The 117,297-nt window shown below is 33.6% G+C and overlaps 1 protein-coding gene across 9 annotated transcripts; it reads left to right on the forward strand.

The window, feature by feature from the left end:
* The first annotated feature begins 9,717 nt into the window (after nucleotides 1–9,717).
* On the forward strand, nucleotides 9,718–93,213 carry LOC133194195 (formin-like protein). Of its 9 annotated transcripts, none has more exons than XM_061330201.1 (31): nucleotides 9,718–9,894; nucleotides 11,768–11,994; nucleotides 18,860–18,943; nucleotides 25,446–25,535; nucleotides 27,727–27,786; nucleotides 30,253–30,332; nucleotides 30,606–30,689; nucleotides 30,929–31,121; nucleotides 31,780–31,856; nucleotides 32,777–32,870; nucleotides 33,008–33,085; nucleotides 33,236–33,346; nucleotides 33,917–34,066; nucleotides 35,256–35,304; nucleotides 36,904–36,956; nucleotides 37,299–37,443; nucleotides 37,861–38,295; nucleotides 38,902–38,959; nucleotides 39,227–39,296; nucleotides 39,667–39,744; nucleotides 39,984–40,070; nucleotides 40,519–40,587; nucleotides 41,056–41,136; nucleotides 41,390–41,519; nucleotides 41,896–42,071; nucleotides 42,557–42,658; nucleotides 42,841–42,948; nucleotides 43,943–43,963; nucleotides 44,319–44,339; nucleotides 47,413–47,518; nucleotides 93,091–93,213. In XM_061330201.1, the coding sequence occupies exons 1-31, from the start codon at nucleotides 9,765–9,767 to the stop codon at nucleotides 93,201–93,203; spliced, it is 3,360 nt and encodes a 1,119-aa protein (XP_061186185.1). In that variant the 5' UTR covers nucleotides 9,718–9,764; the 3' UTR covers nucleotides 93,204–93,213. The 9 variants fall into 9 exon arrangements, with proteins under 9 accessions (XP_061186185.1, XP_061186184.1, XP_061186186.1 ...); XM_061330200.1 differs by lacking the exon at nucleotides 93,091–93,213 and adding an exon at nucleotides 47,899–50,972 and having other exon boundaries at nucleotides 9,719–9,894; XM_061330202.1 differs by lacking the exons at nucleotides 27,727–27,786; nucleotides 93,091–93,213 and adding exons at nucleotides 28,826–28,864; nucleotides 47,899–50,972 and having other exon boundaries at nucleotides 9,719–9,894.
* Nucleotides 93,214–117,297: the final 24,084 nt, after the last annotated feature.

A 117,297-nucleotide genomic window follows, 5' to 3' on the forward strand; every position in this document is an offset into this window, starting at 1 on the left:
GGCCCTACGTCAACTCTAAGTAGGTTTTTTCTTCATTTATATCAATGATACTTTAACAGGTAAACAATGACGTCATGTTACTTTCGCACCAACGTCAAAAGTTTTCAGAGTGAACCTGACTTTCACTTTGCATTGTAATGTTACTGCGGTAATAAATGTATGTTATTGAGCATTTCCAGAAACATTTTTGAGTCATTTTCTCTTTTAATAATTGTATAATATGATAATAAATAGTTGTATTAACTATTATCCATCATGCAGTGGTGTATAGAATTATGAGTATTTGTTCGTTTGTTTGTTTTACATTTCACTATGTTGGAATGTCAGGAAAACCCGAGAAGCAAGCGGCTTCTGTTCAATATCAATTTATTCTCTCAAAACCAAAGTATTTATCTCGTGTAATAATCGTTTGAGAAACCTGTAGAATTCATTCGAAAATCATCTCATTTTAAGCATGGCTCTCGATAGGACTAGATGTCTTTTTTTTTTGGGGGGGGGGGGGGGGTTGAATCCAGTATAAACGATATCTCTTTCAAAATGTGAAGTTAAAAAATATTTCAAAAAAATTCTTGGTAACAACAATAAAATAGATGCTGCTGGGTAGTGAAAATTTGTTGGTTTTTTTTTTTTTTTTTTTTTTTTTTTGTTTTCTAAATATAATTAGACAGAAAATTTGTGAAATGTAGTGAGTTACCGTATACGCTGTACAACAATTGAAGGACATTAAGTTGATACACTGCATGTTAAGCAATATTCGATAAAAAAATTTTAAACAAAAAATCAGAAGGATTTCTGCCCGCATGTGGAAACAAAACTTTTTTTTTTAATTGAAATGATACACATTTTTCCAGTCACAGCAAGGAAATTTTTTGAATAATTAATTTTAAGTAAGCAGGTTGATAAATTATAAACAAATGGATGAATTATAATTCACATGCATTTAAAATGAAAGGAACACAACAGATCCAGGATGACCAGTGGTTGGTAGTGTGTGTGTGTGTGTGTGGGGGGGGGGGGGTTAAAAGTTAAATGACAGAAACATACATTACTTGTAGTAAACATGAGTTTAAAAGCATACGAAGGTTGTCGTATTTTTAAATCTTCCTACATTTTAGGTGTGCGGGGGGGGGGGGGGGGTGCCTTCCCACCACCAACCCCATAACCTCCAAATACGTCATGTGGTTAGGTTTGAAATAATATTGAAATAATTCCTCAGTTTATTTTTGCACCTTGAACTCTCTCCTTACGTACATGTATATGAGCAGAGTCATTTTCAAAACAAACAGCGATCATGAGCTCCACATACCTGGAACTGGAAACTTAACTGCTATCAAATCTAGTTAATCATGAGAAAATTGCCTCCTAGAATAACGATTTTGTTTGATTTTGTAAAATTAAATGGTTTTAGAAGAACATGTATACACTGTGTATTAATAGATATCGGATATTTTATTGTCATTTCAACAAATTTTATCCGATCTTTGAATGAAATCAATATGTCATTTTTTAAAATTAATATCAAATAGATTTTTCTAAAAAATAAATCATAAATAATTATATATATGTTGTCGTTATGAATCAATGACATGCAGATTAATTAATAGATTTTTTTCGGCTGGGGGGGGGGGGGTGTAAAAATTAATTGAAAGTTTTATATATCCAGTCAGTTAAATGCGACTGGTTCATAATATTCCTTGACTGGCTGAGTTTTTAAATGACAATTTTTTACAATGTGGCACACATGTAGGTACATGTAAATATTGTTATGTGATGGTGTGTGTAGAATCCCCCCCCCCCCCCAATTTCTCGCGGCTTCTTTATCGTATGAAATTCTAATGTTATTGTTTTCAAATGTTATTGTATATGAAGTTTTACAATATAAAAATTCCATTCTGGCCCCATGCCAGAGACTTGGATATGCTTATCCTTGTAAAGCTTTACAGATACACTGTAAAGTAGTTAGGTCCCGGTAATATAAAATGACCCTGGCCCTCTTCCCCGGTCTCCTGCACTGCCACAAAAATAAAAACTTGCAAACATATTCTTAGTCTTTTGTGCAGTATATTTTTAGCATTTAATTTAATTTGTACAATGCATGTTTAAATACAATTTGATCTTAACAAGATTTATTTCAATAAATCCAAATAACAAAATCAGCCCGTTAACATAATTCAACGGCAAGTTAAGCAATATCATACTAAACCGATAACTGAGATTATTATTTCAATAAGAAAACGAGTTTTAGATTGATAATAGAACTGTAATGATATACAATGCTGAGATTCTATGAATGACAATGATTACATATATTTGACTTTTAAGTGACTAAAAACTACAGATAAAGCTAAAACCTTTGAACTTTTTTATGCACAACACGATTACCAAAATGTTATATTTTCGAGTTACTGAAAATAAATAGACAGCAAAAGAAACAAAAAAGAGATAGAGATTTCTTTTCATAATACGATATTGTTCTGTTTTTGAAAATTCGCCTTTTCATTAAAGTTTCACATTTCACATTGTATTAATAAACTGGATTTAATGTAACATCTCTCTCTCTCTCTCTCTCTCTCTCACACACACACAAATCAGGTATACATACATGTAAACTTTTTTTAAGCCAGAGCAATTAGAACAATTTTACTTCATTCGGTAGTTTTTGTTTGTTTTCAAGTACTTACATCGGAAGTGACAACAACAAAAATAAGACGAAACAATTTTTTTTAATATAATTTTATTTTATTTAAATTTATGATCATTATTACTGAGAAAAAAAAATTAAAATTCAATTTTTAAAAAAAAATAATTTCATGTTGAAATAAATAGATGCACATGTAACAGATTAAAAAAAAAATAAATGAAAGTTTGGTTCAATGTAGCATCTATTTCTTATTCTATATTTTTTCTCTTTCACTTTGACAGCAGCTAGTTCCATGAGCTTTCAAAAATAATTTAAAGAAAATATATATATTATACTTACAATTAAAACGTTTTTTTAACTGATGATAAGTAAGATTTTTAGAAATATTTTTTATACTACGGGAGCAAATTTGAATGAGTATGTTGATTTTGAAATGTGTTAAAAAAAGAAAAGAAAGTCCCTCTCTGGTACCTCTCTAGTATCTCGCTTGTCAGAGTTACCTCTCTTGTTTTTATTTATAGTTCATAAAAATAATATCATGTCTGTCATTCGTTCGTACTTTTGCTAGATTTGTGAAAACTTACAAGAATACTTTTCTTTTCTGTTGGAAGAAGTGTGATCAGTTTCAAATTTTTGGCAATTAAAGCATTTTACAACAAAAATTTATGCACGATGTACCAATGCTTCAATGTTTACATGATCGATGTGTTGAGAATGGTGGGGCGGATCTTATACAGGAAAACGATTTCCTCTGCAATATTTTGATAATATACCCATGTCTAACAAATAACTTCAATTTGTCTATATATCAAAATCGCATTCGTTCATCCATATTCAATTATCCAGAAAATCACCTTGTCTGAAGCTTCTATATATACATGTACATAGGAAATGCATAGCCCAGATCAGAGACGTATAAAGCTACAATGACATGTAGTAAAGAAACGGGTCTCGATAAAATTCTAAATATTTTAGTTAATATCAGTGGACTAGAAGATCAAGACGTGAATTAAAGATATAAATGAAAATGAATAATTATTTCAGTGTTGAGAACAACGACAAAAGTGAGCTAGACGTGTCAAAATGTAAAACACGTGAATAAAAAAAAATCTGCGTCGACGCTCACCGTCTGCAACGTCATATCTTTATGACGTTATTTCTCTGTTTTAACAAAATTGCCATAAGGCCCTTTTGTCATGGGCGCAATCAAATATGTTTTATCGGAAACAGAGCTGAACGCTGAAATACTCTTTTTACTTATGATTAGATGGGGTGACAAAAATTCTAAACTGCTCCCTCCCCCCCCCCCCCATTTTTATTTCTTCTTAATGGTGCATCCGTCACGTACTGTGGAATCATCAAAATTTAAGGAGCCAATTTTCGTGGATTGCTCAAAGTTTAAAGGTTCGTGGGGACGTAATTTCGTGTTTTCATTCATATTTACAAAATGAAATATTACCTTTAAACCCTGGTATATTAATTCGTGGAGGATGAAAATTCGTGGATGCAGGGTACCCACAAATTCCACGAATACTGAGCCACCGCGAAATCTAATGACCTACAAATGAAAAACTAGACTCGTTATACATGATCTTCTAAGTTTTGGTATACTTCGTGTTAAAAGAGAAGCAATCCAAATTGATGGTGATTATAAAAATAAAACGCATAAAGAAACATAATAATATCTGAAATTGCAGCTACACTCTTGCAATTTGGTTTTTTTTTTTTTTTTTTTTTTTTTTTTTTTTTTTTTTTTTTTTTTTTTTTTTTTAGAATTTACTCAGTATTCTAGCTCACCTTATTCAGTTTATAGTGAGTTTTTCCTTTTATTTTCCTTTCTGTCTTTCAAAAACATTCGATCATTATGAAGATACATGTATATCGCCTGCATAATAATCTTATTAAGTGGTCAAAACAACAGAAGATGGTCAAAGGAGTTTTTGATTTATTTGGGGTTCATCATATCTAACCTATGCATGAATTTGCATTTTAGCATCAGTATTTACCACAGATATGCATTGATCTAATATTATATTCAGATGCAATTGATTGTATTTTTCCCAAGTAATTAGGTGTAATCTGTAATCATGAAAAATCTTAATACTTGTTTTATCAACTACAGTTAAGAATTGACTGTTATTATTGTTTTTCTGATTATCCATAATAACCTTTTTAATCATTTATGGTCATTAAATATTCTTATGATTTCAATCTTCCATGATTTTGTTAATGTATGTTCAATGTTTCTATATACTCCTTTATAACACTTTGATGCCCTGTTGTGGTCCCAGCATACCCCCCGGGGGTCATGTCATGATTTGAACAAATATGAATCTACACTACCAGCTTCCATATTGATGTCCATTTCACTGTGGTTCTTCATCATCAGATATTTGAATAATGTTAACGATACCTTTCTTTTTTATTTATTTATTTATTTATTTTTTTTAATTTTTTTTTTTTTTTTTTTTTTTTTTTTTTTTTTTTTTTTGTAAATATAATAAAAGAAAGCATTTTAAGTTTCATTGTTACTCTGATAAGAGAGATAACTCTGAATGGGAATTTGTCAAGTTAATTTTTTGGTCCAATTCTGCTGCCCAAGATATGATCAAATTGTTTGCATTTTACTTATAAAATATACATTTCTTTTGAAAAATCATAAACATGAAATAAAGCAACATTTTCTATGAGTGGACAGAGGGATTATGAACCTTAATACAATGCTTATACAACAAATCCACACATATGTAAAATACTCACTTATTTTGCCAGTGCGTTGACTAAAATAATCCTTTCTCTTTTTTAAGTGCACAATGTACAATGTTCTTTAATCCCATAGAATATTTAATACATTGTAGTTTGAAATTTATGAAAATAAACAAAACGATCTATATAAGATATACACTGGTTCAATTTAAGATGTGTATAAAGAAATACCTAAAGAATTTTACTTTTATTGCTTATACATGTATGTCTGCATATCGAGTGGGAGGGGGTCTAAAAGGAAATAAACTGAGTTACTTCACCCTCTTAAAGGTGACAACTAACAAGTAGCGCAACAACTTTCAAAGCGCGCTCTCGCTCTCTCTCTCTCTCTCTCTCTCTCTCTCTCTCGTGGTTGTTTGCAACTGAAAGAACGATAATCGAATCTGGAAGTTAGCAACATAATCCATGTCTATTGGAATGATTTGTGTTCAAGTCGTCATTTACGCAAATAATATAGTATTATTTATTTGTTTCTTTAGAAAATCCGCAGTTATCATGAAACACACATATATGACTCCACATAATGCAGCAATATATCGAGATAAATGTATCTACATGTAGTTTCACAAAATATTTTTTCTACTTGAAAAAAACTTTATTATATAAATAGTGCACGTTTTTGAGGGTAACAGTTGAAATTGACACCCCAAGGAAAATCATTGTCAATCGACGCGTCAGCGGAGGTTGACAATGGTTTTCCGAGGGGTGTCAATTTCAACTGTTACCCTCAAAAACGTGTACTATTTATTTTATTATACTGAATGTCTTTTTGATTTCGGATGTCATAAAAAAATTCGGAGATCTTCGTTAAGGTCACGCTTAGAAAGCTTTCAAACTCTTATGATTTTTTAGTAAAACGTTAATTCTGCGTTATTTTTTTTTTTTATTTTTCTTACGGAATACATTGTAAATGTGTACTAGAAGAATAATTTATGAAAAAATGACATAAAAATATTTTTTGACCCAAGGGTATATTCGGGGGGGGGGGGGTGTTTCCTGTCCACAAGTACCTGTGGACGAATCAGATAAAACTAATTTACATGAAAGTATAATATAAGATTATAACTTAGCAATGCATTTTAAAATGGTCACCTTCCACCCTAAAATCTACTTTTCCAGTTTGTCTCCATTATCTTAATACAATGTATCTGTTTGTGATTGGATATTGTAACATTTTTCTACTAGATTGATGTGCTTAGTTTTTTCTCTTGAAGGAATCAAGATTAATAATACGAAATCAATGACACCACTTCCATTAACTTATATCTGCTACTGTATAAAGGGAATTCTAGGCTCGGAGCGTACTTTAGTTGTTTTTTTTTTTCATGAGCGAGCACAATTTTCTACATGATAGTCTCTTTCTTAGCTTCGATTCTTCTCGCTTATTTCAGCTCGTGTCGACAACATGTACAAACACACATCGGCCTGTAGGACTCCTTACAAGGCCGTACTAGTGTCCTTCCTGGTATACTTTATTTTAGCAAATAAAATATACAACAATTATTTGCTTAAATGAAGTATGTTAGGATGAACACTAAGCTCAAAGTTTTAGTGAGGCAAGAGATCTTGGGGCCACCCGAGTCCCAAACGGGTCCAGGGTAGTGTCGTGATGGGGTTTTTGGGGGAGGGGGTCCCGAAACCTGGGTTTTAGTAAATTAATGATTTAATATTTGAAAGTTTTCACGTTTTGAATTATGTCTTACATGCGTTCTAAACTATAAAGAAGCACCTGGTGAGATGATCAATTTACAGAAATTGAGACAAAAGTTGAAAGTATTAATTTAGTACAAAGACATAATTAATTAAAGTTCAAAGTAAAACTTTTTTACTTTTCAGAAAACTTCTAAAATTTTAATGAGACATTTGCCTCACTTGCCTCAATGGTATAATTACGCCCTTACCTTATAAAGTTGTCCTTAAAATTTCTACATGCAGTTAATTAGATAGATATAAAATTCCCTTGACGCTTACAAGATTTGTTAGGTATAGTGTCCTTCCTGATATACTTTATTTTGACAAATAAAATATGTATATTTTATTTGTCAAAATAAAGTATATCAGGAAGGACAATAGTATTCAGATCATGATTTGTACTTAATTTTCGGCAGTGGCGCTATATATTTGTGATACATGTAGAATTTTAGGTATCTGAAAAATCTAAAATCTTAATTTTTATTACGCCACGACAAGTTGGTTAAACATTTGAAGCTGAATGTGTTAATTTCAAAACGATTTTTGCACATAGCTTATGATAGCTTATAGCAATACCAATATACCATACTTTATTTAATCGCAGCATGAAAAGAAATGCAGTCTAGCTTTTTATGACCCCCCCCCCCCCCCCGAGTTTACGGCACTTGACAACTTCATCGTCGTGGTTAGTAAGCTTTTTCTCTAAACAAACTTCAATTTGTTCATTATTGCTTGTATTATTGCTATCGTTTGAATGAACTTTTTTAAAGCTTTTCTACTTATGAAATTTCATTTTAAAGAGACCTAGAATTTTATATTCCCAGAATTTATAACCCAGGGGTCTCAAAATCCAAGCATTTCTGTCGGGAGGCTTTGCCCCTCAACCTCCTATACCAGGGCGCTGTCCTGGACCCTCTGGGGGCCTTGAGCTGTCCCCAGTCCCCTCGCCGTCAGTTGTGCCTTTAGCACGTTCATAAAAATTTCAAAATTTAACTTATTAACGTTATGAAGAAAGTAAATTTTATAATTTCTTATATATATTTTTTTTTTTTGATAGAGAAAAAAAATTGAACGTAATCACTGGTAACAGAGCAATAATTCATTGTGTAAAATTACGTAGATCTCGATTACTGTTTGATATCAGGTTTTCAATGTGTCTCATGATAAATGATAATTATATTTCTTTCTCTAGAGGAAAAGAAATCAATAGACTAAGTTACGTTTGCGCAATATTGAATTTCTGTAAATGACAGGATTTAAATTAGTTGACTCTCACAGAGCAGCCTGTCTAATTATTTCATTACAAGTGTTTCATGTGTGCATACTTTGAAATTCGATTATCGTTCTTTATGTAGCTTTGTAGACAACCAAACAAAAAAATCTTTTGAAAAAGATTTAAATTTCAGTTAAAAAAGTATACAATATAAACGTTGGAATTTATTCTCGTACTTGTCAACGAGGCTGCCTTTGTTGTAAACAAACTATTCTATTTCCAAATGGGATATTAATCAAATTTCAGAGAGAGAGAGAGAGAGAGCAAAAACTAAGCAACTCGGTGCAGCCCGACCCCTCAACTCCCTGCACCTCCCCTCCCCTCTCCCCCCAAACATATACGCATATAAAATTTCTTTTTATACTTTGTTCCTCATTTTTGCCTTGAATGATTTGATCCTTCCCAGCTGTTTTTGACAATGTATTGCATCTGGAGTCGGTTTGAAATCCTTCAAACCTCAGGAAACACACAGTCTAGTGATTCATGCCCCCCTTGATAGTATACACGAATCGTCTTATAATCTACAACATTTAACTTTTTATCTCATCTCTAAATAACTTTACCACGTTCAGGGATATAAAGCTGGCCCTGTGCTTGGTTTCAGCTACCGAGCGACCATTGATGTATATATTATATACAGAAACAACTGTTTATATAGAGAATATTTGATATTCTCTTAAAGTTTCAAACCATGTCGAAGCCTGTGGAATTTCTAAGGCATGACTTCATCTACATTGTGTAATTTTTTTTTGTCCGGTGAGTTTGGATTATTTGAGTCGAAGGCAGAATAAGTGTTAGCATTGTGATCGTGCTCATTGCGTGTGTCTAGGACAGCTGTAATTCAATGAGTGGCAGGCTTTATAGATGAGTTCGTGTGATTGTGCCGCCAAACACAGGAGGTTTAACTTTTATTTTTTTTTTTTCTAAATAAAAATGTGTCAATATTTTACATCCTCCTAAATCTGTTGGTGGAGGTCAAAAGAGCTTAGGGTGAAATGAGAAATTTCCTTAACTTAAATTGCTTCCTGTTTGTGTTTGTAGCATGAGGAGATATGGGGTTTATAAGTTTTAACAAGAAGGTCGAGATTAGATGCAGCAAAGGAAAAAATATTGGGTGTGGAAGAAAAAGCGACCACAACAGCGTGAAGTTACGACATAAATCTGTCGACTAGTGCATGTTATGTGTTCCAAGTCTTTCGTGGATTTTGTGTGTTGAAAATGTTCAGGATGCTATTTTAGGAGGAAAAAAGAATTATCTCTATAATTACACACACAAACACGAGCTATCACCGGATTTATTTTAAAACGGAAGATCACCATGTAATTCGCAAAAAATAAAAATGATTTTCTGTGTATTCATTGTTGTTGGGTGATTTGACAACTTTCGATGATATGGATGACAATTACGATGACGACCCTCTGGGACTGTTGGCCGAGTTTAAGAAGGGACGATACATGTCCTTTAGTATCGACAGCAGTAATCTGTACCTGAACGAAATCCCCGAGGGTGAATACAGTGACGGTGAGTATATATAACTATTACAAGTCAGTGCTGAAGTAAAACATATCAGTACTATTGTAAACAAGTCAGTATTATTGTAAACATATCAGTACTATTGTAAACAAGTCAGTATTATTGTAAACATATCAGTACTATTGTAAACAAGTCAGTATTATTGTAAACATATCAGTACTAAAGTAAAACATATCAATACTATTGTAAACAAGTCAGTGATAAAGAAAAACATATCAGTACTATTGTAAACATATCAGTACTATTGTAAACGTATCAGTACTATTGTGAACATATCAGTACTATTGTAAACATATCAATACTATTGTAAACGTATCAATGCTATTGTAAACATATCAGTACTATTGTAAACAAGTCAGTGATAAAGAAAAAACACATCAGTACTATTGTAAACAAGTCAGTACTATTGTAAACATTCAGTACTATTGTAAACATATCAGTACTAAAGTAAAACATATCAATACTATTGTAAACGTATCAGTACTATTGTAAACATATCAGTACTATTGTAATTATAATGAAGTCAGTACTATTGTAATCAAGTCGGTCAGTACTATTGTAAACTAGTCAGTACTATTCTAAACAAGTCAGTGCTAAAGTAAACATATCAGTACTATTGTAAACATATCATTACTGTTGTAAACAAGTCAATGCTACAGTAAACATTTAACAGTGCTATTGTAAACAAATCAGTGCTAAAGAAAACAAGTCAGTACTATTATAAACAAGTCAATATTATCGTAAACAAGTCACTTTAATATTTTAAACAATTAAGTCACTATATACTATCGTAAATAAGTCACTTTTATACTTACTACATGTATACTATTATAAGCATATCAGTACTGTCAAGTCAATACTATTGTTAAGAAGTCAATATTCAATTGGTTTTAAACGGTCAGTGTTATTTCTATTGTAAACACAAGTAAGTACTATTGTATTTAAACACTGACTTCCTTAATGGGAGTGAGGTTGGGGAGGAAATTTACAAATAGAATTAGAGAAAATAGTGAGTGAAATCTGCCTAGTGCATGTTTGACAGATACATGTACACCGTAATAATAGGGATTTATTTTAATGTGGTCTTAATCAGACGTACTTATAAATAATAATCTCCTTTGTGTCTGACATGTATAGCTCTCAAGTTCAGTTAATCAGTTTAATTTCTTTACAATTTCATATAATATAATTCTTTTATCATATTTATCATGTTTATTGGTATATTGCATATAGACGAAGAATGTATCGTACATATTTTATGTGAAATTTCTTTTTATTAGTGAAATATTTACCACGTAAGTGCTACTTTTCACAACTCTAAAAGAAATAACATCTTTTTTCCTGATTTTTTTAAAATTAAAGTTGGTTAATTTGAATGTCACTCACAAACTTTCTCCACTGATGTTTAACAAAAGATATCTTGTGCATGTTTTTTGTTTATTTGAAAAAAAAATACACTTTTGAATCATCGTGCATTCCTTTTGTCTTTGGTTAAACTGTTAAAGAAAAGAGTTCTTTTCTATATTTTAACAAATTACAAGTTTGTTCATCAAATAAATTATCACATCTGAATACGGTCCCTCTTAAATTTCTAAGCGTCTGTACGAGTAAGCGTTGTACTGATACAGATTCTATTTCTCGCGAGAAAGTACGATGACTCATAACATCATTGAGCCTGGCCTTTTTCCTGTGTATGAAAGAGGAAATTATTTTAATCATCCTGAGATTTAAATCACTCATAGTGTTATAACTTGGAATGACAAATTATAATTTAAACAAAGGCATGTAATGTGCACGAGTTTGTGTTAAAAAACCCTCGCAAATCGGTTGACATAACTCTTATCCATCGCTTTTCATTCAGAAAATGGAACGAACACAGACTTCAGATCGACCGAGAGCTCGGACCATTTTGACGAGAGTCAGAGTGGGGAGGAGCTAGATCGCATCACTCCTATGGTAGAAATGGGTAATGGTGAAAGCATGCACAATAATCACAGAGGATTCGATCTCAGAACATCTGTAGCGATGCCGATGCGTCTGCCAATGCCCGACCCTCACGAACTGGAGAAGAGGTTCACAAAAGTACTGGTAAGTTTATTCTCAGGGACAGTCCGTGGTATTGTCTCCCCAGTCTCCTGAAACACAACACACACTGTATGTAAATAACAGAAGTATGATGAGTACAGAACTGCAGTGATACACAAATGTAATGGTCTCAGCACATGTCATGTAATGAAAAGGTTAACCATGGTAATTGCTTGATGAGTTAGCCTGTAGCTCCCTCACACAGGTGTTTGTTTCCAAAGTGCAAAAAATATTTCGGAATAGTTAGAATAACTTCACTGGGTCTCAATCAGGAGTCGGGACAAGCCCCCATCACAGTTAGAATTTGTCCGATATAGTTGCAATGCAGCAAATGGGAGTGTATCTGCCCTGAAACTATTTTGAAGAATACAAAAGGAGTTGCACTGAAAATAACTACTAAATTACTCAAAAGAGACCTTTTTGAGCTTGTACATATGCCTTCTATTCTAAAATAATCCATGTATTAAAGACAATAATTGAACTCATTTTTTTTTTACGTTAATCTCTTAATTGCCTCGAATTTACGCAGCATTATGATGATGACATTTGAAACTCTCTGGATTATTCGTAGTATAGGTTAGAATTATCTGCCCCTGTGTATTTTGCTTTTGACAACACATGGAACAAATTCTATCATTAAACTGGGTCCATAATACAAAATAATTTTAATGATAGAACTTTTCTAAGTTCAGAGCCGCATTAATGATCTCAACAGAGTTGTGTAATGAGAAGGGTAATCATGGTAATTGCTTGATGAAGTTGAATCAGTTTGCAGCTCTCTCTCTTCACAAGCTTGCTCCCAGAGTGTAGAAAATATTTATTTGAAAAAATTCTTGAATATTTACTAACAACTAAAACAACACAATATAAGATTTCATCTTGATTCTTGGACCCCTTTCTCTCTGTACCCCAATTTCATTTTATTTCCCTGTAATCTAGCTACTCACTGCCTCAGACCTTCTGAGTAGTCCTCTTCCTAAGATGTCATGCTTTATTTTACCTGGAAGAACCTCTACCATACACACCTCAAACGTAAACAGTCATTCGGACCATGTCTAGGACATACATCAGTTATTATCGTAAAATTTTTAACACGCTTACAGCTTGCAGTATATACATATAGGAAATCTAAGTCTACCACTTGAAATACAGGGGCAGGGGCGTAGCTTGACTTTAAATTCTAGTGAGGCAAAACCATACATGTAGCAGCATGAGGGCTGGGGCCGCCTTAAGCCCCCAGCAGGTCCCGGGTGGTGTCATGGGAGGGGGGCACTCCGACAAAAAATAGAGTTGGAGTTTTAAAATGCAATGAAATTTCATTTGCTGTACTGGTTTCTTTATTTAAGACTTCAGCATGATACTACATATTGTAAAAGAATGTAAAAGAGTTAATAAATATGTTTACTAAAACTTTTAAAACGTTTAAAGGTGAAAGCGCATCTTGTTAAACTTTGCTTTTATTTCTTTAAAACTTCAATTCAACATTATAGAACTGCTTAAAATGTTAAAAGAAATGCCATTAATTTTGCGTATTATCTGCAATGTATTGTTGAATATGGGAAGGGGTGGTGGTGGTTGTGAAAATTATAGTGAGGCAGTTGCCTCATTGCCACAATGGAAGCTACGCCCCTGAGGGGTATGTGCATACAGTTGGATATTTGTAATGTTTCATGACCAAACAATTTGACATCTATGATCTTCAAAATACAAGGTCTTTTCTGTACAGCAAACATAGAGGGAGAATAAGTAACCACCTCTTTGTCTGAAGCTTAATTTTCATATTCATTTATTGCCAATAGTGCTTAATATATATATCTGATGCAGGTAAAAATTCCAAAATGGATAACGGTTTGAATTTTTCATTGCTTAAAATCATCAGCAGTCTTGAATGATGTTTGTAAAGATTGAGGTATGTAAAGATGAGCACAGGGGATATTCCAACAGTCGTAAAATGTCATCGACTTCAGTGTTGTCAAATTTTGCGTCTTTTGTAAAAATTCTTAATTCCAAATCGAAGAGGTACAGGTCCCTGTATCGAAATAGGATGAATTAAGCCCTGCATTTAGTTTTTATTTGTATTAATTGTATGTGCTCTAGCTGCTGGTAACCAATATTCCAGAATAACTACATAGTGCAAAGGTGTAATAGGTTTATTCACTTGGCACTGCACCTTTGCATGTTGTCAGAAAAAAACGGCAACATGTCTAAAATCATTTAGTCTTAAAACCTTCTCACGACGGTAAGGGGTTAAAGTCTGAATGAACGTTAGCTATGTCTTGTTTTATATGTGCTAGCACAAGTACAGAGTTTGTATTATACAGAATATAGTGGAGATTTTGTACACATCATTTTGGTTTTGCCTCGAGAAATATACCATATAAATATAAGGTATTGTTGTTGCTAGAGCTCTGCTAAGTTAATGTACAGTTATTTACTTTAGAAACATTGAGAATTCTTGTAGATTGGAAGGCATGGCACACACATGTAGTAAGGTCTATAACACTTTATTTCATTATAGAACATGATGACAGGTTATGTTTTTTTTTTTTTTTTGCTTCAAAATTTATAAAGTGTTGTATAGATGTTTACATGAATAATTTAGCACAGAGTAATTGATTTTTCATAGAAATATCTATGTGTTTAGAGATTCACCTGTTAGCACTCAAACATATACACATCTAGACACATATTACTGCTATTTATATATATTATATAATACATGATATAGGGTTATGGTGTGAGAAATTGACAAGTCTACAAAGTTTGTTAATTGAGTAAGGAATAAAATTAACATCATATGGTCATCTTAAGTACTTATGACATTTACTCATTAACTGACTGACACGTGAAGTACTAGTGTGTATAAATATAGATTGCTGTCTTAATCAGAGTTGTTTTGATTTGTGGATCGGAAGCCACACCTTGAGTGACCTTATTAACCTCAGATGACCTCATAAAGGTCACACAATAATGATAAAGTAGGATGAACTGTGATGTAATGATTGACAGATAGGACACTAAACAAGGAGACGATGATTACCCAGCATTCCTCAGTCAGACACACCCCAAGGTGACCACGCAATGTCTAGTACTACTATAACAATCACCTACTAATATATATATACTTTTATAAAAGTTCATCATTTAACCACTGTTAACCATGACAAATTCTTTTAGCTAGGCCATATTACCTTGATCACACCTGAAAATAACCAAAATTTATAAATTTATACTTAATTCCTTCTTATCTTTGGAAATTCCAGTTATTCGTGTTTTCCAAAATTTCTCCACAAAGGTTGACATACTTGTTTTCCTCTCACAAGTGAAATAAAAAAATATGTCTACAATAATATACATACACTTACATGTTTATGTACTGTGTATTGGACTCAAAATATGGAATGACTGAGTGTATATATTTTTCAAGTGAAACTTTTCTGTGTTTAGTCCTCTCCCTCTTTTTAAGAATTTCATAATTTATGTTGATACATTGGTATTTACATGTACCTACACAAAACTTTTTTCTTGAACTAAGAAATGTTTCAGTACATGTATACATCCATGGATACATTTCTCAGTTTGCATACATCTTTTCTTTACAGTAGCTGTTATATGTTGCCAATAAGTGTAAAATTTGTTTATATGGAGAACAAAACATGAATGAGAGAATTAATTGAGAGACAAGTGAAGACGGTTGTGGAACAAAAAGAAACCTCAATTAGGTCAGGGAAATATACTTCAAACACTGCAGCCTACCCTCACTAGAATATTACATTACAGGGTCTTGTTAATATTGGTGATACTTAGAGAATTCTATGGTTATAGAGTTGATTGACTTCTGACAGCTTATATACTGATCCCTTCCTCTCTACAAGTGTACTGTTGCCAACTGTTACAGAAACATCTGAAACATTGCCATGGTTTTCTTGACTTCAGTATAATTACATTACCAGCTGAAGGTGTGAACCGTACCAAAAGGCCTTCAATGATATTAAACTGCACCATAACTACACAACTATACATGTAGGGAATCTTGCATGAAGCCTGTGTGACTTAGTATTTGTAGGTATAATTGTAAAAGTGACAATTTAGAGGTAAACTGCAGTGATATTGTGAGAAAAAAATGAATCCAAATTGTGGCATAAAAGTAAAATTATATAGGAATGATTTGGCTTTTATCTTTCTGATTCCATTGTGTAATAAATCTAATTATATCAGTTTTCTTGTAAAGGTAGTCATTGTATCATTATGCAGTAAAACTTGTTCCATGTGAAATGATTGCTTGATTGTGTGGTGTTTTACGTCCCGTTTGAGAATTTTTCACTCATATAGAGAATTAAGTCACCATATACCGGTGGAGGGCTTAAAATTTAAGACCTTTACTCGGCATTCAAGGCCATTGAGCAGTGAGGGTTCTTTATCAAATGAGAAATATATACTTGCATTTTGGAGAAAGTTTATTAAGACTTTCAGATAGAACATTTTAAACTTTAATTCACCTGATACTTACCCTATTCAGTGCTAATGCACCCAACCTGGTTTTGCATTAGAGATATATTCTTCCAAGTTATTTCTATCAAAGTTTCAAATTATGAAGCGGTGATCTATTTTCTTAAGCTCCATGTAATTCTGATTATGAAACATGCTTTCTGTGTAGGTCCTAGCGTGTGAGTCTCGGTGTTTCTGGCATATTTCTCTAAGCCCGCTGTGAGTGTTATCCGTCAAGAGAAGATATTTTGTTAAATAAAACCCCGCCTATAGACTTAACACTTTTTCCCTGCTGATGTTTACATTACAATGTTTGGGGTGAAGTTAGTAAATTTGGAATCAAAATTTTATAAAGATAATTATTTCTCTATTCTTCCTGCACATTAAAATTTTAAGGCCATTATATTATGGTTAAACTATCTTATATAATAATATATTTTGTATGTTCATACAATCTGTGTTTCACACTAAATCATTTTCCAGATCTGAAGTTTTTTAATGGGCCTTTTTATTTGATTTTGCTGAAATGAACTTCCCTGTAACACTGTTTAGATGTGTATATTTGTACAGAGAGTATAAGGTTTGATGTAACAATGTACAAAGTAAACAGGGGTTGAAATTTTCCTGGAAAACTCACTAGCCCAGGGGCTACTGATCAGTAAAAATTTACTAGCCCAAACCTCAAACTAACTAGCCCAACAATTTTTTATGCTGCCGAAATGAAAACATAACACAAGTAAAATTTCAATTTTTTTTTATCGGGTCTGTCAGTCCGATGGACTATTGTTACATTAAAATTAGCTTGCTCGAATATTAAAATAACTAGCCCCAGACGTCAGGCTACCGTATATTTCAACTCCTGAGTAAAGTAACAAAGATTGAAATTCAGAAAAATTTTTCCTTTTTTTTGCCCCTGCCATGAAATGGCTGGGACAATTGTGTTACCCCTCTCTGTAAGTCATTCTGTCATTCCGTTATTCTGTCAAGGTAATTTAAGTTTTCCGGACTTTTTTTTAACTACACTTTTAGATAATGAGCTGATTTTTAGAGTGTTTGTATAAAATTTAAATACCAAAAATTCCCTCAGAATTAATAATTAACCCCCTCCTCCCCTTTATCTTTATACATATAATCAAAGTTTTCTAGGGGGTTAAAAATTGTGTGCCAGTTATAATTTGGTAGCTGGGTTGGGAAGCCCACAATTTGAACATCCATTTTAAGAAATATAGGAAATATCAATGAATAGGTAATAATCTTATGATTATCAGATTTAATTTCTAAAAAAAAAAAAAAAAAGTGTTCTTTGGGTTAAGTAAAATTTAAAAAAATCCAAAATTTTATTTATTTTTTCTTTTCAAATTATTGAAAATTTCAGTAAGTTATACTCTAAATTGTGACTAAAATGGTCAAAAAGGAGAGCGAGAATTTGCGAATAGAAATTAAAACTTACTAGTATTTTGAGACTGAAAAATTTTTGGCTAACGATCGATTGTCGGTTTATATGGTAGGGATGGAGATTTACTTTTTCCAAGATTTTCTATCAACAAAATGTTTAAAGATACATGTATATTCTTAAAATAATTGTACAGTGTCGCTAGGACCTAGATTACTTAATAAAGTTTGTCTTTTGAAAGGAATTTCATTTGGAATTAGAACATTATTCAAGTTTTGTAAATGCTTGAATATCATATCTTATTAAAAGTGTTTCATTATTGTGGTATTGACAGCAACTGTTAAATAGGTTACATGTATAGTAAACATGGCAAACAGCTGGCAATTAGCCCTGTCTCAATACATGTAGATGTCCACCTTATGCGCATACCAATCAAAATCCTTGCATTTCATTTGAGTTAAATTTATTTCTAGGATCAGATCACTCCCGATCTTCTGTTATATACAACCATAGGGGTACTTATATTTAATAACAATATTTCCTAATTGATTCCTGCAATCTAGCTAATTGTTTAGTCACAGTAATAAGTACCGTAATGATTTATCTTTGATTTATCATTAATAAAGTAATACATGTGAGTGTTTGTTCCTTGTATTTATAATAAACTTGTGTTATTCACATATTGTTTTTCACCATGGAGAGTGAATCATTTGTTAATGGTAACCAAAATTCTGAAATGGCAACCCCAAAAAATTTTTAGGTCATCAGTTCATGACCTGATAGTAAGTGTGATTGGACCACCAAGTCAGTCTTGAAAAAACAACAAATAAAACTGTGATCTTGTTACAGTGAAAGTCCTACCTGTCATTAGTAGTGATAATTTTATTATCATGGGAGTGTTCAATGAATTCTTCTGTCTCTAAGATCTGGCAATTATATAATTAGTCTGTTTTAAATTTGTTATAACATTTTGTATGTCTTTTGTAGGCCTCTATGGACCTGCCCCCTGACAAGGCTAAAGTACTAAAGGGCTATGACGATGAGAAGAAATGGGACTTGATTTGTGATCAGGTAAGGGCAGAAAACTCTACAGAACTGACATGATAATCAAGTGTGATTTCAAGTTTTCACAGCTAGCATATGAAATATTAACTTTTTGGCAATGGGATAACATTTGTTTGATTCCATGAGGTTGTTTAGGTAGTGGATCCTATCTGTAAATGCACTTGATTCAGATGGTGCCAAAATTGATGACAGCTCTTACTTTTCTTTTTTTAAATAAGAAAAAAGATTGTGTTTACGAATGCGTGGGCTTGAAGTTAAAATCCATGTAAAACATCAGCTTGTGTAATACAAAATGAAACATGAAATTCATGGTTTGTTTCCATTTATAAACCCTGGATTTGAAGAGAACTCTTCAACTTTTCCTGTAATACATGTACTGCTATATTTGGCATGAGTGAAAGTAAGTATATGGATAGGTGGGAAGCCTACACTGTATATATATATAACATAGATTTCAACTTTCAAATGCATGAACTGAAGAGTTTAATGAACTCAAGTGAAAGTGTTCTGCAAGGGGGCTTTTAAACTCGGAGTAAATTTCATCGTTTTACATGAGGAAGTGGATTCTTGGCAGATCTGGCATGCATTTTTAGAGCAGGATTTAAACAAATAAAGCTGCTGCAAAAAAAAAAGTTACAGTAAAAAAAATTGAATTCAAGATAGATACACTTATATTCTGATTACGTAATTACCATTATGAGAGCCGAGTCAATTTTCATGGTGTGTGAAATGTTGAACAAAAAACAGAAAAGAGGGATTTTTCATCCATTTCCTCTTATCTAAATTTGAGACCTATAAATGAGCTCTCACAGTAATTTATTGTGCATTAAAAGAGAATGGATTTGTTTCTGAGAGGTTGCTGTGGGAGGGAGAATGGTTTTCAGACAGTATACTTGAAGTGTAAGGATTAAGTGGATTAATTCAGTATTGTTTCCTCCCATCTGGACATTGTCATTTAATTTCTTCTCCGCTTCCTTAAAGGATTACTGTCAAAGAGTAAAATAAATACATTGTACAACATGATAACTTATGCTTTATGAGTTTAAAATTCCCTTTTCTTTTCTTTGTTTGTATGTATGTGTGTGTGTGGGGGGGGGGGGATGAAAAATGAAGATTTTTATTCCCTGCCATGAATATGGCCAGGTCATATAGTGTTTTTCATCTCCATCTCTGTCTTTCCATCTGGCTGTCTGCCCATCCTTCACACTTTGTGTTTAGCTCGGCTTCAAATCAGTTTTATCAAATTTCATATGCTGATATATATGAGTAAGAGCTATTCAGCTGTATCAAACAAATTTGACCTTGACTTCCCTTTGACCTTGACCTCACTTTTCTGTAACTTGTATGTAGCTCAGTTTCAAACAAATTATTCACAAGACATATTTATCAAACTCCATATGCTGATACATATTGGTGAGAGCTATTCAACAGCAAAATGTTTTTGCCTTGACCTTATTTGACGTTGACTTTATTATTCTTAATTTTTGTTAGCTAGTTTCAAAGAAACTTTTCATTAGACAATATTTTTTTTTATCAAGCTTCATAATTGTGCTATTACATTTTGGTGAGAACTATTCACCTGCATCAGAATTTTTTGACCCTGACCTTCCCTATGACCTTGACTTTATTATTTTATTTTATTTTGCATTTAGCTCAGTTTTAAAGAAACCTTTCAAGATATTTTTATGTAAACAGTTGACTTGTACTGATGCATATTTGTGGGAACTATTCAACTGTGTCCAAAATGTTTGACCTTGACCTTACTTTTCTTTTGTTTGAAGCTCAGTTTTAAAGAAACTATTAAGGGCATTTTCATCTAAATGCATACACTGATACATACTGGTGAGAACTTATCAATTGTTCCAAATTTTTTTACCTTGACCCTCCTTGTGACCTTACTCCAGTATGTAACATGTTTAAAACTCATTTTATAAGAAACTATTCAAGATATTTTTATCAAACTTCATTAACTAATACATATTGTTGCAAGCCATTCAACTTTGTTGTAAATTTCTTATCTTAACCTTTCCTGTGACCTTGACCGTAATGTTAACATACTTTTTTCCTGGTCATGATCATCTGCAGAATCACAATTTATGTTCAATCTGCAGGTAGGAAATTACGCATTTTGTTGTTATTGTTTGTCCTAAATGCACCTTAAGTAAGCTGAGACAAATTTCCGCAGAAAATTTGTGACTGCATACTTAGCGTAAATTAATCCCACGCGGAAAATGTATGTCTACAGTACCCTAATCTTAATCCTTAAACTAAGAAGGGAGGTATATTTCTTTTCATGTTGCATTACTAATGAACCCTGGGTGGGGAATTAATTCATGTCCACATAAATATATATTCTATGGACATAATTCTAGTTTTTAAAAATATTGCAGTTCAAGCCAATTAGGTTTATTATTTAGATTTTATTTTGAATTTATTTTCTTATTATAATTTTTTATTTGTTTGGCGATGGTTTACAACATTAAAAAATGGTGTACATATTAAAATCATTTTCTGTGTTGATTGAAATTTCATATCTAGCACATGTTTATATAAATTGTTTATGCATTCACATGTTATCTTTTTATCATAAATTCAGATTTCCTGAAATACAGCATGTATACAGTAAAAAATGAGGAGGAAACTATTTTTTTCTGAAAGTATGGCATGGCCTTGACCTCGAGATACATAAAAATCAAAAACATTCTTGCAACTTGTAAGCTGTGGGAATTGATGCCTCAGATTAGTAGACATCAAGTTAATGTTCGGGAGTTTATAAGCATTTCTTAAATACCAAATCTACAATAATTCGTGTATAGAGGATAAATAGTAAGAGCCCTGATAGACATCATGTTCTGACCTCTAATACTGAAATGTATTCTGGGGTAATTGTAACAGAATGCAAGTCATTGCACATCACAGATATGCAGTAAATATGAAGCATCTAGAACATACAGAAGTGGCAGATGTTAGATTCTGTAACAGATTGTCTGTAATGTCCTATGACTAGCTGGTGTGTAAATTATTCTCTTTTGCTCCTTGTTTTTAGGTGAACAGTGTTTTGTTAGTGCGCATCAATTACTCACTATTTTCTTACTGTATCTTGGTACATATATATTAACAGAAGTTTTTACTCCATCAGAATTTTCTGTAGTAACTGATTCCAGTGTATAACACAGTACTTAGTGATCTGGGTAATTATTACATGTAATAGCTGTCTACTCACAGATTGAACAACCCTAGAACATCTGTAGGACATACACACTACAGAAGTCAATTAAGAGTTTGCATGCTATAACACAGTAAAGATTAAGCAACTGTTGGCCATTGTTCTTGTCAAGATATGATACAGTAGAGAGAACATGCTAGCTAGCTATGTGATTACATGCATGAAATCCAACACCTCTCCAAAATTTGGTGAAATTGTCAATTAATGGCCAGTTGTACATGAAAAGAGCTGTTTTTGAACAATGAAACGCTTTCTTTTCCATTTTTGCCAGTCGTTAAAGGGGTGGGGGTACAAGGGAGTGGGTTTATTTTTAAACAACGAATCTTATTTAATAAATAGCAATGAACTGTTATTTTTGAAAGCTAAGTAGATGCAATTTAATAAACAAACAAAACAAGTGCCCTTATAGAACAAACTAGTGAATTAATTTTTTGTCTGATTCATGAAACAATTCTAGCAGATGCATTAGGTTCTAGATCAGACTCTTAGTAAATAACAGATTGAATCATTCAGCACTGAGATGGGCTAGGCCAGGCCATACACTAATGTTGTATGCGTAATTAAGTAAGATAATTTAAAAATCATGTGGAGCTCTCAAAAAGACCCTACTCTCTTAGATCTGAACATGTGTATTTAACATCATCCTGTTATATTAGATCCTTCATTTGGAATTGTGATTCACCTCAGAAAATGTGAATCTCAAAACTGGGGAGAGACAGAGGGGGGGGGGGGGTCATCCTCAAAAATCTATTAAGAATCCAATTACTGTTGGAGCAAATTTTACAGCTTGGAATCAAGAATAAAAAATTGCATCTGATCACCAATTATGAGTGTGTCTTAACTCATTCCACTGCTGTGGGGGTTACAATGGTGCAGTTTGATATGCAGGCTTGAGGATAAAATTGATGGAAATCGTAAAATGCTGCACAGACCAAATACAATGTGAATTATTGTGCAGTGAAAAGCAATGCTTAGTAGTGATTTTTCCCTAAGATTTGTTTGCGATTATGCACTGAGGGCCCAAGATAACGAGAGAGTTGTACACAGAGTGACTAATTTATCACTCTTAATTAAATTGTATGAGTTACTGCAAATATTTCATATTGATTTCCCTTGTTTTGGGGGGACATTAGTCGTGAAAGGTGGACCGAGTCTGGCAGACATGACGAATGCTGTGTAACATTACGTCAAAGAGCCATGGGACACTGATTTACTGCAATCATAGCAGCAATATTTACTTGTTACTTTATATTGTATAAAAGTGTAATGTGCATCTGGAGAAAAAAAGTTATGTCATATGACAAATTTAGACTTCTAATAATGATTATATAATGCTACAAAGATTATCTTGGGTTTGCAGATTTTAATGTATACATGTTCTCATAAAATTTGGGAGTGAAAACTTCACCTCCCCCCCTTTTTTTCCCCATTTTCTTGTCCACTTTTCAGTTATTTTGACACACCCTCTTAGAGTATGAGCCATTATATATCTCTCTCTTGTTGACAGCCTGTTTTTAATGCATCACCAGTTCCTTGTTATAAAGTAATGTAGATCCTTGTTCCTTTTGGGTAACATTAGTTTTAAGGATATAAGATCTGTAGAAGCCAGTGGTCTCCATATAGCTGGAGTTTCCTAGATAAGGGTCCACCCAAAATGAACATTCATAATAATTTTAAACTAGTATCTTAACATGATCAGCATTCGTACACGTGCTAAAATATGCCATATTTACTTGACCTATTCATGATGAGTGGTTATTAAATTGATACTTTCAGATATAGTTTTCACTGTCAGATATGAAGGTAAAATTATATTCATTTATGTGTGAAAATGAGGGTCTCTAGGTGATGATTCTCGAAAGCTTATCCCCCCCCCCCCCCCCAACCATACCACCACACACACACCAAGCACACACAAGGACACTGTTCTTGACCTGCTAAGGACATTGGAGGTTCCCAGACTCCTCCCATTAAATGGTGCCCCCTCTAACTCAAAATCCAAATTCCAAGCCTGTATTTATAGATGTATGTATTTAATATTTGACTCCACTGATGTGAATATTTTTGGAGTTAGAAAGGGGGATGACATTTTCTCCTTTCACTTCATAGTGTGTTAGGAATGTGTTTTATTGTATTGTCACACAAACTCATGTAATATTCATCAGTCTCTCGCAAATCTCGGTATATTAATTGTGTATGGTTTTACTACATTTAAATTGAACATGTCATATTTTTCATATTATATTGAAGATAACAGAAAATATCACACATAGTTGAAATAGTTGGCTTAATGATGGATATAATAGCGTCCTATTAGATCAGGCAGTATCAGAATAATTTATCACACCTAGCTCTATAGCCTATGTTATGTTAACAAATGTATCGGGGGATACCTTTATGTATCTAGTGTATAGTGGGTCAGACCAGGTGTTTTACAAGGCACTGAACCCTTAGAAATCGGGAGATAATATACCATTTTGATAAGAATCTGGGGGACGTGATGTATTACCCTGCCTTACAATGTACACAGTGGGGAATAGCAAATAGCTACCCACAAATTATTGGTTCCATTAAATTAAATGTAAATATAAAAAGAAGAATTTAGGTCACAGTAAAATTTGTTTTTGCTGTACTAGCATTTTGAGGGAATCGTAATTATTTATTTAAAAAAAAGTATACATGTGATTGATCATAAATTTATTCATAAAAAAATGAATTCAAGTGGTCTGAAATAGTAGGCACACTCTCCGTATCATTGACCATCTGAACTTATTGTGAAAGAATTGGAAAATTTAAAAAGGCTGAAATTTATACATGCACAAGAGTAAATGATAAGGTCAAAGGTTCATGTATCAGTGATGAACTGGTTGGCATGAAAATATATTTTTGTGTATATTTGTATATATTTATGAGAAAATATAATAAAAGAAAAATACAAAAAATGCTTTGGAATGGACTCAGACCATTGATAATTATAATGTAGTAAATAATCTTAGCCTTTCTGCTTCAATCTTTTTCGACAGACAGCCAGGGGTCACGCAGTGTAAATATTTAGAGAAACACTTCCTGGGGGACCATATCAAAAGATATTTTTGTTTGGCTGAGAAGAATTCTTTTATAAATTTATAATGTAATTGTAACTTTTATGTAGACTTCCATCAGTCAGCATATATTTTAATTTGCTACTGTGTTTCATTTACTTGAACCAGAATTATAATTTATTTTGCAAGCGCTGGTCCATGTGTTTCATATACTTGATGCCTAACATTTTTTATTTTGTAGGAGCGGGTCCACGCCAAAGATCCACCCCATGTGTATCTCGACAGACTCCGAACCTATCTTGATCCTCGCAATAGTAGAGGGTCACGAGTGGTAAGTGTTTTTTCATTACTATATTAAAGGTTAATGCACCTTTGAAATCTACATGTTTCGTTTTTTAAATGTATGGACTTTTCATAGGATGAAGGACAGTTAGGCAGTCCGTTATGCTGTCGAAAAAATGCCGAGGTATAACGTAGAGTTTATTTAAACCTGTATGAATGTACAAAAAAAATGTACAAAAATACACACATATTATGTTTACTTAATAAAAAGTGAACTGACAACTTCATTGAATACTTACATAAATCAGCTGATCATGTATATAATTATTTATGTAAATATTTATATTATAGTTTGAGAACAATCAATGATATACTTTTTAGTTTGATGTCTTATAAAAACGTATATTATTTTATACTCTATTTATGATTTTCTTTTTATATAAAATTTTTTTTTATCATTTTTACATTTAACTAACTGATTTAGTAAAAAATTATAACTACAATCCTTCCTATAAAACTTCTGTTCAGTTGTACTCGTATATATACATGTAAACATGAATAAGGTTAAAGAGTTTTTGATTGTCACTGTGATATATACAGGATTTTTGTCTTGTTTATATCACTACATCATGATTACTTTTACTGAATACTAGTCACTGTACACTACTATAAATAAATCTGTATAGCCTTATTTATGCTGAGGGAGAATATTATGAATTGTCATACATTTATACTTACTTAGCTACTTTTTTGAAAAATGTACTTCAATTTTCAAGTGCTTGGCAATTTATGTTGTAGTGTTTTATAGATATGAAAAAAAAATCCAATTATAACTTTTATTGAGGAAGTATAAGGTTTACTGTTTTAGGGGAATTATTTTCTTATTAACTGTGTATTTTGAGACTTGTAAATTTCCACTGTAGTATAATAGAACCATAATTTCAGTATGTGAATTTATACTTTGTGTAGAAAATTTTTTGAATGATGTTAACTTAAATTTAAAAAAAAAAAAAAAATTTCCATTGAGAAGAAAAACAGCAAAAAACACTATAGAGATTTTATCAAGCTTGTTTTTTGGAGTTTATCATGTCATTCTTACAGTAAAAAAGATTTACAATTTAGGCCATCTTTAAAATAATTTTTGTTTGCCCTCTCCTGACTTAGGGTAAAAATATTGGGTCGTCGGGTAGGTGGGAAATTTTTTTTCCAAGAAAATTTCAATATTTGAAATGCTGTAAGTGAAATATGCTATGATAAAAATGGATTTTAGGCCTATATATACAAAGAAATCTCATGCAACCATTGTGACTTTTTTTCATGTGTAAGATTTCTTATACCAGTCACAGCGAGGTTTGTTATCTTTGGGTGGTCTTCTGCAAGAATATACACATTATTTCATCACCAAAAATGTTGGGCACATTGGCTGGGTAAACTATCATGTGTTTTGTTAAATAACCTAATATAAGGTGCTTTTTGTAACTCTAAAATGATTATCTTTATTTATCAGAGATACACATGGGGTACCCATACACATGTATAAGATACAGAACTGTAAAGTAGGCCGGGAGACGTCACAATTTGTCAGATCTGAGTAAGGGTGGTAACTCAGGGGTAATAAAGCTTACACACAAGGGAGACAACCTCAAGCAGACCTGACAATTGTGATGTTTCCCTACTAAACAGTCTGTATTATAGTTTTATTATCCTGAAGAATCCAAATTATATAGAAATCAATAGCGATACTATTTTTCGACAAACCTCTTATTTTTTCCTACCTACAGATCTGATGCCAAAATAACAGGCAACACTGATGTAACTGATAAAATTGATTGTTACTGATCCTGTCTATGAATTAATTAATCTATTTTATTTTTCTTGCTTGTCACAGTTTTATTGTCATCTACAGGGAGACTAAAGGTGTCATGCTGCACTTGAGGGAGACATCATGAATTGTCTCCCTGCACACAACATGCTCTCAACCAGTCAGATTGATTGTAATATTCTGAAGGATAATGATATCTCCTATGTCTGCAGTGTCTTTGGAGACACAGATCACTTTGCTGAATTTTTGCAAATTTCGGAAATATGTCTTTTTGTGAAATCCACATTTGTGGATTTAGGTTGAAATAACTCTGAGATAGCAAACCTTTGACACTGTGTCTCGCTGTAGATTTTCTGTTATTAGCTACCTTTCATTGTCTCCGCCCATGTCTCATTGTCTCCGCCCACCTTTATTTCAGCACGATACTTGCGTAGCCCTTCACTTGGTGGCCTTCCCCCTACAGTGTGGATTAGACGCAGTACGTCATCGTAACTTTCCATCTCACGCTTAACATACTGTGTTATTTTAGTTTCGAGTCATTGTTGTAACCTCTATGTACCTGCGTGCGTTGCAGACATATAATTTTCATTTGTGAATTTTTTTTCCAGCTTCTCAGAGATGGTGTTTTGCATGATAAATCTGTGTTGCTGAAATTAGGATTTTTCTTTGTCAGTTATTTTAGACAGAAGGGTTTATATACATTGTCTCACTAAAACGTATGATTATAGTGAACAGAGGGGCATTCATAAAAAATGCACATAATAAATGGTTTTTAATAGAAAAAGTTAAAAAAAATAATATTCAGGCAGTTTATCTATCTTAAATCGCATAAAAGTGAAAGAAAATAGAGTTAAGTAGCTGATATGTATTAATATCATTATCATATAAAAATTGTAAGAGGGGGTCGCTAGCGCCAGACAGGATGTTATGACTTAAACAATCAAGCACTAAACATCTGTTATAAAAGGGAAATTGAATATAAGGCTAGGTCTGAAGTGTTTTATTCTAAATGAAGAATCATGACATTGTCTTCTTCTTGTTATTAACAGCCATTTTGAATTCAGACCTGATTTCTTAGCATAAATAGAAGGGCTATAGTCAGCCATATATTGATACACATGCAACGATAACATGTAGTGAAGATTCAAATTTCCTCAAATCATTTATTGTTTATATTCATATTCAGTCTCTAGACTATTCATATAAAGTGAGTGAAAGTGTAAAATATTGTATTATCCATCTGTACATCACATTGATGGAATCATCACAAGTCACAGGTTTTTATGTCCATTCTAATTTCACAATTATGGGCACAAAAAAGCATGGTTTCTGATGATGCCAGGATAGGTGATTCAAGAAACTTGAATGTATTGTAAATTATAAACTGTATATCTTTCCTAGCATAGCTAGGTGATGAAAGTTTGATACTTATATATGAATATAAAACATTGACAAGTTTCATCAAATTGATTAAATAGAAATAAAGGGTAGTAATTTGCGACTTCCATTTAATTTAGCTAATGGGAGCGTGTGTTTATCCGGACGTAAGTTATAATGTATGCATTGTTTTTCGGACCTTAAATTTATATCATTAACAGAAATCGTGGAAATCTATGTACCTGTTCAGTGTTGTGTTGGACATATTATTTTTTTATCACATTATACGACTTTTGTTGCCTATTTAATTGCTTTCATTGTTTTATTTTTTTTCTTTTAAGTTTTTGTTTCATCCTTATTTGCTAATTATAATGTTTATTGTGCATGTTGTGTTCATATAAATATATATATTCAGTGACATGTTAACATGTACATTTTATATTAGAGTTTATGTTCAGATGTTCATATTACGCAATTTATGTTGAGTTTAATTTCTGGGGATGAACATGCTGCACCTGTAAATATTATGGAACAGTCCACTATAGCTACTATTGGATGTCCACTCTTGCTGTGGGAATTAATGATTTACATCACTGCAGTTCATTCCTACTCACCTGAAGGAGAATTCATTCACACTAAATCAGTATAATATCTGTACTCCGCACTCATCCATTACATCCATATTATATGGCATAACTCTTGTGTTATAATTAATGCAGTAAGAAACTATACCAATGTAGAATGTTAAAATTGACAATGGTTGCAACATAAAAAGCCTTTACAAACTTTGGCTTAATTTTATTACACAATATTAACCCTCTCCTTATGTAAAATGTATTTATATGATAATGAATCATCATTAATTAATATGCCCCACAAAAAAGTTTAATTATTATTGTCAAATTTAAAATTATGTCATGTGACGAGCGGATTAATACAATAGACTGTATATATATTTCCACAGTGTTTCCACGTAAGTGTTTTCTCTCTGTAAAACTAATCACAGAGCACTGTAATGCTGCCATTGGAATGATAGCGTATAATATCGTGTCACTAATGGTTTGACCTTGTGCCTAAATATAGCATCAGATCTAGTTGTCATGGAGGTGTTGTGGTGTACCAAAGTAGATTGTAGGAATTTTGACCATGATCACCCTCCCCCCAGAAAAACACTTAAGGGCTATGGCTTTTTGTGCGACCACAGAAATTAGGCCAGCTAGATATATATACCCACAGGCATCACATTGAATGTTAATTATGAAGTCTGATTCTATAATACATAACAATGTACAATCTCATAGGCTCATATTGAAATGTTGTACATGTATAGAAAGTTCAGAGAATTATTATTGTAATATTTAAATTTTTTTCCTGAGATTAAAGTAATTTTTCTCTGCATCAATATTTTTTTACATCTTATTATTAAATCATTGATTAAGCTAAGAGCATGCTTATCCCCTTTGGTAGAGGTTTTTCAGTAGTGGCAGTAGTTGATTTTTTTCCTCACCACTTTCCGTATTTTAGATTGCTTTATATTAATGGACACTGCTTTATTACTTGTTTTCAGAAAAAGAAAAACCTGAATGACATATCATCTACACAAGTTCTGAGGGATTTAGAAATCTCGCTTCGTACAAACCACATAGAGTAAGTAATTGGAATCCAGGTAACTTAATAAACATACAAAAAATTGTAAAAAACTTTATTGAGGTTTAAACTTCTATGATACCTGAAGCTTGTGTAATTGATGCTCATGTACTTTTAGTAAAGTGAATCCCATTGTATTCTGACAAAGGTGAAAAGGATCATTGTAATAAATGTAGTAAAACTTTCTTACACAAGTTATCCATCTGATTAAGCTGTAATCAGAAGTTAGATTTTATGTTGTCACTTCACACGTTTGTTGACATTCTGTTTTAGATGGGTCCGAGAATTTCTGAGCGAGGACAACCAGGGTCTCGATGTTCTGGTGGATTACCTGTCTTATACTCAGGTGGTCATGAGGTGTGTTAACAGAAAAGCTTTAAAAACAAAATGAATTCTAGTTTGACTTAGCCAGAGTAGCTTCACTCAAGTTTTAAATTTCAAAGTTTCACAATTCTTTATAACTTTTTGAACTACTACACAATTAAATATTTACATTTAATTTCATCTTCTTCTGCAAGAATAGAGTGGTTAGTGTATAAAAATCAGCATTTGGACATATCTTGGAATGTCACTTGAATTCTTTAAACCCATTGTAGAAAAGAGCAGCTATTGAACAAAGAGAAGAGTACCAGTTTAGATGGTCTAGTCAAAAGTCCTGCCAGGAAATTAAAGCGTTCCAACACAATAGGATCCCCGCGCAACACCAAGATGTCCAAACTGAACATGGGTGAGGCCAGGGATGACGTCCATGTTTGTATTATGTGTCTACGGGCGATAATGAACCATCAGGTAAAATCCCAGAATCCAATGTTCTAGGTTAATAAGTCAGTGAACCAGTCTTGTTCACCTCATGAGTTGTTAACTGAAACTTTGTTTAGATAATGGTCTTGAACACTACTTGTACTTAATATATCTGCTTAGTTCTAGTTTTAAAGTTTAATACAGAGTTCTTGAAAACTTTCAGGCTCAAACTATGTATTAGGCCAGTTCAGTATTTTACTACGTGCGCAATTATAATGATCTTAAAACCGAATCACATTTCCTGGTCAGAATATATTGAAAACATGGATAATTTTTTTCATGTCCCTAGCAGGGGTCTAGAATTTTTTTTAAAAGCCACTTCCCCACGGGAAATGTTATCCACTTGCCTGGTTAAAAAAGTCACAAATGTACTTGAAAAGTTTTGCTGACGCAGCCTGAAGTTTATTACTTTCTCATTTGGGTAAGTTAATCATGAAAATTATCTTTCACAAGTTGAAATTTCACTTGCTCTGGGCAACAGGAAAGCATAATTCTAGACCTCTGCCCTAGGACTGTATACAGTAAGGTTTTTGGTGGTCCTTATAAAAAATGTCTGACAGGACAAAAGTTTCGACAGTTTTCAAGAAGTCTGTTTATTAATTATGCACAGACAAGGGTTTGAGTTTGTTTGTCTCTATTTTTTCAGTATGGTTTTAATCTTGTGATAGCTCATAGACATGCCATCAACTGTATAGCCCTGAGTCTGAATCACCACAGTCTCAGGTGAGTTGTATTACAGTATAACACTGAGTCTGAATCACCACAGTCTCAGGTGAGATTTATTACAGTATAACACTGAGTCTGAATCACCACAGTCTCAGGTGAGATTTATTGCAGTATAACACTGAGTCTGAATCACCACAGTCTCAGGTGAGTTGTATTACAGTATAACACTGAGTCTGAATCACCACAGTCTCAGGTGAGATTTATTACAGTATAACACTGAGTCTGAATCACCACAGTCTCAGGTGAGATTTATTACAGTATAACACTGAGTCTGAATCACCACAGTCTCAGGTGAGATTTATTACAGTATAACACTGAGTCTGAATCACCACAGTCTCAGGTGAGTTGTATTACAGTATAACACTGAGGTTGAATCACCACAGTCTCAGGTGAGTTGTATTACAGTATAACACTAATTCTGAGTCAATACAGTCTCGGGTGAGATGTATTGAAATATATTACTAATTCTGAGTCAATACAGTCTCGGGTGAGATGTACAGCATTGAGTGTACTTCTGTGAAGTCTCAGGTGAATGTTGAACTGCTAAGCCTCAGTCAATACAATCTCGGGTGAGTTCTGTAGCACTACAACTGAATCACCTTAGTCTTACATGAGTTGTATAGCATTTAGTCCATTTTAGTTGAAGCTACTTTTTTCAAGTTGATGAAAACTCATCTTTTCAGTAATGTGTATATCTGTGTCTTGCCTTATTTAATTAATTACTTATTTATGTAGAATGTTTCTGCAGTCATGAAAATTGATGATATCAAATAAAAGTGGTGAAAAATGGTTGGCTTACAGATATGCAAATTTATATAATTGTTCTATTCTGTGCGTTAGGACTGCAAGTAACCTCTGTGTAACATTTTCTGAATGCAGTCATTGAAATGTTACATTTTTTTTATTTTCTGTTGTAGGACAAAGGCCTTGGTGCTGGAACTGTTAGCTGCTGTCTGTCTAGTCAGTGGGGGACACGAAATCATCCTCTCAGCCTTCGACAATTTTAAAGAAGTAAATGTTCTTAAGTTTTAATAGCAGCAAAATTTAGGCATAATTGGAAAGAAAATTATGAAATCAAAATATAGAAATAGTAGTGCAGTGTGTAATTTTTAAGGGAAATGTCCTAACTGTTTTTATTTGACCTGTAGGTTTGTGGGGAAAGGCATCGGTTTGAAACATTAATGGATTACTTTCGCAATTATGAAGAATTCCATATAGATTTTATGGTATGTATACCTGTGTTTGTTGAAAATTATGTGCTATTGACATACACATATTAAATTTTTTTGTTTACTCAAAGAGATTTCTCATGTTAGACTAAATGACAAACAGTATTTCTTAATGTTTACCTCAAGTTCTCTCTCTTTTTTTCACAGGTTGCTTGTATGCAGTTTGTAAATATTGTGGTGCATTCGGTGGAAAATATGAATTTTCGTGTACATTTACAATATGAATTCACTCAGATTGGATTAGATGATTATTTAAATGTAAGTTCTTTATTTTCTCAGTTTATAATACAGTACATTCACATATTATTTAAACTAATTATGCAATCGTTAATTAAATTTCATAAAATTCATGTATAGAATCAGAGGAACACGCACACATGTACAGATGTAAATAACTCTAACCTTTTATCCCATTTACATTGTATGACAAATATTAACTTTGATAAAAAAGTTTCATAAGGATGGGAATGTCATTTTAGTTGAAAAAGGTGTCTTTTTCCATACCTTAAAATCAAAGACAAAAAAAGGACATAGAAATCCTACAGAAAATCAATCCAGACATGTTAAAAAGAGTTTCCTAGGGTGGAAAATAGTTTACACTGTATTAATAAATTGTGATCTAAAAAAAATTGTATTGCTTTATACTAGTCGTTGACATATATAAGAATTCAAAAAGGAAAGTAGATGAGGAGAAAAGTTAGTTTAGTGAAATTTTCTTTACTTTACAATCTTTCATGCATATAAACTTTCATGTTCTGTTAATATACATATGTTTTTGTGTAGGTTTAATCAGTATGGATTTGTTTAATGTTTGTGGGGTTGTTACAGAAACTCCGACATACAGAGAGCGACAGACTTTCGGTCCAGGTTCATGCTTATGTTGACAATATGATTGAGGTTGCTCAGCTCCTGGAGGACTCAGAACTCAAAACGGAGGCCATTGAGCGAGCAGAGGATCTCGAGGAGGAACTTTCTCGGGTAGGTATTGTACTGAATATGTCATGCCTCCTCATTGGCGGAAGTTAAAAGTTGAGCAGCCAATCATCTCAAATTTTACATTATTTTATCCATGTCCATCCTGAATACATTCTTTGAAGAAAAATTTGATCTAGCATTCTCGTTCTGAATTTCTTAAGTTCCATTATTAGTGATGATTGATGAACTCCTACCTACTTGTAACACATCCATCCTTATATAGACAGGGGTTGATCTGGGCCAATGAAACATAGACAAGCTCTTTTTTGATCTCAGTCTCACTTTAACAAAAGGATATTATAGTGGAAAAGTGAGACTGAGATCAAAAGTGAGCTCATCTAAGTGTAATGACCTGAAGCCTGATCTTGTGTAAAAGAATAAATATTCAACATGCTACTTAACTATTGAAGTTAAAAAACAAAACAGTGGTGTTCACACCCTCAAATATAAATTATTTTCTCAAGTGGAAAAAGTGAGATTGATTTAATTCGTTTATGTTATGGTTAATACAGACTTATGGTTGGGATGGTCCGGTAATTATAAATCAGTGATATAAGATATTATTATTCCATCATAAAAAGAATATAATGTTATAATTATTGTTTTCTATATTGTATTACATCATATAGTATATATTTTTAGTTTAAACAGTCAGTGTGATTTTGTAAAAACAGGTTTAATTATTTTATATTCTAATGTACATGAACATTTTAAAAGAGAACACAAAATCAACATAAGTATTCAGTATTTATGGATAATGCTATATTTTTGTATTCCAATTTTTCTAGCCAAGTTGTTCCTTATAAACATGTTAATATAATCTCATGCTAATAATTATAATTGTTCATTTAATAATGTTTTTTTTTTCAATTTTTCAAATAGTTTTTTCCTGTATAAAAGTCAGAATAAACTCAGCATTGCATGCTCTTTGTCACAGTAGATGAACTATTTTTACTGAATTAGATACATTTAATTCAGTTTGTATTGGTCATGTTATGTTTCAAAACAAAGTAAACTTTTAAAATGTGAAAAAAGACTAGTGTACTTATGAATATTTCTTATTTTAATTTTTTTTGTTAATATTTCTTACTTTTAATGTTTTTTGTTAATTTTTCTTACTTTAAATTTTTTAATAAAGAATTTGTTACTTTTGATTATTTATAATTTTCTCTGTCTGTTAATTATCTTTTAGGAGCGGGAACATCTTCAAGAAATGGAGGAAGAATCTATGGCAAAATCATGTAAGTTATCTACCCCTGACATGTAGAAATCACGTAAGTTGTCTACTCTGACATGTAGGAATCATGCAAGTTATCTACCCTGACATGTAGAAATCTCATAAGTTGTCTACCCCGACACGTAGAAATCATGTAAGTTATTTTACTTGCACATTGTAGAAATCATATAAGTTATCTACCCTGGATATGTTGAAATCACGTAATTTATCTAAGCCAGACATTGTAAAATTAATTGATTATGTAAATCTTTCATATGTTGAGTGAAGAATCTGGTTGTTAAAAAATGTGTAAATGTATCATTTATTATACCCCCCACAAACAAAGTTTGGGGGGTGTATTGGAATCAGCATGTCTGTCTGTCCGTCTGTCTGTAGATGGGATTTTGTCCAGACCTGTTCTCCGAGACTGTTGCATGGATTTGTCTGAAAATTTGTACACTCATTATTCACCATATGAAGGTGTGCACCTGGTATTTTCATAATGATTGGATATTTTTTCTGCATTTTACAGGTGTTTCTTCATTTATATTGACTTACTCATTTTTGGTTCACGTAGGTTTGATACATAGAATCTAGAACTGCCAGTTGGTACATCTTGTAACAAATGTAAATTGCAGCTAAAAACTACTCATTAAAGCTCAAAAAAATCACCAAGTATTAAAAAAAGTTTTCGGTAAATAGTCTCTATAAATCTAAGAGTCATGCAGTAACCTTATTTAAAAAAAATGTTGCATCAAGTTTTTTTTAATCATTATATAAAGTTTTGGAACAAATTTAAAAAAAAAAAAATCTTTGTTTTGAGCAGAATGAAATAAATAAATGTCATTTCCTATTGTACTTAGACTCAAGCTGCATTACACAGCAGATAATGTAAATCCATTTGTCCCTTGGGAGTAATGAGTAAACATGCATCCAGTTAAAGATTAATTGATGAGTTCAATGTGGGAAGCTGCTAGAGCATCTCTGAACTAACAGGTGTTATCTATATCTTCTCCTGGGAATTGGGCAGAAGAATTAAAGATCCCTGTTCTCTAACTCTCTTATTTGTAATTTATTAATTATAGTCTGTCAAATTAAAATATATAGTTACTGGATGACCAGCCTTTTATGTTTAAAATAAATTTAATGTAAAGTTATCAAGATTAATTTGATATATAGTATAAATGATTTTTTTTTCAACAAACAAATTGCAGAGTGTCATGTATCACAAAGATGACAGTGTTGCAATTTATTTTTTCAATCTAATAAAATACAATATAATTATTTAAACTAAGTATTGGTGTTTTATTAGGCTGCGCCTTCATATAATGAGCAAAAAAAAAATTCATTCTAAAAGTTTAAACAAATGTGAACACCTCTTAGATCCATAAAATATGTATAATGACTTGGCACCTATTCTGAGAAACCCAGTGGGGGTATTTGTCCAATTTGAACAGTTTTAGTTAGATTTTGGAGAAAACTTTAGGCTTCACCAATTCACATGAACTATGCTTAATCATTTTCCCACCTACTTCTGGTGGTTTGACATTTAAAATTGAGATTGATTAAAAAATTTCAATAATTTCCCAACAATATACATTGAATATTCTGTTTTGTTTTGTAGTGGAGTTAGAAAAGCAATTATCTGATGCCACACAGAAAATTGAGGAATTAGAGGTTTGTATTTAGAACCAATAAGACTTGTGTTCAATGATTGGAATAGTTATGTTTTTTTAAATTGGTGTATAAGTCTGTATTTCATTAAATCATGACATGAATTCGTCTTTTTTAAAGTTGGACTTGTAGAGGTTTTATTCTTTATAGTGATCTTCAGTTAATATCTAAAATTTGTTGGGATCCTTGTAAAGAAAAAAATATCAATTGAACTAAATCCCTACAATCAAAAGATTTGAATTCTGAAATTGTCATTTTGCCCAGAGCTTACAATTGTGATATAAAGTTATCAATGATAAGTCATATATTAAGCAATGCACATAAAAGACTGACTTTTCTCTACAGGATTATCTGGGCCAACAAGATAAAGAATTAAACACCTTAAGGCAAATGATAACAGAGAAAGATGAGGAATCGGCCAAACGACTGAGTATGTACGAAGCCAAGCTCCGCGAAATCGAAACCATGAGAAGCAACCTGACTACCTCGGGTAAATACTGAAAAATTAGCTTTGATATTGAAACTATTTTATTGAAGTAAAGGAATTAAATGCTTACTTTTACTTCCAATAGCACCAATAATTTATCAAGTTTAGGAAGTTGGAATGTACTCTCACAGTATCATATATGGAGAAAAACTTGAGGTTTTCAAATTGTGCAATTTATACCTAATAAAAAACTTCTTTTTTTTTTGCTAACTGATGTGTGAAACTGTGTAGAAAAAAAGTCTGCAGATAGACAGCATTGTTAACAAATATTCCAAGGTGTTCTTTTTTTTAATTTAACAGAACTGATGTGCTTTGTTAACTTTTTTAAAGTAGGAAAATTTTGTACTTTCTGCCTTCAATGTTTCAATGCACCATTGAAAATAAAATTATGAATTATTTTCCCAATACATGTTTTTATAGGTACAGTCTCCACAATTGTAGATGAACTTCCTCCTCCCCCACCCCCACCACCACCTCCTGTGGCGGCTCCACCTCCACCCCCACCCCCTCCGGCACCAGGAATGCCACCCCCACCACCCCCTCCCCCTGGAGCACCAGGGGCACCTCCCCCGCCTGCAGGACCAGGTGCTATGACAATTAAACGGAAGATACAGACAAAATATAGACTTCCAATGTTAAACTGGACTCCACTTAAACCTCAGCAAGTCAAGGGTACAGTGTTCTCAGACTTAGATGATGACAAACTTCTCAATGTGATAGACTTTGTGGAATTTGAGGAAACATTCAAACTTGGTGCAGGGTTAATTGGAGCTGAGGATGTTAGAGGGGAGACAATGAGAAAGAAGAAAGCAGAGAGCATCAGTCTCATGGAACCCAACAGGCTCAGGAATGTGGGTGAGTGAGGGGTAAAATAGGCCCAGGAATGTGAGTGAGTGAGGGGTATAATAGGCTCAAGAATGTGGGTGAGTGAGGGGTTTGATAGGCTCAGGAATGTAGGTGAGTGAGGGGGTTTAATAGTCTCAGAAATGTGGGTGAATGAGGGGGTTTAATAGACTCAGGAATGTGAGTGAGTGAGGGTTTAATAGGCTCAGGACTGTGGGTGAGTGAGGCTCAGGAAAGTGGGTGAGTGAGGGGTTTAAGAGGCTCAGGAATGTGAGTGAGTGAGGCTCAGGACTGTGGGTGAGTGAGGCTCAGGAATGTGGGTGAGTGAGGGATTTATATGATTACTATAAGAGGGAAGAACCAGTACTGCTGTTTATCTTAGCAGTGTTATTTTATTACATGCTTAGTATAAAAATGGTATTATGAAATTGATAATTATGTAACAAACAAATTCAAGGACATAGATTTAAAAAAATGCAAGAACATGCTTATGTGCATGAAGAACAGGTTAAGACTTAACCATATACTAATATTTGTTAAAAGATGTCTATTTGGTAAAGGTAAATGTTTTTTGTTTTTTCTTTCATCATTAATAAAATTTATTTTTCATTATTAAAGCAATCACCAGGAGGAAATTAGAACTCCGAAATGAAGAAGTGTGTCGAGCCATTAATGCGTAAGTTTTGCAGAAGTTAAATTTCTTCTTTAGTACAGTTGTACTTCGGTATCTCAAACAATGATATCTCAAATACCATGGATAGTCGGAGTGATTTGGTAGTCCCAACCCCTTATTCTTTAAGTATTTTACCCCTGATATCTTGAATCCTCGGATTCCTCAAATTTTTTGTTAGTCCCATTGAGTTTGAGATAACGAGGTTAGACTGGGTTTTTTTTCATGTTCAGTTTTAATTGTTATCTCAGCTATGATTTTTTTTTGCTGCAGCATTGACCTGAAGACTCTGTCCTTAGACATGGCTGACATTCTCCTGACCATTCTTCCAAATGATGCTGAGGTATTTTTCAAGAAATTAGGGGGAAAAAATGAACAACAAAACTTAAGAATATATTTAGAATATTATTCATTCTGAAACCGTGTTTGATTTTTTTTTTCATTTTAAATGAATTTTATTCTTCTGTTTAATGTCATTCTTTTGTTTAATTGAAGAACTAAAAAACAAAAATGCCAAAATTTAATTACTTAGGAAAAGTTTTCTGCATTTAACAACATTCATAATTTTTTACATCATAATTTATTTTGAATATGTCCAAAACTGCTTTTAACATAAAGTATCATAATTTATTTTGAATACATCCAAATCTGCTTTTAACCAAAAGTATTGTGTATTTGATTGAAGAATAAAACTGACAGTGATATTCTTGCAGATGAAGGCCTACAAACAATATGAAAAAGATAGACGACCATTAGACAGATTGTCTGACGAGGATAGGTTCATGTTACAGGTTTGTTTAACTGTCAAGACCATCTGAAGCATAAAAGAGTACAGTTTGTGCTTTTGTAAAAAATAATTCAGGCTCTAAAAACCATATACATATATTGAATTTGCATGAACAAAAGTTTTACTCTATCATAAAGTTTGGAATTTTTTTCATTTTCTTGCCTCAGTGAATTTATGATATGAATTATTGTAAATGCCTACATTATTTCACATTTTATGAAGACTTATTCTTGTTCATTTCAGTTGTCAAAGATAGAGAGATTGTCACAAAAATTACACATCATGAGTTTCATTGGAAATTTCAATGAAAATGTTCATCATTTAGCACCAGTAAGTAGATTCTGGGAGATTATACAAGGATTAGGAAGAATTAAATGTAACTTATTCAAAGTGTCATTAAACAGACCTTCCCAGGGTTGTCCGTAAGAATTGAAACAGAAGGGGACATTAAAAATGTAGAAAGGGATCTGGGGTTCCTGCCCTAATGGGGAGTTTTGGAGGAATACCAAAATAACCAGGGGTTACATCATTATAGGTGGGGTATTTTAAAAAGGGGTTCATTATATCACAGCGAAAAAGTGAACCGGGGTTCAAAATATTATGCGATATATTGAACCCGGGTTCAATATATCGCGGTATCAAAATATTATGCTACACCTATTCTTAGGGATAATTCCATACATGTACACACTAATTATTAACATATGAATAAAGGTTTCTTTCCTGAAAAAGTTGCTTAATCAGACATAAATCAGTAGTTTATTCTTTTCTCCTCCAGCAAGTCAATGCAATCATTGCTGCTTCCATGTCATTAAGAAGTTCCACAAAAGTCAGGAAAATGTTAGAGGTAAGACTGGACCGAACTTAAGGTTCACTGACCCTCTGTAAAGAGAGATAACGCTCACTGGGATACAGAACTATTATTTCTTATAAAACTATCAAGTTAGAAAGCTATATCTGTCAAATTTTGTCCTGAAAGTTATGGTTACCGTGATATTGTGTGCATTTTAATAATTTGCTTTCTATTGGAATCTCACTAGCATTCAAACAAAATCTTTATTTCTTTATTAAAAAATATGTTGAACAGTTTGATAATGAACATGATGAACCCTAATTGTTATGTGGAACCAACATTTTCATGCATTTTGTAGGTCACCCTAGCCAATGAATATCTATTCAAACCATAACTCTGTCAGCATGGTTAATTGAATCATCTGTGAAATTATGATTGTCCTCAAACATTGACCCCTACAAATATATTTTTGATTGGAAAACAATGTAAAGTTGACATACATTAATTTATTTTACATTGTAGATAATTTTAGCTATAGGGAATTACATGAACAGTGCCAAGAGGGGGGCAGTGTATGGCTTTAAACTTCAAAGTCTAGATATGGTGAGTTTTGTACCCTTGTTAAGGGGAGATAATACAGGAATAAAAATAAGACTGGAGTCAATATCCTTAATACTACATGTAATAAATGTATGTTTTCTTTTTTAAAAAATGCATTTTAGTTACATAACACTAAATGTCATGCACTGATAAGTTTATAGAATTACATTTGTACTTTGATTTAGATATTGTGTGAACCCTTGTATTGTATTTCATACAAAATGATAGTGCATTCATGTATTTGGAATCTTTTTAGCTGATGGACACCAAGACCAAAGACAAGACATTCTCATTGATGCACTTCCTGGTACAGACAGTTCAGACCAAATTCCCCGAGATTTTAAATTTTGACTCGGAGCTCCGTTTTATAGAAAAAGCTGCAGTTGGTGAGTTTATGTTGTCTTGAGTATGGGTAATTAATTTATTAGCAGATATAAAAAAGTTTATGGATCTTCCATATGATAGTTAATGAGGGGTTGTTTTTTTTTTTTTTTGCATTTTCCATGAAAACTTTATTTTCTTGATTAGATAATATATGTTTTGAAAATAAGTTCTAGTGAATAAAGAATAATTTACAATATTTTTCAATATTATGAAGGAAAAATTGTGCAACATTTATTTTCGTTTTATCTTGAAGAAGAATATACCATTAGAAATTCTGAATATGTTTAAACGACAAAAGAGACTAGCTGAAAGTGAAAGTTATTTATGATATAAGCCATATTCCAGTTGTCTTTTACAAATGAGATTGACTACTTTTAGTGTCCATGGAGAACATAATTACTGATTACAAAGAATTGGAGAAAGGTATGCAGATGACCCAGAAAGAGTATGAGGCCAGGAAACACAGTCGAGACGCCCCTCCTATCCTTAAAGAGTTCCTCACAAACTCAGAAGACAGGCTTAAAAAACTACAGGCTGACATCAAAACAGCAGAGGTGAGTCTCTTTATTCTAAAAATAAAAGCAAACTCAGAAGACAGGCTAAAAAAACTACAGGCTGACATTAAAATGGCATAGGTTAGTCTGATAAAATTGTGAAATAAGCTTATCAAAAATTTATTTTCCTTTAGACATATTTAAAAATGAATTTAAAATTCTCTACTTGTGGAATATTCCGGACATTATTCAGTATTGTGAGTTTATTTATTAATGCCAACTCAGTAATATAATACAACTGAAACAGGCTTCATAATGTTAATTTTTGAATATAACTACAAAAAAAAAAAAAAAAAAAAAAATAAGGTGAATAATTAAATGCAGATCAATTGCAGAGAGTTATTATGGTTAGTATGGCAATAAATCTGGTATGTCCACAAGTTTCTCAAAGTATTTGCTGTGAGGACCAGTTTTTGTGATAAAGTTGGATCATGTATGATGTGAACAATATAACATTGTGTTTGACCCCACTGTTTTAATTCCAGGATGCTTACAAGAGAGTGGTGGAGTTTTTCGGAGAGAACCCACGCACCTGTTCTCCTACGTCTTTCTTCTCGCAGTTTGTCAGATTTGTCGGCGCATTTAAAGTAAGAACTGGATATTGTAAATAACAGAGTACACAACTACTTATCTTTAACGTGCCAAAGATTTCTAAAAACACATTAGCTACTTGCTGAATCTTTAATCTCACTTTTAAAAATCCCTCAAAATAAAACTGTAAACAAACATCAGAGCTTAGAGGTTTGAGATTTTATTAAATTTTGATTAGGCTGCTGTTGCGGAACTGGAGAAGAGGAAGAAATTAGAATATGCACAGATGGAAGAGGAACAGGAACAGATCAAGAATAAAAAGAAAGATTTCAAAAAGAATGCCCAGGTGTGTACTCCATTTCAGCAGGAATTCTCAGGCTGTCATACAGAGATCATCAGTCTTTCCTTTTGTTTTAATCCTTTATTTGAAATGACAGCAAAGACTCTCCGCTGATTATAATGTTATTTATTTGTAACAGAGACCATTTTAAGGAAATGAAAATGAAATTGAAGTAAATTTCAAGTAAAGTTTAAGTGAAAATTAAGTTTATTACACAGAGCTAACATCATTAATCCTTCTAGATGATAAACAGTTTGTAAAGTAAATTTTAGACAATTATTGCTGATCTTAAGATCAGTTGAAGGTTTTTGCTACCCGAATAGTACAAGCCCAAAGGATGAGTTGTTTGTTGTACTTCGATGGATGCTAAAGGAACTAAAATGATACATTATGTTTAGAGTTGCCATTCCGGAAGAATAACTAAGGAAAATTTAACAGCATTTTAATTTTCGTGTTATCACCTTGTGTAGAGAGTCATTGTTCAGTCTACTTTTTGAAGGGCATTCTTTAAATGTATTATTTGCTAAGATTTATTTTATTGATTTTTCATCATTCACTTTAGTATCTTTGTATTTGCTAAGCAGTGTTGTAAAATTTCTTCATGTCTTAGCCCAGCAATGGGGTTGGGATCACACAGTAAGGAAACAAAAGAATTGTATTAACATCTACAGGAATTAAAAAAGCTACAATTTGTGAAGTTGATATCAAACCTAAATATTCTGAAAATTAAAGTTCAACAAATCATGGACTCAAACTGGGGGTATAACAATAATAGGTTTTATCTATAATGTATGTCATTTAAACTTTGATTTGTTAAGAACTACTCACTCAAGAGAGCATTGTGGCCCATGGGTCTCTCTTTTTTTTACATAAAAGTTTATTCCAGATTTCTTTAAATATTTTAATAATAAAACACAAATTTATGGCATAAGCCATATTTTGGAGTTTGATACTGAGAGAGACATGAGAAGAAATTTTTCATTCATGAAATAATTTTCAGAGAATTATTTTTGAAGAGAAGGTAAAGTATCTGGGAACCACTCTGTTGTTAAGCATGATGTGTAGTTACTGCTTATACATTGTGCAGATAAAAAATATATATATAAATCAGCTAACATAGAGGGCATTACAGAGAGGATATGTTGATAAACAATGTCAGTGTTTTTCATGACTAAATCACAGCTAATAGGGAGTTGTCATAGGAAATTTAGGAATTTTTTTCCCTCAAAATTAGCTATCTGTTCATTACAATTCTATCCAAAATCATTGAAAAAGGTTGCTTTTGAAATATGAATGAAAAACACCTGATGTATAAGAATGTCCACAATTAATAAATAAACATTTTTACTTACATGAAAGGAAATTAAAATTTTCAGAAATATGTTTATGAAGAAAAGGTACAGTATCATCTGGTTGTTGTGATTAGTACACTGTGACAAAATTTCTCTCCCCCAAGTTTTATTATCTTTTTTTTGTCTTTCAACCACTTAAGAATTAATTCACATCTTTTCACACTTTATTGAGTGCACTTAACTGTGTAGCAAACCTCAAGTGTATAGGACTTAGTCGCAATGAACCTTGAATTTCATGGACTTGTTTTAGGTCAAAAGTCTCAAAAATTTGAATTTACATATACCCCTGATGTTTGTTGTAAATGGAAATGATACTGTAAACCAAATATTATTCACGTCAACTTTTATTTGCAATTCGTCATTTTGAAATCAATCCACAACGATTCATTTTCACGACTGAGGAAACATTTTCTACAAATACAAAGCAGAATAAATGGTTCACAGCAATTGATATCCGTGAGTTAAAGTAGGTCACGAAACTCGCGAATATTTCTCACATGTGAATAAAAGTTGGTTTACAGTAAGTGGAATATTTGATTTCAGAAATGTTAGCTAGGTCAGGGATGTAATTCTTAGCATTTGTTGAGGGGTGTGCTGAATCTTCAAGTCTTCGAATTGAAAACTTAGAGAAAAAAAACTCTATCAAAGTAACTCATTGGAAAATTGATTATAGCTAGATATCAGATGTATTTTTAGCAACCCTTTATTCAAGGAGAGGAGAGAAAAAATGTCTATTTTATTAAATTTAGCCAAACTTTCAGACCAAAATTCCTAAATTAATATCACAGAATGTTTAGAAAAATATCTAGAGCAAGTTATTTTCAACTGATATATTCAAAAATTTTTTGGTTGTTTCCATGTTTCCTGACATGAGGATTGGTAACCTAAGTACATGTGTGCACCAGTTATATAAGGGAAAAAAATGCTGAAATAAACAAGAATAGAATTTGTTTTTCATTTTCAGTGATTCAGTTGTACTTAGTTTGGATGTGATAACTTGCTTTTTATATATGTATCAAATTGTTTGCTTTTATATTTTTTCTTTTTTTTTCTTTTTTTTTGATTTTTTAGCCTCTGATGGAGATTATGTTTTGCTTCAATATGGCTGCTCATTGCTGTATTTATTAGTCAGATTTGGCATTATGGTGTTTGAAACATACATGTATGTTTGGTATCACCATAGTACAGCTGTAACTACATGTAGCACAATGTTCATAGGAGTAAAGATTGCTCATTCGTTTTCAATATATTTTACTCACTGATGGGAAATGCTTGATATTCTATCTTCAGAATTTGTGACTTGAAGGTCATAACCTCTAGATAAAGTCAAGGTCAGACCTTTGGGGTCAACTTTGGATATTTTCCCTCACAAGCACCACTTGTTGATGTTGTAATGAATCTTTTTCACAAACATCAGGTCACCAGCTTTAAAGCATGCAGTAGTGCCAGAATATTTCAATCAACACATACCACATTATTTATTGTTTCCTGTTTCACTTGACAGCAGTGGGATCACTTTGCCTGGTGTCTTCCGTGTATCAATGTGTTTCTCTGGGAGGCATCAAATGTCACAGCACATGTCTTCCTTCTAAACCATTCCACTAGTCATGAAAATGAAGTTCTCTAAATGTTATAAATAATGTCCACTGCAGTTCTCATAATCATTCCTAGAACTGAAATTCTGTCAAACCCCAGTTTAATTAATCTCCTATTGATGAAACTGGTGGGGAACATAAATTTCCTCCTGATCTGTCTGTTTGTCCATCTGTCTGTCTAGCTGTCAGTCTGTCCCACTTGGTTTTTGCACTGTGATTGCAGACATTGAGCTGATTTTTGGTATGTGAGTGTAACAGATCAAGTTTGTATTTTGTTCCATTTCAATGATTTTGATGGAAGTACAACCTTTTTAAGTTTTAAGGGAAACCAGATTACCCTTGTCATTAGGGGACTAGTATTGTTTATGCATACTTAGACTGGTTCCCTGTCTCTGTTCTGCTTTGTGTACTTGCAGTACTTGGCAAGGTTGAGCCAGGGGATTAGGATAATATAATATTTATAATTCTCGTTCACATTGAAAAATCAGGTTGGGGCGATTTCACAAAACAGAGTTTCAAGAAAGGTGTTTTACTTATAGTGCTGTGAAGGACTTAAGATTGGAGATGGTGATTTTCATAATAAGTCAGACATATCCCTAGTGTGTGTTCCAGACATTACACAGGAAATTTTCTTGTCTTAAAGATGTGAAATGGGAGAATTTAGGACCTTAGTGTCAGATATAAACCTGGAGATTTTGATACATGCATATCCTTCATTTGTCAAACCAAAGACTGGAAATTTTATTTCTTTTTATTTTGTTAGATATTGATACCATTAGTATTTTTTGTAATCATTTTCATTTGAAACCACACTATATTTTGACATCTGTGAGGATTTCTAATAATGGTCCATTAACAGTGTAAATCCATGTTTCATTAGATTCCTAAAATACCTTTGGAAAGTATTATTCAAATGTAGAGTTATTCCCCTGAACTACCTATAGATTTGTATTTGTGTACAAGTTCAATACATTCAATATCATTATAAGTATACTGTAGTGTTTTAGAAAGTGGGATTTAAACCGAAAGTTTTTATTCATGAGAGTACAATGTTCATAAGGCTAGGAAGTTGTAAAGTTGTACATTTAAAAGTAAAGGAACTCTCAGATATGTGGCACTTAAGATATTAAGGAAGTTTATATCTACAACTTCTTGTTTTACTTTTTAAATTTTTTTCTCACCAAATCTAAGATTTTAAATGTTAGAAACTTTGTAGACTTTGTCTCAGTAGTCATCAATGGGAACCATATATGTTAAAATTCCATTCATTGTTTAACTAATCTCCCTCCTTAAAAGAGAAAAAGTAGCTGGTGTTGACGGGAATTAACATAGGAATATTAGAAAGGTTATGGAACAGAAAACAACAGATGCTGAAAATTTATTTTCCCTTCATAACATCAAACATTAATTATCTTGGCCATTGTAGTAGTTATATACTGTGTATTGGTATTTCAATTGTTAACCTATTTGCACTGATTTGACTTATTTGCACTGACACTGATTTGACCTATTTACACTTTCAGGAGGCTGTGGTCACAGAATTAAAGAGTAGAAACCGACAGATCAAAGAAAAGAAACTTCTTGGGAAGGACGAGGTGTATCATGGAGCACTGGAGGATATTTTACTGGGTAAGACAGATAATACTACATAAATACTTATTGTCAAGTATATATTACTGGGTAAGGCAGATAATACTACAATAATACAGTTGAACTTGTATCTCGAACACTGATATCTCGAATACCATGGATATGTGAAAGTGATTTTGAAGTCCCAACCCCTTATTCTTCAAGTATTTTACCCTGGATATCTCGAACCCTCAGATATCTCAAAGTTTTTTCTTGATCCCTTTGAGCTCGAGATAACGAGGTTTGACTGTACTTGTCATCAGGTATATGTTACTGGTTAAGGCAGATAATGCTAGATTAATACTTATTGTCCTGTAGGTCACACTTTTGAAAGTGTGCTGAAAATTTCAAAATATTGACCATCCTGGTGTCCATTACAGATTTGAAGAATGAACCGTACAGAAGAGCAGATGCGGTGAGGCGAAGTCAGCGTCGACGTAACGAAAATATGGTGCAGGCACCAAATTCCGACGGCTATGATGAGTATTACTGATAAGGGCCCCCCACTAAAAATTGAGTCAAATCCTCAATGCCAGGACAGTAGTCCTATGTTCATCTGCATCAAGGACAGAAAACAGATTTCTCAACTCTGTAGAGATTTTGTTCTCAAGAAAACAGATAGAGTTATTTCCCTTAGTAGCAGGGAAACTATAAAATACAAAGCATTTTTTTGTCATGACCTGTAAATACTTCATAAAAACACAGGGTTGATCCCTTAAGTCTGTTTACTTTGTTAAGGAGAGCACATTGTATAAAACATCACTTATTATGGAGTATATTTCATAAACAAGGGAACAAGATAGACACATATAGAGTTACATAATGATAAACAGGAAATAATGTAATATTTGTAGATATTAAAAAAAAAACTGTAGTGCAATACCAAAGGACATAATTTCCTGCCTGAGAGCTAAATGTATTTAGAATAAACTGTTACGGGAAGTGTTTTTATTTAAAATTAGGCAAAATGCTTCAACAGAGAGAGTCAATGCAATACAGTGATGAATGTACATGATAAAAAAAAAAGTCTTCACATGTTTATATGAATATTATATTTACATGACTGTTATGTGTTGTAATGGTTCTTGCCTTATTATGTTTTTTTTTCTGTAAAAACTTAAATGTTACAGTTATTATTTGAAAATAACAGAAAATAAATCGTCACATTGGTACAATTTGTCTGAGGAGAACCCTTATGATGAAATTTGAATTTGGACTGGGGAAAAATGGTTTAAAGCAAATATATATATGTAAAGTCAGGTAACAATTCCTCAAGAAATTGATCATGAAGAAATTTTATTTGCATGATATAAATATGTATGTTTATGTAATTGGTGCTGTACATGACACCAACATTATTTGTAATCAGAGAATGCTATTTTTTCCAGTCTCAAATTTAAAAATGTCTGGTGCCAAGATCAGTCAAAGGGAGACAACTTATATATCACACATATTTAACAGTGTTCAGTGAGTGTTGTTTTGTGTTATATGTGTCAGATATATAATATAGACATGTGTTTATGGGAGGGAGATTTTAACCTGTTGTATCTGATACGTGTTGTGTCAGATATATTCTATAGCTGAGTGTTTACGGTATGGGTGGGAGATTTAGCCTGTTGTATTTGATACGTGTAATTCATTCCAGTCAATGTCATTCTATGTCATTCTATATAGTGTTATCATTATGTCCATACCAATAGGTCTCTCTGCTCTGTAACTTTAGCTCTGTTGCCTGATGCTGTGAATGAGTTTTTATACCCTCTGATATGTTGACAGTTGTAATCTCAGTAATGTCTTTCGACATAGTGTGTACATGTTAGTGAGGAATAAAGAACTATATTCAGTAAAGGCATATTTCTGCCCCCATAAAAGTCAAAATTTTAAACAATTTTGAAATGTGCACATTTTTATATATTGTATTAAAAAAAATCTGAATTAACAAAAATATTGTAGATTGGAAGTAGATTATTGTCAATTTTTGTCGCTGTGACAACAAAAAATATTTGGATTTTCTGTTATTTTTAAGGAAGAGGACAATAGACAAAATCTGTTGAATTTTGACTATACTATTTACAGAGTGCAAACTTGCTCAGGTATTATGTTCACATATTTCTTGATATTATCATATTACTCATCTGTAATGATTTAGTTCCCTTTGCAATATCATCGTTAAAAAAATACCTTATTTTCTCTCAAAATCATTGAAATTTTGAATTAACATCATTTTTTTGAAGTCAAATCTAATTTATGCTGTCATGGTTGATGAAAACATTTAATGCTTTGAAGTCTTCAGATATTCCCTGGTTTACAACATAAAGATTTCTCCATCAGAGTTTGATTTGGGGATGGGGGCAGATATTGGCATTAACAGGATGTAGTTCTTTCCAAGTTTTTGCTACTTTTAAGAAATTTTGCTACTTTTAAGAAAATTTTGATGTAGGTTTTTTTCCCCCATCTTCTTTGCAGAAAATATTTTAATTTTGTATAAGACAATTATTGTTCTCTAAATTTAGACCAAAAAAATGAAATGAAATTCATATAAAGGGAGAGAAGATGATAAAACAGAGGGTTTAACATTTATGATTGATCATGATGTAAGCATTTCTGTACCACAACAACAATAATGACAACCTATGAACATACAAGATAATCAAAATATAAAGTCTTTGTAAGATGTAGTAATCAATTTGATATTTTGTGTACTTCTAATAAGTGATATATGTATAATTATAAAATCTTTGCTCCTTTTGAGTCACACTTTTGGGTTTATACATACCATAGTGCTACCCACTATTACTTGGGACCCTAAATGAGAAACAATTACTTGTACTTACATGCATCAGTGTAACATTTCCATACTCAACCTTTTTTAAAGATGGAAAAAGTCGGGGAAAACATTATTGTTGATCTGTATCTTTAAGTGTAATACACCATTGTAATTATTTACAAGTGTATCTGAAGACATTTATTTTTGAAGAATAATTTTCTATGTATTTTCTTTTATTATTTTATATCAAGATATGTCTAGGTATCAGCTGTTTATCCCCCCCCCCCCCTTGATTTGACACTATCAGGGTTAAGCCAGAAGAAACCTGATCTATTTAAGACTAACATGTTCAATAAATTGTATGTGCCAAAATGTTAATTGCTGCTTATGTGTATTTTCTTATTTTTGAAAAAAAAAGATTCTGTGGTAGAAAAGAAATTAAAAAATATTATCTTTTAGAGAAACCAAAAAAATTATTTAAGTTTTCCTGAGTTTTAGTTTGAATAAATGAATAGCTTTTTGATGACTTTTTATCCTGCATTAGCAGATTGACATTTGTGTTCATTGTGTGTTCTTGTGTGTGAATATTTGACTTGTGCTTTCATGAGTATAATAAGATTTCTTGTGTAACGCAAGCTTGAAAATGAACAATAATGAATATTTTATTTAATAAATATTTCAAATGAATGGCTTCATAGTGGTTTCATTGTGGATGTGGTGTTTGCATGTACCATTAACATGATGAAGTAGACCAGAGACATCAGTACATGTAGATAAAATAGACCAGAAGATACTGTTAAATGTTCAAGAATTTTGATGCTCTCTGGTTGGTCCACTCTGATTGGTCTACTCCCTGGTTGGTCCACTCTCTGATTGGTCCACTCCCTGGATGGTCCAATCTCTGATTGGTCCACTCCCTGGATGGTCCACTCTCTGATTGGTCTACTCTCTCCTGAGGAATACTTTAACGTCTTCAACTCACTGATTAAACCAATACCTATTCAGGTCTGTGTATACAGTCATGAGTAGACTGATTCAAAAGTCAATGATTAAATAAAGTTGTGAGAAAGATCTAGTTTTTCTTGGGAAGATGACCTATAGGTTATCATCACTGTAGCCAAACAAAGGATAGTGTGAAGGATATAAAAAAAACAATAAAGGAGAGCCTAATGAACGAAATCAAAAGATAGAGGCCTCTGGGGACCGTGTTCGAAGTATTTCTTTTGGAAGGTTACAGATATACATGTATGTTTATTACTGATTTTAAGCCAAAGAATCTCAAATTATTGCCAAAATCAATAACATCAACTCGTATTACTTTCCAACATTTTATACTACCACTCCTCGAACCTTAAGACATCGTAGACAATTGTTTCTTCAATAAAAAAATAAAACTCAATGATTTTCGTATCTTATAATTGATCACTAATTACTTTAGTAAAAATCATTCTTGTTCTTTACAAAATTCTCTAAGATTGATATAAAAGAGATGCTGGAGTTCCTCTTTACCAATATACATGTATTTGTATCCTTTGGAGACGAGGTCTTCCAAGAATCTGTTGAAATAGCCATGGGTATATATTGTGCTCCTTTGTAAGCTGACCCCTGTTTTGTTTTTAATATTCTTATAAATCAGAATTTATTCAGAAACCTCTAAGGAAAGGAAGAAGACTGCTGCGGCCTTCAATTTGACATTTAGATAATATTATACTGACGACGTTTCTATTATTAATGATTAATAATAGTTATTTTCATTCAGATGTCCCAGTGAACTCCGAGTAAAAGAGGTATGTTAAGGCAGTACCCAGATCATATTTCGGCGAATTTAGACTTTTTTCGTAAAATGTAACATTGATAAATCGGAAAAGTCATAGATAAAACATTTTATCCCATGTTTACCCCTTTATCCCGTGGATATGACTCATTGGATAATTTTTTCATATTCCACAGTTAAGTGCATGCAGTTGTGACGTCACAATGGTTTTAGCGTTAGCGTGATGAAGTAAAACAAAGTGGAGTCTTACATATAAAACAGTGTAAAACATTGTGGTTGTGAAGTATTAAACATGGGATAAAAAGAATCTCCCATGATTTGTAGTTGGATATGACTTTTATCCAACTCGTTGTGTGTTTTTTTTATCCCCTCGCCAAGGCTCGGGGATAAAAAAACACACAACTCGTTGGATAAAAATCATATCCAACTACAAATCATGGGAGATCCTATATTACTATTATTATCCCTTGTATAGACGTCATTGAGTCTTAGGCTAAAAGAAGCACTCCACTACGACGTCATCACGTGACGTCTATAAATAGAAAAATTGCCTTAATGAAAAATGAAAAGTTCAACACTACCCGGAGCTAATTCATTTCTTTTATTGAAAATAATTATGTAAAAACATCACTGGGCCATGAAAAGTGCTGCTAGAATCCTACTTTCCCGACACAGAAAAAAATATTCCAAAGTTTCACATGAAACCTTACCAAAATTTTTACATTTTATACATACGATCAAGGAATTGTTATCAATTCATGTTAACCACACGATTCTAGCAGCACTTTCCAAGTACTATAATAGAATACAAGCTTTCGATACAAACAAAAAATTTGTTTCAAAGTATGCGGCGTAGTGTTGAACTTTTGCACCTTTGTTTTTATAGAACGACAAAGGAAAGGCTGATCGGGAATTCAAAGTACAGCCTGTGTTCATTATAAGAAAACATGATAAGAATATATCAGCGTACCTGATTCTTAATCTTTAATTCCTTATTGAATATATTTGATCAATCGTTATGACGTCATGGGTTTGGAATTAATACTTAGCTATTTATACCACCCAAAAACGACAAGATTTAGTTTATATTATGTTTTCAATGATTCCATTAATTTCTTTGACCTGAAATTAAACTTTAAATATAGATATTAAGAAATCATTATTTCTAAAGTTCACGTCATACAGCTTACTATGACGTCATATTGTAAAGGCAAGTAGGATATCTCTGGGTGTAGCCTTAACATACCCGTGTTCAGAGTCTGCCACATGTGTTTCATTTATTTGGATGTTTTACTGACTACAGACGTACTAACACACTTGGAACTGTATACGATAAACATGCATGATGACTTCAGCTTTTCCATCGTCAAAGTCCCCTATTTACAGTACATGTACTCTATGCTTCTGATATCACCTACATTTTGTGTTTACGGTATGTCTCCCAACTGATTAGATGCCCAATAATAATTTTCTGAGTACAATCAATTTTTAAAGCAAGGCAGGCTAGTTACAAATGCGTTGATGTTACAGGGTTTTCAACGTACAAAATTCTATGGTCGATATAATGATCTTGTTTGCATATATATACAACCTATTGTGTGTAGCATTGTGATTGACATGTTTCATACCGATTGGTATTAGTCTTGTTTTGTCCAAGGATCACTCCTTTTACCTAATCAATACAAAGGGCTCATGGTACGTAGGTGTGGGGCTCACGGTACGTAGGTGTAGGGTTCACGGTACGTAGGTGTAGGGCTCACGGTACGTAGGTGTAGGGCTCACCGTACGTAGGTGTAGGGGTCACGGTACGTAGGTGTAGGGCTCACGGTACGTAGGTGTGACCGATTGACAGGTATCAGGCTTACTCATCCTAGGAACCTGATCCTCGTGTTTCCAGGTTCCTTGCTGTTCCCTGTTCCCGATTCCTCTATTTTGTACAGGATTTATGAGATTGATCAATGTTTATCGTTACCCTGTCCTTGAAAAAATCTTGAAACAAGTGAAAGAACAACTGAGTGAGGAATACTCTCTATATCTACAGCTAAAATTGTTTTACCTGATATGCTTTGAATACACATTTTGTAAATTCATGTTGGCTTCTAAAGCAAGAAACAAACAAAAGATAAGTTGATTCTTTCAAAATTCATAATTGTTTAACAGTTTTGATATTTTACTTGCAAGTATTTAGTTGATCCTTATTTGTATGGATAACATCTTTAATGCCACTGTCGTCCGCGTGGCGCAGTGGTTAGAGCGTCTGCTATAAAGTCGCGGAGTAAGGGGCTGATCCTAACGTCGCGGGTTCAAATCCCACTGCGGGACGTGGAGACCGGTCCTTCGGATGAAACCGTATAAACCGAGGTCCCGTGTTGCAGTAGGTGTTGGCACGAAAAAGATCCCTCGCTGCTCAATGGCCCTGAGTGCCGAATATAGGTATAAATTTGCAGCTCTCCACCGGCAAGTGGTGGCGTCTCCATTTGAGTGAAGAATTCTCGAGAGGGACGTTAAACAACAAAAAACAAACCAAACCTTAATGCCACTGAGCATATGCAATGAATCAGGTTTTCACAGAAAGTCCTTGGAATAGAGTACCATTCATTCTTGAGTGTCCTACATACATGTATTTCTGTTGCATGTTTAACCTAGTTTCTCCTTCAATCGTCCAGATCATTTTCGAATAGGGTATAAATCAGTAGTGTCCCGATCGGAGAAATTAAGAAACTTCATCAAGTTTGGGGAAATATTTTGTACTAAGAAGAATATTGAAGATACATGTTGTATTATATATGTGCTTGTTCAGTTTAACCCAGAAACGATTTGTAGTTATATTTTTAGCAGAGATGACTTTGCAATATGCAAAAAAAAACTTTCATAACTTATAATTTTAGCTCAACAGATTTTCTGAAAAATCTAATGCTATTGCTATACTCATGGCCGTTTTGCCGATATATAGAGTACTTTAGAAAACATAGATACTATCTGTTTGTGCCCCTTCGATTAAAACGTCTGATGCCCTTTTTTTTTGCTTGTCAAGGAATTTTTGGTAGTTAATAGTGCCCCCTCAACTGAAAATGTATGGCTGTGCCCCCCGAACTCAAATTGCTTACTACGGGCCTAATACTTCCATGAAGGCCTAAAAGTATTCATTTCAAAAGGTCCTAAATATAGGGAGCCCCGATCTTTCAACTGGAGGTAGAACTTCACATCTATTATGAATTCTGTCGAAGATCAGGCGCGGATCCAGGAATTTTTTCCAGGGGGAATACTAATACTAATTATTCGGCCATTATTTACACACTGAAATGTCTACGGATTTTGCCACTTGTCTGACTATGAAAGGAGCACACGGCGGGTGTGACCGGTCGGCAGAGGATGCTCACTCCTCCATGACACCTGATCCCACCTCTGATATTTTATCCGTGTTTGAACTTGAATGCTGTTCGTTATCTCCATATTTCATAAAATACAAAGCATACAAATATGGTACCATAAACATTATCTAAATTAGACACAAATGCTAAGGTCTTAAATTTATCGAAATGATTTTCCAAATGTTAGAATCTGGGAACTAATAAATTTCAGTTGACTAGTTATAAAATGGAAATTCATGATAATCAAATATAACAGTTTTGCATCTTCGCTAGCCAAAGGTTTCTGATACGCTACTCTCCTCATAAACCCTTGGCATACAGTGCTGACAAAAGACGGGATTGTTTTCGTCACGTGATCACGATTCCTACCAGGTTCGCACAGATTGTGTCATCGACAGAAATAAAAAGCGTATAAAAAAATAATGTTTTTAAAGAATAATTAACAAGAAGGTATTGAGTTATGTTAATTTGTTATTTAAACATGTTAAAATGCAAATCTACATCTTCAGTATAGATTCTTAATCACATATTTTGCACGTAGCTTAAGATAATGAATGACACCATATAGCTATTCATAGAATGGCATGTTATCTTATGGATCGTTGTTTACTTGCGTTTTTCATTCCTGATATTAAAGAGTCAAGATATATCCCGAACGCAAATATCGTCATTTACAAAGAACAATTGCTGATTGGTCGAACAACTCCAATCACAACTTGAGAAAAAAATCCCAACTTTTTTTAACACCGTATGCCAAGGGAGCGTATCAGAAACCCTTGGCTAGCGAAGATGACAGTTTTGATGAGTACCGTATTGATGAATGTAATCATGAGATTTACTTACGTTATGTAACCAAAGGTAATGCAGCTTTTCAAAAGTTTATTATTGTTATAACTTTTAGATTTTTGAGTTTTGAATTGAAGTATTTTAAAAAAAACAAGAGAGAAACATGTCTTCTTTCTGAAACTGAAAAGGAAAGAATACAATTATTAAAATCTTAAAGATGAAGGATTAAGAGGAATTATTTGATTTGATTTTTCACATTATATATATATATATATATATATATATATATATATATATATATATATATATATATATATATATATATATATATATATATATATATATATATATATATATATATATATATATATATATATATATATATATATACAGTGCAGAGAACTAATTTTGTTACATAAACCAGCATCAGCATAAGCATTAGTAGCATCAGGATCGAGCTAGCATCAGCATCAGCATTTAAAAAACAGCATTACCAGGATCAGCATCAGCAAGCTAAGGATAAAGCCAGCATTGACCTACATAAAATCAGCATTATCCTACTAGCATCAGAAAATCAATGTGTTTTAATTCAGTAAAAAATTAAAAAAAGAAAGAAAGAATATTGGTTAACGTATTCACATTATTGATACATAGTGAGATATTATGATCAAATAATTCTAAAAGGCACTTTTATTGCTTTAAACGGCAATGCTGAAATTCATTATCTACTTCCGGTAGCATGATGCTACTTCCGGTGACATTGACCTAATTATAAAACAGCATCAGGATAAGGATTACTAGCATTAAATCAGCAAGCAAAGGAAGCATTCAAATCAGCAAGCAAAGGAAGCATTCAAAGCAGCATCGATGCTGTAACAAAATTAGTTTCCTGCACTGTATATATATATATATCAAAATTACTTCAGTTTTTCCATCACTAAGTTTCTTTATTTATTAAGAAATATCCCGCTATCACCTGTATATGGTGTTTAAATTTCCCAGCTTATCCGATACTCAAGAGCATGCTTTAAATACGATCAATTTTTAAACCGAGGTACTTACAAATAAGTTGATGTTACAGGGATCTCAAGTTCTCAACAATCTCATTTAAAGTCAGCTTTTCGCAAATCTTCACAGATTTGTATGAAAAACGTCGGACAAAATTAGATTTATTTACTAACGAGGTCATTGTATCGACCTTAGAAATTGCGAAATGTTGCCTATAAACGAGATTGCTGAATTTCGTATACCGACAACTTATTTGTCATAGTTTGCCTCGTATAGAATGTGTTTTTTGAGATCGATCACTGTTCGTTATCTTCACTTTTTTCATTATATATCGGAGAGCTGAGCATAACATCAGTTACAATTCTGTTGCAACTTCATTCCCTGGAAGGGTTTTTAAAATATATACCTGACTTAACCTTAAATGTTCATTTAAAGTGTTGAATATTTCAAGAAAGTGGAAGTTGAAATTCCAGATAACCAGTTTTCAGTGGCTTCCATGGCAGTGGTATCTTTGGCTTTTAGAAAAATACTTCTTTGTTTTAATTGATCACAATTTACCACATGCTACATATTAATAACTTCATGCATTTCAAGAGAGAATAGATAGAGAAAGAAAGAGAGAGAGAGAAAATTTATTTATACATATAATATTAAAGTGCCTGCAACATTCAACATATCTTTTAAAGAGGGAATTCTTTATATACCTACCCAGATGCCATCTAATAGCGAATGCTTTTCCTTTCACGTACGTTAAGTTCTCGTCCGCTACGTGACGGCTGATACACAAAGGCCCAGTAATGTTCCAATATATCGGCTATCTCTAAGTTATGAATGTGAAATAAAAAAACAACAGAGATTAATGGTTTGAAATACAAAATCAAATTATAAATTCTATGTTCAAAATACTTAACTGAATAACTTTCACTCCTTGAAATCTAACTCTAGGTTAATTCCTAGTTAGAAATAACCCAAACGCTGTGGAAATGATACATAGAGAAACAAGATGCTGTCATAAGACAGTTTAACCCGCGTAAGTGTTTGTCTCTGAAATTAATGTTTTTGTATCTGGGTAACTACCATACTTTTCAGTCTTTAGTTTGTCAATAAAGGTACACATTAGTCTTAATCATATAAGGGTCCAGACTTGCATTCAGCCATATTTCAAGTTCAAGTCCTCACCTTGTAATTCTTTCAAATATTCATCGACTATTGCTTAATTGTAAAAAAAAAAAAAAAAAAAAAAAAAAAAAAAAAAAAAAAAACCTCTACAGTGCCCGGATATAGAACATCTGAAATCTAATCCTGTACCTGTTCTTCTTCACCCAAAAACTTTAGTTCTGCTGGACATGTCGTTACTGGTGACCCTACAACTTTAGTTCTGCTGGACATGTCGTTACTGGTGACCCTACAACTTTAGTTCTGCTGGACATATCGTTACTGGTGATCCTACAACTTTAGTTCTGCTGGACATGTCGTTACTGGTGACCCTACAACTTTTGTTCTGCTGGACATGTCGTTACTGGTGACCCTACAACTTTAGTTCTGCTGGACATGTCGTTACTGGTGATCCTACAACTTTTGTTCTGCTGGACATGTCGTTACTGGTGACCCTACAACTTAAGTTCTGCTGGACATGTCTTTACTGGTAACATGAATATACCTAAAAATGAGGGCCTTAAATCACTTATTTTTAAAAGGGCCAAAATTTAGAGAAACCCTATCTTTCAACTGGCCTCAAAATTTCATAAATATTATGAATTCTGTCGAAGGTTATGTCAGATGATGTGTAAAATATGAAGCAGAAGACCTCTCAAAGAACTTGGATGTAATAGTACAATAGGTAATCCAACTTATAGTTCCCTTTCGTAGGTGAAACTTCTTCAGAATCATGTTACAGTTTCAAACATTCTCAATGTTTCTCACAATCAAGTTGAATTTGAATTATCATATTTATACGGGAAATCCTAAACAACATGAACATCCTTCCAAGAAGATACATAGTGAATGTTCTACTAAGCCTCTTTCTTTACTCCTCACAAAAGTGTTAACAGCAGTGAAGGAGAAACTTCAGTTGTTCTGTACATCAGGATATCATATGTTTGTACATTGTCATTGGTTATCTGCAAACTAATTTTGTTTATAAAAAACATTCTGATCCTACACAAAAGTACTCCAACGTTAAAAAAGGATGCTTGAGTTTCTGGTTGACAATATCTATGTGTTTTGGTTTTTGAGACAAGGTCTTCCAACAATCTGTTGAAATTTCTACTGGCCCTAATTGTGTCCCGTTAAAGGCAGACTTGTTTTTGTATGCATGGCCTTTAATTCGACATTAAGATATATCGACGAATTTTTATTTATTTAGCAATATACTGTATATCACCAAATTTTCGTAACACCTTATTTTCGCGAAATAGATATTTGGTATTTATAAGCGAGACAAAATTTTCACAAATTCTGGTCATTGTTGTATATATTCTATACTGAAAATTTTTACCCGAGAATGAAATATTTGCGTATTTACGCAAAAATAAAGTTCTGGCGAATAAAAAGTCATTTAGAGTGCCATTATATGTAGTTTATGTCTTCCAGTTGATTCAATACACAAGAACATGTTCTACGCACAAACACTTTCTAAAACGAGGCAAACTATTGACAAATGAGTTGTCGGTATTCTAATGTCAGCAATCTCATTTATAGTCAACATTTCGCAATTTCTATGGTCAATACAATGATCTCGCTAGCAAATTAATTTAATGTTGACCGACGTTTTTCATACAAATAGTTTGACCATTATTTTCATACTGAATTGCCTACGAGTTTTTCCGTTCAAAAAGCACACGGTGGGTGTGACCGGTCGACAGCGGATGTTTACTCCTCCATGGCCCCTGATTCCACATCTGTATTTAGATGAACGTTTTTGCCTTGCTCATAATTTATATTGCTTCAATGGACGTGTGAGCTTGATTACTGTTCGTATTTATATCCACTTTTCAGTAAAGATGAAACAGTAAGTAATATACATCATGTTTTAGCAATGATTATAGTTTCACATTGCTGCTGTAACGTGCAGTAACGTTTTAAAATTGTCAAAAATTGGCATTTGTTATCTTTCAGACTCGTTGCCATAATATCCCATAATATCCCATATTTACGAAAATTATTTCTTGAAGAGGGTTTTTATGTCAGAAAATGTGTCAAAAATCTGTGATCATGCAATACCCCTAACATCAAAGTGTAAATCTCTACAGAGAATTGCTTTTGTTTAAAGGAATTTGAATGAATGAAATTACAAACCCCTCTAAAAAAAAATAAATTCACTTATATAAGAAGGTTTCTGTAATCAATGATTTCTAATATTGAAATGATTACGCAACGCGTCGCCTATATTGCAAGATATAAATTTTCACCTCACAAAGAAATACACATGTAGCTGTGGGTCAAGTGTCACGTTTAAACCATTGAAAGTAAGACATTTCAATCAAAGCGAAAATAAGCGAAAATAAATGTAAATGTATCAATATCTTTGTAAACCTCATATAAAGATTCAAATTCGGGCCTCAATTCACATGTAAATGCAGGAATATAAACATGGTAAACGATTGACAAAATACTTTTGGGAGCATTATGCATGTTCACAAAATAAAATGCTTGCGTTCTAGAATAAAGGTAGTCAATAGACTATAATACACAGTATTAATTTAACCTTTCTCAGTATGACGTTGTGCTCTGGACGGACCTATTCCTTCTGTCAAGTCGACACCACATTGTGACGTCAGCATCACATGGGCACATAGAATCTACAATGCATAAAGAGCATAATGGATTATTTAAACATACACATAGTTATAACGTCATTACTTTCCTTGGAAGATTTAAATCATTTCTTATTTTATAAAATGATTCAATAAAACCATTATTGTAAAGATATCCTTCCTTTTAAAATTGAATATTGGTGTCATTGTGCTATAAAGGTTGTTCATTGTGTCATTAAATTATTCTGTAATAAAAATATTATTAGACATTTCATGTACATATTATTTCGAGTATACAAATCCATCCAGCAAACTGACAGGTAATATAATAACAGAGCTAATGAAAAAGTTTAAGGTAACAAGCAGCGATCGATTTCAAAAATAGGGGGAAAAACCTTTAATCTATAAAAATCTGTGAACAGCGTATAAAACACCACACCCTATTACCGGCAACTGAGACTGTCGATGCTACTGGGACGACAGACGGCAAAGTTGTTTTTCGCTATGACAGAGATCTGATTTTTATCATATTTTTGACTATTTCTAACATTCATTTACTAAAGTATGGTGGTTTCCCGTTTTGACCATACCATAGACTAATTTTCTGTAGAATATGAAAATATGATTTCTTATTAAAATAAAATAAGAACAAAATAAAGTTAAATTGTTCAAAAAAATTTAGTCAAACTGAGCTTACATAATTAAAACTGCTACTCCACCGACACATTTCTTGTTGTATACAATTTTAGGCTCTTTACGACTTAACTGCAAAATGTGGATAGTCTTTGTTGTTTAATAAGTGTGCTGCGAGCGCTTGATTTTAGTGGGTCATGATATTTTGGCTATTGTGAACGTCAGACGGGGCAAACAATGGCAGCATATTCAAAACAGAACATGGCAATCGGAAACAATGGATACGATTTTTAATAAAATATAAATTTACTGTATCTTATTGAGCTTCAAATTTCCGAAAACTTTTTTTTTTTGCTGTAAATATTGGTTGTACATGTATGTATAGTAGTTGCTATACGACAGTTACTGAATCTTACCAACATGAACATGTTTCAAGACGGTCCATAGATGATTTAAGAGTCGCAAATTTTGTTTTCCAGAGACAAGGAAGGAAAAAAGGATATGGGGACTGTAAAATATGATGACCCATAGTAGATTATTCAAATATTATAAAGTTATTCCAATTTTTAAACACAAGTCTTATTTCATCATAACTTTAGGGTTTTCTTTGAATTGCTGGTTTGGGCATATTCCATTTCTGAAATAATAAATCATTCAATTAAGAGATATCTAACATGATAATGACAATGCTGTCAATGAGCTCGTTACAGACTGATTTGTCATAAAATGTCTAATAATAGATACGTGAATGAAGCCCGAATAATGGTTTTTGTTTGTATATTCTTCTGAAAATGTGTCAAACAGTTCATTTCCTATTATGAGATATTTCTTATCATGCAGTGAAGCCGGAATTTTCTTCAATACAGAGGAAAATTGAGTTTCTCTGGTTCAAAATTTTTGGATCTGACAACACTGAAATTCCATCTCACGATTAATTATTTTGGTTATTAATTTTAATGATGAAGATTAAACACATTCATGAATTTAAAATTCTTACTTATCTCGTGAAATAAATGCTATAAGTTTGATTCCTGGTGACCGTCCCGTGCCCGGTTTTATAATTTTTTTGAAAAACTTTGTAAAGGAGTTCATTCATTATCCTAAACAGCATACAGGTATATTAGTGTCTACAAAATAAAAATTTTTCTTCGCTCATCTGGTCATGGCGCAAGTGAGCGTTTCTGGTCAAAGGGTGTCCAGCACCCGTCTGTCTTGTAATGTCTGTCGTCTCCAATTTTTTTAAATTACATTTTCGACTTTTTTCCAGAACCAGTAGGGCAATTTCAGCCAAACTCCTTCAAATGAAGGATCATACCCTCTTTGAAGGGAAGATAATTAAGAATTAGTGAAAATTTAATAGCGCATCTTTTAAAAATCTTCTCATGAACGACTGGGCGAGAAAAGAGGAGTTATGTGAAAGCTTTATTGCGTAGTGTAGATTCAATTTTTTTTCAAACCATGACCCACGTGGCTAGGGCCTGGCCACACAATCGGTGATTAAAATTTTACATTGGAATATATGAAAAAAAAATCTTTTAGAATCTTCTACTCGCGAATAACAAAGCCACGATTAGTCACATTTTCTAGTATATGAAGCATCCTTAATTATGAAGTGTATATTAAATTTGTTCAATTTATAACCCTGGGGTAGGGCGGGGCCACAATATATTATAAAAGTTTTACATTGGAATATAAGGGGGGATCTGCCAGAGGACAACAGGCCATAGTAATTCAGGTAAGCGATGCGACCCATGGGCCTCTTGTTAAATCTTTAAATGTTTCAAACTATAATTATCCTCCAAGTGATTCCAAACATATATGGTTACTTAGTAGAACTCAACATTTTGGTGATGGGAACATCGAAAACTAAATTAAAATAAAGTCGTTCCCGATTGCCATCATCTGTCGTCAGTGTTTGCCATGTTAACAACCATCTGCTGCTCAAGACAGCCAAAATATCTTGACCCACCAAAATCAAGCGCTCGCAGCACACTTATTAAACAACACAGACTATCAACATTTCGCAGTTATGCCGTAAAAAGCCTAAATTTATTATATACAACAAGAAATGTGACCGTGGAGTAACAGTTTTAATTATATAAGCTCATTTTGACCAATTTCTCTTAAACGACGACTGAAATTTAACTTTTTCTGCTCTCATTTGTTTTAAGAAGAAATCATAGTTTTATATTCTACAGAAAAAGAGTTTAGTATGATCAAAACGGGGAACCACCAAAGGTAGGTAAATGAATGTTAAAAATAGTCAAAAATATGATAAAAATCAGGTCTCTGTCATAGCGAAAAACAACTTTGCCGTCTGTCGTCCCAGTTGCATCGTCAGTCCCAGTTGCCGGTAATAAGGTGTGAATAGGGACCCCTGGAAGTTTTAGTGATGGGATAAGTTGTTTAGCATGAGTAAGCATCCCCTGTCGAATGGTCACACACGCCATGAGCCCCTATGTAATGAACAGGTAGATGGAACATTCCTGAGTCAAATTTAGTATTTAATCTGTTATTGAAATTATTTCATTTATCAGGTAGTGATAGTTATTTTTTTATTAACATGTCCGTTTGTTTGGTAGTCTCAATCCTTTTTTTCTCCTTCAAATTTACACCAAGTACACGTGCTTGTCCTTCAATCAAAATCACTTGACACTGTGTAGCTGTGAAATAATAACCACGCCAAAGCCGAAGTACTAGTATAAATTACCAATGTAGTTGGTTACATTTTATCGGTCAATTCTAGATCTGATTCCAATATTTCTTTTAAAAAATACATTGGAGAGAAATACTTATGATCAAGACGCAGGAATATGATTCTCACATATTACTTTTATTATTAAGAAATATTGTAGATAATATTTTTAATTTGTAGAATAATGAAATTTTTAAATATGATATATGATATAAGTCCATTATTAACTTTCAAAACCTGTAAACTCTTGCACACACGTTCTTTTTTTTACTTTAAAAAGATCAATTCTTTCACTTCAAAGTTCCGAATGACAATGAAGAAACCAAGACTGAGCGATGAGTGAAGGCTGAACGCTGAACGCCAAGCTGTGAACGGTAAGCGCACGGTGAGCACAGCCTGAACAAGCAGTGGACGTACGCTGAACAAACGGTGAACGAAAAAATGAGAAAGTAGAATTTACGGGACTGTAAAGAGGGAATGTTGATGATGGAATGATGCAAGATGACGGAAAAGCTGAGATCATCTCGTTTGTCATACAATTTAGTTGTTCAGTTGGCCCTTATCTTCTTTAATAATCAGTAAAATATCGAAATATGGGACAGGTGTGGCAGACTCTTTGGTGTTTATTTCGAGTTCACTGGGATATATCGAGTCAACATGTGAATGAAAGTATCTAATTGTTAATTGATAAAATGTCATCGATATATCTGAATATCAATTTAAGACACAGCAAGTGTTTTCTTCTTCTCATGTAGAAGTTTTTGAATAAATACAGCTTCATAGGAATATAAAAACAGGTCGACTAATAAGGGAGCACGACTAGTGCCCATCGAATACCCAAAAGACTGCTGGAAGACCTTGTCTCCAAAAACTACATAGATATTGTCAATGAGGAATTCCATCATCCTTTTCATATCATTGATTGATTGATTGATTGTATGTTGTTTTACGTCCCATTCGAGAATTTTTCACTCATATAGAGACGTCACCATATACCGGTGAAGGGCTTCAAATTTTGACCTTTACTCGGCACTCAGGGCCATTGAGATCTTTATCGTGCCAACGCCTGCCGTGACACGGGGCCTCGGTTTTTAAGGTCTCATCCGAGGGACCCGCAACTTTCACCTTAAAGTGCCGAGCGCATGGCGAAGGAACAGTTGCTACCTATTTTTTATCGACTTAGGTCTGTCGCAGCCGAGATTCGAACTCACGACCTCCCGATCACGGAGCGAGCACTCTACCGACTGAGCTACCGTGAACGGTTTTTCATATCATTGAACCAGAGTTCTTGTGTGTAGAATCAGAGCGATTTTTAACAAGGTAACTTTGTCGAGACCATTCACAAGAACTGGAAATTTCCGAGTTCCATTTTTATTGAAGAATCATTTGTCTTTAATCTCAAAAAGTTTAGTTTTAATACATCATGACTGAACTATGTTCATCGCTGCATTTAATTTTAAACTTTCAATATTTTTGAACACAATATAGTAGCTATTATTTTCATATGTTTAAGAAAATATAAGCAATCTTGAAAAAAAATGTCGATATAGTAGATATTAAACAAACAAAGTTTATTAACCTCGTCAAGCAAGTTTTATTCTGCTTCATTATCACAGTGTACAACCATTTCAGATAGCGTAAAAAACATTATTTGAGGACTTAAAAAGTATAAATTTACCTCGTCACAAGAGAGATGAATTCTGCACACGCAGTATCTGGATCTCGACCCCAAACCAACCCCCGACATTCATAAACTTTAATAAAATTAATAATTTGTAGTGTTTAGCGTTTACGTAGTGCTTAACAAATGTATCTACAACGATTTGGAACATATTAAGTGGTAAATCCTATTTTCTATAATAATCTGTAAATCTAACGCAGAATACATACGGAAAAAATACCAAGCCTCATTTAAAGAATAAAAAAGTAAAGTTGAGCTGAAAAAATGAGAGGAAATGCGATTCCCTTACGCTACCAAGGCAGTTGCTAATGAAAGAGGACACTATGTACTAAAGTATGGATCAATCAATTATGAAACAAATTACATTTTCAGCATTCTGATACATCTTTCAATTATCCCTACTAATATCACTACGAAATAAAGTAGCGACAAAGTGAGTACATATCACGATCTATAGACCCTACAAGTTTATCCTTGATATCTTTCGCCGTTCTTGAGGAAAAAATTTCATTGTAAATTCAGAAACTGGCTTTAAATTTAGTCATTAGCTCGGCACTCAGGGCCACTGCATAGGGAGGAAACTTCACAACGCCTGTCGTGACGCAGGTCCTCGGTTTCTAAGGTCTCATCCGAAAGACCCAAAACTTTCACTTCAAGGCCCTGTGCGCTTAGCAAAGGAACAGTTGCTTCCTATTTTATATCGACTTAGGTCAGTCGCAGCCGGAGTTTTAACCCACAACCTTCCGATCACAGAGCGAGCGTTCTACCGAAGGAACTACCCTAAATGTTAAGAAGAAGAAGAAACAGTAGAATTACTATAAGATCTTCAATGAAGTCGGAAGACCTTAATAATAAAAGTGAAAAGGAAAAACATGATAATAAGGTCTTCCACTGAAAACAGAAGACCTTTATAACATATTAGAAAAGAAGCGTGGTACTGATATCCCTCGATATGAGCAATCAATATTAGATTAGTTATAATTAATGTCTTACATTTCTACAGAAAAATGTCTTTGTACTTTTACCATACAGGCATGCATATCTTGAATTATTATTAATTTTAAATATTGAAAAAAATCTTTGACTTTCTTTACGTAAATTCTGATAAATTTTGTCAATGAAAAGCATCTTTCTTTATGCTTAAAAACGAACACCAATTTGAATGATAACTAAATATGAACACTCGTTTATACACTGTGTTATAATACAGATCTAATACAAATTAGATGTACTTATCTTACCGTACAAACAAAGAAAATTGACCAGATCATGATGTTTCAAATGGCGTTTCTCAGGGAAGCATAACTATTTTGTTTGTCTGTTTATGATGTAGATGATATTTTCAGACTCCAATACAAATAGAAAAGATTATATTTCAGCGAAAATGTTCGTCAAGATAACATAAAAAAATATTATTTCATAAAATTTTCTGAACAGCTTGCTTCTTTTTCTGAACAGCTGGGTTTAAGAGTTTTGTTAAAATATTATATCCTTCTTGTAGCAAAAATGAGTTTATTTTTAAAATAATAAAGAGGAAAGTTTTCAATTTTATTCAACGGCTGTTCCACGAATTAAATAAATGAAGACTTTAAACATATGATACGTCCCACCTTCATGTTTTTAGAGGTTCTTGTTCGCTTTTCTCAACATTTGTTTTGTGCCAATGTATTTTTGAGCTTGCTTACTGATTGTTATCTTCACATTTCATGTTTCTAAATAAAGAATATATTAGTATAGCATCATGTTAAAGATAGATTCCTTACAACATCCTTATTAATACTGTTTGACACTATCCTGAATTATATAACGTTCATGGTAATAGAATAATATAATTCTTGAAGAGCTTGATTTAATGATTACATATATTTATAAAAGTTCAGTATATATTGACTGCATGTGTAAAAAAGTTTTAAAGAGGTACCTTCCTGAAAGTTTTGTAATGTCTAATTCACATAAAGTATATTTTTTATTATCTACTATGATGAATACTTAAAATACTAAATTAAAAGAGACATCTGCCTTGTTTCTTAGTCAAAGCCACTTTAAAATGACCTTTTTGCACTTAGAATAATGTTGAAATATCGAAAAAAAAATGTTATAAACATGACAATTCTATTTATGTAAAAATATATTCAAAGGCAGCTATTAATCATGATTAATAGATTTAGTCAGAAAATTATAAATATATATCTTGAAGTATAAAATCTGAATCGTGACCTTTTTGCACATAAAGAAGGGTTACAATTCATTTTCCTTTTAGGTTATTGAGGTTATAAATAAAAGTTTAATGAAAACAAATTGTATTTTTTCAAGAGTAACAAAACATTAAAGGCTAAGGCTTAATTCCATAAATTATATTCAAATCTGAAATGTTTGATGTCTGAAAAAAGTAGTAACTAAGTGGGATAGCTCTTATATCAAACCCGCGACAGGAAACTATTCCCCGAGGGCTTGCCCGAGGGGAATAGTTCCTGTCAAGGGTGATGAAAGAACTATCCCAGTCACAGCCAGTTGATAAACGTTTTATTATACTGATGTTACCTGATACTACAGTTCCATAGGAAAAAAAACATGAAAAAAAATCATTATAAAAGTTTTGAACAAGTATCTGTAATAAGATAACTCTGCTAGAATGAGCTGAAATCCTGATGACGTCACAATGCTATTGAAGTCGAGTACAGCTTTGCTATGCGTGGAAATTTTCAAACTATAAAAGATATTTATTTTACCTTCTTAACTTTTTATAGGACACATTTTAACAGAAGTATAATAATATTTCTTTATAAGGGTATACACAGTTTTCAAAGTATTCACGATAGTGTCAAAGTTATCACTATAGTGACTCAAAGTGTCAAAATTATCACTATGGAGAATCAAAGTGTCATGATTATCACTATAGAGAATTAAAGTGTCATAATTATCACTATAGAGAATTAAAGTGTCATAATTATCACTATAGAGAATTAAAGTGTCATAATTATCACTATAGAGAATTAAAGTGTCAAAATTATCACTATGGAGAATCAAAGTGTCATGATTATCACTATAGAGAATTAAAGTGTCAAAATTATCACTATGGAGAATCAAAGTGTCATGATTATCACTATAGAGAATTAAAGTGTCATGATTATCACTATAGTAAATCAAAGTGTCATAATTATCACTATAGAGAATTAAAGTGTCATAATTATCACTATAGAGAATTAAAGTGTCATGATTATCACTATAGAGAATTAAAGTGTCATAATTATCACTATAGTAAATCAAAGTGTTATGATTATCACTATAGAGAATCAAAGTGTCATAATAATCACTATAGAGAATCAAAGTGTCATAATTATCACTATAGTGAATAAAAGTGTCATGATTATCACTATAGAGAATTAAAGTGTCATTATTATCACTATAGAGAATCAAAGTGTCATAATGATCACTATAGTGAATCAAAGTGTCATAATTATCACTATAGTAAATCAAAGTGTCAAAGTGATCACTATAGTGTGTTCTTGTGTGTGAATATTTGACTTGTGCTTTCATGAGTATAAAAAGATTTCTTGTGAAACGCAAGCTTGAAAATGATCAATAATGAATATTTTATTTAATAAATATTTCAAATGAATGGCTTTATAGTGGTTTAATTGTGGATGTGGTGTTTGCATGTACCATTAACATGATGGATGTGTGTATTATGAAGTAGACCAGAGACATCAGTGCATGTAGATAAAATAGACCAGAAGGTACTGTTAAATGTTCAGGAATTTTGATGCTGTCTGATTGGTCTACTCCCTGGTTGGTCCACTGTCTGACTGGTCCACTCTCTCTCCTGAGGTGTACCTCGGTGACCTCACCTCGCTGAGTTAACCAATACCTGACCAGGACCGTATATATAGTCATGAGTAACATATTCAAAAGTCAATGATTAATTAAAGTTGTGAGAAAGATCTAGTTTTTCTTGAGGAGATGACCTATAGGTTATCATCACTGTAGCCAAACAAAGGATAGTATGAAGGATATAAACAAAAATAATAAAGGAGAGCTTGCTGATCGAGTGCCTATACTAGTAAGAAGTTTGTAAGAGAGACAAGAAGTTCAAAGTGATTTTAAAAAAATCGAGTGGCGTCTTCACATTAAATAACCAGTTTGACGAAATCAAAGGATACAGGCCTCTAGGGACCGTGTTCGAAGTATTTCTTTTAGAGAGTTCCAGATATACATGTATGTTTATTACTGATTTTAAGCCAGAAAATCTCAATTTATTTCCAAAATCAATAACATCAACACGTATGAATATCCATCATTTTATACAACCACTCCTCGAACTTTAAGACATCATAGACAATTGTTTCTTCAATAAAAAAAATAATAAAACTCAATAATTTTCATATCTTATAATTGATCACTAATTACTTTAGTAAAAATCATTCTTGTTCTTTACAAAATTCTCTATGGTTGATATAAAAGAGATGCTGGAGTTCCTCTTTACCAATATACATGTATTTGTAGCCTTTGGAGACCAGGTGTTCCAAGAATCTGTTGAAATAGCCATGGGTGTATATTGTGCTCCTTTGTAAGCTGACCCCTGTTTTGTTTTGTTTTTAATATCCTTATAAATCCTTATTAAGAATTTATTCAGAAATCTCTAAGGAGAGGAAGAAAACTTTGCTGCGGCCTTCAATTTGACATTTAGATAATATTATACTGACGACGTTTCAATTATTAATTATTATTAATGATTAATAATAGTTATTTTCATTCAGATGTCAAATCATTTATTCCAGTGAACTCAGAGTAAAAGACACTACAGAGTCTGCCACATGTGTTTTATTTATTTGGATGTTTTACTGACTACAGACGTACTAACACACTTGGAACTGTATACGATAAACGTTCATGATGACTTCAGCTTTTCCATCGTCAAAGTCTCCTATTTACAGTAAATGTACTGTATGCTTCTGATATCACCTACATTTTGTGTTTACGGTATGTCTCCCAACTGATTAGATCCCCAATAATAATTTTCTGTGTACAATCAATTTTTAAAGCAAGGCAGGCTAGTTACAAATGCGTTGATGTCACAGGGTTTTCAACGTACAAAATTCTATGGTCGATATAATGATCTTGTTTGCATATATACACAAACTATTGTGTGTAGCATTGTGAATGACATGTTTCATACCGATTGGTATTAGTCTTGTTTTGTCCAAGGATCACTCCTTTTACCTAATCAATACAAAGGGCTCACGGTACGTAGGTGTAGGGCTGACGGTACGTAGGTGTAGGACTCACGGAACGTAGGTGTAGGGCTCACGGTACTTAGGTGTAGAGCTCATGGTACGTAGGTGTAGGGCTCATGGTACGTAGGTGTAGGGCTCATGGTACGTAGGTGTGACCGATTGACAGGTATCAGGCTTACTCTTCCTAGGAACCTGATCCTCGTGTTTCCAGGGTCCCTGTCGTTGCTCTGCTCACGATTCCTTTATTTTGTACAGGATTTATGAGATTGATCAATGTTTATCGTTACCCTTTCCTTGAAAAAATCTTGAAACAAGTGAAAGAACAACTGAGTGAGGAATACTCTCTATATCTACAGCTAAAATTGTTTTACCTGATATGCTTTGAATACACATTTTGTAAATTCATGTTGGCTTCTAAGAAACAAACAAAAAATAAGGTGATTCTTTCAAAATTCATAATTGTTTTACAGTTTTGATATTTTACTTGCAAGTATTTAGTTGATCCTTATTTGTATGAATAACATCTTTAATGCCACTGACACCCGCGTGGCGCAGTGGTTAGAGCGTCTGCTATAAAGTCGCGGAGTAAGGAGCTGATCCTAACGTCTTGGGTTTGAATCCACTGCGGGACGTGGAGACCGGTCCTTCGGATGAAACCGTATAAACCGAGGTCCCGTGTCGCAGTAGGTGTTGACACGAAAAAGATCCCTCGCTGCTCAATGGCCCTCAGTGCCGAATATAGGTATAAATTTGCAGCTCTCCACCGGCAAGTGGTGGCGTCTCCATTTGAGTGAAAAATTCTCAAGAGGGACGTTAAGCAACAAACAAACCAAACCTTAATGCCACTGAGTATATGCAATGAATCAGGTTTTCACAGAAAGTCCTTGGAATAGAGTACCATTCATTCTTGAGTGTCCTACATATATGTATTTCTGTTGCATGTTTAACCTAGTTTCTCCTTCAATCGTCCAAATCATTTTCGAATAGGGTATAAATCAGTAGTTTCCCGATCGAAGAAATTTAGAAACTTCATCAAGTTTGGGGAAATATTTTGTACTAAGAAGAATATTGAAGATACATTTTGTATTATATATGTACTTGTTCAGTTTAACCCAGAAAACGATTTGTAGTTATATTTTTAGCAGAGATGACTATGCAATATGCAAACATCAATATCAAACATCAAAAACCTCTCATAACTTATAATTTTAGCTCAACAGATTTTCTGAAAAGTCTAATGCTATTGCTATACTCATGGCCGTAGGAACAGGGGGAGGGCGTGCCCCCCCCCCCCCCCCAAACAATTTTAACGATATACAGAGTACTATAGAAAACATAGATACTATATGTTTGTGCCCCTCAATAAAAACGTCCGATGCCCTTTTTTTGCTTGTCAAGGAATTTTTGGTAGTTGATAGTGCCCCCTTAACTGAAAATGTATTGCTGTGCCCCCCAAACTCAAATTGCTTACTACGTGCCTGATACGTTCATGAAGGGCCTAATATTATTCATTTCAAAAGGTCCTAAATATAGGGAGCCCCGATCTTTTAACTGGAGGTAGAACTTCATATCTATTAGGAATTCTGTCGAAGATCAGGCGCGGATCCAGGAATTTTTTCGTGGGGGGGGGGGGGTCCACCCCAGTCAAAAAAATTTCCAACCCAGAAATTTCTTGACAAGCAAAAAAAAAAATACCGTAAAATCCATTTCCCAAAACGTGAAAAAAACATATTTCATGGTGGTGGTGGTGGGGTCCACGTTTTCTAGCCCCCTCTAGACCTGCGCATGAAGATTATTCCAGCGAAAAATGAAGAGAGAAGACAAGAACATTTTCTCAAAATGGATTGTTTTTGAAATATATTAAAAAATTGTGATAAAAAGTTAAAAGGCAATATGGTATGTGTAGATCATCAAATTCAAACCTTAAACCTAAAACAATTCAAACTTATGACGTTATATTTACATATGCTTTATAATTTTCTCCAATGATCCTCTTACTTTACAGTTGCATTTATATATTTCATAAACGGAACTACTCTAACTGTAATCGCACTTTGTGTCAAGCCTTCAATTTGTTCCCAAGAGCTCGCTTTGAGTTCATAGACACTATTTTGAGTATATATAGGGAACATTCTTAGAAAGAATAAAATGTAGGCTGCAATAACAATTTTCTAGAAATAAATACTCAGTAGTTACAAGATTATCATTATTTTAAGATTTCGTTTGAAAGTCATCGTTTCGCAAGTTCTATGGTCGATACAATGACCTTATCAGCAGATACGATGTATCATTAAGTCAAATGCTGACTGACTTTTTTCGTACTAATTGTTAGGCCATTATTTACACACTGAAATGTCTACGGATTTTCCCACTTGTCTGATTATGACAAGGAGCACACGGCGGATGTTACCGGTCGGCAGAGGATGCTTACTCCTCCATGGCACCTGATTCCACCTCTGATATTTAAGAGATCCGTGATTGAGCTTGAATGCTGTTCGTTATCTCAATATTTCATAAAATACAAAGCATACAAATATGGTACCATAAACATTATCTAAATTAGACACAAATCCTAAGGTCTTTAATTTATCCAAATGATTTTCCAAATGTAAGAATTTGCTAACTAATAAATTTCAGTTGACTAGTTATAAAATGGAAATTCATGATAATCAAATATGACAGTTTTGATGAGTACCGTATTGATGAATGTAATCATGACATTTACGTACGTTATGTAACCAAAGGCAATGCAGATTTGCAAAAGTTTATTATTGTTATAATTTTTAGATTTTTGAGTTTTGAATTGAAGTATTTTCAAAAAAAAAAGAAAGAAAGAGAAACATGTCTTCTTTCTGAAACTGAAAAGGAAAGAATACAATCATCAAAATCTTAAAGATGAAGGATTAAGAGGAATTATTTTATTTGATTTTTCACATTATATATATATATATATATATATATATATATATATATATATATATATATATATATCACAGAGAAATTCACTACAATACAGGAAGAGCTCGCTGCTCACTAGAATGCTCGGCCATCTAGGCAAGTCAATAAACTTGCTTTCGATCGATGCCGATGGAATTCTCGCGCCGCTAACAACTTAACTGTATGACAAACGAGATTACATTAGCTTTTCCATCGCCAAGTTTCTTTATTTATGTAGTAATATCCCGCTATCACTTGTATATGGTGTTTAAATTTCCCAGATTATCCGATACTCAAGAATATGCTTTGAATAAACCGAAGTAGGCTACTTACAAATAAGTTGATTGATTGATTGATTGTATATTGTTTTACGTCCCATTCGAGAATTTTTCACTCATATAGAGACGTCACCATATACCGGTGAAGGGCTTCAAATTTTGACCTTTACTCGGCACTCAGGGCCATTGAGCAGTGAGGGATCTTTATCGTGCCAACGCCTGCCGTGACACGGGGCCTCGGTTTTTAAGGTCTCATCCGAAAGACCCGCAACTTTCACTCCAAAGTGCCGAGCGCATGGCGAAGGAACAGTTGCTACCTATTTTTATCGACTTAGGTCTGTCGCGGCCGAGATTCGAACTCACGACCTCCCGATCACGGAGCGAGCGCTCTACTGACTGAGCTACCGTGAACGGTCAAATAAGTTGATGTTATGGGGATCTCAACAACCTCATTTAAAGTCAGCATTTCGTATATTCTATGGTTGTTATAATTATATAATGGCCGTGTGAGCAAATATAACCTATCATTGGGTCGTTTTCTGGCTGACCAATTCATATTGTTTTGTTCCAATTGTTCGGCCTTTGTTTCCCTACTGAACTTGACTTCGGAATGTTCCATCTACCTGATAAATACATAGGACTCATGGCGGCTGTGATCGATCGACAGGGAATGCCTTCTCCTCCTAGGCACCTGATCCCACCTCTGGAATTTCCAGGGGTCCGTGTTTTATGTTCTCTTTACAGATTTGTATTGTTTATAGATTTTTTTTTTAGATCGATCACTGTTCGTTATCTTCATTTTTTTTTCATTATATATCGGAGAGCTGAGCATAACATCAGTTACAATTCTGTTGCAACTTCATTCCTTAGAAGGGTTTTTAAAATATATACCTAACTTAACCTTAAATGTTTATTAAAAGTGTTGGATAGTTCAAGAAAGTGGAAATTGAAATTCCAGATAACCAGTTTACAATGACTGGCAGTGGTATCTTTGGCTTTTAGAAAAATACTTCTTTGTTTTAATTGATCAAAATTTACCACATGCTCCATAATAATAACCTCATGCATTTCAAGAGAGAAAAAGACAAAGAAAGAGAGAGAGATAGAAAAAAACATATAATATTTAAGTGCCTGCAACATTCAACATATCTTTTAAAGAGGGAATTCTTTATATACTTACCCAGATGCCATCTAATAGCGAATGCTATAAATCCTTTCACGTGCATTGAGTTCTCGTTCACTACGTGTCGGATCAGACACAAAGGCCCAGTAATGTTCCAATTTATCGGCTATCTCTAAGTTTTGAATGTGAAATAAAAAAAAATAAAGGTTAATGGTTTGAAATACAAAATGAAATTAAAAATTCTATGTTCAAAATAGTTAACTGAATAACTTTCACTCCTTGAAATTTAACCATAGGTTAATTCCTAGTTAGAAATAACCCCAATGCTGTGGAAATGATACATAGAGAAACAAGATGCTGTCATAAGACAGTTTAACCCGCGTATGTGTTTGTCTCTGAAATTAATGTTTTTGTATCTGGGTTACTAGCATACTTTTCAGTCTTTAATTCGTCAATAAAGGTACACATTAGTCCTAATCACAAAAGGATCTAGTCTTGCATTCAGCCATATTTCAAGTTCAAGTCCTCACCTTGTAATTCTTTCAAATATTCATCGACTGTTGTTTAATTGTAAAAAAAAAAAAAAAAAAAAAAAAAAAAAACCTCTACTGTGCCCGGATATAGAACATCTGAAACCTAATCCTGTTCATGTGCTTCTTCACCCTACAACTTTAGTTCTGCTAGACATGTCGTTACTGGTGACATGAATATACCGGTATTAAAAATGAGGGCCTTTTACTTATTTTTAAAAGGGCCAAAATTTAGAGAACCCCTATCTTTCAACTGGCCTCAAAATTTCATAAATATTATGAATTCTGTCGAAGGCATGTCAGATGATGTGTCAAATATGAAGCGGAAGACCTCTCAAGGAACTTGGATGTAATTATAGTACAATAGGTAATCCAACTTATAGTTCCCTTTCGTAGGTGAAACTTCTTCAGAATCATGTTACAGTTTCAAACATTCTCAATGTTTCTTACAATCAAATTGAATTTGAATTATCATATTATCATAAAAGTGTTAACAGCAGTGAAGGAGAAACTTTAGTTGTTCTGTACATCAGTATATCATATGTTCGTACATTGTCATTGGTCATCTGCAAACTAATTTTGTTTATAAAAAACATTCTGATCCTACACACAAGTACTCCAACGTTAAAAAAGGATGCTTGAGTTTCTGGTTGACAATATCTATGTGTTTTGGTTTGTGAGACCAGGTCTTCCAACAATCTGTTGAAATTTCTACTGGCCCTAATTGTGTCCCGTTAAAGGCAGACTTGTTTTTGTATTCTTTGCCTTTAATTCGACATTAAGATATATCGACGAATTTTTATTTATTTAGCAATATACTGTATATCACCAAATTTTCGTAACACCTTATTTTCGCGAAATGGATATTTGGTATTTATAAGCGAGACACAATTTTCACGAATTCTGGTCATTGTTGTATATAATCTATACTGAAAAGTTTTACCCGAGAATGAAATATTTGCGTATTTACGCAAAAATAAAGTTCAGGCGAATAAAAGGTTATTTAGAGTGCCATTATCACCTCTATATGTAGTTTATGTCTTCCAGTTGATTCAATACACAAGAACATGTTCTACGCACAAACACTTTCCAAAACGAGGCAAACTATTGACAAGTGAGTTGTCGGTATTCTAATGTCAGCAATCTCGTTTATAGTCAACATTTCGCAATTTCTATGGTCAATACAATGATCTCGCTAGCAAATTAATCTAATGTTGACCGACGTTTTTCATACAAATTATTTGACCATTATTTTCATACTGAATTGCCTACGAGTTTTTCCGTTCAAAAAGCACACGGCAGGTGTGACCGGTCGACAGCGGATGTTTACTCCTCCATGGCCCCTGATTCCACATCTGTATTTAGATGAACGTGTTTGCCTTGCTCATAATTTATATTGCTTCAATGGACTTGTGAGCCTGATTACTGTTCGTATTTATATCCACTTTTCAGTAAAGATGAAACAGTAAGTAATATACCTCATGTTTTAGCAATGATTATAGTTTCACATTGCTGCTGTAACGTGCACTAACGTTTTAAAATTGTCAAAAATTGGCATTTGTTATCTTTCAGACCCGTTGCCACAATATCCCATATTTACGAAAATTATTTCTTGAAGAGGGTTTTTATGTCAGAAAATGTGTCAAAAATCTGTGATCAATCGTGCAATACCCCTAACATCAAAGCGTAAATCTCTACAGAGAATTGCTCTTGTTTAAAAGTATTTGAATGAATGAAATTACAAACCTTTCTAAAAAAATAAATTTACTTATGGAAGGTGGTTTCTGTAATCAATGATTTCTAATATTCAAATGATTAAGCAACGCGTCGCCTATATTGAAATAGATAAATTTTCACCTCACAAAGAAATATACATGTAGCTGTGGGGCAAGTGTCACGTTTAAACCATTGAAAGTAAGACATTTCAATCAAAGCAAAAATAAGCGAAAATAAATGTAAATGTATCAATATCTTTGTAAACCCCATATAAAGATTCAAATTCGGGGCTCAATTCACAAGTAAATGCAGGAATATAAACTTGGTAAACGATTGACAAAATACTTTTTGGGAGCATTATGCATGTTCACAAAATAAAATGCTTGCGTTCTAGAATAAAGGTAGTCAATAGACTAACAAGTTGCTGTCCTTTAAAAAAGGACTGCAATACGTGGACCATATGCATGTGTTTCGAAACGAAATTCAAAGAAAATTTCTAGATTTAGTGAGTTTTAAAGGTGTAATTAAGTTTAATCTTTTTTTTTTCTAATTTTCATCGTTATTTAAGTCTGCTTAATTAGGCTATAATGATAAGAAAAAATCATGACATTGAAATGATATGAATATGAAATGTTGATCTAGGTATCTATCACAATTGTAATTTAGCCTTTAAAATTAACAACAGAATTAAAAGAGGCTTAAGCAGGTATCGTAATCTCCATTGGTGTATCCAGGAGAGGGGTTCGGGTGTTGGAACCCCCTTTATTTTTGCAGAAAGAGGAAGTGAGAGAGAATGTTTATTCTGTAATATATATATATATATATATATATATATATATATATATATATATATATATATATATATATATATATATATATATATATATATATATATATATATATATATATATATATTTAAATCTAGTATTTTCAATAAAATATTAAATACTTCAATCTCTGCTCTTTCTGCTCTCTAGATAGAGTTTTGCTTATTGCTTCCTCCGTGTACCTTCACAATACCGGTCCCGGGACTCGACCACCCACATGTAACATGAAATATTTCACTTGATATCATCGGAAGATTCCAGCGAACGAACGTATGGCTATGCCATTTTTGGACCATCCTCTAAAGTAACTAACTTTAAGAAGTATGCATAAAAAGTCATGAAAGGGAGTATCCATAAGAGAATATTATCCTTTTACAAAAAAATTGATATTTCTTATGCAAAATTTGTACATGACAATTAATTGTCATGTACAAATTTTGCCTAAGATATATCAAAATTTTTGTAAAGGACAATATTTATCTCCTTATAGTATGGGGATATTTTAATCAATGAAGAGAAAGGTTCAAAATGTCCCGTAGTATATGGGGGAGGGGGGCTCACTTTTTCTTTAAAAAAAATCTTTTGTTAGAATTTGAATATATAAGTTTTAATTTGCATTGGAAGCTCCCCCGCACTTTTTGTTGCGGAAAGGTTCAAAATGTACCGAAAAGTTAGACGAAGTCCCCCCCCCCCCCCCCCAATAGGATTTTACAGGGTGGTGCACAGGTTGTTAATTTATTTATTTATTTCTGCTTGTCAACTCTTTTTCGAGGTTGTCCCCTTTGAAAACCGTTGCTACGGGCTTGAATTTAAGTGCCTGTGGTTTGACCTAGAACCCCCCCCCCCTCCTTTACTAAAGGGTCTCGAGTTATCTTAAACAATGCTAAGTTATCGATTAACTCGATCAATTTAAAAACACAGAAAAAGATTAATTTTGTGTGTGTGTGTTTTTCTCTGTCTCTTTTAAATAACGGAATGGTTAATATACAACACCTGCAATCGTAACTTCTCGGCAGAAGGTCTGAGAAGATGCGATTGAGCTTATCGCACGTGTGTAGACCTAGGCTATTTGGTTTTGCAAGCACAGGTGTGTGTACTGTTTGCTAGTGACGCTTAGACTGGTGACGGTATCTGCTACAGACCTGAAGAACTATACATCAGTTTCATAACATGTACATTTTTTTTTTCTAGTGAAAATTGGAGTAAATTAAAAGTCGAATATTTTTGGATATGGGGTAACCCATATCTATTCTTGTTACAACGACCGTCAATGCATCCATTGACGAGTTCATTGGTTACTCTGAAAGGTGGCACATGTTTACCTGTCGTTAACATTTTCTACAATGATCTGCCTACTTTGAGTGATTGTACTTTCATAGCAAAGTTGTTAAATTTTATTCTCGATTGGCCTATAGTTTTGTCATTTAACTGAAAAAATCGGGCTTTTTCGATACATGTAATGCTTAACGGCTGGGACTTGACATCTGTACTAGATTTATACGGAAGTATCCTATCATTGGAAAGATAGATGGTACACGTGTAGCACAGATCTATAGTACGCAGAATTTTTTTTTTGGATGTTTCTCCCTCTCCCCCACATGGAAAAACATTGCTACAGGCCTTTATCAAGCTATGTTTGGATTGCTGTATCAAATTATTTTGCAAACCTTGATGCACAAAACTTATGCCGGTAAACATGGTGAAGACTATCTCTTAAAACCTAGTAGTTTAATTAAACATGTTCAAGCTGTTAAGCTATCTCTATAAGTTTTTCCTACTCATTTTAAAATGCTTCTACCATAGAATTTAGTTTGTATATAAGGATATATGTATTAAAGAGAAATTCAGATCTTGGTCAAAGAATACATAAATACGATGTGCAGATTTTAGAGCGAGGTTTGCCAATGATTGGCATATTCTAGTTCGAAGAGGGCGAATTGTACTACGGGCAAGTTGTCTTTGAGGCGAACTCTCTAGCATCCTCGCGCATGCGTAGCCTGACGTAAGCCCATGGCATCCGGTTTAACTCCGCTAATATATTTTCTGCGTGGACCTCAGGGTCCATGCAATAATACACGGTAAAAATTTAACCTTTCTCAGTATGACGTTGTGCCCTGGACGGACCTCTTCCTTTTGTCAAGTCGACACTACATTGTGACGTCAGCATCACATGGGCACATAGAATCTACAATGCATAAAGAGCGTAATGAATTATTTAAACATACACATAGTTATAACATTATTACTTTCCTTGGAAGATTTAAATCATTTCTTATTTTATAAAATGATTCAATAAAACCATTATTAAAAAGATACCCTTCCTTTAAAAATTGAATATTGGTGTCATTGTGCTATAAAGGTTGTTCATTGTGTCATTAAATTGTTCTGTAATAAAAATATTATTAGACATTTCATGTACATATTATTTCGAGTATACAAATCCATCCAGCAAACTGACAGGAAATATAATAACAGAGCTAATGAAAAAGTTAAAGGTAACGAGCAGCGATCGATTTCAAAAATAGGAAAAAAACTTTAATCTATAAAAATCTGTGAACACCACACCCTATTACCGGCAACTGGGACTGCCGATGCTACTGGGACGACAGACGGCAAAATTGTTTTTTGCTATGACAGTGACCTGATTTTTATCATATTTTGACTGTTTCTAACGTTCATTTACTAACGTATGGTGGTTTCCCGTTTTGACCATACCATAGATTAATTTTCTGTAGAATATGAAAATATGATTTCTTATTAAAATAAAATAAGAACGAAATAAAGTTAAATTGTTCAAGATAATTTAGTCAAACTAAGCTTAAATAATTAAAACTGCTACCCACCGACACATTTCTTGTTGTATACAATTTTAGGCTCTTTACGACTTAACTGCAAAATGTGGATAGTCTTTGTTGTTTAATAAGTGTGCTGCGAGCGCTGGATTTTGGATGGTCAAGATATTTTGACTATCGTGAACGGCAGACGAGGCAAAAAATGGCAGCAGATTCAAAACAGAATATGGCAATCGGAAACAATGTATACGATTTTTAATAAAATATAAATTTACTGTATCTTATTGAGCTTCAAATTTCCGAAAACTTTTTTTTTGCTGTAAATATTGGTTGTACATGTATGTATAGTAGTTGCTATACGACAGTTACTGAATCTTACCAACATGAACATGTTTCAAGACGGTCCATAGATGATTTCAGAGTCGCAAATTTTGTTTTCCAGCAACACCAATCTGATTAAAATACAGATCTCTTCATAGCGCATTCATAGCGCTTTGCGCTATGAAGAGATCTGTATTTTAGTCAGATTGCAGCAACACGGGACGAAAAACGGATATGGGGACTGTAAAATATGATGAACCATAGTAGAGTATTCAAATACATGTGTATTATCAATTTTTAAACACAAGTCTTATTTCATCATAACTTTGGGTTTTTTTGAATTGCTGGTTTGAGCATATTCCATTTCTGGAATAATAAATCATTCAGTTCAGAGATATCTAGCATGATAATGACAATGTTGTCAATGAGCTCGGTACAGACTGATCAGTCATAAAAATTCTAATATTAGATGCGGGAATGACACCCGAATAATGGTTTTTGTTTGTATATTCTTCTGAAAATGTGTCAAACAGTTCATTTCCTATTATGAGATATTTCTTATCATGCAGTGAAGCCGGGAGTTTCTTTAATACAGAGGGAAACTGAGTTTCTCTGGTTCAAAATTTTGGATCTGACAACACAGAAAATCCATCTCTCAATGAATTATTTTGGCTATTAATTTAATGGTGAAGATTAAACACATGAATGTAAAATACTTACTTTTATCCCATGTTTACCCCTTTATCCCGTGGATATGACTCATTGGATAATTTTTTCATATTCCACAGTTAAGTGCAGTTGTGATGTTACAATGGTTTTAGCGTTAGCATGACGAAGTAAAATAAAGTGGAGTCCTATATTTAAAAAAGTGTAAAACATTGGTTGTGAAGTATTAAACATGGGATAAAAAGAATCTCCCATGATTTGTAGTTGGTTATGACTTTTATCCAACTTGTTGTGTGTTTTTATCCCCTCGCCAAGGCTCGGGGAATAAAAAACCACACAACTTGTTGGATAAGTTTGATTCCTGGTGACCCCCTCGTGCCCGGTTTTATGATTTTTTTTTTGGACAAAAACTTTTGTAAAGGAATTCATTCATTATCCTAAAATGCATATACGAGGGGCATTTCAAAAGTTTTGGCAACTGGTGTGAGGTAAATTAATGAGCGTCATTATCATAAATTAAATTATATCAATCCCTCAAAATAGTCTCCGTTGACCTGGACACACTTTTTCAGTCTTGAAATCCACGTGGAAAATGCTGCCCTATAGTCCTCTTTCGGTATACGCTTCATACACTGGAATACGGCACTTCCGACTGCATGACGACTTTCAAATCGCCGTCCTTGGAGGGCTTCTTTGATAACGGCATTCAACCAAAAATCGCATGGAGCTAGGTCAGGACTGTAGGGTGGATGCGGTAAAACGGCAATACCATTTTCCTTTAAATATTTGGTTACTACCTCTGATCTATGGGCAGGTGCGTTGTCATGGAGGAGCTTTATTCCTCTAGTACTGGTTGTTGGTCGGGTCGTTTTATAGTGCTCTACAACCTGAGACAAGACATTCTCTGCATAAAATTGACCAGTAACACTGCTGTGTTCTGGAACCGGAACCTGAGCAATAGGGCCTTTAGAATCAAAACATAAGGCGTACATTACTCTCCGAACAGACTGGTTTCTGCGTGCAATTTGATGCCTTGTATCATTTTCACCGATCCAAACTTTATTATTGAGCTTAGTTTCCGGTTCAAAAAAATATATCCATGTTTCATCACCAGTTACAATCTCATTTATTCGCCTTTGGTCACAATCTTCATAAATTGTTAGTAACTGTGAAGCCATTTCTACCCCAGATGCGCTTTTGCTCTTCCGAGAGAAGATGCGGCACCCATCCAGCACAGACTTTCCTAAGCTTTAAGTTTTCCTTTAAAATACGAAAAACTGCTGACGAATTAATGTTAGTTAAGTCTGCTATTTCCTCAACTGTATATCTAGCATCATAAGCTATCGTATTTTGAACAGCGACGATTTCTTTTTCGCCATATGCACAAACTGGACGCCCCGAACGGGGGTCATCTTCAATTCCTCTTTAAATTGAACTACCCATCTTGCTATTGCTCGACATGAAAAAGCATGCTCTCTGTATACTACATCTAAATCGGCTTTTATTTCTGTTGCCGTAAAGCCAAACAATGAGCGAATTTTGCAATACACTCTTTGCTCAACAAAAACGTTGTTCTCCTTATCAGTCATTTTTACGCCCAGTATACAGAGTATACCTAATTATGACGTCATTTTAACAGACCTATACGTCATTTTGAATGTAAAACGACGTCACTACTAATGCATATTTGCCTAAGCTTTACAGTGGTATCAGAGTCATTTTAATCCGTAACGTAGTTAAAATTTTATATACCAGTTGCCAGAACTTTTAAAATGCCCCTCGTATAAATGTTTACAAAATAACAGTTTTTCTTAGCTCATCTGAGCATGGTAAAGTGGGCGTTTCTGGTCAAATGGTGTCCAGCACCTGTCTGTCTTGTAATGTCTGTCGTTTCCAATTTTTTTTTGTTTTTTACATTTTCGACTTTTTTCAAGAACCAGTAGTGGGTCAATTTCAGCCAAACTCCTTCAAATGAAGGATCATACCCTCTTTGAAGGGGACATAATTAAGAAATAGTGAAAATTTAATGGCGCATCTTTTAAAAATCATCTTCTCATTAACGACTGGGCGACAAAAGAGGAGAGTTATGTGAAAGCTTTATTGCGTAGTGTAGATTCAATTTTTTTTTCAAACCATGACCCCTGGGCTAGGGCATGGCCACAATCGGTGATTAAAATTTTACATAGGAATACATAGAAAAAATTCTTTTAGAATCTTCTACTCACGAATAAAGCCACGATTAGTCACATTTTCTAGTATATGAAGCATCCTTAATTATGAAGTGTATATTAAATTTGTTCAATCCATGACCCTGGGGTAGGGTGAGGCCACAATATATTATCAAAGTTTTACATGGGAATATAAGAGGTGGGTGGGTGGCTCTGCCAGAGGACAACAGGCCATAGTAATTCAGGTAAGCGATGTGACCCATGGGCCTCTTGTTAAATCTTTAAATGTTTCAAGTGATTCCAAAGATATATGGTTGCTTAGTAGAACTCAACAGTTTGGTGATGGGAACATCGAAAACTAAATTGAAATAAAGTTGTTACCGATTGCCATCATCTGTCGTCAGTGTTTGCCATGTTAACAACCATCTGCTGTTCAAAACAGCCAAAATATCTTGACCCACCAAAATCAAGCGCTCGCAGCACACTTATTAAACAACACAGACTATCAGCATTTTGCAGTTATGCCGTAATTAAAGATCTTAAATTTATTATATACAACAAGAAATGTGACCGTGGAGTAACAGTTTTAATTATATTAGCTCAATTTGACCAATTTTTCTTGAACCACGATTGAAATTTAACTTTATTCTGCTCTCATTTGCTTTAAGAAGAAATCATAGTTTTATATTCTACAGAAAAATAGTTAATGGTATGATCAAAACGGGAAACCACCAAAGGTAAGTAAATGAATGTAAAAAATATTCAAAAATATGATAAAAATCAGGTCTCTGTCATAGCGAAAAACAACTTTGCCGTCTGTCGTCCCAGTAGCATCGGCAGTTCCAGTTGCCGGTAATAGGGTGTGAACAGGGACCCCTGGAAGTTTTAGAGGTGGGATAAGTTGTTTAGCATGATTAAGCATTCCCTGTCGATTGGTCATACACGCCGTGAGCCCCTATGTATTGATCAGGTTGATGGAACATTCCTCAGTCAAATTTAGTATTTAATCTGTTATTGAAATTATTTAATTTATCAGGCAGTGGTGGTCATCCATTTTTTATTAACATGTCCGTTTGTTTGGTAGTCTCAATCCTTCTTTTCTGCTTCAAATTTACACCAAGTACACGTGCTTGTCCTTCAATCAAAATCACTTGACACTCTGTTGCTGTGAAAGACTAATCACGCCGAATGCAGTGTCAGTATAAATTACCAATATAGTTTGTTACATTTTCTCTGTCAATTCTAGATATGAATCCAATATTTCTTTTAAAAATATATTGGAGAGAAATACTTATGATCAAGACGCAGGAATTTGATTCTCACATATTACTTTTATTATTAATAAATATTGTAGATAATATTTTTAAGTAGTAGAATAATGAAATTTTTAAATATGATATATGATATAAGTCCATTATTAACTTTCAAAACCTGTAGACTCTTGCACACACGTTCTTTTCTTTTACTTTAAAAAGATCAATTCTTTCACGTCAAAGTTCCGAATGACAATGAAGAAACCAAGACTGAGCGATGAGTGAAGGCTAAACGCTGAACGCAAAGCTGTGAACAGTGAGCGCACGGTGAGCACAGCCTGAACAAGCAGTGAACGTACGCTGAACAAACGGTGAACGAGAAAATGAGAAAGTAGAATTTACGGGATTGTAAAGATGGAATGTTGATGATGGAAAGATGCAAGATGACCGAAAATCTGAGATCATTTCGTTTGCCATACAATTTAGTTGTTCAGCTGGCCCTTATCTTCTTTAATAATCAGTAAAATATCGAAATATGGGACAGGTGTGGCAGACTCTATGGTGTTTATTTCGAGTTCACTGGGATATATCGAGTCAACATGTGAAATGAAGTATCTATTGTTAATTAATAAAATGTCATCGATATATCTGAATATCGAGTTTAAGGCCACAGCAAGAGTTTTATTCTTCTCATGTAAAAGTTTTTGAATAAATACAGGTTTATAGGAATATAAAAACAGGTCGGCTAATAAAGGAGCACGACTAATGCCCATCGAATTTCCAATAGACTGTTGGAAGAACTGGTCTCCAAAGATTACATAGATATTGTAAATGAGGAACTCCATCATCCTTTTCATATCATCGAACCAGAGTTCTTGTGTGTAGAATCAGAGCGATTTTTAACAAGGTAACTTTGTCGAGACCATTCACAAGAAATGGAAATTTCCGAGTTCCATTTTTATTGAAGAATCATTTGCCTTTAATCTCAGAAAGTTTAGTTTTAATTCATCATGACTGAAATATGTTCATCACTGCATTTAATTTTAAACTTTCAATATTTTTGAACACAATATAGTAGCTATTATTTTCTTATGTTTAAGAAAATATAAGCAATCTTGAAAAAAGTGTCCATCTAGGAGATATTAAACAAACAAAGTTTATTTACCTCGTCAAGCAAGTTTTATTCTGCTTCATTATCACAGTGTACAACCATTTCAGATAGCGTAAAAAACATTATTTGAGGACTTAAAAAGTATAAATTTACCTCGTCACAAGAGAGATGAATTCTGCACACGCAGTATCTGGATCTAGACCCCAAACCAACCCCCGACATTCATAAACTTTAATAAAATTAATAATTTGTAGTGGTTAGCGTTTACGTAGTGCTTAACAAATGTATCTACAACGTTTTGGAACATATTAAGTGGTAAATCCTATTTTCTATAATAATCTGTAAATCTAACGCAGAATACATACGGAAAAAATACCAAGCCTCATTTAAAGAATAAAAACGTAAAGTTGAGCTGAAAAAATGAGAGGAAATGCGATTCCCTTACGCTCCCAAGGCAGTTGCTAATGAAAGAGGACAATATCTAAGTATGGATCAATCAATTATGAAACAAATTACATTTTCAGCATTCTGATACGTCTTTCAATTATCCCTACTAATATCACGACGAAATAAAGTAGCGACAAAGTGAGTATATATCACGATCTATAGACCCTGCAAGTTTATCCTTGATATCTTTCGCCGTTCTTGTGGAAAAAAATGTCATTGTAAGTTCAGAAATTGGCTTTAACTTTAGTTATTAACTCGGCACTCAGGGCCACTGAATAGGGAGGAAACTTCACAACGCCTGTCGTGACGCAGGTCCTCGGTTTTTAAAGTCTCATCCGAAAGACCCAAAACTTTCACTTCAAAGCCCCGTGCGCTTAGCAAAGGAACAGTTGCTTCCTATTTTATATCGACTTAGGTCAGTCGCGGCTGGAGTTTTAACCCACAACCTTCCGATCACAGAGCGAGCGTTCTACCGAAGGAACTACCCTAAATGTTAAGAAGAAGAAGAAACAGTAGAATTACTATAAGATCTTCCATGAAGTCGGAAGACCTTAATAATAACAGTGAAAAGGAAAAACATGATAATAAGGTATTCCGTTGAAAACGGAAGACCTTTATAACATATTAGAAAAGAAGCGTGGTACTGATATCCCTCGATATGAGCAATCAGTATTAGATTAGTTATAATTGATGTCTTACATTTCTACAGAAAAATGTCTTTGTACTTTTACCACACAGGCATGCATATCTTGAATCATTATTAATTTTAAATATTGAAAAAAATCTTTGACTTCCTTTACGTAAATTCTGATAAATTTTGTCAATGAAAAGCATCTTTCTTTATGCTTAAAAACGAACACCAATTTGAATGATAACTAAATATGAACACTCGTTTATACACTGTGTTATAATACAGATCTAATACAAATTACATGTTCTTATCTTACCGTACAAACAAAGAAAATTGACCAGATCATGATGTTTCAAATGGCGTTTCTCAGGGAAGCATAACTATTTTGTCTGTTTATGATGTAGATGATATTGTCAGACTCCGAATACAAATAGAAAAGATTATATTTCAGCGAAAATGTTCGTCAAGATAACATAAAAAACATTTTTTCAAAAAAAATTTCTTAACAGCTTGCTTCTTTTTCTGAACAGCTTGGTTTAAGAGTTTTGTTTAAATGTTATATCCTTCTTGTAGCACAAATTTTATTTTTAAAATAATAAAGAGGAAAGTTTTCAATTTTATTCAACGGCTGTTCCACGAATTAGATAAATGAAGACTTTAATCATATGATACGTCCCACCTTCATGTTTTTAGAGGTTCTTGTTCGCTTTTCTCAACATTTGTTTTGTGCCAATGGATTTTTGAGCTTGCTTACTGATTGTTATCTTCACATTTCATGTTTATTAATAAAGAATATATTAGTATAGCATCATGTTTAAGATAGATCCTTGACAACATCCTTATTAGTACTGTTTGACACTATATTTTATATATTATATATATTATATAACGTTCATGGTAATAGAATAATATAATTACATATATTTATATAACAGTTCAGTATATATTGACTGCATGTGTAAAGAAGTTTTAAAGAGGTATACACTGTACTTTCCTGAAAGTTTTGTAATGTCTATTTTACATAAAGTATATTTTTTATTATCTAGAAGATGAATACTTAACATATTAAATTAATAGAGACATCTGCCTTGTTTCTTAGTCAAAGCCAATTTAAAATTACCTTTTTGCACTTAGAATAATGATGAAATATCGAAAAAAAAATGTTATAAACATGACAATTCTATTTATGTAAGTATATACTCAAAGGCAGCTATCGATCATGATTAATAGATTTAGTCAGAAAAATAATAAATATATATCTTGAAGTATAAAATCTGAATCGTGACGTTTTTGCACATAAAGAAGGGTTACAATTTATTTTCCTTCGAGGTTATTGTGGTTATAAATAAAAGATTAATGAAAAAAAAATGTATTTTTTTTTCAAGAGTAACAAAACATTAAAGGCTAAGGCTTAATTCCATAAATTATATTCAAGTCTGAACTGTTTGATATCTGAAAAAAGTAGTACGTAGCAGGTTAACCTACAAGATAGACAGACCGAAGGCCGAGGGCAACAGTTTCCCAGGTTTTTCCCATTATCGAGGGACAACAGTTTGAATGTTTCCCGAGTTGTCATGAAATAAGTATTTTATTACCTAACCTAATATATAATTTCTTAAAGTAATGATATAGACACATCCACAAAAGTATGCATTATTTCTTAGTGTTACATGTGTCATGCCCTAATAAATATTGAAGTATTGTTTAGTAAAAATCATAAGATGACTTAAAGGTTTGAATATAACACGCTGAGTCGGGTGTTTTAAAAGGCAAAGAAAGGGGCAAACATTTTTCCAAAAATTACCCTCAGAAAAGGTGTTCATGGCCACTTCTTTCAAATGATTTCAATTGAATATATATTTATATGGGTATCAGGATTACTCTTAAAATGATAATTTCAAATTTATTTTGCCAAATGAGGTATTGATAACTCAATTTAGCGCCTTTTGACGTCAGCGGGCAACAGTCTTTTTTAACAGTCTATTTTAACAGTTCCTGGACCGACAGTCGGGGAAAACAGTCAAACTGTTGTACTTTTTTAAATAAAAAATTGTATATTGACTGTTTAGTAGGTGTATAACAAAATGAATTATTATACCTCTACTCTTATTACTCTATATAAAATTAATACCATAAAACTGTCTATTTCCCCGAGAAGATACTATTTCCCCCATCTGAGGACTACTCCCTGAAAAATCAGAGCTACTCCCTGGGACTACTCATGAATATTTATTATTAATTTTAACCAATTAAAATGAACAGTGGGCGAAGCGTTCAAGGAATCTCGAGTCCGTGACGTAATGTTATTAGCAATGTAACTTTGACGTCAAAACATTTCGACATGCGATGTCAAAATCATACTGGAATTTTTAAGGAAAAAGAGGACAACGATAATCCTTCGAAATGGTAGTGAAATTATTATTTATGTTTAATAATTTTATTTTTTCCGTATTGATGCATTACATATTTAACAAAATTGGAATAACGCGCATTTTTGATTATTTATATAAATGCCTCTATATTGTTTTAAAAATGTCTAAGTCTCTAGTTAATAAATCTCCTTTGTTTGTTTCGGTATAATAAAACAGTTAAGGAATGGGCTTCGCCGCCTCGGGAAATAGTTTCCTCCCTCGGGGAACCATAAATTTGCTATTTCCCTCATACCCATTCCATAACTGTATACTGTTGCATGGCTGAACTAATTCATTATGACGTCATAATTAATTTCCTGTACTTTACAATATATTTTACTGACTTTCACTTCACAAACTCTGAAATTATCAAGCAATTCCTATTGCATTTAAGTCAAGGTCAGACTTTGGGGTTCAACTTTAGATAATTTCCTTCACAAGCACCTGTTGCTGATATAAACATCAGTCACTAGCTTTAAAGCAAGCGGTAGAACCAGAATATTTCAATCAACACATATACCACATTGTTTATTGTGTTTCCTGTGTCACAAGGCAGAAATGGGATCACTTTGCCTTGTGTCTGCCCATCTACGCATCTGTTTCTCTAGGAGGAATCAAATCTCAGTGTCCACACATGTATTCCTTGAAAACCATTCCACTAATCATGAAAATGAGGCTATATGGATGTTATCAATAAAGTTCACTACAGTTCTCATAATCATTCCTAGAACTGAAATTTTGTCAAACCGATGTCAAACTGAGGAAACTGGAGGGGACCATAAATTTCCCCCTGGTCCGTCTGTCCATCTGTCTGTCTGTCTGTCCGTCCGTCTGTCCGTCTGTCTGTCCATCTGTCTAGCTGTCAGTCTGTCCCACCTGATTTTCCACATTGTTTTTCTAAATGTTTGCAGATATTGAGTTGATTTTTGGTATTGAGTGTATCTTGAGTTACAGATCAAGTTTGCATTTTGTTCGATGATTTTGGCTGAAGTGCAACCTTTTTAATTTATAAGGTGAACCAGATTACCATTCCCGTTAGGGGACTAGTATTGCTTATGCAATACTCAGACTGGTTTCATTTCTGTGTTCTACTTTGTGTACTCTGCAGCACTTACATTGGCTAGGATGAGCCAAGGGGCAATACTCGCAGAATGCTTGTTCATTTGAAAAATCAGGTTGGTATGATTTCATGAAACAGAGAGTTTATGAACAGAGAGTTTCAAGAAAGTTTTTTTTTTTTTTACATCTGTGAAGGACTTTAGATTGGAGATAGATTTCCATAATGTGTCAGATATGATATCATACGTTTTTCAGATATTACACAGGATATTTTCTTATCTTTAAAAATTTTGGTCCTTAGTGCCAGATATAAACCTGGAGATTCTGATATATCCTTCATTGGTCAGACCTAAGACTGGAAATTTGATTTTTTTTTTATAGATAATGATACCATTAGTATTTTTTGTAATCATTTTCATTTGAAACCATGTTTTATTTCGTCATCTTTGCGGATTTCTAATAATGGTCCATTAACAATGTAAACCCATGTTTCATTAGATTCCTAAAATACTTTTGGTAAGTATTATTCAAATGTAAAATTATCCCCCTGAACTCCCAATAGATTTGTATATATGTACAAGTTCAATACATTCAATATCATTATAAATATACTGTAGTTTAGTAAGTGGGATAAAACCAAAAGTTTTCATTCATAATGACAAAGTGCCATGTTCTTTAAGAAGGAATAAAAGTTGTACAAGTAAAAGGCAAAGGGAAACTCATTTATGTGGCACTTACTGAGATTTAGGAAGTTTATATCCACCGCCACTTGTACTACTTTTTCATTTTTTTTCTTACTATTCTAAAATTTAGATGTTAGTAGCTTTGTTGACATTGTCTCAGTCAGTAGTCATCAGTGTGAACCAATTGTGTAAAAATTCCATAATTAACTAACCTCCCCCAAAAAAGAATAAAGTAGCTGATGTTGACGGGAATTAACGTAGGAATATTAGAAAGGATATGGAACAGAAGACAACAGATGCTAAAACGATTTTTTTTTCATTCAAAACATCAAACATTGTCTATCTTGGCCATTGTAGTATTTATGTATCGAGTCAGGAATACTGTGTAGGAGTATTTCATTTGTTAACCTATTTGCACTGATTTGATGTATTTGCACTGATTTGACATATTTACACTGATTTGACCTATTTACACTTTCAGGAGGCTGTGGTCACAGAATTAAAGAGTAGAAATCGACAGATCAAAGAAAAGAATCTTTTTGGGAAGGACGAGGTGTATCATGGAGCACTAGAGGATATATTACTGAGTAAGACAGATAAAACTACACAAATACAGTAGAACTTCGGTATCTGGAACACTGATATTTCGAATACCATGGATATGCTAAAGTGATTTGGAAGTTCCAATCCCTTATTCTTTAAGTTTTTTACCCTGGATATCTCGATCCCTCGGATATCTCGAAGTATTTTCTCAGTCCCTTTGAGTTCGAGATAATGAGGTTTGGCTGTACTTATCAGGTATATTTTCCTGGTTAAGGCAGATAATGCTAGATTAATACTTATTGTCACGTAGGTCACACTTTTGAAAGTGTGCTGAAAATTTCAAAATATAGACCATCCTGGTGTCCATTACAGATTTGAAGAATGAGCCATACAGAAGAGCAGATGCCGTAAGGCGAAGTCAGCGTCGACGTAACGAAAACATGGTGCAGGCACCAAATTCCGACGGCTATGACAAGTATTATTGATTAGGACCCCCACTAAAATTTGAGTCAAATCCTCAAAGCCAGGAGTGTAGTTCTATGTTCATCTGCATCCAGGACAGAAAACAGATTTCTCAACTCTGCAGAGGTTTTTGCTCTCAAGAAAACGGATAGAGTTATTTCCCTGAGTAGCAAGGAAACTATAAAATACAAAACAGCATTTTTTGTCATGACCTGTAAATACTTCATAAAAGCACAGGGTTCATCCCTTCAGTCTGTTTACTTTGTTAAGGAGAGGACATTGTATAAAACATCACTTATTATGGAGTATATTTCATAAACAAGGGAACAAGATAGACACATATAGAGTTACATAATAGTAAGCTGGAAATATGTAATATTTGTAGATATAAAAAAATTTAGTGCAATATTATAGGACATAATTTCCTGCCTGAGAGCTAAATGTATTTTGAATAAACTGTTACGGGAAGTGTTTTTATTCAAAATAAGGCAAAATGCTTCAACAGAGAGAGTCAATGCAATACAGTGATGAATGTACATGATAAAAAAAATGATATCTTCACATGTTTATATGAATATTATATTTACATGACATATATGTGTTGTAATGGTTCTTGCCTTATTGTTTTTTTTTTCTTCTGTAAAGACTTAAATGTTACAGTTATTATTTGAAAATAACAGAAAATAAATTGTCACATTGGTACAATTTGTCTAAGGAGAACCCTTATGATGAAATTTGAATTTAGACTGGGGAAAATGGTTTAAAGCAAATATATATATATGTAAAGTCAGGTAACAATTCCTCAAGAAATTGATCATGAAGAAATTTTATTTGCTTATGAATATGTATGTTTATGTAATTGGTGCTGTACATGACACCAACATTATTTGTAATCAGAGAATGCTATTTTTACCAGTCTCAAATTTAAAAATGTCTGTTGCCAAGATCAGTCAAAGGGAGACAACTTGTATATCACACATATTTAACGTGTTCAGTGAGTGTTCTTTTGTGTTATATGTGTCAGATATATAATATAGACATGTGTTTATGGGAGGGAGATTTTAACCTGTTGTATGTGATGCACGTTGTGTCAGATATATTCTATAGCTGAGTGTTTACGGTATGGGAGGGAGATTTAGCCTGTTGTATTTGATATGTGTAATTCATTTCAGTCAATGTCATTCAATGTCATTCAATATAGTGTTATCATTATGTCCATACCAATAGGTTTCTCTGCTCTGTAACTTTAGCTCGGTTGCCTGATGCTGTGAATGAGTTTTTTTTACCCAGTTTCCGTTATGTTGACAGTTGTCTTCTCATTGATGTCTTCCGGCATAGTGTGTATATGTTAGTGAGGAATAAAGAACTGTATTCAGTAAAGGCATATTTCTGCCCCCCCCCCCCTTAAAAGTCAAATTTTAAACAAATTTTGAAATGTTTGTGTACATTGTATTAAAAAAAAATCTGAATTAACATAGAATATTGCAGATTGGAAGAAGACTATTGGAAATTTTTGTCACTGTGACATCACAAACTATTTGGTTTTTTCTGTAATTTTTAAGAAAGAGGACAATAGACAAAATCTGTTGAATTTTGACTATACTATTTACAGAGTGCAAACTTACTCAGGTATTATATTCACATATTTCTTGATATTATCATATTACACATCTGTAATGATTTAGTCTGAGCAGCCCTGGCTGGATGACTTCCCTTTGCAATATCACCATAAAAAGTACTTTATTTTCTCTCAAAATCATTGAAATTTTGAATTTACATCATTTTCTTGATGTCATTTGTAACTTATGCTGTCATGGTTGATGAAAATGTTTAATGCTTTGAAGTCTTCAGATATCCCCCTGGTTTACAACATAGAGATTTCTCCATCAAAGTTTTACTTCGAGATGGGGGCAGATATCAGCATTAACAGAATTTAGTTCTTTCCAAGTTTTGCTACATTTAAGAAATTTTGCTATTTTTAAGAAAATTTGATGTAGGTCTTCTTCCCCTATCTTCTTTGCAGAAAATATTTTAATTTGTATATGTCAATTGTGCCCAACTATTGTTCTATGTTATTAGAAAAAAAACTGAAATGAAATTCATATGTAAAGGGTGAGAAGGTGATAAAACAGAGGGTTTAACATTTATGATTGAACATGGTGTAAGCATTTTTTTACCACAACAACAATAATGACAACCTATGAACATACAAGATAAACAAAATATAAAGTCTTCGCAAGATGTAGTAATCAATTTGATATTTTGTGTACTTCTAATAAGTGACATATGTATAATTATAAAATCTTTGCTCCTTTTGAGTCACACTTTTGGGTTTATACATACCATAGTGCTATCCGCTATTACTTGGGACCCTAAATGAGAAACAACTACTTGTACTTGCATGTACATGCATCAGTGTAACATTTCCATACTCAACCTTTTTTAAAGATGGAAAAAAGTCGGGGAAAAAATTATTGTTGATCTGTATCTTTAAGTGTAATACACCATTGTAATTATTTACAAGTGTATCTGAAGACATTAATTTTTGAAGAATAATTTTCTCTGTATTTTCTTTTATATTATTTTATATCAAGATATGTCTAAGTGTTAGATGTTTATCCCCCCAATTTGACACTATCAGGGTTAAGCTAGAAGAAACCTGATCTGTTTAAGACTAACGTGTTCAATAAATTGTATGTGCCAAAATGTTAATTGCTGCTTATGTGTATTTTCTTATTTTTGAAAAAAAGATTCTGTGGTAAGAAAGAAATTAAATAATATTATCTTTCAGAGAAACCAAAAAAAATGATTAAAGTTTTCCCGAGTTTTAATTTGAATAAATAAATAGCTTTTTGATGACTTTTTATCCTGCATTAGCAGACTGACATTTGTGTTCATTGTGTGTTCTTGTGTGTGAATATTTGACTTGTGCTTTCATGAGTATAAAAAGATTTCTTGTGTAACGCAAGCTTGAAAATGATCAATAATGAATATTTTATTTAATAAATATTTCAAATGAATGGTTTTATAGTGGTTTCATTGTGGATGTGGTGTTTGCATGTACCATTAACATGATGGATGTGTGCATTATGAAGTAGACCAGATACATCAGTACATGTAGATAAAATAGACCAGAAGGCACTGTTGAATGTTCAGGAATTTTGGTGCTGTCTGATAGGTCTACTCCCTGGTTCGTCCACTGTCTGACTGGTCCACTCTCTCTCTCTCCTGAGGTGTACCTCGGTGACTTCACCTCGCTGAGTTAACCAATACTTGACCAGGGCCGTATATATAGTCATGAGTAGATATATACAAAAGTCAAAGATTAAAGTTGTGAGAAAGATCTAGTTTTTCTTGAGGAGATGACCTGTAGGTTATCACCACTGTAGCCAAACAAAGGATAGTATGAAGGATATAAACAAAAATAATAAAGGAGAGCCTAATGAACGAAATCAAAAGATAGAGGCCTCTGGGGACCGTGTTTTAAGTATTTCTTTTGGAAGGTTACAGATATACATGTATATTTATTACTGATTTTAAGCCAAAAAATCTCAAATTATTTCCAAAATCAATAACATCAACACGTATGACTTTCCAACATTTTATACTACATGTACCACTCCTCGAACTTTAAGACATCATAGACAATTGCTTCTTCAATAAAAAATAAAACTCAATAATTTTCATATCTTATTATTGATCACTAATTACTTTAGTAAAAATCATTCTTGTTCTTTACAAAATTCTCTAAAGTTGATATAAAAGAGATGCTGGAGTTCCTCTTTACCAATATACATGTATTTGTAGCCTTTGTAGACCAGGTCTTCCAAGAATCTGTTGAAATAACCATGGGTATATATTGTGCTCCTTTCTAAGCTGACCCCTGTTTTGTTTTTAATATCCTTATAAATCAGAATTTATTCAGAAATCTCTAAGGAGAGGAAGAAAACTCTGCTGCGGCCTTCAATTTGACATTTAGATAATATTATACTGACTACGTTTCAATTATTAATTATTATTAATGATTAATAATAGTTATTTTCATTCAGATGTCAAATCATTTATTCCAGTAAACTCAGAGTAAAAGACACTACAGAGTCTGCCACGTGTGTTTCATTCATTTGGATGTTTTACTGACTACAGACGTACTAACACACTTGCAACTGTATACGATAAACATGCATGATGACTTCAGCTTTTCCATCGTCAAAGTCCCCTATTTACAGTACATGTACAATGTATGCTTCTGATATCACCTGCGTTTTGTTTTTACGGTATATCTCCCAACTGATTAGATCCCGAATGGTAATTTTCTGAGTACAATCAATTTTTAAATCAAGGCAGGCTAATTACAAATGCATTGATGTTACAGGGTTTTCAATGTACAGGATTCTATGTTCGATATGATGCTTTGTTTGTAAATACAACCTATTGTTGGTAGCATTGTGACTGGCATGTTTCATACCGATTGTTATTACCCTTATTTTGTCCAAGGATCACTCCTTTTAACTTATCAATACAAAAGGTTCACGGTATGTAGGTGTGACCAATTGACAGGTATCATGGTTTCTCATCGTAGGAACCTGGCAAAAATAGTCATAATCATCTCAGAAAAGATCAATGATTTTATTTATTTATTTTTTCTAAAACTAAACAGTAGAAAATTGTGCCTTTTATGATAAACCTCTCATTACATGCTTTATCAAAATTTATTATAAACGTAGAATCAATATCAAATATTAATCACACAATTTACACATCCCTAAGATCTCTTCAGAAGCACGTGTGTCTCAGATATAAATTTATACAAATTATTTGCTATGCATAGATTCTAAAACCTCAACATAGTTTCATTCTGATACCTAAATCCTTTTACCATGAAATCTATTATTCTGGGTTTTTCCCTCTCTTTTTTGTGTGTAATATATGTCCACTGTTACAACGCGAAATGTAATAACACCGCAGAATGTAATAAACCGGGATTATTGCATTTTGCGTCGATATCAACGCAGAATGTAATAACACAAAATGTTGTCACAGACTTTTTAGGATTACTACATTTTGCGTTATTACATTTTGCGGAGAGATCAACGCAAAATGTAATAACACAATTTTTGGTTTATCATATTTTGCGTTGTTTCATTTTGCGTCGAGATCAACGCAAAATGTTATTAATAACGCAAAATGTAATAACACGATTTTTGAATTATTACATTTTGCGTTGTTACATTTTGCGTCGAAATTAAGCAAAATGCAACAACGCAAAATGTAATAACACACTTTTTGGTCAGTCTTGGTGAGAATAATTCTCAATTGAGTAGTGGTTGAAGAAAATAAATGAAAAGAAAATAAAACAAAAGGAAAAATAAACATATTCGAATTTTTACATTAGCTCTGATTTCATCATACATATTGATTTCATGAGCCATTTAAAATCAGTAGATATTCAAATCATAGGTGTTGCAAATTAGAAAAGTGCGAGCACACGTGTGTGCATGGGGGGTGGGGGATTATTTCGTTGATCGGTGTATCAGTTTGCTTTTGCTTTCTAATAGGCACATGCATGAAATTTAGAAAGGAAATCTATTTATTTTTACTGGTAGGTGTAAATATATAGCGGGAAGGGGGTTTCTTGACAATTAAGATTATAACACAATAACTCAATGTGTTTGGATTAAGAAGACTTTTAAGTCTATAGTTTTATTATAAAATCACAACAAAGGCAAAAACAATGGTAAATGAAAAAGTTCAATGGCTGTAGGGTTCGGAGCCAAGATGGTGAAAGCTCACGTAGTCTATGCATCATGAAGGTCTCAGAGCTATAAGATCGTAAAAGCTCTCCTAGTTCTTCTGGGAGCTAAGATGTCAAAAGCTCACATGTTCAGTCTAGGAGCTGAGATGGTAAAAAGCTATTGATACTCAGTGCACACATCTTTTATACGAAAAGCTGCATCATACGGATCACGTATTTGGTAATATCAATCAGTAAGTTACAGTGTCACTTCATTAATACTGATATAGTCTGCCCTGAAGTTCTGTCTCTCATCTCCCAATAGGATACGGCAATGTCCACTGTTTACATTATTATTGTTCTTCAGTTAATTAGATGGTTGCAGCTTTGCACAAAGTCTGATTGGAAAGTGTCAATGTTTGTAAACAAGTTCATAATTAAGAGGTTATTGTCCGTCGCTCTACATACTGATAGTATCAATTATAATTCAAAAACACAATATTTTAAATATATTTATAAAAATCGTATTATTACATTTTGCGTTATTGCATTCTGCGTTGACCTCCCAATTTATTACATTTTGCGTTGTTATTACATTTCGCGTTTTAACACACCATAGTAAATGAAAGTTTTCTTAGTTATCACTATAGTATTTCAAAGGTTTCATAGTTATCACTATAATGTCATACATAGTTATCACTTTAATGTCATAGTGTGTAAGCAGAGCTTACATGTACCTGTTCCAGGATGGAGCGTTCGCGACGGAGTCGTGCTTTCACGCTAGACATATAGATGTCTGTCCTGGGTGTTTTCTATGTCTAGTTTGTAAGCTGAGTGGATGTCATCGTTGGATCACGTGGTAGACGACTGGAGTCGGAGGACAACAAGGGACTTGCATGTTGGACCAAGACGACTCGGACGTGGATGTGTGTGAAGAATGACAGTGACATTGTGTGTAAATTTTATAGCGAGCGCAGCGAGCACAATAGACTAACGTGAAAGAACAGTGGAAATTCGGAATGAAATCTGTACATACGTCAGGCAAATTTTCTGGTGCAACATTCCCAGAATTCCTTCGCTACCAGGGTTCCATGCGAAATTCTTACAAAACATACAAAAGACCAAGAATAATTTATTCATTACCGATAGATACGTTTACTTTTCTTTCTTTGCAGAGAGCTTAAAAGAAACAAAAAATAATTACATCTACTCTACAATGTATTTCATTGATTATTGCACAAGATCTTTAGTCTCGTTCAACCAGACGCTCGGCTGTCTCCGTAAATTCCGACGTCATGTGACGTCACAGTCTAGACTGTGTCTCGTGCGGTTTGACGTTTGAAGAGGCGGATAAATGTTAAAAGTGTAAGCTGCTACATGTATAGCTTTTTGATAACTGCGCTCGCCCCAACGGTCACACCGTAAAACATATTATTCTTTTACAATGGAAATTAATGTGTAACTTGTATTGTTTGTTTGTATATGTGTGGTAAGCCCTGTTACATGTAGGAGCACAGGTACTTGGGTATTGGTTTATAAACATGTATACCTATTGATATGTAAAAAAAAAAAGTACTTTTTTTTACATATCAATAGGTATACATATTTATAAACCAAGACCCAAGTACCTGTGTGTAGGAGTTTATTTCATTAATTTATGTACATTATTCTTTGTCCCATTGTATTACAGACTGGGGCGTCCTTTTTTAAAATGGCGAGGAGTGTAGTGGTACTGGCGGTGATGGGCACGGATTGCTCTGATATTTTCGATCACGAGGTATACATTACACACTTGCTGCGACGTATACCCATACCCGCTCTCTTTATTCCTTGAATCTTGACGGAGTCAGACGCATATTTTGTAAGTTCGTACGTCTTACATGTATTGTTATATAGGCGACCGTATAGCTAAATAAAGTGCGGAATTCATATATCATAGTGTTTCTCTGTTCGCCATCATAGCATTGCCACGTTATGTTCTAATCATATTCGAGTACAGGTTGATTCATATTTCAGAAATAATTAACAAACCGGAATTTGTTTTGAAAACGTTGACAAATGAAATATTTATAAATTACAATAGAAAATAAACATTTCTTTCTTCATTTGAAAAAAAAAATACATATAGTAATTATTGAATTCGAGTAACATGGCGTACGATTTAACCCTGAACGATCACCCGAAGAACAACAAAAAATTCGAACGTCAACAGATTTATCTTTCTTCACCTCAGCATGGTTTGATTATTAAGCCAATCCCTACTTGTGTTTTAGTTCAGTAACATGTTACTATGTTAAATGTGGTGTGTTTATCTGCGTGTACCCGAACAATCAACGACGGACTTTCACAATTCGAAAGTGCAAGAACATCATGTAAATATACTATGCATTGTTTATATTTTAACTTTCACTATGTCCTTAAGGTTTTGTCAAAGGTCAACATGTCCAAAAATTTATTTTTACAATAGCTTCAAAACTATGTGGTTTATAAAGTTAAAACTTTTATAGTTTACAAATATATCATTGATTAACAGATAGAAAGTATCACTTGATAACAAATACTTTAAAAAAATACTTATCGAGAAAAATTCTTTTTAAAGAATGCATATATTTTTAAAAATGCACCTGCTTAATTCTGTACTTTTAGTGAAAGCCATCATTGCAGAAATAATATATGTTTATCAATGAATGACTTATATGGCCTTTGGAAAGTTGTTTTCCCTGTTTGTCCAAATGGTAAGATTTGAAACCGAAAGTTCATTGCAAATGGCGGATTTTATAGGGGTCTTGTCTTTATACATGTCATGCTTTCAATAACAGCCTTTCAGAGATCATTCACGTCCAACTTGCCCTTCATTGATAAACATATATTATTTCTGCAATGATGGTTTTCACTAAAAGTACAGAATTAAGCAGGTGCATTTTTTTTAAACATGCAAATTTTTTGCATTTTTTTTCCTCATGTAACCGGAACTAGAACTCTTTAATGAATAACTTAAAGTCACTAGCCAACTTGGCTTAAAGCAGTAAACTACCTCCAGTTATTTTGTCAACCCAGGTAAGGGGATATCTGAACTATGATCAACACTAAATGAAAACACGGTTGTGAGTTTTATAAATTTAATAAAGTGAGAATTAACCTTTGTAAATGATAACAAATAATAAAATTTAACAGAGAATAAAGTCTTTCAAAATTGCACAGGAATAAATAGTTTTATCAAAAATATAATTTAATTCGGCAAGTGAATAACAATAATCTCAATAAATAAATAAGAAGTTTGTGAAAAATTTAATAGGAAAAATGGGTGGAATGTAGAAAAACCTATGAAAATAATTTATGTCCCTACTGAGCTTCCATACTTATGAAAAAGGTCAAAATCCTATTAAAAACTGCTATAAATGTCAATGATTTGGAAAAATGTCAGGGAAATGAGCTACATCACCCAATATGAACTTTACTAATCAACACTCTAGAGTTGAACATAATAATGCTAAATCTGGACTCAAAAAATATCTAACCCAGAAAATAAACAACACCATAAATAGATAAATAGTGGTTCTAGAAATTATACCTGTTATCCACAAATCCCTAGACCAGGCTGGACTTGGAAAGGGGAAAACTCAATTTATTCTATTAAACCTACATCCTAACCGTTTCCTAACAAAAATCTAGAACTTGTGAAAAACAGAAACTTAAGCTAGCAAAGACCTAGAGTACTGTTAAACCATGAGGTTTTCTTAGCACTCTAAGGTACTAATCAAATAGTGCTCATAAACCATGAGGTTTTCTTAGCACAGTAAAGACGAACTAACCATGAGGTCGTGTTCCCCAACCCAAGTGAAGAAAACTACACAAAGACGGCTTTAAATACCCTAGCTAGGCCCAAATATAAAAGCCAATGAACATCAAAGATCCTATAGCTAACTTAACCAATCAGAACACAGCTTTCAAAAGTACTACGGAAAGACTGCCAACATGGATGACAATTCCTGTTTAAAAAGTAAAACATGTGGAATGTCAACACATGTCCTAACTTATAAAAGACCAATAATAAAGGGTTTTTACCTAAGTAACAACTGAAAACATAAGGTAAATAGAATTATCAGACTGAAATACCAACAAATACTTGCAAAATATAATTTACGAAACGAGGGCTATGAAATAAATATCTAAACCACTTCACTCAAAAAATATATTTTTTAAAATATTTGTTTTCAAGTGATACTTTCTATCTGTAAATCAATGATATATTTATAAACTGTAAAAGTTTTAACTTTATACCACACATAGTTTTGGAGCTATTGTAAAAATAAATTTTTGGACATCTTGACCTTTGACAAAACCTTAAGCTTAAGACATTAGTATGACATCATTGTTTGTTCATTTTATGCTTTCTATTTCTTGAAAGGCTCAAGACAGTCTAATATCTTACCCGTAACTGTCCAATAAGTTGGAAAATCTGCCCATTATTAAAAATAATGGACACTGTCCATTGGACAGTATTTTATTAACTTATTGCACGGCCACAGGTAAATACACAAATAAATATTTTAAAGCAATGAATCCAACATATTTCACAGTGTAATGAAATATGTATTCCAAGTCACAGAAACAAAAACTGAAACTTTGTAATTGTTCCAATAAATGATGAAGTTTATATTCTAACTCACAATGAATGTCAAAACTTAAATTTGAAGAAAATATCTTCGAATTCTATTAATGTAACTTGCACTAACAACATGGGGATATCACTTCTCCCTTTTAATGCCTTCCTAGCAAGAATCAATCGCCCCTTTAAAGAAATTTCCCAAAAGAATAAAGATTTAAAGATCACTTTAAGTAAAAATAATCTATTAATTAGGAACAATTGATTCGTCATCTTACAAAATGAGGCAGCTCTCACATCATGGCCTGCACCCAGCTTGGCGGAAACACGTGAAGAGAGAGATAAATGGGCATCCAAGCCCGATCTAAATTATAATATAAAAACACCCCCCAAATACACTACATTCCCCTCCCCCCCATTTTGTGGAGGAATGTCCCAATTCCGACAAGGTGGAGGCCATTAACAATACAAAAGTATACAAAGCGTTTACCCAAAAGATAGTGACAGTTAACCTCCTATGATTTACAATACAAATTTATTACAGGATAAAATATCCATAATAAACCTTTTTAACATGAACTGTCCAAATCATGGTTTGCTTAACAAACTAAAACAGTTCAACACAAATTCTTGCTTAGCTGGACTAAAAAAGGACACTGTTCATCAACTTAAAGATAAAGACAAACGATAGGAGTTCTGATTGGCCCCACTCAAAGAGCAAGGGGCATGAACCTTCTAATTAGTCTGGTGGAACCAGTTTCCCCAGCCCTGCACAGTAACATCTTGTGGTTTTGAGCCTCTTTTGCCCCTGGCCTGCAAGGGCCCTGGGGCTGTTCAGCGGCTCTGACTTGTTCCTATTGCTCCAAGTCTGACCACCTTTATTTGAAGAAGTTGAGGACTCAGACTTGAATCTTTCTGGACACTCACGACGGAAATGCCCAGGCTTAAGGCATTTGAAGCACAGACCTGACCAATGTCGGCGCTTGCGTGACCTGGGGAAAGCCCCCATGCTTGCTTTGAGAGGTCTTTTGCTGATTTCTGTGTACTGACTCATTATGAGAACTAAGCTTGGACTTCGGCAAGTTCTAGCCACTGCAGGTTTTATGGGATGTCTTGTATGGAGCTGGTCGGGGAGACCTTGACTGCTCTGCACCTGACAACTGACTGTCTAACGAGACAGAGCGCATCCTTATGTGAGGAGGGGTAAGATCTTGGCGGCTTAGCTGATAAGTCTTTATACGCTGAACAGCTTCATCTAAATTAACAGGAGGATTCTCTAACAGTCTCCTACCGGCTTGTGCATCTTGACAGCCCATCACGAACCGCAGGACTGCCTGCACCTGGAGCACTTGTCCCGGGACTCTCTCGCCCCTAGCGCATGTTGCGCGGTCTCCATGACACGATCCCTCCACTGCTCTAAACTCTCCTCTGCCTGCTGAGTCATAGAGTTAAACTCAACCTGTGAAGCTACTTGCAGTGTGCCCTTCCCAAAACGCTGCTCAAACCGTGACACTATTTCGCCGAAAGTCATATCCTAACCATGCGAGGAGAGAAGGTGAAAATATCTGAGTGCAGGCCCCTCTACCGAGATGCTAAGAGCTAACAGACTGTCATCATCGTTCCACCCATAATACCTAGCCAAAGTCTTAAACTTAGCTTAGAACAAACCCCACTCTAAGCTACCAGTGTACCTTCGACTCTTAGCCTCTGCTAGGATATTACGCCCGAAACTTAACAAGTCACTATGAGGTGACCCCAAGAGTCTTCCAGGGGTTCCTAGAGAAGTATTTTCCGTACCGCACAGAGGCACACCTAATACATTACTCTCTTTTGACTCAAGCTCCATAGCTGGACTCTCCAAACTGGCTGGCACAGCCCCAATTCCTGTCTGACCCCTAAGATACATCTGCCCAGATGCAGAATATGAGTGACTCTGAGTCCCGGGGGACTCCCTACTTGTATATCCATATGCCTCCTGGTGCATATAGTAATCAGACATACATGGACGTGATGGACCTAGGATACTATAATTGGGCTCCACCCAGGACACTGCCCCCTTACTGTTGTGTGACTAAGTCCTAACCCTGTTTATGCCTGAAGCATGGCTAACCCCACTCCCCTGACCAACACTTTGACTGGGAGAAATTACTGGGTTACCGCCATACCCATCTAAAAAGGAGACCCTCAACTGTCCCTTTTTATTCCTCTGCTCAGATTGACCCCCATGTGAGAAAACTACACTAGTACTGGTACATGTAACCTGGGTGTAGCTGGGTACACTAGTCAAGTTAGTGAAGACACCTGACCCAGGATTCCCTGTGGGGCTACTCAAGGGGGTTGTATTGTGCCTGGTCACTGCAGTACAATGGCAACCCTCCCTAGAACTTGATTCCAGGGAGTGCTTACCCTCTGACTTCTCTACAAGTATCTGGGTCAATTGGGATAATTGGGTCTGTACTTCCATTAACCAGGTCAGGACCTGATCATGGCTCGGTACAGGCCAAGAGCTTTGATGTGGTTCACCCCCAGTTGTCTCCATGCCAGTGGATGTATTTATAACAGGCCTATCACTACTCCCCAGGCTGAGGGACATACCTACCTCCCCAAGTTTAGCACTGTTCTGATTGTTTTCCTCCCCTCTGATGCCTGGGGAACTAAACCCCGGTGGTCTAAATGGAGTAAGTCCAGAAAGTTGGTCTGCCCTGTCAGGTTGAGAGCCACCCCATGCATTAGCATCCTGTCCCTGGGCCCCTGCCAAACCACCCGGCCTAGCTACCTTGCCCCCCAGTACACCCATGCCACTCATGCGCTCGGGACTCTCCTTACCTCGACCAAATAACCTTTTCTTTTCACTCATAACTCCTATTTGGAACAACTAGCAACAGATTAAAATTTGGGTTGACCTACTGCCCTAGTACACAAGAACATCACAACTCAACAGAAAAATCAATTCACATAAATACATATTCAAATCACTGATTTCTTGCAAATTTCATTACTTATACCTGATTCTATTCCGCCGACATAAAATTAGAACATCATCAACTACACGTGGCCAGACCGCGCGGTGTTCCCTACGCACCGCTTCGGTCTCGTAAGACCGTCAGAAATCCTACCGGCGACGCCAATTAAGTGATTTCCCAAGAGAATAAAGATTACCAAATCACTTTATGTAAAAATAATCTATTAATTAGGAACAATTGATTCGTTATCTTACAAAATGAGGCAGCTCTCACATCATGGCCTGTCGCCAGCGTGGCGCAGTGGTTAGAGCGTTCGCTCTAGAGTCGCGGAGTAAGGAGTTCGAATCCCACTGTGGGACGTGGAGACCGGTCCTTCGGATGAGACTGTATAAACCGAGGTCCTGTGTCGCAGTAGGTGCTGGCACGAAAAAGATCCCTCACTGCTCAATGGCCCTGAGTGCCGAGTATAGGTCAAAATTTGTAGCTCTCCACCGGCAAGTGGTGGCGTCTCCATATGAGTGAAAAATTCTCGAGAGGAACGTTAAACAATAACAAACAAACAAACACATCATGGCCTGCACCCAGCTTGGCGGAAACGAGGGAAGAGAGAGATAAATGGGCATCCGAGCACGATCTAAATTATAATATAAAAACACCCCCCAAATACACTACACCTTCTTCTTTTTCACAAGTACTTTGAGTAATTTTGCTCACTTTCTGCAGGAGCACATCCATCATTTCTTCTATAATAGGAATGCAAGGGTGTTTGGTCAATTGTCTTCAGCTTTTCTCCAGATTCGTTTCTGACTTCAGCGACAAAAAATCTAATAATTTTGTTGATTTCTTTAAAACTCAACACCTTGACGTTCTTAAGCATGAAAACATCATGTTGGGTACAGTACTGTGTAACATTCTCTATGTCAGGTAAAGAAGACAGTCACTGCCCATTAACAAATCTGCTCCGTTTCTTGCGATAAGCCTCTTCTAAATCATCTAAATAACGGCCCTCCAACAGTTCTTTCTTCTCACAGAATGGACAGTTTTCGGCCTAAAACCTTTCTCTATAGTCGGGGTGTAAGGAGTAGATCCTTAAGTCGCGGGTTCGAATCCACTGTGGAACGTAGAGAGGGTCCTTGGGATGAGATCGTATAAATCGAGGTCCTGTGTCTCAGCAGGTGCTTACACGAAAAAGATCCCTCACTGCTCAATGGCCCTAAGCAAACAAAAACAGGTGAAAGGAGTAGGGTAGTAAGGGGGTGGGGGTTTACAAATATTCTGCCACATGATTGTGTGTCCTACATGTATAACAGGAAGGTCTATTATGATTTTTTTCTGGTGTTATGGTTATCATTTTCTTACTATTTTAAAATATTTATTATGTTCTTATTTGAGTGTAATTATTATAATTCAGAATCAAGTCTTACATGTTTTATGCCACTATTTCAGTGGTATTATAAAATGTATTTCCTCAGCACATATATTGTACATTGCATGTGTCTACATATGTCAATATGTCACGGTAGCCTAGTGGTAGGGCGCTCGCTTCTTGATCGGGAGGCCCGGGTTCGATTCTCGTTCGCAGCGCAGCGTCAAAGTTCCTTCGCTAAGTGCCCAACATTAGAAGTAAATAAGACCTTAAAAACCGAAGTATCGTGTCAAGGTACGCGTTGGCACGATAAAGAACTCTCACTGCTTAATGGCCCTAAGTGCCGAGTATAGGTCGAAATATGAAGCCCTTCAGCGGCAAGTGGTGCCGTCTCCATATGAGTGAAAAATTCTCGAATGGGATGTTAAACAACATACAATCAACACATGCATGCTCTTTTCTGAGTAAATAATTAATAATGAATTATTTATTTTACTTTATTCTAGAGAAATGGTTCTTGACTTTGCCTGTACTTATCACAATAAACAGGATTCCACATTTTAAAAGTAGGTATGTTTAGATTATTTATGCATGTGTATCAGTAAAATACAATACACACGAAGCATTATCTGAATTGAAATATAGATTTCGCAGATCCTACTGTGATTTTTTTGTATGAAAATTAGAGTTAAACTTAAACGATGTTTAATTTTTTCTTGTCATGTAACAGGTTTTTCATATTCAAATTATAAGTGATAAAAAAAAACACAACAAACAACAATAAATTGCATTAAAAAAATTAATTAAAAGAAAAAAAACACCACAGTCACACACAAACAAAGAGAACATTAAAAAAAAAAAAACAAATAAACAAATGTACTCATACTAATTAGTAAAAAGTTGTTGAGGTGAATTGAAACGAATACAATATACAGTTATGCTGAAGTAAATTATGATTATTTAATTAAGACATGACTATGCAGTTGGAGAATAAGATTTGATTTTTCTTGATTTCATTGTATGCAATATGAAGGTATATATTGTAAAAAAAAAATCTGAATCAACAAAAATTATCATAGTTTCAAAATAGGCTATTGGCAATTATTGTTTGTATGACGTCACAAATTATTTTGCATAATTTTTCAGAAAAGGGGCAAAATGGACAATATTTGTTCAATTTTTACTATATATTTTATAGAGCACAAACCTGTTCCATATTGTTCCATAGGTCATTATACACATTGTATCAAAACATTGAGTTGGAGCAGACCTGCGCTCGGTAACTTTTACTCAAAATATCGGTGTGATATACACCTTCTTGTCTATAAATCATGGAAATTTTGATTTACGTCACATTCATGACATCATATCTAACATATGGCATCATGGCTGATGAAAATAGTTTAATGCTTTGAAGTATGCAGATATCCCTTTGGTTAAAAACATGATTTTAGATTATTATTGGTCATAACCGAATATACTCCTTTATAACTTTTGCTACTCATGCTTTTCTTTCTTATTCTATCTTAATAATTTAGATTTTTCAGGATAATCAAGCAAATTATGGACTGCTTAGAAGGGAAACCTTACCAATTATCAGGTATCAGGTCTGAGTAAGGTTGTCACTCTCAAACTAGATAATTGGTGATGTCTCTCTTCTAAAATGTACAGAATTGTATAATGTTAGACGGTTAAAGGGGAAAAACATCATTTTCAGTTTATTATTGCCTTAAAAATGTTTTTATTTTTCACATTCTTTAATAATTTTTACTTCGCCAAATTACTCGGAACTTTTTGACGATTGTGATGTAATGCTAGCAAAGAAACTGACAAAATTAACTCACAAATCAAAATATCTCTGTTCATTACGGAGCATTTTTTAATATTATATAATAATATCAAGAATTTATGTTTTAGATGTTGCTTATCATTGTTAAGTGGGTTAAATGCATGGAAACTCAATGTTGATCAACGTATTATGACGTCTCAAATAACATATACATTGAAAGACGATCTCATGAAGTAAAATTGCAACAAGGAACTGTTATATTACCATTTCTTGAGAATATGTTTTGAATAATCCTTTAGAAGTAAAAACAAAATGAAACAAAGAAATTTCAAAGTTGTAATTTTTTAAAATTATAATTCGGATTAGTTTACTTCGCATTAGCTGTCGTGTGAACGCAATTTAATTCGCATTAGTTTAATTCGCATCATTTTACTTCGCATTAATTTACTGCGAATTATGCCCTGTTCACACGGAGAGTTTAATTCGAATTAAACGTAAGTTACTGCGAATTAAATTTGATCCGCGTTCACACGGAGAATTTAATGCGAATTAGTTTAATTCGAATTAGTTTACTGCGCATTAAATTACTTCGCATGAGCTCCGTGTGAACGCTAAGCGAAGCTAATTCGAATTAAATTTTGACGCATGCGTAAGTGCAGAATTAAGTCACAGGCCACATGTCGGTGGTCAGATATAGGTATTTGTGCTATTTTTGAGTGGAAAACAAAGGGAAATTATGATAATCACTAAAATGTGTACAGACACTATATGACATTATGTCAAATCAGTGGTCAAATGTATCTGCTCAGCACAATGTGACGTGATTCGCAAAATGAGGTCATAATAGCCTTACTGAATAGCCTTATTGTAGAAATAAAAATTTAATTCGCATTAGTTTACTTCGCATTAGTTGTCGTGTGAACGCAATTTAATTCGCATTAGTTTAATTCGCATTAGTTTACTTCGCATTAATTTACTGCGAATTAAACTCTCCGTGTGAACAGGGCATTAAACTCTTTGTGTGAACAGGGCATAAATTACTGAACGCGATAGCTCCGTGTGAACGCTAAGCGAAGCTAATTCGAATTAAATTTTGACGCATGCGTATGGCCACACTTCGATGGTCAAATATAGGTACTTGTGCTATTTTTGAGTGGAAAACAAAGGAAAATTATGTTAATCACTAATATGTGTATCAGACACTACATGACATTATGTCAAATGTATCCGCTCTGCACAATATGACGTGATTTGTAAATGACGTCATAATAGCCTCACTTAATAGCCTTGTTGTAGAAATAGAATTATAATTCGCATTAGTTTACTTCGCATTAGCTGTCGTGTGAACGCAATTTAATTCGCATTAGTTTAATTCGAATCATTTTACTTCGCATTAATTTATTGCGAATTAAACTCTCCGTGTGAACAGGGCATATGATGTAACGTAACTATGACGCCACACACAATGTAGGTAAGGGTATAAATACCTTTTCGCCTTTGCAGAAGATCGTTAATATAGAGACAATAAAGAACGAATTCTACAATGACAGACCCCTTGGAAAAAAATACATTTACAGAACACACAAAATTTATGCTCAAATAATTTTTTTGGTAGATCTAGTCACAGGCACTTGACATTACATATTTTTCCTATTTGAAAATATAACTCCATACCTATTTCACTTGAATTATTAAGTAGGGGGTTGTATTTTTTAAATAAGAAAATATGAAACGTCAAGTACCTGTGAATCAAGGATATACTGCATATAATGGACGCAATACGAGTAAAGTTAAAAATATACAATGTACAAATGCAGTGTTGAACCACAGTGATGCATAAATAACTACTAAAAACTTTTCGGGATCTACCAGTGAGAGTGGTCTGTTAGCGCAGCGCCGGTGTAAAGACGAATAATGACCCCCATAGAAAAATGACCCCTGGTCATTATTCAACGGCGAAAAATGACCCCCGGTCATTATTCGACGTCGAAAAATGACCCTTTTGCCTAAAAATTTTACCTAAAAATTTACACTACCTGAAGAAAAATGACCCCCGTAGAATAACTACCCCTTATGGATTAAAGTTGAAATTTTAAGGGGACAAAACAAATCAATCATTCAAGAGACCTATTGGCCAAAATGCTCACCTGAGCTTAATTGGGAATAAATTGACGATATGTTGATCTCATTACATTATACAATTATTGCTATTTTAAGGACAATGCGATAATTCAGAATCTAAAGGAGTAAAACATTTATCGAGCCCAAAGGCGAGGTGCACATTGTTTTCGATGGTGGAAAACCATCGTACTGACAGAAAAAAAACAGCAATAAATTGTTTTATTATATGATTCAACGAATAAATTGATACAAACTGATTAAGCAGACATGTCAAGTTTCTTGTTTACATTTGCTCAAGTCCCAGCCTAACAAAGTGAGAGAATCGGAGTTAACATAAGCATAATCAGTGTTGTTGTTTTTTTTTTTTTTTTTTGCATTTGAAATGTATTTAGGTGCAATGTAGGAAATAAATATCAGGCATAGCATCGAAAAGGGAAATGGGGCATTATAAGAGGCAAAAATGACATGTTACCTTAGAAATATCTTTGATGAATCCCTCAAAAGTTTATTGATGTAAGGGGGGTTTCCTTTTACTCTACTGTATCAAAAAGTTGGGGTAGAGCATCTAGACTTGCAAGGAACATTTTCAAGCAAAAAACAATTTACGTTCATGAAAATGGAAGGGGGAGGACACCCCACCCCACACCTGATTCTATGCTTCTGAATGTTTTGTGCACCTTGTCCACTCAAGTAGGAGAGTTTTTTAACCATACTGTATAAAAAAGAGGGGGTGGTTACAAGACTTTCAATGAACATTTTTAAACTAGAAATTGCTAAAATTTACATTCAGAAAAAAGTGGGGAGGGGACAATCTCTCCCCCTTCTCCTATTCTTTGTGCCTGAATATTATGTTCACTTGAGTGGAATTTTGATTCAGGTGAAATAACTTTTCAGAATTGTTTTCAATCTATTTTTAGTTCAATGTAGGAAAAATAAATCCTTATGTTCACCTGGAAGGTCAATAAAATGGTCTGACTCAATGATAAATTGAAAACATATAAATTTACTTCAATATACACAGTATTGAAATGTTTCCATATATTGATTTGACAAATGTATCACTGTTTTAAAATAGAGTAAAACAATATTCCTCTTATATATATGTATCCTATTCTCAGACGACCATGTTAACAGACTTGAGTTTACATTATACTGGGATTCATTTTTATTACTTTTATATATTTGAAAAGAAAATAAAATTGAATGCACATTATACGATTGGATATATATTTCAGACATGCAGAAATTTTATGTCCTTTTTATGTTTGTCACGTCTGCTTCACATTTCGACGTTCTAATGACTATAGACGATGAAGTCCAACTAACAACTAAATTGTCTGACAAATAGGATGACTTCAGCCTTTTCCATCATCAACTTTCCTTATTTATGCAGTAATATTTCGCTATCATTTGCATATGATGTTAAGGTTTACCATCTCATTCGATACCAAAGAGCACGATTAATTTTTAAAATCGAGGCAGGATACTGACAGATAAGCTGATGTTACAGGGGTTTCAATAACCTCGCTTAAAGTCAGCATTTCGTAAATTCAATGGTCGTACCAATGCCGCTGTCAACAATTATAACCCTTAATTGGGTCAATTTTTTGGCCTTTGTTTTTACTAAATTCGACAACGTAATGTTCTGTTTAACTGCTTTTTTCATAGGGCTCACGGCGGGTGAGAAGAATGCTTGCTCTTTCTAGGCCCCTGATCCCACCTCTGCAATCTTCGGGGGTCCTTTTTATACCCTGTTAACAGAATTGTATTGTTTATGGATATTTTAAATCATTGTTGTTCGCTATCTCCACCTTTTATTCCACTAGGAAATACCTCCATAGTATGTTGTTCGCACGAGGTATTATGTCATTTGCGATACATATTCTACATCATTTCCACGATGCGGGTCAATTCCGGGTTCGTCCAGTGTTGGTCAAAAGGACATAAAAAAATTAAACATTTAGATTCAAACCTTGGTATCAGTCACCTGTAATGTTTGTTGCATCACTCTGTTGGAAAAGGGGTCATTTTTCAACGGGGGTCAATGTTTTATAGGACACACATATAAAAAATTGACCCCTAGGGCTTTTTTTCTACAAAAAGTGAATTTTTTCTACGGCTGGGGGTCATTTTTTGTCGTTGAAAAATGACCCCCCGGTCATTATTCGATGGGGGTCATTTTTCGTCTTTACACCAGCGTATAGTTATCAGGTTTGATTGAACGCTGCACTATGTAGATGTAGAACGTATCGTGATCATTCAGTAACATGTATGTTCACATATGATCCAGAAAGGGACTGTTCTTTTAATTATTAATTTAAATCATACATATTTATATTGTCTTACCATCATATGGATTATAAAAGAATGCAATTAGGGTGTATCGCTGGTAATTAAGGTAGGTTGAAAAAGTGTAATACTCTAATTATCTATATTAATTTTTTTGTCATATAATTTGAATTCGGGATGCCATGAAAAACCTTAAGATTAATGCCGCTACTAGCACGAATTTAAAGTAATCACAGTGCACATGTAACGATAAACAAACCTATTGTATATAAAAAATCAATGATTCAATGTCATTTTACAAAATTAAAGTTAAGGGTAGATAATGTAAAAGGTGAAGAAAATGAACAGTGATCGATCTAGAAAAAAATCTACAAACAACATTTAAAGGTGCTTGGACACAGATTTGAAGTTAATATTTCCAAGTAATATCATGACTTATATGTTGCTATAGCGTTTCAAACGGAAATAAAATTAAAAAAAAAAATATTTTATCTGGAAATTATTGAAACTACAAATTTCGGAACGCGTTTGATTGATACATCCTAGCACTTTCTTAAAGCAAACTTTATCCTTAATACTTAAAAAAAGTAAAATTTTTGTTGTGTATTAATGAAATATATTCAAACTATGATCCAGAAAATTCAGAGTAGAAATGTAAGAAAGCAACACCAACTCACCAGTATTGTCAGTCTGTGCTCAGTGATGTGTGCAGAGTTTAACAAATTGAACACACCTGGTGAAACGTAAGCATTAACAATAACAGAGCTCGTGTCCTGTTTACAAAAACAGTTTACGTTTCACAAGTGTGTTCAATTTGCTCACCTCTGCACACATCACTGAGCATGGACTGACAATACTGGTGAGTTGGTTTTGCTTTCTCACATTTCTACTCTTTATTTTCTGGATTATAGTTTAATATTTTTCATTAATGCACAACAAAATTTCTATTTTTCTTAAGTATTAAGGATAAAGTTTACTTTGTGAAAGTGCATACATGTGTCAATCAAATGCATCCCGAAATTTGTAATTTCCATAATTTCCAGATAAAGTAATTTTTTTTAATTTTATTTCCATGTGAAATGCTATAAAAACATATAAGTCATGATATTATACCGAAAATTTGAGAAAACTTCAAATCTGTGTCCAAGCACCTTTAAAGGAACTTATGTTAATTCTTATTGTATTATTTCAAATGCAAGCGTGCAAATTTCTTAGTTTGGTCACTATGGCTACAGGCATCTATACAACATTATTCGATTTTTTTTCTCTGGTAAAATAGCGCAAGAAGTATCATTCGGCAAACGCACCCGTCAATGATCCACCATCAGATTGTTCAAGTGTCGATTTAAATGTCTCCTCTCCTTGATTTAAACTCAAAATAGGTTCGGTACGACTTTTCCGGATTTGGGTTATCTATATGCATTTAAAAATCTTCATTTCTTTCAAATCCATGCTGATTTAGGTGATGTTTTAGCGTGATTTTAATTAGACATATCCACTTGTGTTGAACTATTACCAAAAGAGATCGATTTGGTAATATATATTTTAAAGTAAAACGGCACAGAAAAAAGGCCCATTAAGCATTGCTTACGTGCACTTGTCATTTTAAAAAAAGTGTATTTGAAAAAAAAGTGTATTTAGATGGCTTTCAATACCGGTACCATTGTCTTGCATGACTGTTAAAAATGTTTGATACTTTTATGTACGATGACATTTTAACGACACTAAACTCTCCTACCCCTCCCGTGTTCCTAAAACCAAATACAAACCAACATCTCTAAGCGACACGACTTTGATATAATGATACAAAACGTGGCTATATTTTACAGAGAGCACATTTGAGAAATGTTCACCTGGGTAGAACTCACGTGACTACCGGTATTTTAAATAATTTATTCCACAGGTGGGTTCAACATAGGTCATACGGGTAAATAGCTCTCGCATGCTATAGGAAAAACAATGAACTTTTCATACATTTTTAATGTTTTAAATACCAGCCTAATCTTGTACAAATTTCCTACTTTCACACACAAGTTTTATGAATGTATAATGCATTTTTGTTAGGCTGACAGTAAACAAAAGCTTTGAAATGAATGTATGTCCTCAATTTACTATAGAAAATCACGAATATCAACTGACCCCTACCACATTGTATGGCTTTGCTCTTTGTATATTCATGAATTTCAGCGATAAAATTGTTCAGTCTAATAGTTTAGATATCAATGAATGATTTGAGATGAAAAGTAAAGCTTAATTTGATTCTTCATTTTCACCTTTTACCGGGGCCCATAAGTGCACTCGTTTTTTTGTGAACAGGGCTTAAAACATGGACCCACGGAAATTCAAGAGGTGGGATCAGGTGCCTACGAGGAAAAAACATCCACTGTTGACAGTTCACACCCGCCATGAGCCCTATATGTATTGATCAGGTAGACGAAACATTCCATATTGAAAATTAGTATAAGAACAAAAGCCTTACAATTGGTAAGAAATAAGTCACCCAAAATACGACCCAATGATAGGTTATATTTCGCTTATTCTATAAAGGTCATTATAACGATCATAGAATTTACAAAATGCTGACTTTAAACGAGGTTGTTAAAATCCCTGTAACATCAACATATCTGTCAGTAGCCTACCTCGGTTTAAAAATTGATAGTACTCAGAGCACGCTCTTGTGTATCGAATAGGTTGGGAGACGTAAACACCGTATGCAGCTGATAGCGAAATATTACTACATATATAAGGAAAGCTGACGATGGAAAAGACATCTTGCTTGCCATACAATATAGTTGTTAGTTGGCCTTTATTGTCTATAGTCAGTAAAACATCCAAATAGGAAACAAATGCGGTAGTCTATGATGTCTTTTTATTTCAAGTTCACTGGGATATATCGAGTTGACATATTAATGGAAGGAACTATTGTTAATTGATAAAACGTTGTCGATATATAAAAATGTCGACTTGAACAGATTGGGGGAAAACGTAAATTCCACTAAAGTACTGGTATATCACTATTATAGTGAGATAACGCTACATTTTAATTTTCTGCCAATGTGTTAATTAATGTGCACACACTTTTTAAACCGGAAGTTACATTTTTGACATAGCAACCTATTATTGTGATGGTATTCAAGAAAAAGTGAATTTCAGTTTCTCTCACACATGTGCACAAATTAGTTCTTGTTATATCTTTCTATCGGGTGTACTATGGTGACTTCACCATATCACCATGAAATATAAATCAGAAAA

Source organism: Saccostrea echinata, unplaced genomic scaffold, assembly GCF_033153115.1.
Source record: "Saccostrea echinata isolate AGI-Se365-2 ecotype Australia unplaced genomic scaffold, CSIRO_AGI_Sech_v1 ptg000028l, whole genome shotgun sequence".
Taxonomy (NCBI): Eukaryota; Metazoa; Mollusca; class Bivalvia; order Ostreida; family Ostreidae; genus Saccostrea; species Saccostrea echinata.

Excerpts from the sequence above, each read along its gene's own strand:
- LOC133194195 (XM_061330201.1), top strand. The coding sequence starts at position 9,765 with ATGGATGACAATTACGATGACGACCCTCTGGGACTGTTGGCCGAGTTT. Across the intron at positions 37,444-37,860 it reads AAGCAACCTGACTACCTCGG|GTACAGTCTCCACAATTGTA; the intron begins GTAAATACTGAA and ends ATGTTTTTATAG. Across the intron at positions 40,071-40,518 it reads ATGTTCATCATTTAGCACCA|CAAGTCAATGCAATCATTGC; the intron begins GTAAGTAGATTC and ends TTTCTCCTCCAG.